The following is a 144,179-nucleotide window of genomic DNA, read 5'->3' as shown; positions in this document are numbered from 1 at the left end:
GCTAATCGGAAGAAATCTTATATGATGAAAATTTCCCTGGTCACTGACTGACTGACTAAATTGTATTAACAACAGTTTATAATTTGAGATTACCATGTATTTTTTATACAATTTATTTGAACCAGACAAATTCATTGAATGATGACAAAAATCCATTCACGAAAAATTTGCTAGTACATGGAGTCAATGAGTACTTGGCATCAAAAACGCTTTATTTGAAAGACTTACAGCCTCTTGGGCTGTTTTTTTGTAAATTAAATAAATAAAAAAACTTTCTAAGTTAAACGGTTTCATTGTGATTATACATAATAATAATACAGATTATGTACTAAAAGTGTTCCTAGTGTTCCCGTGGCCGAGTGGTTAGAGTCCCACACTATCAAGCCGGGGTTTCGGGTTCAATTCCTGTTCTGGATGAGGGATTTTTCGTTAAAGAAAATTTTCCCGGCTTGCACTGTGGTCACGGGTATTCTAAAGCTTGCCACTCCAGAGTACATTCAAGGCGTGTTATTCGGCATAGAAATCTCAACCAAGTACTACTAATAAAAATGACGCAAGTCGTAAATAAGTAGAAGGCAAAAGTTCCACTGGAACGTATCTAGGGCATTCATGAAACCAGGGCTCGGCAAAGTCATATTCACCTGAGGATAGTCAGCGGACCATGAAGGAAGTCGCCTTCGTATCCAATTGGAAATGAGTTTTGGCGGCGTTTAGTTTAGCTCCCCCCATAATTAATTAATCTCTCTCTCTCTCTCTCTCTCTCTCTCTCTCTCTCTCTCTCTTATCACGTATGCATGTATCGATGTTTGAGTTCAACGTAGTTCGACATATACTACAAATGAGCAAGATTTTTTTTTGTATCGTACAAATTACTCACACATATAAAATAACGTGCATGTGTGTTGTGTTCAGAAACACTGACAAATTTGTGAATTTTGTTAATATGAACCCGTTTTTCTGTATGTTTTTTTTCACAAAATTGAACTCGGAGACAAATTGAACTAAAACTTTGTTTAACATTCCATCCAAACTGCACGATATTTTGCATGCTATTTACAAATACTAACACGAGGACCTTTGCACAATACCAGATAACTGTCAAAATTCGTTGGTTTGAATTCACGATGGATAAACAATAAACCGTCCATTAATAGTGCATCTACCTTTTTCGTTTCACTTCATATGGACGTAAAAATAAGAATGTGTATGGTGGTGAGAGTAGAAGTGTGGATTGAAGTCAGGTTGAAAGAAGAGGAAGATTTGTATTCATTAGTCACATCAATTAGAATAAGTATTGACTTGAATAGTTAATCGGTCATCCTCGCTCTCAACGCTCGTCAATTCACATTGGGCATCGCACACAAATTACGTAACGCTAAAAATCCGGATGCCCTGTTGATAGTTTATGCGCTCTCTTTCCACACTCTAGCGCGACCAGCCGGGTGACGTCTTTAGAGAACTCCCATTGAACTGACAGGAGCCAACATATCGGGTATCCCACTGACGTTTTCCATTTGTTTTCATATGAATTGGGTATCCCACTGACAGTTCTGCTTGAGATTTTGCTAACGATCCTAGCATCAATCATAGCACCGGCTGAGCGCGACCGAGTGTTGAGTGAAAAAACAGACGGGTGGGTAATGTCGGGGACATAACCGGAGTGACGTAGGACCATACAAAGGGGACAGCTTTTGCTAAATATATATTTTAAATATATTGTTTTATTTTCTTCTCCTACGTGAATACCTACTTATCTACCTGAAAAATGGATTAGTTTACTGTTTACTCTTTATGAACATGTTGGGGGTTCAGAAAAGAACCTTTGGTGTTGTGTTTTTCCGTTTTGACGTAGGACTACGTCTTTCATTTCTATACCGGGGTGTAAAATCAAAGTTTCGAAAACGAAAGCGTTACGCCGGAGACCGAGATTTTGAGTGTTAATAGCTCCTAAACAACTGAACGAAATGGTATGATAAACACTTCATTCGAAAGATAAAATGTCTACGCGTTCTATACTTGTTACTTTCTGATCCAAAAACTTGTTTCAATAGTCTTAAATTTGCTTTCAAAATAGGCTATTGAAATCACCAATCGGTATATAAGCGAGCGCCGCTCGGAAATCCACTCAGTTCTAATTGAACAGCGATTGGAGCATGTTGTCGCTGTTGTGGTGAAGCTCTTCATTTATCATGAAAGCTCGGATGAACGGTGTCACCAAGAGCCTGTTTGTGCACCTTAGGCCAGAAGGGAATCCATCAGGAGGAGAGTGATGCTACAAACGGTTCCCCGGGAAGATCTCGAAGCAGCCGCTACACACACACACATACACGCACGGAATTCTTTCCGTCTGGATCGAGAAAGATCCGGAAAATAATTTGCCAGTTCCTCTAGGAATTTAAAAATACATTCATGTGAAAGAGTTTATTTGAATGTTTTCTATCCATGAAACACTGTGACCAAATACATTAGGTTTTGTGATTTTTCAATCAATCGCAATCAACAGGATAGCTTCTGAAGATTATTCTTCCCCATCAGTAGGATATTTCCGTATCCAATATTGGATGCATAAAACCTTGTGCCTCCAACGTAACGCTCTCTTTTTCGAAGTTCTCCAAATATTCATTCATTCAGAATGAATTCAGATTCAACTTCATACAAATGATCTCTAAATCAACGATAGTCCTACGTCACCCTTGCGGTTATACCATAGATATAACCCACTTCCTGTTTTTTTTTTACAAACTTCTTTTGGCGTATGCACATATCGTACAATCAAAATGATGGCTGTGATAGGGAATGCATAGGTGGTCATCAGCTCATTCACTATCATATATTTCACTATTGAGCACATTACCGTACCTTAAACTGTGGTTTCGGAGACGAATGAATTGTAAGATTTGTAGTCTCCGCAAACAAAGTAAATAAAAATGAAAAAGAACTGAGGTTTTGGAGACGAACTCTACGATCTGTCGAGAAATAAACGAGCTATAAGCGTTCTGAAAAACTAACAGTAAATACAGGGACGAATGACCTTCGGATTGAAATCCTTCAAAATAAGAGAGCAGCAGGAAATGCATAGCTCATCATGTTGCTCCTTAGTTATTTTTCTATACAATGCAGATGTAACGTCAGTCAATTTTCAACATCAGTTATCAACCAAAGAAAGTAGTTCATGCTACCGAGAAAATTCGTTAATGCCATCCTGCATACAATGTGTTGTAATTTGAAGCCACTTTTAATTCGGAAACCATGTATGGGTTTGTGAAAACTGAATGATCAATTTAAAAGACCCCAACCATCAATAAGTTCAAAAACACGCATAAACAAAATAATTCAGTTCATATTTTATGTCATATTATGTCACTTTAGAATGCATTGGTATTGTGAATAACTTATAATAACTCTTCTTTGAATGGCTTAATGGCCCTGAAAAGCGCCGTGTTTTACGGAGGCTGGTTTTGCCACCAAAGCAGGTTGTATAAACAAACTTTTTCCTTCTTCTACCTGCTGCCGTTTTGCGATTGCGTTTGCCACTCGCTGAAACTATTTGTTGCCACCGAACCGAATGTGCTCAACTCGAGCACTCCGGCGGCCGAAATTCTATAACCGCTATTAGGTATACTGGTGCTCCGGCACCAATCCGTTGATGCGGTGAGATGTGAAACGATGCCATACAACCACACTGATTTACGGTTTGAAAGAGAATGATATATTTTTCAGCGGATCCGCGCGTTTTGTACTTTAGCGGTACACGCTCACAGGATAGAGACAAATCGGCAGACTCAGCCAAAGGGGCGAGTCCAACGAGACGAACGAATAAGCGTTAAAAGGCACCGATGGCAAAAAAAATACATTCATAGAGGCGAATGAACTGAAAAGTTTAAACCCTCTTAAAGCCAAAAAGAAGAAGTAGAAGAAAATACATTCATTACGATTTATTCGCTCGTTGGATTCAGATGCAGGCTAAAAAAGGTCCTTTTCAGGATCACAAAATTATCTTTAATCTAAAGAGTTTATTGTTTTGTTATCACTCGATATCCCCATCTTGTTTGGCTAAACCTTCCTGTTTAGCGATTGCGTTTGCCACTCGCCACAGCTTTCACAGTTGGAAAATTTCTTCCCATCCAGCTTGTGACTGTGACTGTGAGTTACTGTGCAACATAAATTATATTTAATGCGACGTGCCGAAACACCACTCAGTGTCGCATTGGAGGCGATTTTAACCTGTAATTGAACATTTGCGATGACAGTGGTACAGTGTCCACTTTTAATGTGGGGTCATAATTTGGACCCCGAACTCTATGTTTACAAAAATGTCCAAATAAATATGTCGCATTACAGGTCCGTCCAATTAGCTAAATGTTGAGCTAAATGTAAATTACTGTACTTTCAATCTAAAATCAATTTAAGAATTGGTGAAAATTGAATAATCGGGAAAGTCCCCAACCATCAATAAGCTCAGATCAACAGCCAAATTCTCATACTCAAACAAATTATCTCCTGGCAAACAAATTATGAAAAAATAAATTTGTGTTTTATTATTATTTGGGATATTGTTTTAGAAAGCATTGAACTGTATTTCGTAAACTCTTTTTTGGAAGGTTTAATGGCCCTGAAAAGCGCCATGTTTTATGGAATGGTTTCAATTTAGAAAACTTAGTACTCGTGGTTTTGAAAAAAACCATTTCGAACGCCCTCGATGCCGCGTTGTTCTGGATTTGCCACCAAAGCAGTTTGTATAAAGAACAAACTTTTTTCTTCTGCTACCTGCTGCCGTTTTGCGATTGCGTTTGCCACTCGCCACTCGCTGCAACTGCCTGTTGTTGTCTTGGTGTCCACGGAACCGATTGTGGTCTGTTCTGAATGTGGATTTTCTTATCGTCGCGATCCTCCTCTGCTCCTTTGCCATGTCCAGACATGGCTGCTTGTGTTGGTTTGTTGATGTGATGTGATGCGAAACGATGTGGTGTACGGTTTGGATGAGAATGAGCGTTACGGCAGCGGAGCGGAGATTTTTAAGCTGACTGGCTGACTCAAGAATTACGCATGTGTGAGACTGCGACCAATGTTTCGTTCATTTTTTTTCTTTTTCCTTTCCAATCGTGCTTCATTGTATTTTGCTGCTGCTCTGGTTGCCCGTTTTGGACGGTACGATTTGAGGAGCACAAAACGGACCAATAAAAAATGGGCACATAGTGCATTTTGACTATGCTTGATATTTCACAATTATTTAATTATTTATCTCAAGAAAAATGAAATGTTATTCGTTATGATAGATGCGTAGATATATTTCCTATCAATTGACGCAAAAACCTTTGCGATCTATTGAGAAATGCTCGAGTTATAAGCGTTCCAAATCTTGCATTTTTTCCTACTTGTTCAGTGCCTAGATTTTCATTTCACCCCCTATATCTTCCGGTTAGACGTAATCCTACGTCAAAAAAATGGGTGGGTTATATCTATGATATAATCGCAAGGTTGACGCGGGACTACCCTTTCGTACCAATCATTTGTTTGTATTGATTGAATTTTTGATTGAATGAAACAATTACCGAATTCAATTGAATTCAATATATTCGTTTTATGAGTAAAAAGATTGTATAATTCCATATAAGGTAAATTCATGCATTGTGATAGATTATGTTCTTCATTACAAGTAAATTTTATAACAGTCTTTATACGTTTGGTATGATACCTAGGACAAAATATGTGAACGGAAGAATTATCAAACGATTATTTCATTTTACGTTTCCGTCTGAAGTTTTCATCTCTCAAGTGTACGTACTTCTCGGAAGACCGCGTTAAGGAAACATATTCTAGTTTGCACAAAGGTAAGCGAGTACAAAAGTACTCGCAATTTGAATTTATTTGCTGAGACTATTTTCCCACGCTCCATAGATTTGAAGTCTGTGTTAGGGAAACACATTTCAGTCGGAACAAAAAAGCCCCCGACTTACATGTATTTGGAATGTCAATTTCCTCACGCTCCATGTATTTGAAACCTGTGTTAGGGGAACACATTTCAGTCAGAACAAAAATACCCCCGACTTTCATGTATTTGCAATGCCGATCTCTCCAACGCTGTTTGGTTTTGAAGTCTGTGTTAGAGAACACATTTCGGTGGGAGCAAAAGTTCCCATACTTTCATGTATTTGCAATGCCGATTTCCCCAAGGCTGCTTGGTTTTGATGGCTGTGTTAGGGAAACCGTAGATCGGGCCAATCAACATGAGGCAGTTAGGGCGTTTAAATAACGCTTAACATTTTACTGTTATTCAATTATTTATCTAATGAAAAATAACATTTTATTAAATGCGATAGAAGCGTAGAAACATTCCCTATCAATTGATGCAAACATCTTTCCGATCCAGTAAGAAATGTTCGAGTTATAAGCATTCGGAATCTTTCATTTTTTCCTGCATGTTCTGTGTTTAGGTTTTCATTTTACCCCCCATATACTCCGGTTAGACGTAGTCCCATGTCAAAAGATCTTCCATCATCTTGCGCTCGCACATATACAGAACTATGGTGATTATAGACCAAATAGGAGCGTTCTCGTTGAGGATGACACGGACATCACTGTACCAAAGGAGAAACGAAGGAAGCCAGGTGAGAAGGCAAAATAAATTTCATTTGTGGGCTATTCCAGCAATCATAAAGCCAACCGGTGACGTCCGTTTTGTTGAAGAGGAGTTAGTTCAACCAGGCAGAATCTATTTTATCCGAAGGAAATTGAACGAAATTCTCCAACGGTTAGCTCCGACGAAAATTGTGAACCATTGATGTTCAAAAGTCATCAAGAAAACATAATTGAAGAAATTTTGAATCCTGTACGCAATAAAACAAATGATACCGCTGAAGACATTTCAGATGATGAGACCTGTGAGGCCTGTACTAGGGATGGGAATCACTTTGCAGATGGGAGCTCCGTGATGACGTCTTACCTCAAGGTCCGTCGCTGAAAAGGAAAGAGGCCGATTCAACGGTGTTTCTGACGATCACGATGATGTGTTGCCAGTATTCGTAATAGCTCATTTCGCAAAGTGATGCCAACTTCTTAACTGAGCTACTCATCTAACGAGGGGTACGTTCAGCCTACTCACATCTTCCTTCCTCTCCATAGAAAACATACAGAAAAAAAACAATAAAAAAAAAAAGGAAGAAGAAACGAAACCAAAGGTTCGGAGAACGTATCCAATAAGTGACGCTCTTGTGAACAGTCACAGGTGGCGAGCAGACTCCTTTTTCATGCGGATAATAATTGTATAAAATCTTCAGCATTAAATTATTATTTTGTTTAACGAACAAACTTATAAAACTGAAACCTAAGCTACAAATTTTCTGAAATCATTATTTCAACCAAGTAAGAGATTAAATATTCGTTTCGTAAGTTATCAACATTGTTCCCAGCTTACAATACTGACCTCGTGTGGTATCAAATACAATGTTATTCAGCTATTCAGCTATTCTGTCAAACTAAACCAAAACAAAATATAATAGCGAATTCGTTTTTGTTCAGTTTCAACCTCAGTGCCGCACTAACTGCTGTCAAAACGTTTTTTTATTCAGTCAGTTTCGCACTCAGTGTCGCACTGGTTCGCCCCGAAAGCTGTTAGTTTCGCACTGAGATGTTTCACGGGTTGGCACTCGGGTTCACCAATACAACTATACCGAACTGTCAAGTTCCGAGTATATTTTGGAAAATCTAAAAATAAAAACTATGAAGATGAAAAACCTGCTGCTTTTGCTATTGTATTATTGGAATCGTAATCCAATTCGGATTCTGATTTTGAAAGTATATTCGAGCAGACGGCATTAAGCTACGTGTGCTTTCATTGGGAGGCGAAAATAATGATGGATATTCAGGTGGAATAAACCTGCTTTCAAAATCAAAATTATGAATGAAAATTTACTTTAACGTATCGAATATTTATTTCATGTGATGAAATAAGAGGTTTTTTTTCGATATCACAGAAACATATTGAACGAAAACTGTGGCTAATGATGATTTTATATTATAATAGTAATTATTTGTGGAAAAACCAGGAAATGCATCGACAAATGGTTAAGTAAGTGTCAGAACTACATGTTTTAAGTAATAAAACAATATGAAGTGAAAACATTCATTCAAACTTTTATATTTTTACACTGCACTTGGCCCTGCTGATCTGATAGAGAATAATTTACCTCCCAAGCATTAATATCGCCATTAGACGTCGACACTGTACATTTATCGTCGCGAATATAAACAAATCAGACTATTAGCGAATTCGTTTTTGTTCAGTTTCAACCCCAGTGCCGCACTAACTGCTGTCAAAACGTTTTTTTATTCACTCAGTTTCGCACTCAGTGTCGCACTAGTTCGCCCCGAAAGCTGTTAGTTTCGCACTGAGATGTTTCACGGGTTGGCACTCGGGTTCACCAATACAACTATACTGAACTGTCAAGTTCCGAATATTGTTTTGGAAAATCTAAAAATAAAGACTATGAAAATGGAAAACCTGCTGCTTTTGCTTTTGTATTATTGGAATCGTAATCCAATTCGGATTCTGATTTTGAAGAGTAGAGTAGACGGCATTAAGCTACGTGTGCTTAATTGGGAGGTGAAAATAATGATGGATATTCAGGTGGAATAAATTTCAAAATCATAATTATGAATGAAAATTTACTTTAACGTATCGAATATTTATTTTATGTGATTAAATAAAAGTTTTTTTCCGATATCGCAGAATATTGAACGAAAACTGTGTCTAATGATGGTTTTATATTATAATAGTAATTATTTGTGGAACAAACAGGAAATGCATCGACAAATGGTTAAGTGAGTGTCAGAACTACATGTGTTAGGTAATCAAACAATATTAAGTAAAAATTTTCATTCAAACTTTTATATGTTTACACTGCACTTGGCCCTTCTGATCTGATGGAGAACAATTTACCTCCCAAGCACTAATATCACCACCAGACGTCGACACTGTACATTTGCCGTCGTAAATATAAACAAATCAGACTATATAACGCACACCAACAAACCACCGCATTCGTGAAACTGAAAACGTTTTGACGTAGGACTACGTCTTTCATTTCTATACCGGGGTGTAAAATCAAAGTTTCGAAAACGAAAGCGTTACGCCGGAGACCGAGATTTTGAGCGTTAATAGCTCCTGAACAACTGAACGAAATGGTATGATAAACACTTCATTCGAAAGATAAAATGTCTACGCGTTATATACTTGTTACTTTTTGATCCAAAAACTTGTTTCAATAGTCTTAAAATTGCTTTCAAAACAGGCTATTGAAATCACCAATCGGTATATAAGCGAGCGGCGCTCGGAAATCCACTCAGTTCTAATTGAACAGCGATTGGAGCATGTTGTCGCTGTTGCGGTGAAGCTCTTTATGCTGTTGCGGTGAAGCTCTTTATTTATCATGAAAGCGCGGATGAAAGGTGTCACCAAGAGCCTGTTTGTGCACCCTAGGCCAGAAGGGAATCTATCAGGAGGAGAGTGATGCCACAAACGGTTCCCTGGGAAGACATCGCTACACACACATACACGCGCGGCTATTAACAGGTGGTTATCGAGTTGGCATTAACCACTGGTGGGCTTCCAGTATCGAGGAAAATGTGGAAATAACTAATCGTTACTGAAAATAATCTGCCAGTTCCTCTGGGAATTTTCAAAATATATTCATGTGAAAGAGTTTAATTGAATGTTTTCTATCCATGTAACACTGTGACCAACTACATTTGGTTTTGTGGTTTTTCAATCAATCGCAATCAACAGGATAGCTTCTGAAGATTATTCTTCCCCATCAGTAGGATATTTCCGTATCCAATATTGGATACATAAAACCTTGTGCCTCCAACGTAACGCTCTCGTTTTCGATGTTCTCCAAATATTCATTCATTCAGAATGAATTCAGATTCAACTTCATACAAATGATCTCTATATCAACGAGAGTCCTACGTCACCCTTGCGGTTATACCATAGATATAACCCACTTCCAGTTTTTTTATTACAGAGTCAGTTTGGCACTGACTCAGTTTTAAAAACGAATTCGCTATATATAACGCACACCAACAAAACACCGCATTCGTGAAACTGAAAAGGTTTTTTTATTACAGAGTCAGTTTGGCACTGACTCAGTTTTAAAAACGAATTCGCTATAAGTGATTGAGGATGTTTTATTCACAGTATCTCCGTATCTCCTCGGTTGTTTGAGACGATTGTATTGTTCTCAAGTAGTCCTTCAAATACTCTGGTGTTTTTCTCTCCCGAGATGGACGTTGTTGTTCCGTTAGGTCTAACTGTTCACCTCTTCGATTTCCTGATGTACCCTCGTCGTTTGTTTGGCGCCACGGATGGACTTTCTGGTTTGGGATACATGGCGCCTGCGAATCTGCCCTGCATCGTTGGTCAACGTGAGACTGCCGTTTTGTTCTTCAACAACAGTGAAACGTGTTGGTGAAAATCTGGTCTCCCCCTTCGCCCGTGACGAACGTTCGACAATGACATCGTCACCCGGTTGAATACGGCATGGCCTGGCACCTCGACGAGCATCCTCGCGTTGTTTTGCCAGTAATTTTGCATCCCGATCTCGTTGCTGTAGCAGCTCATCATCAATATTGCTGCTCTCGTGACGCAAGAGTGGGAGTCGACGTTTTATTTTTCGACCAGTCATAATTTCTTCAGGTGCTACTTTTGATACTCGATGAGTAGCAGCGTTGTGAGCGTCAACAGCAGCACGAAGTTCTTCGATGAAGTTGGTTTTGTTAGAAGATGCAGTGGACATCGCCTTATTTATAACCTTCATGTAACTCTCTACCAGGCCGTTCTGCTGAGGAAAAAGAGGAGTGGAGTAAATAGTGTTAATTCCTCGCTCAGAACAATAAGTTTTGTATTCATTCCCATTGAAGGGCGGACCATTATCGGTTTTGATGTTTGCTGGAAAACCTTCCCTCTCGAAGACCATTTCTAGTATTGGCTTCACGTTGTCAAAGCTCGTCGACTTCACAGGTTTGACGATTAAATATCTTGAACGATATTCGACAATTGTAAGGATAGAAACTCCACCGAACTGAATATATGGTCCATTGAAGTCTAAGGCGATAGTTTCCCATACTGTCTTTGGAGCAAATGTACGCCTCATTGGAGTGGGTCTTTCAGGTCGTCCGTTTATAGCACAGATAGCACAAGCATTTACCCACTTTTCAGCATCAGTGGCCATACCCGGCCACCACACACGTTGACGCAGGATAGACTTCATTTTCGCCGTTGATGGATGGCCGTTGTGTGCGACCTCAAGTGCCTTTTCGCGCAGCTGTTCTGGTACTACCACGCAACCGGTTTTTACAACGATACCATCTCGTGTAGTTAAATTACCTTCAAGTGCTTGAAATTTGCGTAAACTTCCGGGCCATTTTCCCGTCTGTAAGGATTGAATCACTGCCTTTTGCAGGTATTTCTTCTCGGTCGTCGTGAGAGCCTTGGAGGCGAATGAGATGATTCTGCGAGTTTGGTCTTTGTTTTCCTGTGCAAGAACAGCACCGAGTGCCACCGGTGAGGCATCTGTGAACAATATTGTTCTGTCATCTTCGGAGAAAAAACCTTGCGCTATAGTACATTGTATGATACGTTCTTTAACGGCATTAAATGCTTCTCGTTGTTGAGGACCCCAATTCCACGATGTTGTTGCGGTCCAGAGTGGACTGGTTATATCGGCAAAATTTTTAATATGAGGGCTCACAAACGAAACAAGACCTAGGAAACTGCGGAGCTCAGAGATCGTCGTCGGTTCTCTAAAGTACTGAACGCTCTTTACCTTAGCTTCTTCTATATGAAAACCGTCCTTGTCAAGCTCATGGCCGAGAAACTTGATTCGATCCTTATCAAATTCACATTTACTCGTGTTTATAGTCAGACTGTTTGCTTTCATTATGCGTAGCACCTGCGCAACTATTTTGTGGAGTTCTTCCAATGTTGTTGCGTATAATAAAATATCATCTATATACACGATCACGTTCTTTACGCCCTCTAGGATACGGACCATTTCGCGTTGAAATATCTCGGGCGCACAGTTAACGGCAAACATTAATCTCGTAAAACGAAACATGCCTGTTTCGGTTAGGAACGTCGTAAGGTCGCGAGACTCTTGACATAGTTCCAAGTGATAGTATGCATTACTCAGGTCGAGTTTTGAAAAATATCGAGCCCCATGAAGTTTTAGTTTCATTTCATCGATCAATGGCAAACGATAGTACTCTCGTTTGATCGCTTTGTTAGGTCCCCTCATGTTGACAACTAACCGGAAGTCGTTTTTACCCTTGGCTACTGCTGACATGCCGCTTATCCACTCTGGTGCCTTAGTGACTCGCTCTATAATGCCACGGAGTTCTATCTCTCGCAGCCTGTTTCGCGCTCCCTCCCTGAAGGCCGCTGGGACGTTGTAATAGGCGTTTTTAACGGGTACAATACTCTTATCGATGCTGAACTTGATTTTGATTCCAGGCATTCTGGGGAACACTTGCGTATTATTCTGGTTCTCGCAACTGTTGATCGTAACTGCTACATGCAGCAACCTCATGTCACTCGCTGTTGATCGACCGACCGACCGACAGGGCTTTCAAGTGCTGGAACGGTAAAACATAAAATGAAACCATGTGTATTTTTTGTATTTTCCAAGTTCAAAATAAGTTTCGTTTATTCAAGAATTTTATAAATTTCATTTGTTCAATACCTTTTTCTTTTCTTCTTTTTCTTCATCAGACCAACCGGATGAGTTGATACGATCCGAATCACGTTGTACGTTATTCACTTGTCGCTTCCGACATGCCGCGATAAAGTGTCCTCGTTCGCCACATCCGTTGCAGGTTTTACCCAGAGCCGGACATGTGGTGCTGTTCCTGTGAGCTGGACGACTGCAGCGATTGCAACGATTGTGGCGTGCATCAAATCGCTTGTCGGACCTACGGTATCGCTTTTCCTGATTTGTATACTCTTGATAATCCTCCCGCATGTGCTTCCGATGCACTTCTGGAGGCTGTTTCCAATTTCCTCGATGTACTGCAGAAATATCGGAACCACTGGGCCTCGCTGTTTCCGCCGCGTAAGCCTCTTCTCTTGTCGCGGATTGGACAATAAAATTTATGTCGTAGTTGTAGATTCTCGCTGTCTTAGTAAGATCCCTGTTTCGAAGTCCTTTAAGTAATTGAGCTCTGACGAACCGATCCTGATCGAGAGGACTGTAGCCGTACAACCTAACCTTTTCTCGAAGTCTTGAGTGGAAGGCCACCGCTGATTCTCCAGTTCCTTGCGTCATTCCCGCGAATGCTTCGTGTTCCGCCGCGGTGTCGGTCATGGATTGGAGATATTTCGTGACGTTGTTCACAAACAGAGAGTAGCAGTCTGGCCCCGTTAGACTCGGTCGCAAGTTGGCAGCTCTTACTATTCCCTGGAGCTCCTGACCCAAACACAAAAATAGCAGCTTAGTTCGTTGTGCAGGGCTTGTTGCGTTTTCTAAGGAGGCTGCTAGCTCAAAATTCTCGATGAACCGATTCCATTCCTCCCACATTTTGTTCGCGGGAATACCGCTCGGGAAGGGTTTTATGTGATCCCATCTCAAACTGGGTTGGGAACCGTCAGTGTGAGGAACACTCCAGCTCTCGCCAACGTCATCGCGGTCGTGGGGTACACTCCAAGGCTCTCCTGTGTCGGTACGTGCTGTGTTTTTCGGCCGCTCGTATGAGGTCATAGCATGAACCAAGTCCGCTACAACTTTCTCCAGTCGTTCAATTTTTCGGACCATTTCAGAATTCGTTCCCTTTGGCGAGCCTTTCGACTCCTCTGTTAGTGTCTCGTTTTCTAGATTCTGACGCTCATCTTCTTCGCTCGACTCCTCCGAAGAGCTCGAAGTGCTAGGATCTGAATCGTGGTCCTGTTCTTGTTCGTTCTCGTAGCTACTACAGCTACCCGTCCGTTCCTGACTCTGGACATTTGAAATATAGTTGAGTTCACACGACTCTTCGCGCGAATCCTCATGTTCGCTATCCTCTGCAGCTCGTACGTATTTGCCATCCATGATTAATCAGGTTCGGTTTATTTCGGTTCGTAACCTGTAATTCAAAAAAAAATTACACATCAAAACTCAGAAAACCGATAAACTCCAAGGTACAGTCTCTCAGATAAAACGATAAATCACAAGGTTAAGCCACGCATAGAACCATCACGTTTTTCGGAGGATTCCATTAGACGAGGGTGAAAACCAACCACCTCGCATACGATCATTCTGAATCGTTACACTTTCTGGAGTCATCCCGACCAATCCAGGTTTTTTCATCAAATGAGGGTGAACATCAACCACCTCATATACTATTATTCTGAATCGAAACATTCTGGAGTCATCCACAAAATGAGGGTGAAAACAAACCACCTCACATACGATTATTCTAAATCGTAACACTTACTGGAGTCATCCCGACCAATCCAGATTTACTCAATTAAATGAGGGTGAACACCAACCACCTCGCTTACGATTATTCTAAATCGTAGCACTTACTGGAGTCATTACAACCAATCCAGATTTTTTTCACAACACGAGGGTGAAAACAAACCACCTCGCTTGGCTTGGCGCTTGGCTATCTAAATCGTAGCACTTACTGGAGTCATTCTGACTAATCCAGTTTTTTTTCACAATAACCTCCAAACACAAAACCCATACGGTTAACAAATAACTCACCAGCCACCGGCCATTTTGTACCTTGCAAAAACAAATAAGTCACTGTTTTTTTTTTCACCTGCTCAAGCCAAAGTGATTCCCGTTTAGCTCTCAAAACTAATCCTTTAACGACAGGTTCCTGATAGTCCAATTGGCCAGAATTGGTTCCTGGCAAGATCGCCAAAATGTGAGGCCTGTACTAGGGATGGGAATCACTTTGCAGATGGGAGCTCCGTGATGACGTCTTACCTCAAGGTCCGTCGCTGAAAAGGAAAGAGGCCGATTCAACGGTGTTTCTGACGATCACGATGATGTGTTGCCAGTATTCATAATAGCTCATTTCGCAAAGTTATGCCAACTTCTTAACTGAGCTACTCATCTAACGAGGGGTACGTTCAGCCTACTCACAAGACCGACGAGTTTGACACTTGTGATGAGCCAGGGGAAATCGAACTAAGAAGATCAGATAATATCCCGCCAATACGATACGAACAAGCAAGTAATATGGCATACGGTAGTGAACCAATGTCCTACGAAGAAACAATAAATGGAGCAGAATATGCATCTTGGCAAGTAACTCTCCGAGACCGTTTCTATGCGCCAATCTAAAGGAAGCATTAGTGTAAATGAAATCTCCGTACAAAAAATGAGAAAGAATCAACGACTTGAACAATTTTATTTTCGTAGATATTTCAAAAAGCCTAGTCACTAAATCGTGGTTTCGAAAAATGTCGGGTAATCGATGGTTTGATGATTCTGAGATGTTTTAAATGTTGCGAATACGGTCATAAGATTGTCGATTGCAAATCAGAAATTAGTGTGTGCCCAAAATGCGGTAAAAATCATCAGTTCAAAGATTGTAACTCTGAAGAAATTCAATGCTCTAATTGTACCAAAATTAAAAAGGAACGAAGAATGGACATAGATACTAAACATTTTGCTTGGAGTACCAACTGCCCTATATTCCTTCGTAACTATGAAAGGAAAAAGGAACAGGTAGACTTTTCCATCTAGCCATCCAAGAAAGGAGTGTATCAAGGATATCATATACTTTATCTAAATGTGGCAGGATTACGCACACATTTCGATGAAATAGAAATATTGATATCCATCAAAAAACCGAAAATACTAATAATGGTTGAAACACATTTGACGGATTTAACCGATCTAAATGAATTTAATGTAACTGGGTATACAATGGTAAATTGTTTGTCGAGGTCTGTGCATACAGGAGGTGTATCTATGTTCATTTCGAACATTTTGAATTTTAAAGAAATATACAATAATACATACAGGGACAATTGGTTTCTAGCTGTAGAAGTCAGAAGTTCTAAAATATCTGGAATCTACGCTGGAATATATCATTCGCCTAGTAGTAGCGATAAAGACTTTCTAGAATTTCTGGAAGATGTGTGGTTACAACACATGCAAAATCATGAACAAAAAAGAATCATCATTACTGGTGACTTTAATATTGTCGAACATATAAAATCTCATGAATTAAAGGCAATCACCCAAGCTGCTGGATTCAAACAACGAATAAATAATCACACCAGGATAACAAGAACAACTTCGACGACTATTGATTTAGTTTTTACTAATTTTGACGACGGTGTTATCGAGATTCTTCATGACAGCAAAATTTCCGATCATGAAACAATCGGTATGTTATCTAGCTTATCTGATGACTTTTTCAACTTTACCGAAACGAAGAAAAAGTTATATAAGAGTTGGAATAACTATTCGAAACGCAAGTTGGAATCTGTTTTGCAGTGTAAAATAACGCCGATTGGAGAGCTATTTTCTCTTCATGATGCTGCAAAAAATCTTGAAGAAGCACTTTTCTCTTCAATGAAACATATATTGGCGGCTAGGGAATTGGAGATTTCAGCACTAAGACAGGGCACAAACAAGGCCTGGTACAATTCTACATTGGCTTCCATCAAGAGAAGACGAGATCATTATTTCTTCTTCTTCTTCTTCTTCTTCTTCAATGGCACTAACGTTCCTAGAGGAACTTCGCCGTCTCAACGTAGTATTACTTGCGTCATTTTTATTAGTACTTAGTTGAGATTTCTATGCCAAGTAACACGCCTTGAATGCATTCTGAGTGGCAAGCTCTAGAATACGCGTGATCACAGTGCAAGTCGGAGGAAATTTCTTTGACGAAAAATTCCCCCGACCAGAACGGGAATCGAACCCGAACACCCGGCATGTTAGTTGTGACGCTAACCACTCGGCCAAGGGAGCACAAATTTATTAATCATTATTTATTAATAGCGAAACGTACAAACAGTATTAGAAATTGGATCACGTATAGGGTATGGAGAAACATGTAGGTATGTGAACTTAAAAGTTCCAAAAATAAATTAATTCAAAATGAAATCAGCGCAATTCAGCATGATCCAAAGAAACTGTGGAAAAACATAAAAACTTTATGTAATCCAAGCGGAAATAGAGATATCGACATTGAATTCGTATCTACTACAAATCGACTTAATTTTGCTTTTCCTAGTCTGTCTTCAGAATTGAGATGCTTTAGAACCATCAGCATGGAAACACTAAGGAAGGTAGTAATGGATTTAAGAAACTGTTCAGGTGTTGATGATATTAATAAAACAGTATTAGTAGATGCATTTGATTTAATCAAAGAGAATCTACTATATATAGTAAATGAGTCAATGCTTCGTGGCGAATGCCCACATGAAATCTGTTGTCATACCGATTCCAAAAAATCCAAAATCATCCAAACCAGAAGACCGTAGGCCAGTTAATATGTTACCACTGTACGAAAAGATTCTAGAGATTGTTGTCAAAGATCAATTATTGGAACATATAACGGAAAATGGGATACTGGTAGATGAACAGTCAGGGTTTAGAAAAAATCACTCTTGTGAAACGGCTCTCAATTTGTTGCTCTTGAAGTGGAAACAGGCTATAGAGGCGAAGAAAGTAGTATTGGGTGTTTTTGTTGATTTGAAACGGGCTTTTGAAACTATAGATCGACATAAGTTACTAAACTTGCTTTCCAATTATAATGTAACTGGACCTGTATTGAACTGGTTTGGAAGTTACCTAGAAGGGCGAACACAAATCACTATTTATAGGGACAGTAAATCATCGGCGGTACCAGTGAATCTGGGTGTGCCTCAAGGAAGTGTTCTGGGGCCGCTGCTTTTCTTGCTTTATATCAATGATATCAAACAGGTGTTAAATGGCAGTGACGTAAACTTATTTGCTGACGACACTGTTATTTTCGTTGTAGCTGATACATTGCAAGATTGCTACATAAAGATGAACCATGAACTGCTAAACTTAGACGAATGGTTGAAATGGAAGAAACTCAAGTTAAACATAAACAAAACGAAGTATATGGTAGTATCTACACGAAATCTTGACAATGGAGGTCTTAATATAACTATTGATGGGCAAACGGTGGAAAGAGCATCATCGATCAAATATCTTGGCGTTATTCTTGACGAAACGCTGCACTTCGACGAACATATAAACTATACTATAAAGAAGGCAGCTCAAAAATATGGAGTGCTCTGTAGAATTAATCGATTCTTGACCTTTGAAAGTAAAATCACTATCTATGAGGCACTAATTGCTCCACATTTTGATTATTGTGCATCTGTGCTATTTCTTGCAAATAAGAGGCAAATGCAAAGAATGCAAATTGTGCAAAATAAGGCGATGCGCCTTATATTAAGATGTGATCGACTAACTCCACGAAGATTTATGCTCGGATGCCTGCAATGGATGTCAGTGAGTCAGCGTATTAAGTACTGCACGCTTACGTTCATATATAAGATGACTAACGGTATGACACCGAATTATCTACAAAACACGATAACGTATGGGAGAGATATGCACCGATATAACACAAGACAAGCAAGTGACCTCAGAACCATGAACTTTCGAATGTCTTGTACCCAAAATTCGCTTTTTTACAGAGGATATCGACTTTACAATACATTACCAAATGAAGCAAAGACAGCAACAAATCTTCGAAGGTTCCGTAGTATTTGTAAAGAGTTTTTGAAGCATGATTTGGATTTGTAACCCAGTATAGAATCAATGTTAATCAATGTTAGCATGTAAGATAACGAAGTTATAACGGATATTTGTGTTTCTTAACTTATGACTATGATGATGATGGTATGTTAATTGTTTGCGGAACTTAAGTCGTATTTTTTTTTCTTTAGTCGTACATACAAATTTAATTTTAAACAATAGTTTGAGCCCGCGCGCGTTTACACACATAGAGAAGCATGAGATTGAACATGAACAAATTTTTCTCGAATCAGATAAAAACGTTCCAACGGGTTTAATGTGGAAACCGGATTGAAGCTAGGGATAGCTCAACTGGAATACTCGTAGATTCATCTTTTCAACAGATAACGAGATTTTTCTGTGTTGTGGCGGATCTCATTGCAGATTTCAGGTGGATACGTTTAAACTCCATGTTGAATGTAGGACCTGAAGTATCGGCTGGAATTAGGCTTAGGTTTGCTCAGCTGTCTGGTCTCGAAAACGATTAACAGACCGTTTTCGGGTATCCAGTGAAGCAGGAATTCCTTTGTAAATTCAAGGCTAATACTGACATAGGTATTGGGTTCAATTCCTGATCGGTCAAGGATTTTTTTTCGGGTTGAAAACTTTCTTGACATGCCTTGGGATAAGTAATGGGCCTGAAGTATCGGCTAGAATTAGGCTTGGGTTTGCTCAGCTGCTTGAACTCGGAAACGATAGCATCGTGGCCGGGGATCTCATAAAGCGGGAATTCCCTTGTAAATTCGTGGCTAATACTGACATAGGTATTGGGTTCAATTCCCGATCGGTCTAGGGTCTTCCCGGGTCGGAAATTCTCTCGACATGCCATGGAATAAATACGATCAGATAATGGCTTATATTGTTCTTTCGATTAGGAATCTATGCCTGTGATATAACCAGTTCATCTCTTTCTTGTTTTTTTTTTATTCAATATTTTAACTGGTTAGTTGTATAGTACAATAAATTTTAATATAAATATAATTATCAACAAGAGCTCGGTCAGCTCAAACTTTTGTAAGGGGACCATCATCATGATTTCATATAATGAATTATGTATTGTCTTTTGTGTGTGAGTGTGTCCATTTTTATTACTCATTTTATCTTAAGACAGATGATGATGGTATTAATTGTTTTGTTTTGTTTTTTTTTTAAATTCAATTTTTCAATTCAATTTAAAAAAATAAAATAATTGTGAAGTCTGCAATAGTTTGAGCCAGCGCGCGTTGTCAAACATAGAAATACTTGTGATCGAGCATAAGCAAAAGTAGTTTATCGCGAATAAAATAAAAGCATTCCAAGGGGTTGTATGTGGAAATCGGAATGAAGCTAGGGATAGCTCAAACGGAATACTCGTAAATTCATCTTTTCAACAGATAATTATAACGAGATTTTTCTGTGTTGTGGCGGACTTCAGGTTGATACGTTTATACTCCATGTTGAATGTAGGACCTGAAGTATCGGGTGGAATTAGGCTTAGGTTTGCTCAGTTGTCTGGTCTCGAAAACGATTAACAGACCGTTTTCGGGTATCCAGTGAAGCAGGAATTCCTTTGTAAATTCAAGGCTAATACTGACATAGGTATTGGGTTCAATTCCTGATCGGTCAAGGATTTTTTCGGGTTGGAAACTTTCTTGACATGCCTTGGGATAAGTAGTGGGCCTGAAGTATCGGCTAGAATTAGGCTTGGGTTTGCTCAGCTGCTTGAACTCGGAAACGATAGAATCGTGGCCGGGGATCTGATAAAGCGGGAATTCCCTTGTAAATTTGTGGCTAATACTGACATAGGTATTGGGTTCAAATCCCGATCGGTCTAGGGTCTTCCCGGGTTGGAAATTCTCTCGACATGCCATGGAATAAATACGATCAGATAATGGCTTTATTGTTCTTTCGATTAGTAATCTATGTCTGCAGTCCGTTTTCCTTTCAATTTCAGTTTGCATACTGGTTAGTTAATGAAAAATATAAATACCGTAATATAATAATTATCAATAAGATAACTCGTCCCGCTCAAACCTTTGTAGGGGAATGAGGTGGGACCATCATCATATTTAAATTCAAACGTTTTAATGCGCCGTAGAGAATTTGAGAATTGATGAAAACATCCCATGACAAATTAGATATGAATCTAACACCCAAATTATTGAGTTCAACCATATCCATCCAACAACTTGCCCATCAAAAATTACGGGAGGTGGTGTAGCTGTAGTTTTTTGTCTGTCGATAGGCATTGCTTTTGTTTTACAAGGATTTATTGAAAGATTACGGTTATCATAATTTAATTACATTTATTAAAATTTAATTTGGTTTAATTTATCAAACAGTTAACTCGATTTCTCAAATTTTTATAACGGTTCCTATTATTTTCACTTTTTGAGCATCTCCAGATTCGATAAGCAATATTCCTATTGAAAATTGCTCGCTCAATGTTACCATGCATTCTTCGTCTTCTTTTGTTTTCTCAAATGCATACAGTTATCATGAAACATTCGGATCGTCCATAGAAAGGTACGCATCCCAATTAATGTTATGAAAGTCTCCTGAAAGTTTACTTGAATCAAAATTAACATAAGGTAATTGATGTTGGTTTGTCCAGTCGAAAATATGTTCATGGTTTGTCCTCTTTTTTTAATGCTCTAGTTCAGTGCACCTGTGTCAAATCAGGTATTCAAATGTTTGTAAAAAAATAAATAAAATAGCCTTTTCCATGATTTACAGTAGTTTTATATGATAGTTTTACTGATTCACATGTTTTAAAGGTTTATCAAGCCCACCTTCTTTATAAATCTCAACCATTGTGACACCGCACAGCAACTGTTGTGGCAGTCAACGACAGAAACAAAAAGTGATGTCGCAATTATCGCGGAGCCGTATCGCGTTCCCCCCGGTAACGGTAATTGGGTGACGGATAAAGTAGGAATGGCCGCCATCCATGTCATGGGCCGATATCCCATTCAGGAGGTAGTTTCGAGGTCTCGCGAGGGTTTCGTGATCACAAAGATCAACGGAATTTTTATCTGCAGTTGGTACGCACCTCCCAGATGGACGATGGACCAGTTCCACTATATGCTGGATGTCCTCACCGAGGAGCTCGCCGAACGAAAACCAGTCGTTATAGGAGGGGATTTCAATGCTTGGGCAGTAGATTGGGGAAGCAGATGCACCAACGCGAGAGGGACTTGCTTACTAGAAGCTCTGGCCAAGCTGGATGTTACCCTGTGCAACGAGGGTACCACTAGTACCTTCCGTCGAGATGGCCGAGAGTCCATCATCGACTTGACTTTCTGCAGTCCGTCGTTAATGACAAAAATGAGATGGAGGGTATGCGAAGGATACACCCACAGTCAAGCCATCATCAAGCCATCCGTTATACCATTGACCAACGGAACTCTGTGGCAGTACGGATAACTAGGACATGCCCGCGCAGGTTTAAGACAAAAACCTTCGACAAGGACCTTTTCATCGAAGCACTATGCGTGGAGAGCGGCGTCTCGAACATGAACGCGGATGAACTGACGGAAACGCTAACCAAAGAATAGCGATACAACAATGCCAAGAAGAAGGGAACCCATGTATAAGCGACCTCCAGCCTACTGGTGGAGTGAGACACTTGGCGTGCTTCGGGCCAACTGCCTTAGCGCCAGAAGACGCTTCCAACGGTCAAGCATAGACACCAGAGAAGAGCGGAGAGTGGAATTCAGAGAGGCTAGATCCACTCTTAAGCGGAGCAAATCTAATTGCTTCAGGGAGTTATGTCGGGACATGGACGTCAATCCATGGGGCAATGCCTACCGAGTGGTGATGGCGAAGCTCAGGGGTCCAACGACACCTTCCGAAATGTGTCCCGAAAAATTAAAAATTATCGTGGAAGGGTTATTTCCGCAGCACGACCCAACGACCTGGCCACCCACCCCATATGGGGAGGATGAGGATAACATCGAACGCAGGGAGGTATCAAACGACGAGCTAGTTGCAGCTATGAAACGCCTCAAAACGAAGAAAGCGCTTGGCCCAGATGGAATCCCCAATATAGCCTTAAAAGCGGCAGTCCTAGCATTTCCTGATATGTTCAGGACAGCAATGCAGAAGTGTCTAGACGAATGATACTTTCCGGATCGATGGAAGGTACAAAAGCTAGTACTACTGCCCAAACCAGGGAAGACGCCGGGTGATCCAGCATCGTATAGACCCATATGCCTGTTGAACACTCTGGGGAAACTTTTGGAGAGAATCATCCTCAATAGGCTGACGGAATGCACGGAGGGAGTTCGTGGACTGTCCGATAGTCAATTCGGATTTCGGAAAGGGAGATCCACGGTAGATGCCATTCGCATAGTGGTCGAAAGAGCAAACAGAGCATCCAAACAGAAGCTCAGAGGAAATCGATACTGCGCAGTGATAACGATCGACGTTAAGAACGCGTTCAATAGTGCCAGTTGGGAGGCCATCGCGACTGCGCTCCACACGATGAGAGTCCCTGACTACCTGTGTAGAATACTGAGAAGCTACTTCGAGAACCGTGTGCTGGTGTACGAGACAAACACGGGCTAGGCGCAGATTAAAACTACGGCTGGAGTTCCACAGGGCTCTATCCTGGGTCCATCGCTCTGGAACAGTATGTACGATGGCGTACTAAAACTGAATCTGCCCAGAGGTGTGGATATCATTGGCTTCGCGGATGACATCGTTATTCTCGTGACAGGGGAATCTTTGGAACGGGTCGAAATGCTCGCGACCGAGTCGATAGACATGATCGGAAGGTGGATGCAAAGTGTGAAACTGAAGATAGCCCACCACAAGACGGAAATGCTGATTGTCAACAACTGCAGGGCGGTGCAACGTGCAGAAATCACAATTGGAGAGCACTCGATAACCTCGAAGCGAGTCCTGAAATATCTGGGGGTGCAGATCGATGATCGACTGAACTTCAACAGTCACGTCGACTACGCTTGTAAAAAAGCAACGAAGGCAATCAATGCACTGACACGAATCATGCCCAACAACTTTGGCCCAAGCAGCAGCAAAAGGCACCTCTTGGCTAGTGTCTCCTCATCGACATTACGATACGGTGGTCCAGCCTAGATCGCGGCGTTAGAAACTCAGCGGAACACGAGGAGGCTGAATAGTACGTACCGGCTCATGGCGATGCGAGTCGCGAGTGCGTACAGAACCGTATCAACAGAAGCGGTCTACGTCATAGCCAGGTTGATCCCCATAGACATTATCTTGGCGGAGGACAGCGAGTGCTATAGGAGAAGGGGAACCAGAGGAATCCGGAAGCTAATGAGGGCGGAGTCGATGGCTAGGTGGCAGCAAGAGTGGAGTGCGGCGCAAAACGGCAGATGGACGCACAGGCTAATACCGACACTAATGGGCCGGGTGAACAGGAAACACGGAGAGGTAAATTTCCACCTAACGCAGTTTTTGTCTGGTCATGGCTGCTTCAGGCAGTATCTGCACCGGTTCGGACACGCAAGATCGCCTCTTTGTCCGGAGTGTGGAAATGTGGAAGAAACACCGGAACACATCGTATTCGAATGTCCCAGATTCACCACAGTGCGCGAGGGGCTGCCTACCCTTCATGCTGGGAGCATCGTGGAGGAAATGTGTCGTGACGAGGGCACCTGGAACGCAGTAAACAGTGCAATCGTACATATCATGTCCGAGCTACAGTGGAAGTGGGGGCGCGACCAGCATGCGGATTACGCCTGACCATAAAAGATGAACAACTGAGACGGCTGTAGTACCGGATAGTACCCCCCGAGAGCCGCCGTGACGGAGTGCGCGTCATGTTGGAGGGCACTATCTAATCGGCGCTCCGCTGGGAAGAGAAATCCTGCGAGGGTGACTGTGACGGGGCGCGCGTCAAGTTGGAGGGCGCTTCCTAATCGGTACACGTCTCGACAGGTAACCGGATACTGCCGTGGAGAACAGCAAAAATGCCTGCCTGGCAACGCCTGATCGTGGCCTGGATGGAGAAGCACTGCGAACGTTTCGAAGGAGCGAGCATCAAGGATGAAGCCATGATCAAAATGGTGCATACCTCACGAGAGTAGCTGTGACGGAGTGCGCGTCATGTTGGAGGCACTACCTAATCGGCGCTCCGCTGGGAAGAGAAATCCTGCGAGGGTGACTGTGACGGGTCGCGCGTCAAGTTGGAGGGCGCTTCCTAATCGGTGCACGTCTCGACAGGTGAAAAACCCCGCGAGGGTGACTGTGACGGGTTGCGCGTCAAGTTGGAGGGCAATTCCTAATCGGTATACGTCTCGACGGGTAAGTGGATGCCAGCGAAGAGGACGTAAGAGCAGCGAACTGAAAAGCGGATAGAGAGGAAAAAATATTGAGAAAAAGGGAAGGACAACGCTAGTCAGCGTTGAAAACTCGAAGAGTGCATGAGCACAGCCACCCCCTGAAGTAGTCGCCTAGATGTGGTTCCAGGGGGAATAAGGCAACGAGTAGAGGGCTTGGTTTTTGTGGGTGCGATCCCCACTCGACGTCTGGGTTAACCCTTCCCAGATAAGGCTGGTAGAGCGTTCCTCACCTCTATAAAAAAAAGCCCACCTTCTTTTGATGTCAAAGCGCCCCCCATTTGAGGTAACTCTTAATCACCCACCAGATAACTATTTGGTACATATTCAGACCTCTAACTCAGTAAATAGTATGATTTTCGATATGTTCTTTCTAGGGTATGTTCTTGAATGCCTAAACTACAGAAATATGAAGGAAAACATTTTGATTTTTTTTTTTTAATTTCTAGAATACTGTCTTGATGCATCTTGATGACCTCAATTCTGATCATGGTTTGTTCAATGCGCTTGTGTTAGTTTGTCCACATTGTTACTATGGCAGCCGCTTGGCGCGCTACAGTTGACGGATTTAGCGCCAACTCGTCTATGGGATTGGTATCATTCTCTCAGAACATAATTAAACTTTCTGGGAGGTAAGACCTTACCTAATTAAGTAACTTGGCATACTTTGTTTTCCGAAAATTTATCTAGACTAACATATGAAAAGGGCTAAATATTTTTGGTAATTTTTTTATTTTTTTTACTTGAAAATGGTAAGCCCTACAAATATATGGAAGAATTTGAGGAAAATAATTGAATACTCAGAAAAAAATTCTGAAAAAAAAATTTTTGAAATGCTACACTGAAAAAATCGATTTCAAAAACATTCATCTCAGATTTTGATGAAATGGTAGATAAATTGTAAATAAAAATATGCCCTACAACTTATCCATACATCGCAACTTGTGTATATTTAAGGCAAAAAAGTTTTCCTAACTAAAACTTTTTCAAGATTTTTTCTTGCGAATTTTAATTTTTTTTTGTTACCTATAGAAAAATTAATAACAGTAAGAAATGGATTCATGGTGACCCTTGGATGCTAAAGTACAGTATTCAGCTTGTTTTTGTAGTCAAATACAATATGTTTCAATTAAGAGAGAAACGACAGCTCTCAAACAATAGCCATCTACCAAAAATCTCTTGATCGGTCGGTCAGGTATCGAATAGTTGTTGTAGATTTAGGTATCTATTAGGAGTCACTGTAAGTCACTGTAGATATGATAATAATAAATGGATTGTATAGATATTATATAGATACCTAACGGATGAATAAAATGGCTCTGCAGGTGTTTGAAAATTACCAGTCGTGACCGGCAGCAAATATAAAGTGACGGAAAATAAATAGCATTATTTTGTTTCTGTGTAATCATCAGAATTCAACAAAGAAAAGTGTGACATTGTTTAGCAACATGAGTCAAGCCGTGATTTACAGGATCAAGTATTGCAAATGCAGTGCTGGTATTAACCTCCTTCCGTATTATTTAATACGTAACACATCAAGTGATTTCACTACTCTGCTGAGCGTTCTAGTGCCTTGTGTTATGCAAGCACATTACGAGTGAGACTCGATGTTGTACGGGAAAAGGTTAGCAACCCCAAGTGTAACCGTAATAAGCTACATCGGTTAACATCAACAGTAATAGAGGGAATACGTTTACCTGGATAAACCCATCCGTTGGATGATACAATGCGAATTTGTGAAACTGGTTTGGCAGTAATTTAGAACAATAGGTGTGCTCCAAAGAAAAAACAATGTAAAGATGAGGATAAAACTAACCAAAGTATTGAAGATTCACAAGCTCCATCAAATGGTCTGGGGTTCGATAATGCATACGTGTGGTAGTATTGGCAATAGTTAGAAAATGCATCAGTTTTGGCTGAGTATAAGTGAAGTAGTGCCAAAACTGATACCATTGTATTTATGAAAATGGTGCCAATGCCGATGCACCTCCCAATTCTACCGCACCTATTCTATATTGATTTTACTTTCTAACAGTAGCCGTACAACTCAATATAACATACTTATCATTCAATGTTATATTTCAGAAGTGGTATTATCCAAGCAAAGTCTCCAAAATCCTCAACCATCGACAAGTAACCGTGTAAATACACAGACCATTTGATGAGGCTTGTGAATATTCAAAATTTTGGCTAGTTAGGCAGCATCATTGCAGTGAAATTATTATTCAAATTTTCACTGAATTCATCGTCCATGCTTTAGAATGAATTTTCTCTCAACAACTGAGTAAAGCATATCAGCAGTGGAAGACTTGTTGAATTTTTCTTAATTTTTATGATATTTAGTACGGTTATAGATATATTTGCCATAGTCCCATCATTAAACTTGATTCTACTTTGAATCAGACGAACGAATTACATATAAAATCTGAAACGTATTCCTACATTAATAACTCTGGGGATACATTTACACATTATACTCAATACAGCAATGCTGTTCCTCAAACTCAATCTCGTTGTAATTTCATAAATTCGTCAGGCAATCTGCTTTCATGGAATTTTCTAGCACTGTTTTGAAAAGCAATGATGCAATTGAGGGTAGAGATAAAAAAAAAGTTAAGTACAATTTTGCGTTTAGAGAATTTAACTTAATGTAAGATATATTCAAGTGCGAACCGCCAAACTATCTAATAGAAAACTTTGGCATGGAAACCAGTATATTTATTATGCATAATGTAAAGAGTACAAAAATCAGGAAAAATCATGGAGCGCCTTGGATATTATTTCATTGTGAGCAACATCCCGGAAAACTGAAAAAGCCTATGGCGACATGGTAAGTAGATTTGAAAAAACTGAATCAGACATGATTCAGCGTTTCAAACTTAACAATCGCGTTCAACAACCTGATGAGACTGTCGAGGATTTCGTTCTCAATGTTAAACTTCAAGCAGAATTTTGCGGATTTGAAAATTTCATGGAAATGGCAATACTTGACCGCATTGTAGCGGGCGTCAGGAATCCTGCTATGCAGCTACGCTTTTCGAATGAGGAGAATATTTTTCTGGAAGTTGTTGAGAAGATGGTGGTCACATGGAAGCTCGCTAGAGCTAGTGCCAGATCATTAGTAGTACCCTTCATAGATTACCTTCGAGCTTTGAGTTTACGAATGTCAGTCAAGGTTACGGTCAAATTGCAGCAGTTCGTGGGCTACTGAAGAATCGTTAGGCCCTATGATAAAACTCATCCAAATAAAAATAACAGACAAGACAAGGACTGGCAAGACAGACGAAGGCGGCGCTCGGATTACTACTCCAACAATCAGCCCTATTCTGTATTCCGACGGATTTTCATTTCATTCGAAATCGTTGTTTCGTTCGAGCTATAATTTCGCTTCATCTATTTCGAATGTGTTGCCCCTTTAATGTTCTAAGAGAAACAGATCGAACGAAACGCAAAAACAACTCGAACGGAATACAGAATGGAATTTAATCAAGTCGTTCGAAATATTTCGCATCGATCGAAATACAGAATAGGGGTGATTTTTGCGACGTGAAGGGGCATGTGAAGCGCAAGTGCTACAAGCTGAAGAACCTCAAGAAGGATACAGTCAACTTGGTGGACTCGTATAACCCTGAACCCCCTCAGCTGATAGGCATCTCAGCGAGTTGTTGAACCGGATGCAAACAAACAACCAAGCGACAGTGAAGATGACTATAGTTCAGGTGAATTTGAATGTATGCATGTTTCGTCCGTGAACAGGGTAAGTGGGCCGTGTCTGATTGAGCTGTCGATGGAAGGTAAACCTATAAAAATGGAAGTTGATTGTGGTTCGTCTGTGTCTGTAATGGTGAAATATCAGTATTCTCTCAATTTTACAAACACTTTGGAGAAATCAAGCAATGAATTGATAGTTGTCTTCTTCTTCTTCTTGTATGGCGTTAACGTTCCCTGTGGAACTTTTGCCGTCTCAACATATGCATTAACTAGCGTCATTCATTAATACTTAGTTGAGATTTCTTAAGCCAAATAACACGCCTTGAATGTATTCTGAGGGGCAAGCTCTAGAATACGCGTGACCACAGTGCAAGTCTGAGGAAATTTCTTTGACGAAAAATCCTCCGGCCAGAACGGGAATCGAACCCGCACACCCGGCATGATAATGTGAGACGCTAACCACTCGGCCACGGGTGCACATAGTTGTCAATGGAGCCAAATTTGAAATTGAAAGCGAGGCGCTTGTCTTGGTTATATTTAAGAGAATTGAACAAAAATTGAATATGTTAGTGTTGAATACTTCACATGACTTTATTCCATTGTTTGGGCGTACATGGTTAGACTTTTTCTTTCTAGACTGGAGAAAGTTCTTCGTAAATCCCTTACAAGTTAATAACACGGTTGATAAAAGCAGTGATAATGTAGTTGCATATATTTAACAACGATTTTCTTCAGGTTTTGTAATAGAGTTTTCTTCGCCAATAGTCGGGTATGGAGCCGAATTGGGTTTGAAGGCCGAGAGTCCTAGTTTTTATGACGTACCGTATCGGTCAAAAGATAATGTTGCAGATTTGACGAAGTTAGAAAAACAGTACAACCACCAACTTTAAGTACCACAAAATAGTATACCAAATATATGTGATTGAGCCAAGGATTGAGTCAAAGATTTTGATTGACTCTTTGGACAAACTGATAGAAGGTACAGGGTGGGCCATTTAAAGTGGAAGGATTTGTTTTTGCAATAGCAAAGTAAAGAAGTGGAATTTAAAATTTTTTTTTTTTAAATTCATTTATTTTGGTCCAAGGAGATTTGTTCTAACTACTTTTTGATTACGATATCTCGTAAATGACCGCCTCTGGCCTTGACCGCAAAATGTGCCCTTTTTTCGGCATTTTCCATCACTTTGCCCAATGTTTCGGCCGATATGGCAGCAATTTCTTGTCGGATATTGTCTTTCAGCGCAGCCAGGGTCCTTGGTTTACCAGTGTATACCTTGGATTTGAAATATCCCCATAAAAAAAAGTCAGGAGGCGTCAAATCGGGTGATCTCGGTGGCCAGTCATAATCGCCGTTTTTCGATATTAATCTTCTGGGGAACATTTCGCGCAATAATTTGGTCGTGGCAGCCGCTGTATGGCATGTAGCGCCGTCCTGTTGGAACCAGTAATTGTCCAATTCATTTTCACGAACAAATGGCAATAAAAAGATGCCTAACTCTTGCGAACGATGGCGACCTGATGTCGATGGAGTCTCTGCAACACTGGCTCGAACGGCATCAATATTCTCGTCGAAACGTCTTGGTCGTTGTCTGGACAAATGACTGGCATTACCAACACTACCAGACGATATAAATTTGGCATATAATCGACGTATAGTGTTGTCTCCAGGCGATGTTTTAACTTTATTTTTATTTTTCCACGCACGTTTAGTTAACACAATTGAGAAGTTATTTTGAATGTACAGCTGAACAATTTCAGCGCGTTGTTTAGGTGTGTATTGTTCCATAGTTAAAATTGTACTGAAATGACGCTTCCAACGCGGTATGACATTTGTTAATCTGACATCTCTGTCAAAAGTTATGGGGTTGCCAGATGCTTCCACTTTAAATGGCCCACCCTGTACAAGAATCATAACCCTCATCACAGGCTTCGCTGGTTAAAAGCTAAATTTCTGAAATACTTTTCCAAAAATGTTTTCCAGGTACTCGTTGGAAGCGTGCCGGTGGCCGCTCATCGCACGCAGCTACGGAGAACCAATGATGACCGATTACAGAGGTCTTTACTTCCCAACTAAAGACCGTTGTTGTCTTTAGTTGGGAAGTGGAATCCGAACAGGATGTTCAAGACATCAAGATGGAAGTCGATGATGACGATAACGGCGGATTCAGAGGATTCCATGAGGAAGCCATCAGACTCGAGCGAAAATGTAGATTCATCATCGATGACTTGGGTGCACCTACAGATCACTTACCACGGCGTTCTAAACGAGTCTGGAAGGCAAAATTCTCTAACGATTTCGTTCACTGTTGGTTAAGGATTGTACAGTAATTGAATAGCTATCAGTGAACTTTAGCTTCGCGTTCAGTTTCATGGATTAGATGCTAGTTTTTCATTCATAAAACCTTCTTTTCAAAGGGGGAAGAGCAGCGTGTACAAATGCTTGATGATAAACGTTATCAAAAGAACAACAGATGTAACGCTTGATAACGCTTGAAGGTAACTTATAAAACACCTGACTAGACAGTCAGAACGTTCTCGACCAGAGAGACAACTAGTCGTGTCTTTTCATTTCTAATGTAAATGTAAATGTATTGTGTGTCCGAAAAGTATTCATTAGTTCGTTCGCTCTCGGACCAGAGTTTAGTGAACTCTTTAGAAATATGTTTAGTGGCCCAAACCTTGTATATTTTAGAGTGAAAAATAAAAACAAATGTATTCAAATTTTTACTTTTAATTTTCTCTTTAGGTATATTACTCACAATTTTCGATCTCTCAGATCCAATTATTTTTATATATAAAGTTTGTTATTTTTTTTGTTTGCTTATGAGCTACCGGTAGCAGCCAATAATTGACAAGCTGGTCTTGTCTTTCACATTTAGTTTGTTATAGAGTTAGTACGGCTGAATTTGTGCACTGCCACATTTGAATACGTATCGACGATTACAAATAAAATATTGATGTTATACATTGCAGCTGCTCCAAAATCAACATTTCGATACTGAGAATAATGGCAGTCGAATTTTCACAAAACAAATATTTTATTGCTTCTGGTCGATTATTATTTCGTCACCGGAACGAATGTTGTAGCTGTATAGCCGTTTGTGGGGGTATTTCATCTCTTCGAGTCCTTGTAAGTCCCGTAAATCTTGATCGACATAAAACAGACGCATTTTTGATGCAGGAAGCCCAACGATTCTCTCAAGACGAGACTTAAGATCAACCACAGTCCTGTTAGAAGAGAAAATTTTGAAGTTTTTTTTTATTTTGACAAAAAAATGTTAATTATATTTAGTTCATTATATTTAGAAAATACACAAAGGTTACAATCGTTTATCGTACAACTCAGCACAGCTCAGAACAACAATCTTTTTTAGATCCCAAAAATATTGACCAATCTGTAGATCAAATTATGATTAAACTCGTGTAAACTGCTCAGAAAAGTGTAATGTCAAAAGTAGGTCAGGAGTATTGTGGCGCGGAAAAATCATCATGGGTATAAATGTCTCGAAGAACAAGAGCGTCATTTCCATTATATTATTTTTTTCGTTTTCGTTCATTGAATTTTTTTCTGAGGTCAATGTAATGGGAGCGAAGTCCCCATTTAATGAGGAATCGAGGCGGCTCAAGTCGCGAAGATAACGCGATCCGAGGCGGTCTCTCGCATGCAAACCTGTGTTCCACTTATTGCCTGGTTAGTTTGAAACATATGATACGATCCTTTAGTAAAGACGGCATACGTTTGCCCGGTTACACTTACACTTACACTTTTTCTGGAATTATACACCTTACACTTTTTCTGGAATTATTCTCTGGGGTGATGTATTCCGGGAACCGAATGAACTTTATCTAAATTTAACTCACCGGTACACATCTACTGTCCTCTCTTCACTAGAGTCTCCATAGGTAAACGTTATTTTCACTTTCCTCTCGGGTCTCAGATCAATATTCACCAACGGGTCTAATTTCCCGTGAACAGCAATCAACTCGAAGTATCTGGAAAACCGACCATTATAAAGATGAAACTGTATAACAATTTATGTACAAACCTCTCTGGTCGATCGCTCTCGGGTTTATCAAGATAGTATCGAATGAAAGACCGTTCTGCGTCTTCGCGTTCAACGGGACCAATGACGTCACCTCCGTTAAGTATTTCGATTTTGGGCAGACGCGCTATCAACAACTGTCGTCGTTCGTGTTCGGTCGAATCACACTTTTCCCACAAAGGCCAGCACTAAAGAGGGGAAAACCGTTAAAAAACTGTAATAACGACACTATCTCCAAGACGTTTTTCAATGTATGACCGTTACCTGTACGCGGATATTTTTTAAACTCGGAAAGTGTGCTAATCTATCGATATCGTCCCATGAATCGATTTTAGCGTTACTTAAATTCAACAAGGCAAGTTTTCTGTAAATGATATTGGGATCATTATCCGTATAGTCTGAATCAAACGAAAAAAAACTAACCTGAAATACTCATGGCTGTCTACGTTCGATGTTTGGGAAGACGTTGGGAAGACAGGCGATGGCTGTTCATTGCTATCATCAGATGGGCAGAGAGACCTGAAAGAGAAGATTCAATTGCACAAATAAAGAATAATATATATAATAAATATCGATATATAATTCCCAGAAATGATTCTTAATATTCCGAATACGAATTTATAAAAGCTATACAATATTCATATAAGTAGTTCTATCCAAAACTCTGAGTAAGTGCTTGAGTTTGAGCTTGGGTAGACTGTACAATTCGTAGTTGTTCTCCGTGATTGACCTGAACTAGCAAAATCGGACAAAGAACACACTGAATGAAGCTTGGGAGTAGCAAATCATTTTCATCGTGCAAGTTTCGGTACTTTAAATAGTCAATAACGACGTCGGCCACGTCTTTACAGTCTTTTTTTTTTTTTTTTTTCTTTATTATAGTGACTTTCAACACATTTCGGCTGGTTCGTCACTTTTACTTCCATTTTTGGAAGAATGTCGGGAGTGAGAATTGAACTCGTGATCTCTGCGTGAGAGGTATGGATGTTACCACTACGCCAGATCGCCTCCCGTCTTTACAGTCGTCACCAGCAAAAGGGAAGGAATTTTAGTATGATAATCGCCGCCCGAAGGCCAGAAACGTCGCCTCTATAGCGTAGTTCTCTACCGATTATCAAGGAAGGGATAGTTGTTAATGGGAGGAGGTAAGAATCAGGATTCACTGTGGTAAGTGATATGATTATGTAAACGCGGAACTATCGACCACTCGACTAAACGAAATTCCGTATATCTTTTGTCACAACTCGTGATTGCAATTATTTTCAGATACCGTTCTGAATCATATTTCGGACGCTTAAAGCATATGATGCAGAAAACAGATCTCAACTCTATTCACAGGTATTATTTGGTCGATATTTTTAATTAATTAGTTCAATATGCTTTTAAGCTTTCTACTTTGGTACCTTTGATTGAAAACGTGAAAAAACATCGAATGAAATGCTTTTCAAATGAAGTGAATAAGAATAAAACTTCGGACACTGAATCAAATTTCGGACAGCTTGAATTCAAATTTCGGACACTTTATTTTGTAATTTTTTGAACGAAAATTACATTACACTTGATTATATTGATTATTTCACAGTAACCTGATAACGATGGTGAGAACTGATGAAACACGAGAGAAACTTAAATATTGGTGAAGGGATAAATTCTACGTGCTCACGCTAAGCAAACGTCAAACACAAACGATAATGAGTGGATTTTGGATTTTGGATGGATTTTTTCCTACTTTGTAATAATTCAAATGTAATTCTTAAATGAAGTGATAGAGAAACCAAGGGAATACTCTAAAGAAGCAATTGTGATTTTAATTTTATAGTTATATCATCAGTGCATCAAGCCATTCAACATATTAGAACAAAGTGTCCGAAATATGATGTTGTCCGAAATATGATTCAGAACGGTATCCTTAGAAGGAAAACCTGTAAAATTTATTAGAACGGCTACTTGATCCACTATTATTCCGATTAAAAAATGTGAACTTGTGAACTACTCTAATTCATATTTAATTGTGTTTTTCATTGTTCAAAATCATGCAGAAGAAGACACAGCGTCATCATGTATCATTTTTAAACACAAGTCTTAATAGTTAAGACCTACATAAATATAAGCCTGAGTCAAATCAATCAATGACTACAAAAATATATCTATCTATATATATATATATATATATATATATATATATATATATATATATATATATATATATATATATATAAATGGAGTGTAGAAGTGTCTAGACGAATGCTACTTTCCGGATCGATGGAAGGTACAACAGCTAGTACTACTGCCCAAGCCAGGAAAGACGCCGGGTGGTCCAGCATCGTATAGACCCATATGCCTGTTGGACACTCTTGGGAAACTTTTGGAGAGAAGCATCCTTAATAGGCTGACGGAATGCACGGAGGGAGTTCGTGGACTGTCCGATAATCAATTCGGATTTCGGAAAGGGAGATCCACGGTAGATGCCATTCGCATAGTGGTCGAAAGAGCCAACAGAGCATCCAAACAGAAGCTCAGAGGAAATCGATACTGCGCAGTGATAACGATCGACGTTAAGAACGCGTTCAATAGTGCCAGCTGGGAGGCCATCGCGACTGCGCTCCACACGATGAAAGTCCCAGACTACCTATGTAGAATACTGAGAAGCTACTTCGAGAACCGTGTGCTGGTGTACGAGACAAACACGGGCCAGGCGCAGATTAAAACTACGGCGGGAGTTCCGCAGGGCTCTATCCTGGGCCCATCGCTCTGGAACAGTATGTACGATGGTGTACTAAAACTGAATCTGCCCAGAGGTGTGGAGATCATTGGCTTCGCGGATGACATCGTTATTCTCGCGACAGGGGAATCGTTGGAACGGGTCGAAATGCTCGCGACCGAGTCGATAGACATGATCGGAAGGTGGATGCAAAGTGTGAAACTGCAGATAGCCCACCACAAGACGGAAATGCTGATTGTCAGCAACCGCAGGGCGGTGCAACGTGCAGAAATCACAATTGGAGAGCACTCGATAACCTCGAAGCGAGACCTAAAATACCTGGGGGTGCAGATCGACGATCGACTGAACTTCAACAGTCACGTCGACTACGCTTGTAAAAAAGCAACGAAGGCAATCAATGCACTGACACGAATCATGCCCAACAACTTTGGCCCAAGCAGCAGCAAGAGGCACCTCTTGGCTAGTGTCTCCTCATCGACACTACGTTACGGTGGTCCAGCCTGGATCGCGGCGTTAGAAACTCAGCGGAACACGAAGAGGCTGAATAGTACGTACCGGCTCATGGCGATGCGAGTCGCGAGTGCGTGCAGAACCGTGTCAACAGAAGCGGTCTACGTCATAGCCAGGTTGGTCCCCATAGACATCATCTTGGCGGAGGACAGCGAGTGCTATAGGAGGAGGGGAACCAGAGGAATCCGGAAGCTAATGAGGGCGGAGTCGATGGCTAGGTGGCAGCAAGAGTGGAGTGCCGCGCAAAACGGCAGGTGGACGCACAGGCTCATACCGACACTAATGGGCTGGGTGAACAGGAAACACGGAGAGGTAAATTTCCATCTAACGCAGTTTTTGTCTGGTCATGGCTGCTTCAGGCAGTATCTGCACCGGTTCGGACACGCAAGATCGCCTCTTTGTCCGGAGTGTGGAAATGTGGAGGAAACACCGGAACACATCGTATTCGAATGTCCCAGATTCACCACAGTGCGTGAGGGGCTGCCTACCCTTCATGCTGGGAACATCGTGGAGGAAATGTGTCGTGACGAGGGCACCTGGAACGCAGTAAACAGTGCAATCGTACATATCATGTCCGAGCTACAGCGGAAGTGGAGGACCGACCAGCATGCGGATAACGCCTGACCATAAGAGATGAATAATCGAGACGGCTGTAGTACCGGATAGTCCCACCCGAGAGCCGCCGTGACGGAGTGCGCGTCATGTTGGAGGGCACTACCTAATCGGCACTCCGCTGGGAAGAGAAATCCTGCGAGGGTGACTGTGACGGGGCGCGCGTCAAGTTGGAGGGCGCTTCCTAATCGGTGCACGTCTCGACAGGTAACCGGATACTGCCGTGGAGAACAGCAAAAATGCCTGCCTGGCAACGCCTGATCGTGACCTGGATGGAGAAACACTGCGAACGTTTCGAAGGAGCGAGCATCAAGGATGAAACCATGATCAAAATGGTGCATACCCCACGAGAGTAGCTGTGACGGAGTGCGCGTCATGTTGGAGGGCACTACCTAATCGGCGCTCCGCTGGGAGAGAAATCCTGCGAGGGTGACTGTGACGGGGCGCGCGTCAAGTTGGAGGGCGCTTCCTAATCGGTGCACGTCTCGACAGGTAACCGGATACTGCCGCGGAGAACAGCAAAAATGCCTGCCTGGCAACGCCTGATCGTGGCCTGGATGGAGAAACACCGCGAAGGATGAAGCCGTGATCAAAATGGTGTATACCCCACGAGAGTAGCTGTGACGGAGTGCGCGTCATGTAGGAGGGCACTACCTAATCGGCACTCCGCTGGGAAGAGAAATCCTGCGAGGGTGATTGTGACGGGGCGCGCGTCAAGTTGGAGGGCGCTTCCTAATCGGTGCACGTCTCGACAGGTGAGAAATCCCGCGAGGGTGACTGTGACGGGTTGCGCGTCAAGTTGGAGGGCAATTCCTAATCGGTACACGTCTCGACGGGTAAATGGATGCCTGCGAAGAGGACATAAGCGCAGTGGAATGAAAAGCGAATAGAGAGAAAAAATGTTGAGAAAAAGGGAAGGACAACGCTAGTCAGCGTTGAAAACTCGAAGAGTGCATGAGCACAGCCGCCCCCTGAAGTAGTCGCCTAGATGTGGTCCCAGGGGGAATAAGGCAACGAGTAGAGGGCTTGGTTTTTGTGGGTGCGATCCCCACTCGACGTCTAGGTTAACCCTTCCCAGATAAGGCTGGTAGAGCGTTCCTCACCTCTATAAAAAAAAAAAAAAAAAAAAAAAAAAAAAAAAAAAAAGTTGGTTCTCAAATGGGGATCAACACTAGGGTAGGAGCCTACCTGTTGGTCTCAAATGTTCCTATCTCACGCCTCCACGAAGATCATATGACGACATTTTTAGATCGGGCGTGAACTGGAAACACACACCTGGTCTTGGCTCCGAGAACGGGTGTCGAAAGTGGCTAAGTGAGGGGGTGCGAGCGAGTCAGAGCGCTATATCTCTCCCGGGGAAGGCCTCCCGGGTCATGGAGGCCTTGCCAACCCGCTGTCTCCCGGGCAAAGGAGATACACCCAGAAAATGGAGCTACGTTCACGAAGAATACTCAGAATGCGATCGCCCGAGGAGGGTCCCCGAACTGGAGCTGGTCCTGGAACGGGCGTAAGAGCGAGCGGCCAGCGGCTGGAGGGCGATGTGCAAGAGCGGGCCACCAGCCGGGTTCAACCCGAAGAGCTACCGCCACACGGAAACAGCAGCCATCGACATCACCAACGAAACGCTGCGCCTACGAGGCGTGTTGCGACTGTCAGACGACAGTCGTCCACACTTGTGGGTACTACTAGGCGACGGATCATGTGGACACATGAAATGAATGAATTCGTGATCCGCGCCTATTACATCTGCACTGCTTTGGAGACGGACATGAGCGGTCGCCCTCGAATACTCGCAATGTTCGAGGAAGCGTATCCAGAGTTCGTCGGGAGGCTTGACCAAAACGCGATGAACGCGAGGCGTAGAGCGATTGTACGCAACAATATGCTCTCCCAAACGCAAGTCGACGAGATCAAGCAGCAGGTGCAGAGAGAACTAAGCTCCAGAACAAGCAGAGCAAGCGATGTGTCGAGACGAAGTTCAGTACGGCTGAGCAATTCATTCGCGAGTGGGGCACGCGAATCAGCACCAGTGGAGGCCACAGTACAACAACCCCCTGAGCCGGAAGACCCACAGCCAGATCAACAACTACTACGCGATCTGGTCTTCCATTACGACGAGGCGATCTCACAGTTCCGCGACACAGACCCATTGTCGCGCCCCAGGATCCCGAAGTTGCAGCATTCCCGCAGGCTGACAAGTGCAGTAAAGCTCATGAACGAGCACGTTCTTCCGCTGCACTTGGTTGATGCTGAGAACATGGAGGAGCTGCAACTGAAAGTTTACTGTGCTGCTGTGGCGACCGCCAAAAGTTTAGGATACCGTATTAGGCCAAGAGGCGGACTGCTCCAACATCTCCGTGAAAGGCGTGAGCCTCCATGGCGAAGGAGATTGGAGCAACGGATCCTAAACAAGCGCGCCGCAATTGGAAGACTGATGGCGTACAAAAGAGGCAGCAGATCGGCGAAATTATGTCGCCAAGTTGCTGTGATCGTGCGGCCTACTGAACTTCGCCAGCTGGGAGCTCACCAGCTGACGGAAAAACTCGACACACTGGTACAGCAATTGAGCGTCCTAACTAAACGGCTGAAACGTTACTCTGACTCTGCAAAGCGCCAGGAACAAAATCGGATGTTCAGAGATAACGAAAAAGCGTTCTACGACCACATTAGCGACGAGAAGCCCGACTACCGCGAAGGTTTGCCAGATATTAGCGATGTGACGAACTTCTGGGCTGGTATTTGGGAGACCCCAGTACAACATCGCGACGGGCAAATGTGGTTAAGACGGGAGGAGGAGAGTTGTGGTGAAATTGGAGAGATGCCAGCTATCATCGTCGAAGAGAACGATGTCCGCGAAGCCTCGCGGTACCTGAGGAACTGGGCAGCACCGGGCCCCGATGGTGTTCAGAACTTCTGGCACAAGAAGCTGACCGTCGCACATCAAAAGATAGCTGAGTGCTTCAACAAGGTGCTACGTGACCCACACAACCTCCCTGAATTCGCCACCCGTGGCGTCACATTCCTCCTCCCGAAAGACAGCAACACATTGAACCCATCAAAGTACAGGCCGATAACGTGCCTATCGAGTCTGTACAAGATATTAAGCAGCATCATAACCGCCAAAGTTTCTGCCCACTGCGAACAACACCATATCATCGCAGAAGAGCAGAAAGGATGCAGAAAAAATACGCATGGCTGCAAAGACCAGGCCATCATCGACGCAACCATAGTCGGCCAGGCGGTTTATAATCAGCGGAACCTAAGCATGGCCTATATCGATTACAGGAAGGCTTATGACTCCATACCTCACTCGTTTCTCGTCCGGGTATTGGAGCTCTACAAAATTGATCCCGTCGTCGTTAGGTTCCTGCAGCATGCGATGAGGCAGTGGAGCACGTCTCTGCACCTTAGTGATGGGGAAAATGTGTTGCAGTCTAGAACGCTGCAGATAAAGAGGGGGATATTCCAAGGCGACTCTTTCAGCCCGCTTTGGTTTTGTCTGGCACTGAACCCCCTCAGTAGGACGCTCAATAGAAACGGTCATGGCTATAAAATAAGGTATGGCGACGGCGCCCACGAAGAAGTGACCCATACCTTTTACATGGACGATCTCAAGGTCTACGCTGATTCACGTCAGCGTCTAGGTGTAGCTATCCGGGTTGTCGAAGACATAAGCAGGGACATCTGTATGGAGTTCGGCCTCGACAAGTGTCGCTGTGTCCACCTGCTGAAAGGACAACTTACCGAATCCGGAGGCTACGAGGTCTATGACGGCGAGTTTATAAGAGACATGGTTCGTGGCGAATCCTATAAATATCTTGGATTCCGACAGCTCACCGGGATTCGCCACTCCGACATCAAGACGGAGCTGCGAGACAAGTTCTTGAGTCGAGTGAACTGTGTCCTGAGGACTTTCCTCAACGCGGGGAACAAGGTACGCGCGATCAACACATTCGCGGTTCCCCTGCTGACCTTCAGTTTTGGTGTAGTCAAATGGAGCAAAACTAACCTAGAGGACCTTGAGAGGAGGATGAGGAAAGCATTCAAAGAGGCCGGAATGCACCATCCTCAATCGGCACTGGAGAGAGTTTCACTACCACGCAAAGAAGGGGGACTTGGAATCGTCGACATTTCTGCACTGTGTGTTGCCCAGGTACGACAACTGCGCGAGTACTTCGCAGAACGCGCCAATCAAAACGCGCTATACCGGGCTGTCTGCGCCGCCGACAGAGGATACAGCGCTCTGCACTTGGCGCAAGCGGAGTACCAACTCAACTGCAATCTGCAGACAGTGGAGGAGAAGATTGCAGCTTGGAAGCAGAAGGCAGTGCATGGTGCCCACCCCCATCAACTGGACCGGCCACACGTCGACAAGGCCGCATCTAATCTGTGGCTAACGCGTGGTGAACTCTCTTCAGTAGTAGAAGCCGACATGATAGCCATCCAGGACAGGATAATGCCGACGAGAAACTGCAGGCGGTACGTCTGGCATCAAGACGTTGATGACATTTGCCGGATGTGCCATCAACCAGGTGAAAACATAGAACACATTATGGGAGGCTGTCCCGTTTTGGCCAACGCAGCCTACACCGAGCGCCACAACAACGTGGCCCGTATTGTTCATCGACAACTGGCGCTCCAATGTGCTCTACTGGAAGACAACGTACCAAACTACCGGTACCTGCCTGCACCTGTCCTGGAAAATGACCGTTTCAAGCTGTACTGGGATCGCACTGTTCTGACCGACCTCTCGATCCACCACAACCGCCCAGATATAATGGTTTACGACAAGAGCGACCGCAAAGTCACCATCATCGATGTCGCTATTCCACTGAACCAGAATCTGGAGGAGACCCACGGTCGCAAAATCTGCAAGTACCGACCATTGGCCGTGGAGCTCAAGGAACTGTGGGGGCTAAGGGAGGTCCCAAGAATTGTTCCAGTCGTTCTCTCTGGAACTGGAATTATCCCGAAGACACTTCTGGAAGCGCTAAAGGTGTTGAACATCGAAAAGGAATTGGCCGGCATCCAAAAGTCGGTCATCCTTAGCACCTGCGCGATTGTCCGACAATTCCTCGGTCAGGACTAAAACAGCACGAGCATGCAGATACGTGCATTCCGCAGAGCCTAGTCCCCCTTTGGCATTCAGAAGCCCGGGGGCAGGTGAAAATTCTGGCTAGGTTCGCCTAGTTAAGAAGTGAGATAAGTCTGCCAAAAAAAAACATCTCATTAATTCCTGGATGCAGGAAAAATACGCATGGCTGCAAAGACCAGGCCATCATCGACGCAGCCATAGTCGGCCAGGCGGTATATAACCAGCGGAACCTAAGTATGGCCTACATCGATTACAGGAAGGCTTATGACTCCATACCTCACTCGTTTCTCGTCCGGGTATTGGAGCTCTACAAAATTGATCCCGTCGTCGTTAGGTTCCTGCAGCATGCGATGAGGCAGTGGAGTACGTCTCTGCACCTCAGTGATGGGGAAAATGTGTTGCAGTCTAGAACGCTGCAGATAAAGAGGGGGATATTCCAAGGCGACTCTTTCAGCCCGCTTTGGTTTTGTCTGGCACTGAACCCCCTCAGTAGGACGCTCAATAGAAACGGTCATGGCTATAAAATAAGGTATGGCGACGGCGCCCACGAAGAAGTGACCCATACCTTTTACATGGACGATCTCAAGGTCTACGCTGATTCACGTCAGCGTCTAGGTGTAGCTATCCGGGTTGTCGAAGACATAAGCGACAAGTGTCGCTGTGTCCACCTGCTAAAAGGACAACTTACCGAATCCGGAGGCTACGAGGTCTATGACGGCGAGTTTATAAGAGACATGGTTCGTGGCGAATCCTATAAATATCTTGGATTCCAACAGCTCACCGGGATTCGCCACTCCGACATCAAGACGGAGCTGCGAGACAAGTTCTTGAGTCGAGTGAACTGTGTCCTGAGGACTTTCCTCAACGCGGGGAACAAGGTACGCGCGATCAACACATTCGCGGTTCCCCTGCTGACCTTCAGTTTTGGTGTAGTCAAATGGAGCAAAACTAACCTAGAGGACCTTGAGAGGAGGATGAGGAAAGCATTCAAAGAGGCCGGAATGCACCATCCTCAATCGGCACTGGAGAGAGTTTCACTACCACGCAAAGAAGGGGGACTTGGAATCGTCGACATTTCTGCACTGTGTGTTGCCCAGGTACGACAACTGCGCGAGTACTTCGCAGAACGCGCCAACCAAAACGCGCTATACCGGGCTGTCTGCGCCGCCGACAGAGGATACAGCGCTCTGCACTTGGCGCAAGCGGAGTACCAACTCAACTGCAATCTGCAGACAGTGGAGGAGAAGATTGCAGCTTGGAAGCAGAAGGCAGTGCATGGTGCCCACCCCCATCAACTGGACCGGCCACACGTCGACAAGGCCGCATCTAATCTGTGGCTAACGCGTGGTGAACTCTCTTCAGTAGTAGAAGCCGACATGATAGCCATCCAGGACAGGATAATGCCGACGAGAAACTGCAGGCGGTACGTCTGGCATCAAGACGTTGATGACATTTGCCGGATGTGCCATCAACCAGGTGAAAACATAGAGCACATTATGGGAGGCTGTCCCGTTTTGGCCAACGCAGCCTACACCGAGCGCCACAACAACGTGGCCCGTATTGTTCATCGACAACTGGCGCTCCAATGTGCTCTACTGGAAGACAACGTACCAAACTACCGGTACCTGCCTGCACCTGTCCTGGAAAATGACCGTTTCAAGCTGTACTGGGATCGCACTGTTCTGACCGACCTCTCGATCCACCACAACCGCCCAGATATAATGGTTTACGACAAGAGCGACCGCAAAGTCACCATCATCGATGTCGCTATTCCACTGAACCAGAATCTGGAGGAGACCCACGGTCGCAAAATCTGCACCGACCATTGGCCGTGGAGCTCAAGGAACTGTGGGGGCTAAGGGAGGTCCCAAGAATTGTTCCAGTCGTTCTCTCTGGAACTGGAATTATCCCGAAGACACTTCTGGAAGCGCTAAAGGTGTTGAACATCGAGAAGGAATTGGCCGGCATCCAAAAGTCGGTCATCCTTAGCACCTGCGCGATTGTCCGACAATTCCTCGGTCAGGACTAAAACAGCACGAGCATGCAGATACGTGCATTCCGCAGAGCCTAGTCCCCCTTTGGCATTCAGAAGCCCGGGGGCAGGTGAAAATTCTGGCTAGGTTCGCCTAGTTAAGAAGTGAGATAAGTCTGCCCAAAAAAAAAAAAAAAAAATTTAAATGGAGTGATGTCTGTCTGTCTGTCTGATTCTTATAGACTCGGAAACTACTGAACCGATCGACATGAAAATTGGTATGTAGGGGTTTTTGGGGCCGGGGAAGGTTTTCGTGATATTTTGAAACCCCTCCGCCCTCTCTAAGGGGGGGCTGCCATACAAATGAAACACAAATTTCTGCATTACTCGGAAATTAACCAAGCAAACGAAAACAAAGTTGGCATGTGAAAGTTTTAGGGTGCAATAAATGTTTCTATGATGGTTAGACAGTCCTTCCCCCACTCAAAGGGGGGGCTGCCATACAAATGAAACACAAATTTCTGCATTACTCGAGAATTAATCAAGCAAATGAAACCAAATTTGGCATGTGGAGGTTTTAGGATGCAATAAATGTTTCTATGGTGATAAGATACTCCTTCCCCCTCTCTTAGAGGGGGCTGCCATACGAATGAAACACTATTTTTTGCATTACTCGGAAATTAATCAATCAAACGAAACCAAAGTTGGCATGTGAAAGTTTTAGGGTGCAATAAATGTTTCTATGATGGTTAGACAGTCCTTCCCCCACTCAAAGGGGGGGCTGCCATACAAATGAAACACAAATTTCTGCATTACTCGAGAATTAATCAAGCAAATGAAACCAAATTTGGCATGTGGAGGTTTTAGGATGCAATAAATGTTTCTATGGTGATAAGATACTCCTTCCCCCTCTCTTAGAGGGGGCTGCCATACAAATGAAACACTATTTTTTGCATTACTCGGAAATTAATCAATCAAACGAAACCAAAGTTGGCATGTGAAAGTTTTAGGGTACAATAAATGTTTCTATGATGGTTAGACAGTCCTTCCCCCACTCAAAGGGGGGGCTGCCATACAAATGAAACACAAATTTCTGCATTACTCGAGAATTAATCAAGCAAATGAAACCAAATTTGGCATGTGGAGGTTTTAGGATGCAATAAATGTTTCTATGGTGTTAAGATACTCCTTCCCCCTCTCTTAGAGGGGGCTGCCGTACAAATGAAACACAAATTTTTGCATTACCCGAGAATTAATCAAGCAAATTAAACCAAATTAGGCATATGGAAACTTTAGGGTGCAATGAATGTTTCTATGGTGGTTAGATACCCCTCCCCCCTCTCTTAGAGGTGGCTGCCATACAAATAAAACACAAATTTCTGCATTACTCGAGAATTAATCAAGTAAATGGGCGGGACGAAGTTTGCCGGGTTAGCTAGTTATAGATAAAAATAACATTATCTCCTTCGTTACCACGTTGTCCGGAACATTGTTTGTAATAACTTTATAGCCTTGAAAGATCGCGACTACTCAAGCTATCATAATCTGATTTACGTGGGTATACCCTTCCGATCTTCTAAATCAGCAGCCATTTAAATTCATTTAGTGCTTTTTTACATAACCAAACAACATACTCGATATTATGACACAAATTGTTATTGAGACCTACACGATAAAAGCATGAATTGTGCACAAATTGATTGGACAACATACAATATAAGATAAAATTAATGCCTATTATCGGTATATGGGAAACAGTTCATTTCACGCATCAACTCACATTGTGAGCTAACGCTCGAATTTAGGCAAAATATTGCTCGTTGCGTCGGGGAGGAAGCGAATGGATAGTGCAATCCCATTATAATTCTTTAATACCCAATTAAATCGTCAAATTGTTGACTTTTTTTCACTATATTCATTGTTCATGTTTCAAGCAAAAAAAAAATCTGGATAAATTCCCTGTCTAATTTATAACACAACATATGTCGCAATAACCATTTTGAGTGATATGCATTTGAAAACTATAGAACTAAAACTATAGCAAAATATAGAAATCAAAGAAATAGTCCTATGTCAATATATTTGTTACATTTTTAAAGGGTCTGGCTGAGTAAGGGAGTAAAAAGTGCCCAAACCAAATCACCAGCTGTATGGAAAATATTCTATAGGGTGAAATATGCAATTTTGACAGTAGTACCATATATTTGAGTTTTTATATGGTACAACATAGGGTCTATGGTGAAAAACGTACTTTTTCGTTTATTTTACGCCATCCCCAAAAGCTTCGAGATAAAAATTTGAAAAAAAACCGAAAGTACATCTTCCTAAGCTGTAAAAAATAAATAAATTGATTTTTATATTTATTTTAATTTTTTTTATTTTAAGATTCAGTACTACTCTAATTTGTATTCAAATTTCTTCCTACGTCTATTTCAGGCCAAAATTTCTTATTTAATATCCTATACAATATTTGCCATACAGCTGGTGATTTGGTTTGGGGGCACTTTTTACTCCCTTACCCGGCCAGGTCCTTTGAACTCAATATTTCAATATTTCAAAGCCTGTGTTTTATTAAGAGAAAAGGTGACAAGTCCTTAATTAAAGACCCGTTACAAGGTCTTCATCAACTCCTCCAATGTGTTATTTATATAATACTAGCTGACCCGGCAAACGTTGTTCTGCAATAAAAATTTTATCTAGTGAATATGTTGGTTGTTAACTAAAAAAAATGTATTGTAAGTATGTTTAAATGTTTCAATGATCTACATATACGTGAATCGTTCGTGACTTCTGTGTTCATACTTGAATAGAGCGCTAAGTTGATGACCACCGACAAAAATTTAAAAAAACACAAACAATTCCTTATATTCCATTCCCGATGTATTTCATTACGAATCTGAAATGTTTGTTCTCTTGAACGTTAAATGTAAAGTGAAAAAAGAAATATGTTTTTATCGTAAAGTAGACAAATTAAGTAAAGGAAATCAATATAAATTTAGTTGTAGCTAATGTATTTATTGTTCTTTATTGAACCCCAGTACTCAACATTAATATGAGTATTGAATGTTTTGCTCAGCTGAGGCGAATATGGCACTGCCGAACGATTTTTAATTCGTTCTACTAACACGGTCTAAAAATGCGGGTACAAATGCAACGCTTTAGCTCGGTTATTCAAAACTGCATTGGAAGATATCCCTTCATGTCGCCAGCTTACTGAACTTCTACGCATACCGTTTGATGATTAGGAAAAATGTTGATAGCTATTTACTGCGATAACTACTACCATAATGTATGAATTGCCTTAAATTGGGATTTGTTTGCAATTGAATTCATAAATTGTTTCATTCATTCACTAGTTGATTCAATAATTTAATCAATACACACAAAAGAAAGCTCTGCGTGGCGGCGATATCGTACCAAATGAGGAGCATCCGAGGTACGATTACTGCTAATTGAAGGAATAAAACTGATTTCTAAGCCAAAGGCAGTCCTACGTCAACCTTGCGGTTATATTACAGGTATAACCCATCAATTCACATTGTACACTGAGCTACACCTGTTTTCTCTCAATCAATAATGTTTAATCATTATATCAAGCTTCAAATTACCAAATCTATATATATTTATATCAGCGATCGAAATGCTCGCCGATTTGAGACGAAAAACATCCATTTTCACCCATAGAGAAACATAGCTGAAAATATAGGAGGCGAGAGAATATTATACGCTCACTTCGATTCTCGCGAGAAACGCAGAGCCGATTTTTATTTTTCGGTGAGTTATGATTGCCGAAAAATGGTCTCGTTTTCAGTGACTCCTTGATGCCGATAATGGTTTTTCACATCTTCAGTACAGCTGAAAACATGCGGCAATATTGGGTTTCAAGACGCTGCTCTAACAGACTAATGTTAGTAAAGTTAGCTTTGATTTTTCGCTCCATATTTTCAGTACCAAATGAGAGACGAAAAAGCATTCTCGTTGAACTTCCGAGATAGAGATTTTCGACATCTCTTTCTCTCTGAAAAAGAATTTTCGGTGTAAAGGAAGAGACGAAAATAACAACAATACACAGTTCATCAAAAACTAGATTGATTGAACGAATATTTATCGCGCAGCCGAGCGAGAATTTCGATCTCTGATTTATATAAATGGATTTCTGTCTGTCTGTCTGATTCTTATGGACTCGGAAACTACGGAAACTACTGGAAACTATGCAGGGGTTTTTGGGACCGGGGAAGGTTCTTACGATAGTTCAAGACCCCTCTTCCTCTCTAAGGGAGGGTTGCCAACCAAATTGATATTACAACAATGTAATATCAATTACAATGCATTGTGCATTTTCCATCTGCCATGCAAGGCTGTAAAAGTTTTAAATCAACATACGGCCATGAACCGCGTCGAAGTCGAACGGATGACAGAATGCGTTATTGCAATCGATTCGGGAAATTTTGACTCGATCGGATTTCAGAATACGGGTGAGAAGTTGATCAATAGACGCATCTGGATTTTTTTGAGGAAATTACACTGTCGATTCCCTGAGGGCGTCGGTGTTGCTCATGATAGCGTCTCGCAAATGAGTGTATTTTACCTCACACTGCTTCTGATTGTCTAGAATCGCAGTCGTTCGCTCTCTATCTCTATATCGTTCGCAAGCCATTCTACGTTGAGATGGTGAACGTTAGGAACATTAGTACTATTGAAGAAGAAGATGGAGAACGTCGTTTGAACGCTATGTGTCAACGATGAACTCCAGATTATTGTTTCTTCTTCGAATCATAATTTCTCGCTGTGCTGTCGCCTACCATGACTGCAGCAATGTATCCAACAACATACGCATTGAATGTATACACGTGTTCTCCTGTCGGTGTTTTATTAGAATTGATGACAAAAACGTGATTGTCACCATGCAAACCGAGCATGTATGATGGGAAGAATTTCAATAATTCATTATGTTTATTCAAAAAGTCTTCCAGCTCGCTGGCAATACACATGGCTTTAGCAGAATTGAGGTTATTGGCGCATGTGGATTAGAGTTCGATGAAGTGAACTTAGCGCCCCTGTCATTTAATAACGTATATAAATTCGTTTTCTTTGAAAAACAAACAACGGGTCGATTATTTGGATATTATTTATACCAAAAGACTAAAATCGCGAATAAAAATTATATGTACTGTGTATGTCAAATTTAAGAAAAAAATGAAATAAAAATTATTTTGCATTTTTCTCGGCAAAGGGCCACCCTAATCGGTATTGAACATATTGTAATCGATACACTAGCGGTATCATATATATATATATATATATATATATATATATATATATATATATATATATATATATATATATATATATATATATATATATATATATATATATATATATATATATATATATTACGTCCTATTCTCATGCCTACCATGTTTTTTGTGCATAATTTCATGAAAATCGGGTGAACCGTTTCGGAGGAGTTCGACCACGAACATCGTGACACGAGATTTTTATATATATATTTAGGGAGAGGAGATAATATACAAATTTCACAGTACTTACTTCAACGGACAATCTGCCAGTACTAACGCTTCTAAATTCGGAAACAATCGTCCAACCCGACAAATTTCGCTCCACATGCTGATACGGTTCCCTGTCAGATGAAGTTTTTTCACACCAAGATGGGCATCAGCCCTTTTGCATACAAAACTTCCGGAAAAAGTACGTTTTTGTCCCCGACTAGGCTGTACTTGTTGTTGAGGCTCCGAATGTACGAGCGAGCTGTCGTCATCGGGTTCAGAGCTCTCATCTTCCACTATTGTGTCGATGAGCACGTGTGTATACTCATTCAGACTCAAGTGAAGCTCCTCGAGAACCGGTAGTAATTGCAACAGAGTCTCAACTCCGTACCATTCTAGTTTTGTGTTATTCAACACTAAACTTCGAAGTCGATCCATTCTGCAAGGCTGTGGAACTTCGATCGGTCCTCCCAACTGGTTCAAACTAAGATTGACAAATTCTACCCTCGGCATGTGTGACAAAATTCCAAAAACCTGAAACGATCAATTGGAAAAAAATTACAGGTGTACCTAGCGTTGAAGAGAAATCCATTACCTCATCCCATCTTTCCAATTTATTTTGAGCTAAGTCTAGCTCTTTGACAGTATTGCACTTTTGACGTAGGTCCTCCGGTTTCCCAGCTTTGTCGATGTTGCAGTCATTAAGTATCAAAAGATCTGGCACGCTAGAAAAAAAAAGTTCAACTGAAATTTACAATATTTCATATTCTTGAATAAATGTCAGTGAAACAATACTTCATTGACTTTTACTCGACGTGTTTATTTTTTTTTTTCGTTACGTAATTCCATCAAACCGCTTACCTCACTCTAGCAGGTAATTTCGGAACAAATATCGATACAAGCTCTTCGTCCAATTTGTTCTTCTGGTCTGATAAACCATATTTTTCTTCCAAGGCTTCTAGGAGAGTCGGCATTTTGCTGTAAATAGTAGAGTTGGAACCATAAATAGAAATAAATAAAAAATATTAAAACTGTTTTTGGAGTTTTTGTTCATTCTGAGAAACAAAAAACGATACTTCTAGCATTTAGTTTCTAACGAAAGAACATCGAGTAAACCAGATCCCACGGTCAGCCTGGTTTAGAGTGAACGTGAACATGAACATGAACAAACAACTCAAAAAATCGTGGTGAATAGAATGATTTTGTTCACGTTCACGTTGATATTACAAGTTCGGCAGTAAACGTGAAGTAAATAAACGACGATCTTCAATAAAATAATTCGGATAAAATATACAGTTGTTCACGAATCAACCCGAAGCAACGAAGTTTTTTAACCCGCGCAGGGATCCGGTTGAATGAAATTGCATCCATATCAAAATTTTCATTGTAAACTTGAAAATTGCTAAAAATATCCTTTTACAGTTCACGGTGAAATAATTTTCAATAATTTTGCCAATAATTTTGCCTTGGGACATTCGAACGTGAGCATGAACGGGGAAATATTTAGACGTCTTTATTCACCACTGTTTTCACGTTCACGTTCACCGAAGACGGTGAACTATGGTGAGTTCACCAACATCTCAATTCCAAGTTGGAAATTCAGAATCGTTGTGAAATATTGAATTAATTATGTTTAAACATGTTGCTAGGTTCAAAATCAAGTTTTTGTAGAAATCAGCAATACGATATTCAAGCAATACGAATGAAATATTCCCATGTTATAGCCCCCCACTATAAAACTACTCTTCTCACACCTATGGCCACCTTTTCCGCTTTACTGTTCCCCGATTTATTCAACGCGTCACGCGCAGTTGGAGTGTTATAGTGCTCTATATACGATTGGATTAGAGGAGAAACAATTTACATAGTGTTCTCGCTACGAAGTGTTCCCCGCCAAAACCATCCGCGATCCACGTGGCGATCGCGATTATATTTCCACATTTATACGGAAAATCACCCCAGCTAGAAAGGCTTTGGAGAAACCCCGTCCCATAAGCATTCGCACCCATCATTTTGGTGCCGTGACCAGGATACAGGTTACAGGATTCGCCCCGCAAACGTTAAGACGAACGGTCAACTAACCTCAACATTGAGTGTTCATCGTATACAGCTTTATGAAAGTCGCTTGTTGTTAATAGCGGCTACATCATCGCATTTATACCCAGCATCCAAACACGAAACAATCGAGAATTTTGAGAGAGATTAACCCCGTCGTCGCTACAACTTTCCTAAACGTACACTCATCTGATTTACACCGATGCGATCCGAGTTGTATTGATCGCAACTAATACAAGGCTTCATTTGAAGAAGCACCCGTTTACTGCTGCTACAGGGTTTTCCATTTCGGACTTCCGAAAGTATACAGCCCTGCGCTGACGACCGTTTGACATAGCTGTCAACCAAAGCGTCATATCGTTAGTTGAATGTCTGCCATTTTACAATATGGATCGTTTTAGCATCGCACAACGTGTTAATTTTGTTAAATTATACTATAAAAATGATGAAAAACCGACAAATGTTTTTCGAGCATTACGGACGGATTTTGGTCGTCATGGACGGCCTACAGAGCACACAATCGCTAATGTAGTGCGTAAATTCGAACAAACTGGATCTGTAGCGGATATTGTGAAACCTGTGCATCATCGTAATGTGCGTTCGGTCGAAAATATTGCTGCTGTTGCTGCCAGTGTGGAGGATGACCCGAATGTTTCGATTCCACGGCGTGCTCAGCAATTGGGCTTGTCAAACACATCATTGTGGCGAATTTTGCATTTAGACTTGCACCTACATCCATATAAAGTCCAACTGGTACGAAAATTAGAGCGTGGTGACCATGGAATGCGTCGGGCATACGTCGATTGGGTGAACGAACAACAGCAGCAAAATGCTGAATTTTCGCATCAAATTTTCTTCAGCGATGAGGCACATTTCGAGCTCGGTGGCTATGTGAACACCCAAAATTTCCGTATATGGGGCTCAGAAAATCCACACGTGATTGTTGAGAGGCCATTGCATCCGCCAAAAGTCACTGTTTGGTGCGCATTATGGTCTGGTGGAGACATCGGGCCGTATTTCTTTGAAAATGAGGACGGCGAGACGGTAACTGTGAATGGTGAGCGCTATGGCCGCATGTTAACCGATTTTTTTTGCCACAAATATGGATACGGATGACATGTGGTTTCAGCAGGACGGCGCCACGTGCCACACAACACGACCGAACATGGCCATATTGCGAACGAAATTTGAGGGACGTATAATTTCGCGTTTTGGTGATGCCAATTGGTCGTCCAGATCATACGATTTGAACCCGCTAGACTTTTTTTTGTGGGGTTATGCGAAAGACCGTGTCTATGCCAACCAGGGATGGTAAAAAATCACATTCAACGATCAATGAATAAGTATATCCCTCTAGTCGGATGTTTTTAAATCACCCCCAGCAGGCGAGGCTCTTTTATTCTTCATATGTACACAGAGAGAATACTTGGAACGGTGAGCTACCAAGATCTCAAAAAAGCAATATGAGAGCGGAATCCCCACTGCTTGCACTCTCGAAGCATTACTTCTACTACTCAAGTTTTATCGTGAGTGCAAGCCACAAACGATTAATCCCATTCCATAGAGCGGATGATGAGTTCTTGATCGGAAAGTGTAACAAGAGACGATCAACTGAAATCTTACGACACTCATCGAGGGATTTTTAATTCTCTATTGCACAGACCGCAGTCAGTGGCTGACTCAGTCTCATGTCGATTTTATTTTGCTGTCGTCTCCCGCCCGATAAACTGCAGACGGGTAATGAATGCAATTGATTAATTTTATTACCAGCAGATTTGGGCGAATCTCATCCCGCCCAAAATCGTTTTTAGATTCCAATAATTCTGAACATTCACATTTCTCTCCAAATAATTTTACCAATAGTAATTCAATTAGTGACTTCACGAAACACCTTTCGAATTCGATTGAATTTCAGACCCTTTTTTATTTTGTAGATAAAACGGATCACATATTTGATTAATTCAATTCTGTGTGGTTACGTTCTTCGTTGCGAATAAATGTAATGAAATAGTATGGACGTATGAAATTCATGTATCGTGGACTTCCGACATATGTGGCAGTAGATTTATCGAACGACTAATGTTTTTTTCATATCCCTTCAAACTTGTTGCATCTCTCAAGTGCACATACTGCTTTGACCGCAGATTTGCATGGTTGAATCTGGTTAATTTCGGGTATTCAGTCTTCATATTGTCGAATGAATACTGTTAGAACAATAGGTATCGCAGCAAATGATTATCAACATCCTACCTTATCATCAAACGGTATGCGAATAATTTCAGTGAACTGACGGCATTGGAATATATGCTTTGTGAGGACCACACAATTACTATCAGAGCGAATAAACGTCCGACTGGAAGTCATGAACATCAATTCAATGTGCCCAATATAAATTTATCCTTTGAAGGTCATTAACCTTTCTAAAGATGGTCAGATGGAATATATTCCAATGTCGTCTGGAATAACCTGTCCAACACCTTATGATCGTAATATTGTTTTTGCTATTATTCTGATGTTTCATAACACGGCACTCTATTGATTATTCGCCGAAAATGAATAAAAAATATCCTTGAAGTTAGCCTACGGTTTTAGTAGCAGTGCAATATGGTGAGCCAGTCTCAGGATAAGAAAACATTTAAAAATAAAGCTTTTTTTTTTAATGAATCAATAGTAAAACAAAACGTCAAAAAATTTCTCAGCTTTGTGATAGCAGATAATCATTATCCATTTGAGTTGTATGAGTATTCCATCCCCCCACAAACTGTGGATAGTCTATCTGCATACAAATTATGTAGAGTGCCACAATCCAAAAAAATTATGAGCAAATATTTACGTGCTTAAACAAAAAAACACATGTTGACATATTTGCGCTAATTTATGTTTTTTGATTAATTCAAGGTAATCAAGGTCATTTCTAGACACCAATTTACTCGGCCCCGAAAAAAGTGGTCTGTATTTGGGCAGGCGGAAAAATATATCTCGCAAGACCACGTGTTCGATGTCGTAATAGCCTTGGCCAATAACGCATTTACATTAACTCATAAAATTAGTGATTTGAGGGGGATTATTGTTTGTAGTCTCTTGATTAATTTAAACACCATCTGAGAAATCCTCTGTGAAACATGAAACATTAAAGTCGTCCTATCTGCTGTAGCGCATTTTTTATTTTACCCAGTTTCATCGAATTAAACGCGCTCGGAAAGGAAAATTGAACGCCCGGACGAGAGAGCGAGAATCTTACGTCATAGAGACACTCATTCCCATGGAGCAAAGTCTTGTTAGGAGTTGAAAACAAAACGAGGAAGGAGAGTAACTCAATTATACGAACTAGTTTCAGTCTAGCAATGCTTTGGTCAACTCAGAGTTACCAAGGGAAAATCATTTGGTTATGATGGGTGAGGATTAATAGTTAGGCGCAGTTTGCACAGATTGCGATCTGTGCAGTTTGCGATTAATCGTAAATCACATCATGCTCCCTTGTTTTCCATCCTTGATGCCAACTCTCCGCAAACTCCGCAAACATTTGAAATGCAAAATTCGTGAAGTTATGACCGAGATACCGCCCCATATGTGCCGAAAAGTCGTCGAAAATCACCTGTTCCGGATCAAGGTGTGCGAGGAAGCCCTAGGTGGACATTTGAATGATGTTGTATTTCACACATAATGGCATAAACCAAACTTTAATTTGAAATAAAAGTTTCATCGAAATTCGAATTCTAAGTGTGTTTTATTTCAATTTACTTTCGGAATTTAAAGTTGGAAAACCCTGTACTATTCATATCATCAGTGTATTACTGCCCGCTGTCCAGTTACTGCTGCCCGTTGTTCGGCTAACATCGCTTGCCTGTTGAAATCGACACACTGTAGCAGTCCGATCATCCACATTCTGCCCGGCGATTCCTGCTAGTTGCTGATTGATTTTTTATACAAGGCCTCTTCGAAGCCGCCGTCGCGATGTCGAATCCTACCCCGAATCCGAACGAGAAGAAAATGAAAGCGAAAGAGCAGAAGCGGAAAAATATCATCGACTCTATTACCCGTTTGGAGTCATTCCTGCGTAATTTTGATCCAGACGAGCATGGACACGAAGTACCTCTGCGACTGGAGCGCATCGATAAACTGATGGAATCATTTGAGACGGTGCAATCGGAGTACGAAGAATTGGACGATAATGAGAAATTCGTGTTGGGAAATAATGAATTGAGAGCAAAGGTCGAGGAAAGATATTTCCGAGTGAAAGCTGGTCTGATATCAAAGCGCTTCGCCCCTCAAACGCACGAGGCATCGACCTCTGGTCAAGCTAACCCCGCGCAGTTGTCAGCTCCCTCGTCGCTATCGAACGTGAAACTGCCAACGATCACGCTTCCCGAATTCGATGGCGATTTCAATGGATGGCTCACGTTTCACGACACGTTCCTTTCCATGATTCACTCGTCAACTGAGATATCGAGTGTGCAGAAGTTTCACTACCTCCGCGCTGCTCTAAAGGGAGAAGCAGCGAATCTCATCCAATCCATCGTTATCACCGCTGCAAACTATTCTGTCGCGTGGGACACGCTTGTGAAACGGTATTCCAACAAGAGTCTTCTAAGGAAAAAAACACATTCGGGCACTCCTGAAATACCCGAAGATCCCGAATAATTCCGTGGAGGCACTGCACCGCATACTCGACGAATTTCAATGTCATACAAAAGTACTGCAGCAGTTGGGAGAGCCCGTCGAGCATTTCAGTTCCATTCTTATGGAATTGCTCGTAGACAAGCTGGATGATGCATCACACAGTGCATGGGTGGAATCTATCGTGTCGGATGACAACCCGACCTATGAGAAAATTTTTGCAGAAGAGAACTCGAGTGCTGGAGACGATCATGATCAACCGCCCCAGTCCATCGTCATCGAAAACTGGAAGCCATCATTCCGGAATCAAGAAGCAGAATTTTCCTCGTGTCAGTACGAACGCTATGACTGAAAATCCCAGCAAGGAGTTTCCTATGTGCCCCGCCTGTGAAAAACAGAGACATTCGCTTATGGACTGTCTCGTGTTCAACGGAATGAATGTTAGAGGTCGTTTAAAGGTCGTGAACGACAAGAAGTTGTGCGGTAACTGCTTCCGTAGCGATCATTTTGCACTCGCTTGCCGCTCAAAGTTTTCGTGCAAACATTGTAGCAAACGACACCACTCGATGATACATCCCGGCCACATCGAAGTTCAAGCCAACCCTGACCTTCTACCTGGTCCTTCCCGCGTGGTAACTGCCATTGCCACCACCGAAACTATGGCTCCCTACTGTAACGCTCACGTTCTCGCATCCAGCGCAGCTGTGAACGGAACCAGTACGAGCGTACTCCTCTCCACCGTGGTGCTCATAATAGTAGACGCGTATGGACAAGAGCACTTCGCCAGAGCTCGGTTGGACACAGGGTCACAGCCAAACGCGATCAGTGAACGGTTGTGCCAGCAGTTGCATCTTACCCGCACGACAGTCAACGTTCCCATTTCGGGAGTAGATGGATCTCTTACGAATGCTAAGCACCAGGTGACTACTGAGCTCCGATCCAGGGTGAGCAATTTTAGGCAGCTCATGGATTTTCTCGTCCTGCGAAAAGTCACCAGCGATACCCCAGCAGTTTGGTACAATACTGCCAATTGGAAGATCCCAAAATCGGTTTCATTAGCCGATCCCGAATTTAACGTATTCCGTAGAATTGATATCATAATTGGTGCAGGCCATTTCTACACCTTGTTGCGTGACGGACGGATCAAATTGTTTCACAATCTTCCAACTTGTGGAAACCGTATTCGGTTGGATCGTGGCTGGCCGTATGGAAAGCAACGATTTAGGTGAAAAGGTAGCTTGTCACGTAGCCCAAATCCCGTCAATTGATGATCAGCTAGAACGGTTTTGGAATCTTGAGGAGGTGAGCGGAACAAACTATTCAGTAGACGAGCAGCAATGTGAGGACTTCTATCGTCGAACCGTTTCTCGAAACAACTCTGGCCGATATATCGTTCGCATGCCCAGGCACCCACAATTCGAACAGATGTTTGGAAGCTCGAAGGAGACAACTCTTCAACGATTCCGTCGGCTGGAACGAATGCTGGAAAGGAAGCCAGAACTGAAACCGCAGTACCATGATTTCATCAGAGAGTATATTGCTCTTGGACACATGACAGAAGTACCCGATGGCGATGTTGATCGCCCAGATGCCTGCTATCTTCCTCATCATCTCGTGGTGAAGGAGAGCAGTTCGACGACTAAAGTTCGTGTCGTTTTTGACGGCTCAGCAAAGACGAGTTCCGGTCATTCATTAAACGAAGCCCTCCTCGTTGGACCGGTCGTTCAGGACGAATTGATCACGAACGTTTTGCGTTTTCGACAGTTCCCAATTGCGCTCGTAGCGGACATCGAGAAAATGTACCGCCAGGTATCACTACATCCCGACGATCGACCGCTCCAGAGAATTTTCTGGAGATTTAACAGTATCGAGCCCATCAAAGCCTACGAACTCTCCACGATTACATATGGCCTTGCCCCGTCCTCGTTTTTGGCAACACGGACGCTGCAGCAGGTGGTAGAAGATGAAGGTTCCAATTTTCCGGAAGCCAGCCGAGTCGTGAAGAAAGACGTGTACGTGGACGATTAGATTTCTGGTGTAAACACTGTAGAACGAACTATTCAACTACAAAGGGACTTGATGGAACTTCTACAGCGAGGCGGTTTCCGTTTGCGGAAGTGGGTTAGCAATTCCCTCGAAGTACTCTCAGCGATTCCTGGAGAACTCCAAGGCACACGATCCCCCATGCAGTTTGATCCTGAAGAAACAATAAAAACTCTCGGGATCTGCTGGGAACCGGAAACTGACACACTTTGCTTCAACGTTTCCGTCAACCCGAAGAATTCGGTGCCAACTAAAAGGGAAATTTCGTCGACGATTGCCCAGCTGTACGATCCTCTTGGGATTGTGTCCCCCGTCATCGTTCAAGCCAAAATCTTGATGCAACAGCTCTGGCTGGGACGATGAAATTACCCCAGATCTTCACCGTAAGTGGAAAGCATTCAGTCGTCAGCTTCCCGCACTTTCAAATTTTAGAGTTGCTCGAAATGCATTCATTTCGAATACTCGTATCGCAGAGTATAACACGTTTGCGGACGCGTCAAAGGATGCATATGGAGCATGCCTTTACATCCGCTCGGAAGACGCCAACGGCAACGTCAAAGTAAATCTGCTGACTTCTAAATCCAAGGTGACCCCGCTTAAATCGATCAGCATTCCACGACTCGAGCTATGCGCAGCTATTCTCGCATCCCGTTTGTTCGAAAAGGTAGTGGCTGCCTTGAACCCGAGTTCCTCTCAGAATTATTTTTGGTCCGATTCCACGGTAGTCCTGCAATGGATGAAGTCTCCACCGCGGACTTGGAAAACGTTTGTTGCGAATCGCATTTTCGAGATACAAGCTACAACCCATGGGTCCCTATGGCTGCACGTTGCAGGGACCGAAAATCCCGCCGATCTGCTGTCCCGCGGCTTGTCTGCTGACGAATTAATTACCTGCAAAAAGTGGCTTCACGGACCAAGCTGGTTGCACAAACCTAAAGGAAGTTGGCCTATACAAAATTTCCCTAGCGCCGGGATCCCAATGGAAGAGTTGGAGCAGCGCCCTGCAACTGTTCTCACCCTTCAAGCTTCTGCACCACACGAACTTTTCCTGCGATTCTCGTCATACAACATGTTGATAAATGTAGTGGGATTTGCGTTTCGCTTCATCCATAATGCTCGACCGAAGAACACTCGAATCTCTGGCCGAGTGCTTCTCGTCCCAGAATTGCACGCTGCTAAAATGTTCCTGGAGAGATTGGTGCAAGCTGAAGTATTCCCCGGTGAGCTCTGCGCAAAGAGCAATCCGTATCAAAAAATTCCAAGCTCCGGCTCCTCTGCCCGTTCTTGGATTCCGAAGGCGTAATACGAATTGGTGGCCGGTTACAACTTTCGGCCGAATCCTACAACATTCGTCATCAAATTGTCATTCCCGGCTTCCATCCATTCACCAAATTGCTGATAATGCATCACCACAAGAAGCTGATCCATGGTGGTAACACCGTAACTCTCGCGGTTCTGAGAGACGAATTCTGGCCGTTACATGGTCGCAGAGCTATAAGGAGCGTCCTCCGAAGCTGTTTCAATTGCCATAGAGCAAACCCCCGCCCGATAGAACAACCTGTTGGCCAACTACCCTCCAGCCATGTCACGGTTAACGAAGCTTTCTATTGTACTGGAGTGGATTATTGTGGGCCTCTTTACCTGAAACCCGCCCACAGACGAGCAGCATCACAGAAGGTTTACATCTGTGTATTTGTGTGCTTTAGCACCAAGGCGGTCCACCTCGAGCTGGCAGGCGATTTGAGCACCAACACGTTCCTGATGGCTCTGGATCGATTTATGTATCGGAGGAACAAACCGCACCATATCTATTCCGATAATGGTACAAATTTTATCGGAGCAAAGAATGCTCTTCATCAGCTGTATTCCAGACTTCAGTCAGAACCTGAAAATGAGAAAATCACCAAATATTTAGCTCAAGACGGAATACAGTGACATCTGATTCCCCCACGAGCCCCTAACTTCGGTGGCCTCTGGGAAGCCGCGGTTAAAGTGGCAAAAAAGCAGCTCGCTGCTTTCTTACGAAGAACTCCTGACCATCCTCGTCCGTATTGAGGGTTGCATGAACTCTCGTCCCCTCATGCCTCTGTCCGACGATCCTCACGACTTGACCGTACTTACTCCGTCTCATTTTCTTATCAAGAATATGATCAAGCCACTTCCCGAACCAGACATCCGCCATCTACCGATGAATCGACTGAATTACTATCAGCGAATTCAAGCCCATAGTCAACAGTTTTGGCACCGATGGAGGTCAGAGTACCTGAAGGAACTTCAAACGCAGTTCACAACAAACCCGAAACGATGCGACCTTGCAGTTGGCAGCGTAGTAATCTTGAAGGATGACAGCCTTCCACCGACGCGCTGGCCCCTAGCGCGTATCCTGGAGGTCCACCCCGGACCTGATGACATCATTCGTGTGGTGACCCTACAAACCTCAGGAGGAGTACTGAAGCGATCAGTATCGAAGATTTGCCCATTACCCAAAGAAGAAGAATAATTTGAATTATAACACATAGAATTAAGTTTTGTTGGAAAATGAATTTTCAAGGTGGCCGGTGTTATGTTAGGTTCAAAATCAATTTTTTGTAGAAATCAGCAATACGATATTCAAGCAATACGAATGAAATATTCCCATGTTATAGCCCCCCACTATAAAACTACTCTTCTCACACCTATGGCCACCTTTTCCGCTTTACTGTCACACAGTATTCAGTTTCCGCAAAGTATTCACGAATAAAGGTTGTATGAAAGTTAGCTGCAATATTTCCCAAGTTATAGTTTCTGAGTTTTCATTTAATTCCCCGATTTATTCAACGCGTCACGCGCAGTTGGAGTGTTATAGTGCTCTATATACGATTGGATTAGAAGAGAAACAATTTACATAGTGTTCTCGCTACGAAGTGTTCCCGCCAAAACCATCCGCGATCCACGTGGCGATCGCGATTATATTTCCACATTTATACGGAAAATCACCCCAGGCTTTGGAGAAACCCCGTCCCATAAGCATTCGCAAAATGTTCTTTCCTATCGTTCTAAGATGTTTTCCTCTTGTTTTATATATGGACTGATGAATTATTAACAAAAAAGTTTCTGTCCGCGTTCACGTTCACGGGAACTCTAAACCTACCTTTACATCGTTTGGCTTTGACGCGTTTTTCAGAATTCGTCGTACAATACCTCTAGATCGCATAAACGATTCAACAGTAATAGATTCGCACATCTCCTCGCTCCAACCACTCCAACACGTCCTTTGAATAGTGGCACGAAGCGAGATCCGGCCAGAAGATGATCGGGCCCTCGTGCTGCTTCAATAGTGGTAGTAAGCGCTTCTGTAGGCACTCCTTAAGGTAAACCTGCCCGTTTACCGTGCCGGTCATCACGAAGGGGGCGCTCCGCTTTCCGCAAGAGCAGATCGCTTGCCACACCATGTACTTTTTGGCAAACTTGGATAGTTTCTGCTTGCGAATCTCCTCCGGAATGCTGAATTTGTCCTCTGCGGAGAAGAACAACAGGCCCGGCAGCTGACGAGAGTCCACTTTGACGTAGGTTTCGTCGTCCATTACCAGGCAATACGGCTTCGTCAGCATTTCGGTATACAGCTTCCGGGCTCACGTCTTCCCCACCATGTTTTGCCTTTCGTCGCGGTTAGGAGCCTTCTGAACCTTGTATGTACGCAGGCCCTCCCGCTGCTTGGTCCGCTGGACGAATGAACTTGACAAATTCAGCTTATTGGCGACATCCCGGACCGAACTTCTCGGATCACGTCTAAACTGCTTAACTACGCGCTTGTGATCTTTTTCACTGACGGAGCATCCATTTTTGCCGTTCTTCACCTTCCGGTCGATGGTTACTCTGCTGACCGTGGATTGGACGATTCCCAGCATCTTACCGATGTCCCGATGTGACAACTCCGGATTCTCGAAATGAGTGCGCAGGATTAGTTCACGACGCTCTTTTTCGTTCGACGACATTTTTCCAAATTTACGAAAAATTGACAGTGAAGCATGGCCAACGTGATCTATACACTCTTATCTGATTATAAGCGAAAGCTGAAGATATTATTCCTAAAAATTAAATTTCTACAGCGTGGTTTCCGTGATGCAATTTGATGTGACACACCCTTTATGTCCAAACTTTTTGAAATAATAGTTTTGGATTTCATCTCACACGCCTGCAGCAGTTACATCTCTCCGACCAAAAACGCGGTTTCATGCCCAGAAGGTCTACTTCTACAATTCTGGTGCTGTACACAACGTTCATCGCCCGCTCTCTACAGTTTCGTAACCAAATCGTTGCTGTTTATACAGATTTTTCGGCCGCGTTCGACAAAATCAATCATGATATCGCTGTCGCCAAACTCCAACGCCTAGGTTTCCATAATTTTCTTTTGAACTGGTTTCACTCATATCCGACGAACTGGTTTCACTCATATCCGTCGGTGAAAATCGGAGATACTGTTTCATCTCCTTTTCGGGTGACAAAAGACATCGGGCGTACCTCAAGGAAATCATCTAATACATCCCTGCTTTACATCAATGATTTTAATCTCTATCTAAAGTGTCCCAAACATGCAGATGCGGCCGATTTTGAATTTTCTCTACACTGTGGATAGTGTCGGTGATGCAATATTCCTACAGCAACAACTCAATATTTTCTCTGAATGGTGCGAAACCAATAGAATGGTTTTAAATCCAGCAATGTGTTCAGTCATATCGTTCACGCGAAAACGATAGCCTGTAACATTTTCGTATAAAATACGCAATATTCTTTGAACTGTGTTGTGACTATCACGGATCATGGTATCGTCCTAGAATCTAATCTAACGTTCAGTGATCATATCTCATACATCATCACCAAGGCATCTAGGATGGTAGGTTTCATTTTTCGCATTCTTTAGTGCGCTCTCATCTTGAATATGCGTGCATAGTATGGTCTCCTTACTATCAAAATAGTGTCCAGCGAATTGAGGCGATCCAGCGGAAATTCATCCGTTTCGTCATACGGAATTTGCCCTGGAGTGATCCTTCGAATCTCTCCAGCAATCAGGATCGTTGTAAATTGATCGGACTCGATTTGCTGAACCTACTGAACCTGAACCTAGAGATGTCGCGAAGGCAACTTTAATATACAATCTAATTTCCTCGAAAAACGATTGCGCTGATCTTCTTCAGTCGATCGATTTTAATATACGCATTCGTAACCTGCGCTCACATAAATTTCTGTGCCTCCCCCACTCTTGCACAAACTACGGTTACAACGAACCCGTATCGAGTATGTCTCGTGTTTTTAACCTTTGCTACTTGTCTTATGACTTTCAATTACTCGCCCAAGTTTAATCCTTTCACTACGGCAGTGTACTCCGTCGGAGTGCTACCGCTGAACGGAGCAATGCGCCGAAAAGTATGCATTTCGCGCTGGTGTGATCGATCTGCAGTATCACCCTGATGTTGTCTATAGACGATGCTCGTAGACACAGGTCGTCGCGCGGATGTCGTCTATAGACGACGCTCGTAGTGAAAGGGTTAAGAAAAGCATTCCTGACCGCTCTTTCCAGTTAGGCATAGTTTAAGAAGATTAAGTATTCTAAGTTATTAGTGTATTAGATATCATTAGGGTATTCATATTCAGGCCTGTTGATAGGAATGAATGAATAAGCGCTTTAAACAGAGCAATACTCTTCATGCCGTTTGTGTCCGTGAAGTCCTTAGCAATTTTAGAAATTAAACCGAGTTGACGATTCGCCTTCGAGATGATTGATGCACAGTGCAAGTTGAAAGAATGTTTTGAATCCAATACATCACCAAGATCCGTCAATTGTTTCATTCTGTTCGAGATCGTATCATCAATTTATTTATTTATTTATTTATGTTGGCTTAACGTCTTTTTACAACATGGTCTGATTCAAAGTTTTTCTCTATTTAACTCGGTTCGTGGCTATCTCTCTCCAATTTCGCGGGCACCCCATGCGCACCACATGGTCTAACCATCTTGCTCGTTACACTCCTCGTCGTCTCGTACCAACCGGATCCCCGATGAACACAAATTTTGAAGTTGTCCGACATTCTTGTAACATTTCCTGCCCAGCGTATCCAGCTTTGATCACTTTCTGGACACTGGGTTCACCGATGAGTTGTGTGAGCTCGCCATCGCCTCTATACGTCGTCCGCTTGTTCACCACCGAAGATGCTTCTTAACATCTGTCGTTCAAAGACTCCGAGTGCCCGCTGGTCCTCTTAGAGTATTGTCCAAGTTTCGTGCCCATAGAGGATAACCGGTCTTATGAGCGTTTTGTACAGAGAATATTTCGCACGATTACTAAGTCTGTTTATGTGTTTGTGGGTATCATAGTAGGAACTACTCCCATTGATGATGCGTCTCCGGATCTCGAGGCTGGTATCGTTGTCAGACGTTACCAAGGAGCCAATGAGCCATGTATTTGCTTTAGACGCATTGATTTTCAGTCCAATTCCTTCAGCTTCGTGCTTAAGTATGGTGTAATGTTCAGCCACCGTCTCGAATGTTCTACCAACAATGTCTACGTCATCAGCGAAGCAGATGAATTTACTGGATCTAATGAAAATCATACAACGCAAGTTAAACGACGCTCGTCTCAAAACACCCTCTAGCGCATTGTTGAACAGTAGGCAAGCGAAACCATCACCTTGGCGAAGCCCCTGCGGGATTCGAATGAATCAGATAATCCACACGATATTCGCACACAGCACTGTGTTCTATCCATCGTAGCCTTAACCAGTCTTGTCAGCTTCACGGGGAAGCCGTTTTCGTGCATGATTCTCCATAGCTCTTTTCGTGTTATTGAATCATATACGGCTTTAAAGTCGATGAATAAAGGTGCGTAGGGACTCTGTACTCACGGGATTTTTGGAGGATCTGAAGATTTGGTCCTTAATAGACCGACCCTCGATGAAGCCGGACTGATAACCTTTCACGAATCTGTTTGTAAGTGGCGATAGACTACGTAATATTTGGGAAAACACTTTGTAGGCTTCATTCAGGACGGTGATTGCACGATAGTTTTTACACATTTATACTCGTGGCACGAACCATTTTGGGATGTATTGAGTTTCCGATAGAACTTTCGCGTCTCATTAGAACGCTGCAGCTGTTCGAGTTCTTCACATTCCTCTTCCTGGCGGCGCTGATTTTCCCGGAAGAGTAGGATTTGCTGTCTCCGCTTCTCTCTATATCGATTTTTCGGCGACATCTGTTTGTTTCAGTCGCGTAATATCGTAGCGTTCGCATTCGCGTTCCAGCTGCGCGAAGAATTCGTCTTTGTCATCATCGGAACTTGCAAGGTGAGGGCTGTGTACGCTAATGATGCTGATGTTGAAGAATCAGCCCTTAATCCTCAATCTGCACATTTTTCAGTTGACCAAACACACACTTCTGAATCACAATGAAAGCTGTACCTAGCTCGTTAATGTTGCCGCATCTCTGGTAGATGGTATAAGGTATCACGAAGCGTATGTACTGGATATCCTCTCCAACACCCTTCCTGCAGCGCTACGATGTCAAACTTGCGGTTTTTCAATAGTTCGGATAGTAGTAGTTTCGTCGCCGGGGTCTGTGTCGATTAGTCCGGTTCAAATTTTCTTGTGTATCCTTCGTCGCTTGGTGTTTTTGTGGTGTGGCTTGCAAGGCCTGCGACTAATCCCACTATCTCGCAGGAGGACCATCGTGATACTGCTGCTTTACGTCCCGAGTGCTATAAGCGATTTCGCAGCATTTCGCTTAGAGGAGCTGTTTCCGGGTTTTTGTGGCATTTCCTGGGGATTGGCAATGCCCAATGCTCATCCCACCACACCTTAGACAGTTCCCCTGGACCAGTGTAAGCCAAAAAAAACCAACTATGACGATACAATTTCTGACCCGAACGGAAATCGAACTCGAAGCCCACATCTTGGCAAACGCAACACTTAGGAGTTCTACAAAAATTGCGTAACGCTGAAAATCCGGATTTTGTACCCCCTCCCCCTCCCTACGTACCGCAATTTCCTATCTCTATACGAAACGGGTGCGTGCGTGGAGTGATGCGTAATAAAGGTTACACGACCAAGTACTAACCCTTGAAGCTTTTCACGGTATGAATTTTATTGTTTTTATTTTTTTACCATGAATTTTAAAACCGGTGGTAGTTTTTGTCACTTCATTTTTGTTGTTACCTGTTGACTATTGTTTTAACTACAGATGTTGGAAATTTCTCCTAACAACAATGCAAATGAATTATTATAAATGGATTAAAGCACTTGATTGGATTATTTTTTCTTAGGGTATGTCACCTTTTTTTGCTTGAACAGTGGTCTCAATGTTTTGTCCGACACCTTATGAACAATTTTTCCCATCACACTATCACAATGACTTAATTCTGCTGTTATGATTTTTGTCCCACATTCCAATGCATTGAATGTAGTTTGAGTCACTGAAATACAGTGACTCAAACTCGAACTCGTGCCCCACCATGCAGATCTCTTTTCACTACGGTCCTGATCACGAACGTCACTTCACTGTGAAAACGAAGTGAATTGTATACAACGTTATTACGGCTGCCACCGTGTGTGTAGAATCCGGAAAAGTTCATCCGTCGTGACAATTTTAATGAACTCGGTGTTATTATGAATATTACGATACTGTCACGTCACGGGGAAAAACAAGTATATGGGCCTGATCACGAACATCACTGCCACGTACGCTTTCACGTCACTTACACTTCACTTAATCTTTTTGTGTCTATCATCATTGTCACGGACAGTTGCGTGTGAAAATGAACTCCGTGAAGTGAAAGTGTTCATTCCGGTTTATAAGAGACATGTTGGTTGCATAATGTCGGGTATTTGAACGTTGTGTCGGTTGCATAGTTTCGGACGTTTGAACGTTATTCAGGTAAAATTAATACAGCGTATGAGATAATATTCCATTTAATTAATCGTATATTTTAAAATGACAAGTTTGCGATTATACCTCGATGATTAGTTTACTGAATCAAATGTTGGCTCAAAGATGAGGAGGAATACTTGGTTGCTCGGGAATGATATAGGGCCCTATAATAGAAATCGAAGCGATAAGAATTTTGCTCGTTAGCTCTGTTTTACTATTATAGAAATCGAGCAATTCGATAGCACCGAGCGAGTGATAGCTATCGATGCAAGTGTCAGAACTTTTCGAGTTGTTCATATTTTGATTTAGCATATTTCAGTGGCTGAAAATGAGTGGACAGACAAATCACCACCAGGTTGAACGACTCGTTGAACTAATGAAAGCAAATGTAAACATTGCTCGAGGTATTTGTGGAGGCAGTTCAAATAGAATCCCGGTTAAAGAAAAGTGGGAGGAATTCAGTGAGATGCTTAATGCACTGAGACCAGCAATGCGCCTTGGTTCAGAATTATAGAAAGTAAGTGTTTCTTCTACGATACATATAACTTCATAAGTAAATTTTATCATATTATTTGAATTACTATCAACCGAATTTCCTACCTAAAAATGTCTTATTCCTGCTAGCGTATATAAGTACGTGTTACTTTTGTCAGCATTTTTCTTTTTTATTGCTACACTATACCAAACTTTCTATACCGTATGCTAAAGCTGAAATGTCTTACAAAACAATAATGATTTTTTTTAAATTACAGAATTGGATTGACATGAGGTGAAAGGTAAAGAAAACACCAGCACACAACAAGCGAGAATATAGGGCCAAAGGTGGTGGCCCAATACAATAAAGCTATTGACGCCACTACAACAAGAAATCGACGCTAAAAGAGAATTACATAAAAAAATGTTTTCCTTAAAAAAGTGGAATTTATGTGTGACTCCTTACGGAATTCCATAAATTGTAGTTGTGAAAGTAAATGAAAAGATTCATTTTCTAATAATTATATTTTTTGTAAAGCAAATTGTTCCATGATGTCGTTTTTATTACACACCCATGTATGCATTACGCCTATCGAGCTTCATTCGTTGAGGGAATATCAGTTTTCTCCAAACATAACCATATTAACACTTTACAAATATAGATATTTATAATTTTCATAGCAGATGTCTCAAAAAAAGATTTGGCATCCTTTCTATAGTGCTTTGTGAAACGTTTCAAACTCGTTTCGAAATATTTCTGCAACGCCACTAACATTCGAGCAGAGTAACGAATCGAGCTGTTTACCTCGATTTCTATAATTCCAGATTTTACTCGGTGTGATAGTGATAGTGATTGTATCGAATCTTCGATTCGATTTCTATAATAGGGCCCATAGTTGTTAAATATATAGGAATGTTATTCTATGCTAGAGATAAAACATAATTATTATGTTTAATAATCGAAATCTCGCATACTCTTGTACTTAGCTCTGTCTTACTCGTTTTAATAGTGAGAAATATTTAGAATCAATTTTTATGAATCGTTTCTACAATTTTGATGAATATAAATATCTTCTATAGAACAGAACAAACCCGAATTCATCCAGCTCACGATCAGTATAATCTGAGCTACTCCCATATGGGATTCTGAAGTTTATTCATCTTATTCTTCCCATTCTCGTGTAATTTGATAAACGGGACATGAGGTTTGATTTAATTATTTAAACAGAAACTGGTCAGCAGCGTCGGTCAGAAGCATAATCCTAATAGAAAACATCTGATGGGTTTCAAGGAATTTGAAAAAAGCGGAAAGTGATTCAGATTTTCTTTAGACGGATATCAAAATTATGGAAGCAGAACTAGAGAAGAATTTAAAAACAATATCTTGTGAATGCTTTGCAATGATAGACTCATTTTTTCCTTGTTTGAAACTTATTATCACTTTTTAAATATTCTTTCATTCAAAACAATACCGTTGAAAATATCTATAACGTAAAAAGTTATAACTATCGTCCTGATTCTGGTCTGGTCCGCCAATTGTGAATTTTTGAATTACAAAAAACTAGGTCTGCAATGTTGGAAAAACTTTACAGTTATTATTTTATATTCAAAATATCAAGAAATCAACATTATACATAATCCAGCCAGTGGCCTCCATTGATATTTTATGGTGTTGCAACTCTCTCTTAGTCTAATCCTAAAAATAGAAACAAAAAATTTCTGTTCATTCAGGACAATCGGAAGTAGACCTCCGCCATGTTTCAATGGGCCTACGGGAACTACATTTTTAATCCTTAATCACATCCCATAGCGCATTTACTGAATCCAAATAAACAAATTTACGTCCTCTGGATACGTCAGAATTTCGTTCTAAGAATGCCACAAGACAAGACAAGATCCAAAATGTTAACAAAAAAGCTAAATAAATACGACATTAAACTTACTCCATTCCGCGTGACTAGCTTTCATCATCTAAAACACAAGTGACAAATATACCTGTTATTCTCCGTGACATGACAGTATCGTGATATTCATAATAACACCTAGTTCACCAAAGTTGTCACGACGGATGAACTCTTCTGGATTCTACACACACGGTGACAGCCGTAATAAGGTTGTATACAATTCACTTTGTTTTCACCGTGAGGTGACGTTCGTGATCAGGCCCTATTTGTCACATGTGTTTTAGATAGTGAAAGCTAGTCACGCGGAATGGAGTAAGTTTAATTTTGGATTTATTTAGCTTTTTTACTAACATTTTGAATCGTGTCTTGCTTTCTAAGTAAGAAAATATAAACAAACAGCAATTTACCCTTGGTGTGGCGAAACATCGCTTGTTGAATTTATTCAATCGGTTTCTGGAACATAATATTGTTCCAGATGATTGGAGACAAGTACGAGTTATAGCTATTCAAAAACCTGGAAAGCCCGCGTCCGACTTCAATTCGTACCGCCCAATAGCAATGCTGTCTTGTATACGGAAATTGTTGGAGAAAATGATCTTGTTTCGCCTTGATCGATGGGTTGAAACGAATGGCTTACTCTCAGATACACAATATGGGTTCCGCAGGGGCAAGGGGACGAATGATTGTCTTGCGTTGCTTTCTTCAGAAATTCAAATGGCTTACGCCGAAAAAAAACAAATGGCTTCAGTATTCTTGGACATAAAGGGGGCGTTTGATTCAGTTTCAATAGAGGTCCTGTCAGACAAATTACACTCTCGGGGTCCGCCGCCTCTATTGAATAATATGTTATATAACTTGCTTTGTGAGAAACATTTGAATTTTTCTCATGGAGATTCGGCTGTGAGTCGGATCTCTTACATGGGCCTCCCTCAGGGCTCATGTTTAAGCCCCCTTTTGTACAACTTCTATGTAAGCGACATCGACAATTGCCTTACACAAAATTGCAGCCTAAGACAACTTGCAGATGATGGAGTGGTGTCTGTCGTAGGATCAAATGAATCCGACCTGCAAGAACCCTTACAAGATACTTTGAACAATTTTTCAACCTGGGCCATTGGGCTAGGGATCGAATTCTCCACGGAGAAAACAGAGATGGTGGTTTTTTCTAGGAAGCATAGACCAGCAAAACCAAAGCTTCAACTTTTGGGTAAACCGATCACTCATGCTATGTCATTCAAGTATCTTGGGGTCTGGTTCGACTCCAAATGTACTTGGGGCCCCATATTAGGTATCTGAGTAAAAAATGTCAACAAAGAATAAATTTTCTTCGTACAATTACCGGCACCTGGTGGGGAGCCCATCCCGAAGATCTTATAATGTTGTATCGAACAACTATTCTCTCAGTGATGGAGTATGGCAGTTTCTGTTTTCAATCAGCTGCCAAAACACACCTCATTAAACTCGAGCTAATTCAGTATCTTTGTCTCCGTATTGCATTAGGATGTATGCCCTCAACGCATACCATGAGTCTCGAGGTTTTGGCAGGCGTACTCCCACTAAATGATCGCTTCAATTTATTATCTCTTCGGTTCCTCATCCGGTGTAAGGTTATGAACCCATTGGTGATCGGAAATTTTGAGCAGCTGATCGAGCTAAATTTTTATTCTGGATTCATGAGCTCATATCATGAATTCATCACCATGCAGGTTGATCCTTCTTCGTATATTCCCAACCGTGTTTGTTTTTCTGACTACATCAATTCCTCTGTACATTTTGATCTGTTCATGAAGGAGAAAATCCATGAAATTCCAGATTATCTTCGATCGAGGATCGCTCCTACGATCTTCAAAGCAAAGTATGGGCGTGTCAATTGTGATAATATGTACTACACAGATGGGTCCTCAATGAATGAGTCCACAGGATTTGGAGTGTTCAACGAAATTTTCAGCACCTCCCACAGTCTTCATAATCCTTGCTCAGTGTATATTGCTGAGTTGGCAGCAATTCACTGGGCGCTGGACAGCGTCGCCTCACGACCTGTTGAACACTATTACATTGTAACGGATAGTCTTAGCTCTGTCGAAGCTATCCGTTCAGTGAGGCCGGAAAAGCACTCACCGTACTTCCTTGAGAGAATACGAGAAATTTTGAGTGCTTTATCCAGACGCTGTTATGTCATTACCTTTGTCTGGGTCCCTTCACATTGCTCCATTTCGGGTAATGAGAGGGCTGACTCATTAGCAAAGGTAGGTGCAATTGAAGGCGATATTTATCAGCGTCAAATCGCCTTCAATGAATTTTATTCTTTAGTTCATGAAAATACCATCGCTAACTGGCAACGCAAGTGGAACGAAGATGAATTGGGCCGGTGGTTCCACTCGATTATCCCTAAGGTTAGCCTCAAACCATGGTTCAAAAGTCTGGACTTGAGTCGGGACTTTATTCGGACCTTCTCCCGACTCATGTCCAATCACTGTTCTTTAGATGCGCTGCTTTTTCGTTTCAAGCGATAATTATGACTGATTATGTATAATATTGATTTGTTGATATTTTGAATATAAAATAATAACTGTAATGTTTTCCCAACATTGCAGAGCTGGTAATTCAAACATTCGCAATTGGTGGACAAGACCCGAATCAAGACGATAGTTACATCGTATAAGGCCATTGATCATTTGTTTTTACGTAATAGACATTTTTAACGATATTGTTTTGAAGACATACTTTGAATGAAAGAATATTGAAGTTTCAAATAAGGAAAAAATGAATCTATCATTGCAAAGCTTTTAAAATAATAATTTTCAAACTTTCTCTAGTTCTTTTTCCATAATGTTGATATCCGTCTATAGAAAATCTGAATCATTTTCTGCTTTTGTCAAATTCCTTGAAACTCATCAGGTGTTTCATATGAAAATTATGCTTCTGACCGACGCTACCGACCAGTTTCTGTTTAAATAATTATACCAAACCTCATGTCCCATATGTCCCGTATATCAAAATTACACGAGAATGGGAAGGATAAAAGGATTAAACTTCAGAATCCTAAATGAGCGTAGCTCAGATTATACTGATCATGAGATGGATAAATTCGGGTTTATTCTGAGATATAGAAAATATTATTATTCATCAAAATTGTAGAAACGGTTTTTAAAAAATGATTTTAACGTTGACCTATACTAAAAACAGGAAGTGGGTTATATCTATGGTATAACCGCAAGGGTGACGTAGGACTATCGTTGATTTAGAGATCATTTGTATGAAGTTGAATCTGAATTCATTCTGAATGAATGAATATTTGGAGAACTTCGAAAACGAGAGCGTTACGTTGGAGGCACAAGGTTTTATGCATCCAATATTGGATACGGAAATATCCTACTGATGGGGAAGAATAATCTTCAGAAGCTATCCTGTTGATTGCGATTGATTGAAAAATCACAAAACCTAATGTATTTGGTCACAGTGTTACATGGATAGAAAGCATTAAAATAAACTCTTTCATATGAATGTAATTTTAAATTCCCAGAGGAACTGGCAGATTATTTTCAGTAACGATTAGATATTTCCACATTTTCCTCGATACTGGAAGCCCACCAGTGGTTAATGCTAACTCGATAACCATCTGTTAATAGCACTTGATTGAAACATATTTGGTCACAGTGTTACATGGATAGAAAACATTCAAATAAACTCTTTCACATGAATGTATTTTTAAATTCCTAGAGGAACTGGCAGATTATTTTCCGGATCTTTCTCGATCCAAACGGAAAGAATTCCGTGCGTGTATGTGTGTGTGTGTGTGTAGCGGCTGCTTCGAGATCTTCCCGGGGAACCGTTTGTAGCATCACTCTCCTCCTGATGGATTCCCTTCTGGCCTAAGGTGCACAAACAGGCTCTTGGTGACACCGTTCATCCGCGCTTTCATGATAAATGAAGAGCTTCACCACAACAGCGACAACATGCTCCAATCGCTGTTCAATTAGAACTGAGTGGATTTCCGAGCGGCGCTCGCTTATATACCGATTGGTGATTTCAATAGCCTATTTTGAAAGCAAATTTAAGACTATTGAAACAAGTTTTTGGATCAGAAAGTAACAAGTATAGAACGCGTAGACATTTTATCTTTTGAATGAAGTGTTTATCATACCATTTCGTTCAGTTGTTTAGGAGCTATTAACACTCAAAATCTCGGTCTCCGGCGTAACGCTTTCGTTTTCGAAACTTTGATTTTACACCCCGGTATAGAAATGAAAGACGTAGTCCTACGTCAAAACTTCTTACTATTCAAACGAGTAAGACAGAGCTGAGTACCAGAGTTAGCGAGATATCGATTGTTAAACTCATGATAGTCATGCTTTATCTCTAGAGTAATTCATAGAAAGAGAAAATAAAATTACATTTCCATATGTTCAACAACTACATCATTCAAGAGCAACCAAGTATTCCTCCTCATCTTTGAAACAGCATTTGAATCAGCAAACTAACGCACCAAGCAAATGATTCATGGAATGAGTCCGAATAGTTGGCATTGAAATACCGAACCATCGAGGTATAATCACTTGTTATTCACACATTTATACACTTATTAATTTTAACTACATAACGTTCAAACGTCCGAAATTATGCAACCGACATGACTCTTATAAACGGGAATGAACTCTTTCTCTTCACGGAGTTTATTTTTACACGCAACTGTCCGTGACAATGATGATAGACACAAAAAGATTAGGTGAAAGCGTTTGTGACAGTGATGTTCGTGATCAGGCGCTACTTTTGAAAGTCGAAAACAAGCTTTCAAAATATTATATTCAGATTATGATTATGAGATTATGAATAGATTATGATGTGGATGAAAATATTGGGAAGAAATAAAAAATCGATTTATCTTCGTTCTTTCAAAAATTTTGTGTACTAACACATTTTTTTGCCAATTAAGTCAATGGGCCTGATCACGAACATCATTGCCACGTACGCTTTCACGTCACTTACACTTCACTTAATCTTTTTGTGTGTATCATGATTGTCACGGACAGTTGCGTGTAAAAATGAACTCCGTAAGTGAAAGTGTTCATTCCCGTTTATAAGAGACATGTTGGTTGCATAATGTCGGGTGTTTGAACGTTGTGTCGGTTGCATAATTTCGGACGTTTGAACGTTATGTAGGTATAATTAATACAGCGTATGAGATAATATTCCATTTAATTAATCGTATATTTTAAAATGACAAGTTTGCGATTATACCTCGATAATTAGTTTGCTGAATCAAATACATAACTATTATGTTTAATAATCGTTTAATAATAACTATTATGTTTAATAATCGAAATCTCGCATACTCTTGTACTTAGCTCTGTCTTACTCGTTTGAATAGTAAGAAGTATTTAGAATCATTTTTTATGATCCGTTTCTACAATTTTGATGAATAATAATATCTTCTATATCTCAAAACAAACCCGAATTTATCCACCCCACGATCAGTATAATCTGAGCTACTCCCATATGGGATTCTGAAGTTTAATCCTCTTATCCTTCCCACTCTCGTGTAATTTGATAAACGGGACATGAGGTTTGATTAAATTATTTAAACAGAAACTGGTCAGTAGCATCGATCAGAAGCACAATCCTCATAGAAAAATCTGATGGGTTTCAAGGAATTTGACAAAAGCGGATTTTTTTCAGATTTTCTTTGGACGGATATCCAAAATATGAAAAAAGAACTAGAGAAGAATTTAAAAACAGTATCTTGTGAATGCTTTGCAATGATAGACTCATTTTTCCCTTGTTTGAAACTTACTATCATTTTTTTAATATTCTTCATTCGAAGTATGTCTTCAAAACAATATCGTTGAAAATATCTATAACGTAAAAAGTTATAACTATCATCCTGATTCTGGTCTGGTCCGCCAATTGTGAATGTTTGAATTACAAAAAAAACTAGCTCTGCAACGATGGAAAAACTTTACAGTTATTATTTTATATCCAAAATATCAACAAATCAATATTATACATAATCAATCATAATGATATATAAACAAAAAAAATCTGTTCATTTAGGACAATCGGAAATAGACCTTCGCCATTTTTCAATGGGCCTACGTGAACTATATTTTTAATCCTTAATTACAACGCATAGCGCATTTATCGAATCCAAATAAACAAATTTACGTCCTTTGGATACGTCAGAATTTTGTTCTAAAAATGCCACCAGGCGGGTAAATTTCTGTTTGTTTATCTTTTGTTCCTTAAACAAGACAAGACAAGATTCAAAATGTTAGCAAAAAAGCTAAATAAATACGAAATTAAACTTATTCCATTCCGCGTGACTAGCTTTCACCATCTAAAACACAAGTGACAAATCTACCTGTTTTTCTCCGTGACATGACAGTATCGTGATATTCATAATAACACCGAGTTCATCAAAGTTGTCACGACGGATGAACTTTTCTGGATTCTACACACACGGTGACAGCCGTAATAAGGTTGTATACAATTCACTACGTTTTCACCGTGAAGTGACGTTCATGATCAGGCCCAATAGCAAATCTATTTAACCTTATCAGCTAGCTTTCGTTCAATCCCTAAAACTTTTAACACAGAGATAATTTTTATTTGAATGAAAAATTTTCCCTTTGAGTTTGAAGATGCTCTTGGGTTGGGTGAGGAGAGCACTTATATGTGATAATGCGTGTGTATATGTGTGCGTATCATCACTCCTTGAAAATGAATGGAAAGACATGTTACGAATCGTTCATTCTGAGAGTACTCATAGCAATTTGAACTTCTGGTACAATATGCGTTGAATTGTTTCTTTAATTTACTCCAATCATTGAACGATCGTTCAAAAAACGGCTAAACGTATCAATATGAAACGTCCACAGGTGTTTTCAGGATACATTAGGCTAAAAATGTTTCTGCTAATATTGGACTTACTGCAATATTTGCAAAATTATAGATGATTTTCTAAAACCCCTGTTTTTAGCATTTTTTAAAAATTTGTGCAAAAAATAGAATGAATTTGTTTTCATCTAAGCATTAAATTAAACTACAGAGTTTATTTATGTTTTCAACATTACTTTTCGTTTTGCAGTGCGATAATTTTCTATTGCATTATTCATCATCAAATATATAGGAACCAAACTAACGTACACGATATCTCAAGTTCTACTAACTAACGTACACGATATCTCAAGTTCTACTGAGCCGATTCATGTCGAATCTATATGAATACAATCTGCATGCACCTCTCTGTCGCATGAACCTCTAAAAAATGATGTTTTTTTCAAATTTAACTATTTTTGAAAAATCGGGAAACGTAAGACAAAACGTTTTAAGCCGCATCTTATTTTTTCAAACGGTCGCCATTTTTTCAAAAAAGATGTTTTTGACTTGTCCGAGGACCATGTGATAGCGGCATCTTCACTGATTTTGTTGCCGAGACCCCTCGTCGCGGCGAAAAGATGGTGAACCAACCTGAACCATCGCGAGCGAGTCGGGCGAAACGGGTCTAGAAACTTCCGTATCCATAGTTACGCCATTTTGTTATTTTCACTCCTCAACATTGTACTAGTTATTCGGTTCACGTTCGGAAGTGTTCATTTGCATTATAATACATACTGTACGCTTCAAATTTGCCACGCAGTAAGTGGACAATTTAATTGAATTCAGGTATTTAAGAAGCATTATTTAATAGTAATTTTATATCCTAACATGAACTCTTGCTGTAGTAGTTTTTCTGGAATTAACCCTTCTGGTTGAAAAGTGACGGAGAAAATCTGAAAACGGAAGAAAATACCGATAATGTAAGAGATTAATTATACTTACCTTTATAATGTTCACTAAATACCTAAAAATAAATTATAGCTTGTAGTTGCTTAGTAACGCAACTGAAGAACGGTGTTTGTTCTGACTTCGAGAACATTCTACAAGATTATCGTCCTGAGTTGGATGATATCTTGCCCGTCCGTTGCCTGCCAGGAAGAGGAATAAATCAACCTACAGTTGAAGACGTAAACCGAGCCACACCGGATTTAAACGATAGCACCGAGGCGACAGAGGTCGCAGGAGATAAAGTCGGGGCCCAGTTTATCCATTACTTGAGCCGGTCGAGAGCTGCCAGTCATTACAGTAGTTATTAAGTTAATTATTAGTGTGTTGATTGACCCATTAGGGTAATCATTTTGATTCTATTATGCCGAACAAATCCGGGAAGAATAATACCCCCGCGAGCAATGCAAGAAATTGCTACAAATGTAGTCGAGCCGATAGTGAAGATGATATGGTGTGTTGCGATTTGTGCGAGCGATGGGAACACTTCCAGTGCGCGGGTGTAAGCGAGTCGATTGCAGAACCAGATAGGAGTTTCTAGTGTAATGATTGCATGGAGAATTGTGATGGTGCATCGAAGTCTGATGCATCATTCAACGAATCGTCCGTTAGCAAGAGCAGCCAAAAGTCTCATAAACTGCAGCTCAGTCTACAACTTCTCGAGGAACAACGAAATCTGAGGAAAAAGCGGATTGAAGAGGAAGAAGAGTACCTGTGGCAAAGATACCAGTTGTTGATGCAGGCTGAAGATGGAAAGGATTCGTCGAGCAGGAAAAGCGAAGTTAGCGTGAAAAGTAAGCGTGAACTGCAGCTCAGTCTACAACTTCTCGAGGAACAACGAAATCTGAGGAAAAAGCGGATTGAAGAGGAAGAAGAGTACCTGTGGCAAAGATACCAGTTGTTGATGCAGGCTGAAGATGGAAAGGATTCGTCGAGCAGGAAAAGCGAAGTTAGCGTGAAAAGTAAGCGTGAACAGATGGAGAAATGGCTCACCAAGAATGCTCAAGTGGAGGGAAAAGGACAATCGAAGCATTCGATGGCGGGAGTGAAGGCTACCCAGTCGGTCTCAGTCGTCAGTCAGGCGAATCCGGGGATTCTGGTGCCATCATCGATCACGGTTTCTTCAAGCGAAGGAACGTTCAGTCAACCCGTGTTGAATCAAGAAGTACTAACAAATTCTGCGATTCCTGTGGCAGTTGTAACAACAGTTGGTGAAAGATTAGTCACGTCAGTTGGCACAGCCCCGATGATCTCTTCGTCAGTAGTCTCGAGTATGCCAATCGTGTCAACGATTTCGAATTTGCCATTGACAGTAAATCTAAATCCTTCTATTTATCCGGGCACTGCACCGGTTTACTCGTATCCCGGAACGAACACGATAAAATCCAGTGCACCTAGGATGATTCCGGCAATCCCATACGAATCGAGTAGTATCTATAGAAATCCACAACAGCATTTAGCTCAAACCAGTGTTAGTCCGTCGGCGTGTTTGCAGAATTCAGCAACATCCAATCAATTACCGACTGTCACTAGCGGCACTCTATTCGGGTATTCAACATCAATCGCTGCTGAAACACCAGTTGCGTTTCCAGCAACATCAGTAGCACCACCACTGATACCAGTCGGTGGGATTAGGATCAACTCTTCGACCCATTCGATCGGACCAACTAGTGCTCAGTTGGCAGCGCGGCAGGTCATGCCACGGGAATTACCAAAGTTCAACGGGGATCCCGAGGAGTGGCCAATTTTCTACAGCTCGTTCAAAAATACGACGGAGGTTTGCGGATATTCGGATGCTGAGAATCTGGCCCGGCTACAACGATGTTTGGGAGGATCAGCACTGGCATCAGTGAGAAGTCGTCTGCTTCTACCCGCAGCAGTTCCGTACGTGATTGAAACGCTACATAAGCTCTATGGAAGACCGGAGATACTCATCAGTTCGCTTTTGAAGAAGGTTAGAAACGCTCCGCCTCCGAAATCAGACAATTTAAATACCATCATCGCTTATGGATTGGTAATTCAAAATCTCGTTGATCATATCGTCTTGGCCGATCAACAAGCTCACTTGTCGAATCCGATGCTAATCCAGGAGTTGGTCGATAAGTTACCCACCTCGCTGAAGATGCAGTGGGGGACTTTCAAGCAAGGGTTCTCTCACGTCAACCTGGCGACGTTCAATAGTTTCATGTCGGGGCTAGTGAATTTGGCTTCTGAGTTGTGTATCGGTGTAGACTTAGAGCAAATCAATCAAAGGCAGCTTAGGGTGGAGAAAACTAAGCAGAAGGAGAAGCTGTTCACTCACGCTAATGAATCGTCAACTATTTCAAACAAACGAAGTGCAACTGCAGTCGAAGAATCTTCGTCGAAAGCGTGTTCCTATTGCGACGACGATGGGCACCAGATACGCAACTGTTCTAGCTTCAAGTCGTTGGACATTGGAGGCCGTTGGAAGGCAATGCGACAGAAGAATTTGTGTCGATTGTGCTTGATACCCCATCGTAAATGGCCGTGTCGTTCTAAGAAAGAGTGTGGAGTGGATGGATGTCGCATTCGTCATCATATGCTGTTGCACAGTATCCGAAATGACGCGTCCGATGACTCCAAATCTAGGGAGACCGTTCACAATAATCATCACCACACGAAATCGTTTTCGCTGTTTCGGTACCTGCCTGTGACGCTGTACGGAAATGGGAAGCAAGTTGAAACCTTCGTGTTCCTGGACGATGGATCGTCATCAACGTTGCTCGAAGAGGGGATCGCATCACAATTAGGCATTGAAGGTGAACCAGACAACCTGTTCCTGAGTTGGACCGGAAAGATTAGCAGACACGAGTAGACTTCCAAGCGATTGAGTGTGAAGATATCTGGTTCTGGTAAAAAGGAATTGTTCCAGCTGAGCAACGTTCGAACCGTGCGTGAATTGGGACTTCCAATCCAGACGATAGATTACGCAGAGTTGGCAAAAGCGTACCCGCATCTTCAGGGTCTTCCCGTAGCCAGTTACGCAGATGCCAAGCCGGGCATAATTGTTGGTCTAGAACACGTTCAGCTGCTTACTAGTTTAAAAACTCGTGAAGGTGGTAACAGTGAACCGGTCGCAACTAAGACCCGCCTAGGCTGGTGCATATATGGGAGAAATTCCGGTAACGATGGATCCATCGTACAGTTACACGTTCATGCCTGCGAAGAAATGACCAATAACGATCTACACGATTCGATGAGAAAGTTTTTCGCGGTAGAGGATGCCGCAGTAACAAAACAGCTTGAAGCGGAGGAAGATAAGCGAGCACGAAGCATTCTGGAAGCCACGACTGTACGAAAGGGAAGTCGTATGGAGACGGGTTTGCTTTTCCGAACAGATGTTGTGAACTTCCCGGACAGCTTTCCAATGGCGCTCATCAGAATGAAAGGTTTAGAGAAACGGCTGGCTAAAGATCCTGAACTGCGTAGAAGAGTGAACGAGCAAATGGAGAACTACGAACAGAAGCAGTATATCTGTAAAGTATCCCCGGAAGATTTGAAAAAGATTAATCCACAGCGGGTGTGGTATCTCCCGTTAGGAGTGGTTATAAATCCCAAGAAACTCAACAAAATACGAATGGTGCGGGATGCTGCAGCGAAGGCAGGTGGTGTCTCATTCAACGATATGCTACTCAAGGGCCCGGATCTACTCGTGTCTCTCGTAGAAGTTTTGCTACGTTTCAGGGAAGGCAAGATTGCGGTAAGTTCCGACATCCGCGAAATGTTCCTGAGGATTCTTATTCGGGACGCAGACAAATGGTCGCAGTGTTTCCTATGGCGTACCAGCTCGGAGGATGACATCCAAGTCTACGTCATAAATGTCGCGATGTTCGGGGCAACCAGTTCGCCATTCACGGCACAATTTGTAAAGAACAAAAATGCTTATGATTACGTGAAATTGTTTCCCAGAGCAGTAGAGGCAATAGTTAAGAATCATTATGTTGATGATTTTCTCGATAGCGTCAACTCGGTCGAGGAAGCTGTTCAGCTTGTCCAGCAAGTACGGTTAATTCACGCAGCAGCAGGATTCGAATTCGGGAAAATTCTTTCCAACTCGCAAGAGGTGCTCGACCTTCTAGGTGAAACTGAGTCATTGAGCAGCAAGTCCATGAACCTAGAGAAAGATTCTATGTACGAGCGTGTTTTAGGTGTGATGTGGGTCCCTACAGCAGATCACTTCACTTTCGATCAGACAGGGTTGGTAAGCGTCTCAAACAATGGTGGAGTGGTCCCAACAAAGCGACAAGTCCTACGAACCGTGATGAAGTTGTACGATCCACTGGGATTTGTGGCGCATTTCGTGGTGCAAGGCAAAATATTGATGCAGGAGATATGGCGCACAGGAACTAATTGGGATGAACCCATAGCGGAGCAGTTACATGATCTATGGGCCAGATGGATGGAACTCTATACGAAAACGAACGAAGTGAAAGTCCCTCGATGCTTTCTCGGAAACTACCTTCCGCAGGAGATTAACGAAATCGAAATCCACGTGTTCACAGATGCAAGCGTTGCCGCCTGCGCGTGTGTAGTCTATTTGAGGATATCGTACTATGGAGGAACCTGGTGTTCGTTAGTCGCAGCAAAAACGAAAGTGTCCCCACTTCGAACGCTGTCAATCCCTCGTCTGGAGCTTCAGGCTGCCATGGTGGGAGCACGTCTGCTGCAAAACGTTTGTTCAGCACTAACACTCAAACTTAAGAGACGCTTCCTATGATCCGATTCAGCAACAGTCTTGGCGTGGCTTCGATCGGATAGCCGTCGATATCACCAGTTCGTTTCATTCCGTGTGGGTGAAATTCTTTCATTAACCAACGTTGACGAATGGCATTACGTTCCCTCTAAGCTCAACGTGGCTGACGATGCCACCAAGTGGAATTCAGGACCATCGTTTGACCCAGAAAGTCGTTGGTTCAAAGGCCCACCGTTTCTATGGGGCCCGAAGAAGCAGTGGCCGAAGCAATCAACAGCAATTATTGAATCGGAAGTGAATGCGGCGTGTGAAGAACTTCGCATGGTGGCCGTACACCGAACGGCTGAAGAAGTAATCAAAGTTGAACGATTCTCGAATTGGAATCGGTTGATTCGAACAATGGCCTATGTTCACCGGGCAGTGAAAACCTTCAAGGGAATTCTGCGTGAGGAAAATTTGCAGCATGGATTAAGCCAGGAAGATTTCGCGAAAGCCGAGCAGGCACTATGGCGCCAGGCTCAATCACAGGTTTATACAAAGGAAATTCACGATCTGAGTAACGGCAGCAGCGTTGACAGAAGCAGTTCATTGTATTCACTGGTTCCGTTCATGGATGAATTCGGAGTTATTCGAGTTGGAAGCCGGATCGGAAACGCACCAAACATTCCATATGCAACGAAATATCCGGTTGTGATGCCTAGGGATCATCATATTACCCTTCTTTTGGTACATTCCTTTCACCAACGGTTTCTACACGCTAATGGCGAAACAGTCTGCAACGAACTGCAGCAGCAATTCTACATACCCAAGCTTCGAGTGCTAGTACGGAAAGTTGGCCGAAACTGTCAGCATTGCAAAATAAAGAAGGCAGTCCCCAAGGCACCGCAAATGGGACCACTGCCCAGAGTGCGCCTAACACCCTTCATCCGACCGTTCACGTACGTCGGCGTAGATTACATGGGGCCGTTCGAAGTTAAAGTCGGGCGCAGTGTAGTGAAGAGGTGGATCTGTCTGTTCACCTGTCTTACGGTACGGGCTGTCCATCTCGAGCTAGCCCACAGTCTGTCGTCGACTGCCTGCGTGATGGCATTCAGGAGATTTGTGGCCAGAAGAGGTGCACCATTGGAAGTATTTTCGGACAATGGTACGAATTTCGTGGGAACCAATCGCCAGTTGTCTGAAGAGAAACAGAAAATCCAGGAAATCATCGAGGACTGCGCCGCCACTTTTACAAATGCGAATACCCAGTGGCACTTCAACGTTCCGGCAGCTCCGCACATGGGAGGACCATGGGAGCGTATGGTGAAGTCCGTGAAGACAGCAATAAAGGCGATATCGGATAGTCCACGACGTCCTAGTGATGAGGTATTGGAAACTATCATGTTGGAGGCTGAGGCTATTATCAACTCGCGACCTTTAACGTACGTTCCTTTGGAGGCACCCGAGGCAGAGGCACTCACGCCGAACCACTTCCTCCTGTACGGGTCGACCGGAATCAAACAACCAAGTACTGATCAGGTGAACGGAAACACGTTACAAGATAGCTGGAAACTTGCGCAACACATCAGGGACGAGTTTTGGCGTAGATGGGTACGCGAATATCTTCCGACTCTAACAAGACGCACGAAGTGGTTCGAAGCAACTAAGCCGCTGGAACCTGGAGATCTGGTGATAATCATCGATGAGCAGGCGAGGAGTCGTTGGGAACGAGGACGAATATTGAAGACCTTTCCGGATACATCTGGGCAAGTGAGGCGTGCTATTGTGCAAACTGCCAGGGGAGTGTTCGCAAGGCCGGCGGTGAAACTTGCAGTTTTGGACGTACGAGGAAATGAAGGGAGTCCGGAAAACGTCGCTCCGGATACAGAAGTGGTTCACGGGTCGGGGAATGTTGCCGAGACCCCTCGTCGCGGCGAAAAGATGGTGAACCAACCTGAACCATCGCGAGCGAGTCGGGCGAAACGGGTCTAGAAACTTCCGTATCCATAGTTACGCCATTTTGTTATTTTCACTCCTCAACATTGTACTAGTTATTCGGTTCACGTTCGGAAGTGTTCATTTGCATTATAATACATACTGTACGCTTCAAATTTGCCACGCAGTAAGTGGACAATTTAATTGAATTCAGGTATTTAAGAAGCATTATTTAATAGTAATTTTATATCCTAACATGAACTCTTGCTGTAGTAGTTTTTCTGGAATTAACCCTTCTGGTTGAAAAGTGACGGAGAAAATCTGAAAACGGAAGAAAATACCGATAATGTAAGAGATTAATTATACTTACCTTTATAATGTTCACTAAATACCTAAAAATAAATTATAGCTTGTAGCTGCTTAGTAACGCAACTGAAGAACGGTGTTTGTTCTGACTTCGAGAACAGATTTAGAATCTGTTCGTTTTTTTTGGTTCAGATAACCAGAAGGGCTTGAATCGTGTACGCCAGGGGGTTTCAGATTTTTTATGGCAGAGCACTTTTTATAGCAAAAACATTTGACGGAGCACCTGCAATTTTTAAACCAAATAAACAAATTCTATTGGCATTGAAATAACCCGACTACGAAAAACTCTATTTCAATTGCGCGTCGCAGTTACACGACATCTGACCCGGAGTAAATAAGATAAATTACTATATGCCCTGTGAAATTGAATTAAAGAATGTTTATTTCAAGGTGGGTTTTCAAGTGGGAGCATTTGCTATAACTTTGCGGAGCACAAATTTCCCGCGGAGCACCATTTGAAAACCCCTGATGTACGCCATGGCACAACTTTTTTTTGAACCCCCTCACTTCATCACCTTGTAACTATTCTAGTTATGAATATTTTTTCTCCGTTTTATTGTTAAAAGATAGATGAACAAATAATGATTGTTTTATTTTTACGGAGTTCGAAAAAACGTCCTAAATTCGCGTCTCTACACTAGAATACCCCCTTAAGGGAAAGTGGCACAAAGCGGTCAAAGTTTGAGTTTTTTTAAACTTTAAAATTCAAATATGCAAGGGGTTTTTAAAGGTTCGGAGACTGGGTTACGCTTCCGTGGCCAAGTGGTTAGCGGCACACCTGACATGCCGGGGGTTCAATTCCCGTTCTGGTCGGGGGAAAATTTTTGTCAGAGAAACTTCCTCCGACTTGCACTGTGGTCACACGTCTTCTAGAGCTTGCCACTCAGAATGCATTCAAGGCGTGCTATTTGGCATAGAAATCTCAACTAAGTACGTATAAAAAATGACGCAAGTAATACTACGTTGAGACGGTGAAGTTCCTTTAGGAACGTTAGTGCCATTTAACCCTTAAATGCATGATTTTTCCCTTTTAAATACAAACTGTGTATGAAAGTGTTGCGCCAATCTGTCAAATTTTGACAGTTAAAAAAGTATCATAAAAGTTTGCGTTATAGATATTTTTAGCATCTTTTAAAAGTAAAAAATACTGTGTTTGGATTACCGTTTAAAAATTATGTAAGGAAGAAAACACTGATGTACATATACATCATCATGCATTTAACCCTTTCACTATGGCAGTGTGCTCTGTCGGAGTGCTACCGCTGTACGGAGCATTGCGTTGAAAAGTATCACAGTATGCAGGTATAGAGGTGAATGAACTGCAAAGTTTAAGGCGGCTCGCACACCGGAGCAATGAGCAACTAGCAACTGTCAACATGCAATAAGCAATATTATCACCAATGGATTTTTCCATTTAATCTTTGTTGATCTCGCACACCGACGCAATACGATATCGCTGTCGCCTTTACAGAGCAACACATGTCGCTAGCAACACGGCGTGTCGGTTGAATAGCAACTTATCGCTCATATTTTGACAAGTTTCGTACATTAAGGCGATTGTTTGCATAATGTCAGGGGTTTTTATTGCTCTGGTATGCGAAGAACAACAAAATATGTTTCCTGTTGCATATTGTGTACTGCAGTTTGCTAGTTGCTTATTGCTGCGGTGTGCGAGCCGCCTAAAGCCTCTTAAAAACAAAGAATCAATCAATCACAGTATGCAGTATCACCCTGATGTCGTCTGGTGACCGGAATAAATCGCCACAGTAAACAACTGCAACAGAAACAACCGCTTAGAAAAAGTGTAGTAGGCTAGAAATATTTGGCGCGGGAAAAACATCATGTGCCTCACATTTCTATTATAAATTTATTCTCTTGTTCTCGTTTTTCGAAATTTATTCTGAGGACAATGTAATGGGGACGAAGTCCCCATTTGGCGAGGATAAGGAATCGAGGCGGCCCATGCCGCCAAGATGACGCAATCCGAGTCCACCGCCGACCCGCCGTCGGAAGCGGCGGTGTCTCGCACGCAAACCTGGGATCCACTGATTGCCCGGTTAGTTTGAAACATAGGATACGATCCTTTAGCAATGTCCGACCGAGCTCTAGCGAGCGTCGGACGGTATACGTCTGCCCGGGGCGTTACGTTTGCCTGGGGCGATACGTTTGCCCGGTTAATTCTTGTTTTGAAATACAATACCGCGCCACAATATTTATAGCCTACTACACATTTTATAAGCGGTGGTTTCTGTTGCAGTCGTTTTCTGTGGCGATTTATTCCGGGAACCATGTCGTCTATAGACGACACTCGTACACAAAGGTCGTCGTGCGGATGTCGCCTATAGACGACGCTCATAGAGAAACGGTTAACGGTTAAGGAGAAGAAGACTGGGTTACGGCTTAACTATATTGGAAACGGAAATCGTCAAAAGGCTATCTCAGATGGTATCATATCACGTGGATAGATTGCGTTTATCATCTTTCTGAAAAAAAACCTACATACTGTACAACGCATATTTGACCTTGGGTAGTAAACAAGTCTTCCGTCGCAAAGTGTCTGCTTGAGAAGCGATTTCTTCACTTCCCTGCTGAGACGATACTACACAAAGACAAATCATGCTGATTCTTCTTTATATTGATCTTTTTACATCAACAAAATGAGTAAAACAATGTTGCTTAGCGGTAAGCTGTGTAGCTGCGTTGTTCCGCTTCTGCGCAGTAGATATCGCAAGTAGATACACTCGATTATAAATATTATGACGAAAACATAAAGGAAACACTGTTAGCCTTGCACCTATCCATTTTGCAACTGTGATGTGTTGTAAAAATCAGCTGTCCAGTGAAGGTGTTGAGTTAGCTATACGCATGCCGCGACACGCACACTTATTGCTCTGAGCTAGGGTGCCCTGGAAGGTCCTTATAGATAATCATAATTTTGATGTTGCTATATTGACTGAAGGTTTGAAAAGTTACAAAATCAGAACCCTTCAGCTGCGAGTTCTGTAATGTTCGATGATGACGCTCAAATGTGGGAACTTACCACCCTAATGATGAATGCATTCAAACCTTTGGTACACTAACGAGAGTTATTTGAGGTGAGTATCGTAGCAAAACAAAGAAATGATTCTATGAATGCCTCACTGCTACACAAACAGCAACCGTAATCGAAACAGGCGGTTGCATTGCATATAAACAACAATACGCCAATACACTCGTAATAGTTAAAGCAAATAATTTTGGTGAAAAAATGATTCAATGAAACGAAAGTCTATCCAATGCGATCGAATCACAGACAATTAAAACTACCAGACTCATTAGAACATGCCAAAGATTTCAAATTTCATACTCGTGTGCTTCCTTTTAAGGCTAGAAGTATACGTTTTTTGTTTCCGATAGTATTGACCTTCATTCATAGTTTCATACATTGTGGATTCGTTGCAGTTACCTTTATTTCGTGCAGATTATTTCGCTTGATTTGTAAATCGTAGATAATTTACCTATCGCTGTCTGTTCAGTGACACAGTACTAAAATCGATTTATGCACACCAACATTCCTTTTTCACCCCATTAATTTTGTTTATTTTCGTTGTTTACTCGTATAGTATACACTGATTAATTCCCAAACTGTGGCTCGAATATTATGAAAACACTAGAATTTTGCTTTGTCACTTATTGCGCGTTTTCCCGACAAGGTGATCTACGAGATTTTCAATCACGATTTTACACACTGTTCCGTCGTGTTCATTGAAGGTAGTGGTTTATGCTCGGCTCGTTGTGCTAGATCACCATTGAAACAATTACGAAATAGATTTTTCTTGCTTGGATTCTCCGCCGACTGAAATAGAAATAGTATGATTCTTTGTGACGGTCAGCACTGTAGGTCAAGATCCGCATGTTTTCATTTTTCTCTAAAAATAGTGTATCAGACTATATATCTATATCCACAAGCACTGATTCTTCGTGTGGAGTTTCCTTAATTTGGCAATCACTACAAACTGTATTACGTTATGATCATTATTCGCGACTATTAATCTAGCGTTGAATGTTCTTTTCAATTTTTACTGGAAGTAAAGCTAAAATGTAGTCCTTTTCATTTCGAAAGCTTGTTCCCTTCAGTATAATATAGAAATCCCGCGAACAACATGTAACTTACACGAACGGCGAAGTATTAAACCAACAAGCGAGGTTCGATACTTCGGATACATCCAACCACCTAGCCAGCGAATTTGTGTTCGTATACGTGAACGGGACACAAAGGTAAACAATTCGTGCTCATTCGTGTTTTCTCTATGTGGAAGTGCATAGCACAGAGTTGTCTTCAATGTGCATTCAGTTTAAGAATGGTTATTTTTCAACATAATGAACATAATTGGTAAGAATGATAATTTGAAGAACATACTACAAGAAAATAGCTACATCTAAATATAAATCTAATTGGAATATTAGATCGTTTCACTCTGTATAAAACCAAAAGTTTCAAGGCCAAACTTCTGCTGTCAGTTATTTTGATATACTGTTGGCTGGGGCTGTTCGAAACATTGAAGTTATTCGCGTTCACGGCATTGAGCTGAGCTTTGTGCACGCACTTTTAAGTTTTTAATTATAAATGGAACTTTGCCGTACCAAATATATATTATATGTAATAGAGTAATCCGTTTTCGCAAGTGGTGAAAAAATCTTGAACGAAAAATGTGTTTAAACGAATTATTTTATATTATTATGATGAGTTTTAGTAGAAATATCAAGGGATCTATAGAAGCATGGTTGAATTAGGTTCAGTACTGCGTGTTTCGAGTAACCAAATAGTATAAACTGAACATTTTCATTCAAATTTTATCAATTTTAAACTGTCTCAGACCGCCAAACTAATAGAGAATAATTTGCCTCCTAAGCAAGAATTTCCACCAGACGTCGATACTGTACATGCGTCATCGCTGATTAGAAACAAAATTTTGATTTCGACCGATGTTGGCGCCATCTATGGGTAGATTCTATCGCTCTCTTCATGAAAATGTTGCTAGTGCTTGCAACAATATTCAGTGCAACATCTGTGATGTTTGTTAACTTTTCGATCAGCACACTGAGAGAAATAATTAGTAAATATAACGAATTTTTTGGTAAATACTACCAATCTATAGTCATTTTCGACCGTACTAATAAACACATATGTCAAGCAGAACCATGATTCGGAAGCCCAATATCGGCTACATTTTCTCGCCGAAAATGCACGTATCAGAATTATTATATCCTTATTATACCTCCGTATTGCCTTATGGGAACAATGAAAATGGTTAATACGCGCTTTTCTCACCAATTTTCAGATATGACAATATCCAAGCTTACTAATGTTATCGAGTAAAATATACTAATCTCTGGTAGGGATGCGGGTTTGTTGACAATATGTACAAAAAATTTGTACATTCTATTAATTTTGCATTACCAAATGTATTTAGTAGTTTTCGACCGAGGATTTTTCTAAGGGCAGCAACTTGAATACGATTCAATATACATTAAGAGAAATAATTAGTATATATAATATTACAAATTTTCGAATAATGCTTCCTTTACAATGCAGGCTTTTAATCGCATGCGATATACTCACGCGCGATATTTTCAGAGCAGCTCTTTACAATGATGCGCGATATTGCGCGATAATCTGTCATAATCTCTCTGTCAAACCTGCATCCCTCTAATCATACTGCCATTATTTTTAACATACTCGACGATCAAGTTCCACGAAAACACAGGAGTTCCGCAATTCACTCAAAACTCCCTTGGTGGACACCAGAACTACGACACCTTCGTAATATCGTTCGGAAATCACGTAAACGTTTTTTCCGCGAAAGATCTTCGTGCAACAGGGATAGATTAAAACACCTTGAAACGATCTACAATGAATGTCAAGAAAACGCGTTTCGAAGTTACAACAACCGCACCGAATCAAACTTGAAACGTGATCCAGCATCTTTCTGGTCCTACATTAGGAACCTGAAAAATACTACTCGAATTCCCTCAGGAATGACGCATGATGGAGCTACTGCGGACTCGCCCGAGAATATCGCTGACTTTTTCGCGGACTTTTTTATTAGCGTGCACAATCGTGACACTCCCAGTTTATCAGCGGCTGGTCGAAACATTCCATCGTTTGACATAAACCTTCCGCTATTAACTTTCGCCCCAAATAACGTAGCTGCAGTTTTGAAAAAGCTTGACGCTTCCAAGGGTGCCGGTACAGACTGTCTACCTCCAGCATTTCTAAAGGAATGTGCAGATGCATTAAAAACTCCTATCAGCACAATCTTCAATCGTTCCCTGAGCGAGCGTAGGTTTCCAGAGGTGTGGAAGATGGCATCGATCACTCCAATTCACAAGTCTGGTAGTGTTCACGCCATTTGTAACTACCGAGGAATCTCGATATTATGCTGCATTGCTAAAGTTTTTGAAGAACTCGTCCACCGGAGTCTCTTTAATGCGGTTCGTTCGTTCATAACTGATGCTCAACATGGTTTTGTGAAGAAATGTTCAACCGTTTCAAATCTGATGAGTTACATGAGCGTTCTGTCGGAAACTGTAGAAAGTCGCAGTCAGGTAGATGCTATATATTTTGATTTCTCGAAAGCTTTTGATAAAGTCCCCCACGAACTGGCTATCGCGAAACTCAAACATATTGCACTTCCTGAATGGATAACTGAGTGGCTCAGATCGTATCTAACCGATAGAAAAGCTTTCGTGAGAGTTGGAAGTGCTCGTTCCCGTACATATCTTATTTAATCCGGCGTCCCTCAAGGGAGCGTTCTTGGGCCCTTGATTTTCATTCTCTTCGTTAATGATCTCGCCAGCCGGCTGAGGTCTGGTAAGCTCTTCTACGCTGATGACCTAAAAATATTTAGGAAAATCTCTTCTATATTGGACTGCTATGCTCTACAAGCTGACGTGAATGAATTGGTTGCATGGTGTGCTGATGATGGAGTTGAACATCAGCAAGTGCAAGACAATCACATTTACAAGGCGCCAATCGTTTCTGTCCCATGACTACATAATCGGTTCTGCTGTTATCGATCGCGTTACCTCCATTCGAGATCTCGGGGTAATTCTCGACATCAAACTAAAGTTTACCGAACACATCAACAACGTCATCGCAAAAGGATACGCTGTTCTAGGGTTTATCCGGCGGAACACGCAGTCCTTCCGTGACCCGTACACGCTGAAGGCTCTGTACAGCTCAATGGTTCGAAGTGTCGCTACGCCTTAAGACAACTGCCATGGAACGATCCCGCTCATCTTCCTGATTACGAAAGTCGCTGCATGCTTATTGACATAGAAACGCTTTCGGCGAGGCGGAAGAAAATTCAACGTCTGTTCGTCTTCGATTTACTGTCCGGAAACATCGACTGTGCGGAGTTAATCAGCGAGATACGGTTTTACGCTCCCACCAGACAGCTCCGCGAAAGACAGCTATTGGCGATACGGCCGCATACAACGTCGTACGGGCAAAACTGTCCTTTGTCCAGCTGCTTCCGTGCGTTTAATGAAGTTCAATGTCACTTCGATTTTAATGTATCTAAATGTGTTTTTACGTAGAATTAGGAATATTAGGTAGTATTTAAGATTTGTCAGTCTGTGAGATGTTTTTTTAAATCTAAGACGAAGTGAAATAAAATAAAATAAAAAAAAATTATTTGTTATGGACAAGTTTGTACTAGATTGGTGGAACAAAATTATACCGTTAGATGTGTGAATGAAAGTATTCCAGATAATGAATAATTGAAAAACTAGCTAATTCAATAGGATATTAACAAAAATGTGTAAAAATAATTATGATTATGCAGCAATATGCTTGCAATAGGTGATCGACTTAGCTCTCTGAACATTCATTTCGATGTATCGTTCCACCCATCTAGCATACATTGTTCCACCTGTCTGATGTATGTAGTATCATCACCTGTCAAAGCTACGCGATTTTCGCAGCCAAAGCTTGGAGAGTTCTATCTTTTTTCGCACTGTCATGGGTGATTTCTAGCTTTGCTCTGATTGGTTGACGAATAAAAAATCGTTATCAAAGAAAAAAAATCGCGCTCATTGTGCATAAATAATACCAACTCGTTATGCTTCCTTTACAATGCAGGCTTTTAATCGCATGCGATATACTCACTCGCGATAATTTTCAGTGCAGCTCTTTACAATGGTGCTCGATATCGCGCTATAACCTGTCGTAATCTGTCTGCCAAACCTGCATCATATTGCCATTATTTGTTATGAACAAGGTCGTACTAGATTAATGGAACAAAATGGTATCGCTAGAATTGTGAATGCAAGTATTAAATTCCAGTTAATTAATAATTGAAAAACTAACAAATTCAATCGAAAATAACCAAAAATTTGTAAAAATAATTAAAATTTTACAGCAATACGCTTGCAATAGGTGATCGACTCAGCTCTCACTTGATGAAGCGTTTCATATGTAAAGAGCTGAACATTTATTTCGATATATCGTTCCACCCATCTAGCATATATTGTTCCACCTGTCTGATGTATGTAGCTGTCAAAGCAACGCGATTTTCGCAGCCAAAGCTTGGAGAGTTCTATCTTTTTTCGCACTGTCATGGCGCTTTGCTCTGATTGGTTGACGAACAAAAATCGCCATTGAAGAAAAAAAAACGCTCTCATTGTGGATGATTGTAATTCCGGCATTAGTCATTTTCGACCGTACTAATCATTCGTATATTTTACGCGAGTAAATTGGTAAATACAAGTGTCAAAACATGTACGAGAATATCGCCCCAACTCCGATCCTTCTTTAGGGGTTTCGTGCCAACGCCCAATTTATTGTTAACGGGTTGCATTCGTATTGTTAGTATATTTTCAGTTCTTGCAATAATGACGACTAATTCCTTTACAATGCAGGCTTTTAATCGCATGCGAAATACTCACTCGCGATATTTTTCAATGCAGCTCTTTACAATGCTTAGCGATATCGCGCGATAATTTGTCATAATCTGTCTGTGAAACCTGCATCCCTCTAATCATAAGCCGGGTTCAGACGGTGCGAGTAAGCATACGAGTCGGTCTAGTCAGTTACTGCAGTGCAGCTACTCACACCGTGTGAACACATCATGCCAGTTAGTGTCATGTGTAATCCGGCGTGCGAGCTACTTCAAAGTTTTTTGAATTCACTCGCACTCGCATCTCTCAAAACGTCAAAAACAGAATTTAGCGTTCGAATCAGGGATGCCAAATGTAAAGACATGTCTCAATTTTTTAAATATTTGAAAATATGCGAAGATATTTATAGACTTGAAAATTATTGGAAAAACAAATAAAACCCTCATAGTTTCTAAATGAAATCGTTGTTATTTTGATATGCACGCTGGCTGGGCATGCTTTCTTTTTGAGATAGTTTTCTTGAGAATCTCTAATATAGAATCATTATCAGGCACAACTTTCATTCAAAATTCTCTCACAACTTGCAAAGAAAGTATTGTTCTAAAAAACACAATACATATTCGATTTTAAAAAGTACATTTCCATTCATTATTTCCATTTTTGACGCGTATTTATTCCACCTGCAAATCTACCATCATTTTTATTTCACAAATTGGAACACGAAGCTGCTGGCAAGACGAACTAAATAAAATTTTAAAAAATCTTCAATGTTGTCATTTATAGCATCACATACTTCCGGAATTATCTTAGTTATGAATGCTTTCGAGATTCTAAAAAATAACGACAACAATCTGAACGATATTCCAGAAGCAAGGCACATCAATGTCGTTTTTTAATTTCACTCTTGCAGGTATAGCATCCCTCATGAGTGTATCTCGGCGTTGTATTTTTGGACCAATGAAATCCAACAGTGTGCTACTGGAAACCTGAGACGAATACTGCCTATAGAGGAGTCGAATTCGGATCAATCATCTGTCATATTCGGACCTGATTGCTGTTCCTGACTATTTGATGGACATTTGAAAAATCATCTGGCATCCCTGGTAAGCCAATGCTGCAGTATCTAGTTTCGTGTCAGCAGCTCACACCGTGTGAACGGACAAGGCGAGTCAACCAATTGTCAAGCGAGTTCACCGGGTCAGTAGCTGCTCATTCAGTCAGTCAGCTACTAGCAACGTATAAATGGGCCTATACTGTCATTATTTGTTATGGACAAGATCGTACTAGATTGGTGGAACAAAATCATATCGCTAGAAATGTGAATGGAAGTATAAAACTCCGAATAATTAATAATTGAAAAACTAACGAATTCAATCAAATATTAACAAAAATGTGTAAAAATAATCATGATTATGCAGCAATACGCTTGCAATAAGTGATCGATTCAGCTCTCACTTTATGAAGCGTTTCATATGTACAGAGCTGAACATTTCTTTCGATATATCGTTCCACCCATCAAGCATATTTTGTTCCACCTGTCTGATGTATATAGTGTCTCCTATCAAAGCAACGCGATTTTCGCAGCCAAAGCTTGGAGAGCTCTATCTTTTTTCGCACTGTCATGGGTGATTTCGCGCTTTGCTCTGATTGGTTGACGAGTAAAAATCGCGATTGAAGGAAAAAAATCGCGCTCATTGTGGATGATTGTAAATCCGGCATAAATGGTTATATTTTGTTCATCTATTTCAACATACAAAATGGGTACTCAAGCACTTGTATGGGCACTGGTTTACGTTGGCACAATTTGCAGATGGGTCCATTTCCACGCTCGGAGATTTTTGCTGCTGGATGATTAGCATGTTGGTAATAAATATCTGCGTTGGTATTTTTATGCTGGTGTCATCGAGAGAATTTGTTTCGCACAACGATTGAATGACGTTCGCTGGCGCAATATTTGTACAATGAATGGAGAGGACGGACTAAAGACCCGGCGCCCGGAAACTCTTCAAGTTAACCTGAAAGAAAAACAAAAGGGCAGATTTGGTCTCGCTGGATTCGAGGGAATGATAAGTACGTCCGAAATTTATCTAGTCTAAATGTACCTGCCAACAGTTTCACAATCGATGGGCCAAGTAATGCACTTCCTTTCGAGGTGTAAGTTGTATAATCCCCAATACAAATATTGCCGCTTGTGGAACACATTAACTTTGTTTGGAAACACCGCTGCTGCTCAGGGACATAATAGCGTTTCTTCTGATGTGTGTATTCGGTGTGATCGTGCATTTCTTTTCGGCGCAAATAGCTTCGCCCCTGTAGGGGATTGGACTTGAACGCTTAAACAATTAATATAATAAAACAAAAAAAAATATACGAATAAAATAAACGGAATGTCACGAGTTCGAAATATATGTGAACAGAAAAATTGTACAATTAATACTCTAATGAAACTATCACATTTAAGAGCCCCTCGATCGTGTTCGGATGCGAACGAATATCGGTGAAAAGCATAGGCGAAAATGAAACGTTCGGGGTTCTCTTGGCTACTTTCGTGGCGAACAGACGTGCAACACGTTAAGTCTTTAAAAAAAAGACGAGTGGGTAATGTCGGGGACATAACCGGAGTGACGTAGGACTATACAAAGGGGACAGCTTTTGCTAAATATATATTTTAAATATATTGTTTTATTTTCTTCTCCTACGTGAATACCTACCTATCTAACTGAAAAATGGATTAGCTTACTGTTTACTCTTTATGAATATGTCAGTGCAGTTTTCAGAACCTTTGATGTTGTGTTTTTGCGTTTTTTTTACAAACATTCTCAATTTTTTCTCACTATCTTATAGTTGCTTCTTGATATTTTTCTGAAGGCTTGGTACTTATTCAATGTTCAACGCCGGGCATCTTTTGGCGTATGCACATATCGTACAATCAAAATGATGGCTATGATAGGGAATGCATAGTGGTTCTCAGCTCATTCACTATCATATATTTCACTATTGAGCACATTACCGTACCTTAAACTGTGGTTTCGTAAACGAATGAATTGTAAGATTTGTAGTCTCCGCAAACAATGTAAATAAAAATGAAATGGAGACGAACTTTACGATCTGTCGAGAAATAGATGAGCTATAAGCGTTCTGAAAAACCAACAGTGAATACAGGGACGGATGACCTTCGGATTAAAGTCCTTTAAAATAAGAACAGAGCAACAGGAAATACATAGCTCATCATGTTGCTCCTTAGTTATGTTTCTATACAATGCAGATGTAACCTCAGTCAATTTTCAACATCAGTTATCAACCAAAGAAAGCAGTTCTTGCTACCGAGAAAATCGTGAATGCCATCCTGCATGAAGCCACTTTCAATTCGGGAACCATGCATGGGTTTGTGAGAACTGAATGATCAACTTAAAAGACCCCAACCACCAAGAAGTTCAAAAACAAGCATAATCAAAATAAATCAGTTCATATTATATATCATATTATGTCACTTCAGAATGCATTGGTATTGTGAATAACTTTTAATAACTCTTCTTTAAAAGGTTTAATGGCCCTGAAAAGCGCCGTGTTTTACGGTGGCTGGTTTTGCCACCAAAGCAGTCTGTATAAACAAACTTTTTCCTTTTTCTACCTGCTGCCGTTTTGCGATTGCGTTTGCCACTCGCTGAAACTAGTTGTTGCCACCGAACCGAATGTGCTCTGTAGGCGGGTTTTCTTATTGTCGTGAGCAGCATTGCAAGCCAACTTGAGCATTCCGCCGGCCGAAATTCTATAACCGCTATTAGGTATACTGGTGCTCCGGAACCAATCCGTTGATGCGATGTGATGTGAAACGATGCCATACAACCACACTGATTTACGGTTTGAAAGAGAATGATATATTTTTCAGCGGATCCGCGCGTTTTGTACTTTAGCGGTACACGCTCACAGGATAGAGACAAATCGGCAGACTCAGCCAAAGGGGCGAGTCCAACGAGACGAACGAATGAGCGTTATAAGGCAGCGATGGCAAAAACATACATTCATTACGATTTGTTCGCTCGTTGGATTCACATGCAGGCTAAAAAGGGTCCTTTTCAAGATCACAAAATTATCTTTAATCTAAAGAGCTTATTGTTTTGTTATCACTCGATATCCCCATCTTGTTCGGCTAAACCTTTCTGTTTAGCGATTGCGTTTGCCACTCGCCACAGCTTTCACAGTTGGAAAATTTCTTCCCATCCTGCTTGTGACATGTTGTACAGTAAATTACATTTAACGCGACGTGCCGAAGCACCGCTCAGTGTCGCATTGGAGGCGATTTTAACCTGTAATTGAACATTTGCGATGACAGTGGTACAGTGTAGACTTTCAATGTGGGGTCATAATTTGGACCCCGAACTCTATGTTTACAAAAATGTCCAACTAAATATGTCGCATTACAGGTCCGTCAAATTAGCTATATGTCGAGCTAAATGTAAATTACTGTACTTTCAATCTGGAAGCAATTTAAGAATTCTTGAAAATTGAATAATCGAGAAAGTCCCCAACCATCAATAAGCTCAGCACAACTGCCAAATTCTCATACTCATCATATCTTGGCAAACAAATTATGAAAAAATCAATTTGTGTTTTATTATTGTGAAAAAGTGAAAAAGTGGATAATATTTTAGAATGCATTGAACTGTATTTCGTAAACTCTTTTTTGAAAGGTTTAATGGCAGTGATAAGCGCCGTGTTTTATGGAATGGTTCCAATTTAGAAAACTTAGTACTCGTGGTTTTGAAAAAAACCATTTCGAACGCCCTCGATGCCGCCTTGTTCTGGATTTGCCACCAAAGCAGTTTATATAAAGAACAAACTTTTTCTTCTGCTACCTGCTGCCGTTTTGCGATTGCGTTTGCCACTCGCCACTCGCTGCAACTGCCTGTTGTTGTCTTGGTGTCCACGGAACCGATTGTGGTCTGTTCTGAATGCGGGTTTACTTATCGTCGCGAGCAGCTTTGCCAGCTAACTCGATAACTTCGGCGGCCGAAACTATATATCGCCGGCTAGGTGGACTGGTGCACTGGTACTAACGCGCTTGGCCTAGCTACCCTTGCGGAGCAATTGGCGGATACACCTACGGTGAATTGCAGACCAACACGGTTCGAGCGGGATTTTGCCTTTCCCTTCACTTTTCCTCCTTTGTCATGTCCAGACATGGATGCTTGTGTTGCTTTGTTGATTTGATGTGATGCGAAACGATGTGGTGTACGGTTCGGATGAGAATGATCGTTACGGCAGCGGAGAGGGGATTTTTAAGCTGACTGGCTGGCTCGAGAATTACGCATGTGTGAGACTACGACCAATGTTTCGTTCATATTTTGACGTGGGACTACGTCTAACCGGAATATATGGAGGGTAAAATGAAAACCTAAACACAGAACATGCAAGAAAAAATGAAAGATTTCGAATGCTTATACATTCGTACATTTCGTACTGGATAGGAGAGATGTTTGCATCACTTGATAGGGAATATTTCTACGCATCTATCGCAACTAACAAAATGTTGTTTTTCATTAGATAAACAATTGAATAACTGTAAAATATTAGGCGTTATCTAAACGCCCTAACTGCATCGTTTTGATTGGCCCGATTTACGGTTTCCCTAACACAGCCATCAAAACCAAGCAGCCTAGGGGAAATCGGCATTGCAAATTCATACAAATCGGGGGTATTTTTGTTCCGATTGAAATGTGTTTCCCTAACACAGACTTCAAAACCGAGGTTTCTGGGGAAATCGGCTCTGCAAATAAATGCAAACTGCGAGTACTTTTGTCCTCGCTTGCCTTTGTGTAGAGTGGAATATGTCTGTCCTAACATGATCTTCTAAACTTAGGAACCTGGGAAAATCGTGCAGACACTAGAAGCGAATGAACTTCCCAGTTTCAAGCAAATTCGAGATTCGAGAAGTATGTACACTTTTGGGATGTAAACTTCAGAGGGAAATGTAAAATAAAATAATCGTTTGATAATTTTTTTTTGTCTTTATTGGAAAGATTTTCAGCCTTAGGCTGGTTCATCAAACGTTTGATAATTCTTCCGTACATATATTTTGTTCTAGTCATCATACCAAACGTAAAAGGTCCATCATTAAATTTACTTGTAACGAAGAACAATCAATCACAATAAATGAATTGACTTTACACGGCATTTGTTCATTTTTTTCACTCACAGAGCAAATATATTGAACTCAATTGAATTTGGAAACTGTTTCATTCAATCAAGAATTTAATCAATACAAACGAATGATTGCTAAGCTAAGGTAGTTCCACGTGAACCTTGCGGTTATATCATAAGTATAACCCACTATTTTTTTTTCTTTTTCCTTTCCAATCATGCTTCATTGTATTTCGCTGCTGCTCTGGTTGCCCGTTTTGGTCGGTACGATTTGAGGAGTACAAAATGGACCAATCAAAAATGGGCACATAGTGCATTTGGACAATGCTTGATATTTCACAATTATTCAATTATTTATCTCAAGAAAAATGAAATGTTATTCGTTAAGATAGATGTGTAGATATATTTCCTATCAATTGATGCAAAAACCTTTGCGATCTAGTGAGAAATGCTCGAGTTATAAACGTTCCAAATCTTGCATTTTTTCCTACTTGTTCAGTGCCTAGATTTTCATTTCACCCCCTATATCTTCCGGTTAGACGTAGTCTTACGTCAAAACAGGAAGTGGGTTATATCTGTGGTATAACCGCAAGGGTGACGTAGGACTATCGCTGATTTAGTGACCATTTGTTTTGAGTTGCATCTGAATCGAAAACGAGAGCGTTACGTTGAAGGCACAATATTCAGCAAAAGAAGCAATCACCCGAAAGTTGTATAATACATAATACATTGCTTGTATTGTGATATGATTTGTATCCCATTTCCAATAGACAAAATATCTGTTGCATCAAATCCGTCTACATATTTTTTTTGTTCGCTCATCCACAACACCCATTTCTCGTTTGAGAAATTGTTGAGTAAACATCGTCTGCCAATGCGCGTAGAGCGGCAATTCCTTCTTATGATTCATTGCACCTCTCATAAATTGCCGAAAGACGTGGTCTTACGTTGATCGCACTTGATTGAAAAATCACAAAACCAAATGTATTTGGTCGCAGTATTATATGGATAGAAAACATAATAAACTCTTTCGCTCGAATGTAATTTACAATTCCAAGGGGAACTGGTAGATTATTTTTCAGCAACGATAACATTTTTCCAGATTCTCCTCGATACTCGAAGCCCAATGCTAACTCGATAACCACCAGTTCATTGTCCTTGAAAAATCACAAAACCAAATGTATTTGATCGCAGTGTTATATGGTTAGAAAACATTAAAATAAACTCTTTCGCATGAAAGTTTTTTTCAATTCCCAGGGGAACTGGCAGATTTTTTACAGCAACGATAACATCTTTCCGGAATCTTCTCGATGCTGAATGGCAACCAAACGAAAATAGTTCCGTGCCTGTATGTGTATGTGTGGCTGTTGCTCCGATGTCTGCGATGTTTTTCGATGCTGGTACTCTTTTGGTTGCCTTCTCTTCTCCTTCTGATGGATCGGTTTTTCTGCACTCCCTCACAGTTCCAAACAAACTGAATGCGTTCCAGGTCAGGTCAGGTCAGGTAATGAATCCCTCGATGCCTCGCCGTCCAGCTCGTTCAGTAACGATGTTGTCTTGTCGATGTCGATGTCCTCACGAATGCGTTTCACCACCATAGTATCGCTTAAGTATTCTTTTTATCTGTGATCGAATCGAGAGAAGATGTGGTATACGATGGCGAATTGGAAGGCAACCTAGAGGCGAATGAACTCTCTGAGTTTGTAACTTTCAGCGACTGAGCAATAATCGATTGAAAATTATAAGATTTTCGCGATGCGAAACATTTTCCGTTGCGCGCCCATTCAATATTGGATGCGAAAATATCCAATATCCAAAAATATCACAATTCCCAGGGGAACTGGTAGATTATTTTTCAGCAACGATAACATCTTTCCAGATTTTCCTTGATACTCGAAGCCCACCAGTGGTTAATGCTCACTCGATAACCACCTGTTCATTGCACTTGATTGACAAAATCACAAAACCAAATGTATTTGATCGCAGTGTTATATAGTTAGAAAACATTAAAATAAACTCTTTCGCTTGAATGTTTTTTTTTTCAATTCCCAGGGCTGCCGTTTTACGCATAGTTGTCCCATCTTCCAAAATCAGCAACTGAGAAAAACACCACCAAAGTTTTATCGCATATTTGCCTACCACAAAGCATTTCAATTTAGCAATACACCGGGTTTTTTTATGAGCACTATATTATTGTTCAATGAAATGTGATGAGATCCACTCACTGAATCAATCATGCTTGATTACGGGTTACGGATTACGATTTCATGATAAACGAAGTTAGCTGCACCATAACAACATGCTCCAATCGCTGTTGAATTATAACTGAGTGGATATCCGAGCGGCGCTCGCTTATATATCGATTGATGATTTCAATAGCCTGTTTCGAAAGCAATTTTAAGGCTATGAAACAAGTTTTGGGATGAAAAAGTAACAAATGAATAACGCGTAGACATTTTATTTTTCGAATAAAGTGTTTATCATACCATTTCGTTCGGTTGTTTAGGAGCTATTAACGCTCAAAATCTCGGTCTCCGGCGTAACGCTTTCGTTTCCAAAACTTTGATTTTACACCCCGGTATAGAAATTAAAGACGTAGTCCTACGTAAAAATTTAATTCATTATTAAAAATTATTATATCCCCCTTCGATATTTTTTTATATGTTTTCATGCATGTTGTATATAATTTGGGTGGCTTCCATCATTTGTATCAATTTCAATAAAATCGAAGAAGATCGAAATTTGCTGTTTTATTGGCTGATTTGGGGTTGAACTGCTCCGCAGTAACTTGAAATATGCCGTTTGTGCGTGAAAACCGTCTTATTAACTTAACTTATTATTACTTATTAATACGTATGAAGAGAATGCAGGATCTTAGAGACCCTTTCCTCGTACTTGTACTTGTCCGCAAAAGAGTTAACTAACTGTAATTCCATTCGTGATCTACATTGGATTTTCTTTTGTTTCCATTTTCGCACAAAAAAACGCGCACAAAAAGTCATAAGAGAGTTGTGTCCAAAACATGACCGCATAGTTGACGTAGGATTCCGTTAGGCTATCTGTTGATTTTGGATATTTTTGAAGAATTACATAGTTAAACTTTTTGATAATGATTTGGTGGCCCTGAAAAGGGCCGTTTTGTTTGGTTGTCGGGTAATGTTTGTTCACCATCGGTGTTTTCCGAGTGATCATGACAGAAGGATGGTAAACAGTCGTTGGATGGAGTGTATCAGATAAAATATACCGAAGTGGAACGAAATATGATGAAAAACGCACTGTTATCTTAGACGAGATGCCTCCTGTGTCATGTATAGATGAAATAAATAAAAAAAAATTATAGGAGGTTGTGTCCGAGATACGACCGCATTGTTGACGTAGAACTACGCTGTTATTTCATATAAGTCGCTTGTTTATACCTTCGGATATTACTCTATAATGCTGTGAAATTTTCGAAACAACTGCTTAGTAGAATAATCTTTGAAATGGTTTTTCATTGTAGAATCAGTTGACGATAATTGATTGATGATTCATTCTTGCCGTCGCAAAATAATACACTAGCTGATCGTATGTCGCAATTTATTTCATGTCAATGCATTGACAATTTACCTTCAACGCTATTCCGGTGGTTTTTTTCGCAATTGACATAGACTCGGGTACAGTCGATTAAAGGGTGTGTCACATCAAATTGCAACTCGGAAAAAACGCTGTAGAAATTTAATTTTTAGGAATTATATCTTCAGCTTTCGCTTATAATCAGATAAGAGTGTATAGATCACGTTGACCATGCTTCACTGTCAATTGTTCGTAAATTTGGAAAAATGTCGTCGAACGAAAAAGAGCGTCGTGAATTAATCCTGTGCACTCATTTCGAGAATCCGGAGTTGTCACATCGGGACATCGGTAAGATGCTGGGAATCGTCCAATCCACGCTCAGCAGAGTACTAAAACGATACTTCGAGAACCTAACCATCGACCGGAAGGTGAAGAACGGCAAAAATGGATGCTCCGTCAGTGAAAAAGATCACAAGCGCGTAGTTAAGCAGTTTAGACGTGATCCGAGAAGTTCGGTCCGGGATGTCGCCAATAAGCTGAATTTGTCAAGTTCATTCGTCCAGCGGACCAAGCAGCGGGAGGGCCTGCGTACATACAAGGTTCAGAAGGCTCCTAACCGCAACGAAAGGCAAAACATGGTGGGGAAGGCGCGAGCCCGGAAGCTGTACACCGAAATGCTGACGAAGCCGTATTGCCCGGTAATGGACGACGAAACCTACGTCAAAGTGGACTTTCGTCAGCTGCCGGGCCTGTTGTTCTTCTCCGCAGAGGACAAATTCAGCGTTCCGAAGGCGATTCGCAAGCAGAAACTATCCAAGTTTGCCAAAAAGTACATGGTGTGGTAAGCGATCTGCTCTTGCGGAAAGCGGAGCGCCCCCTTCGTGATGACCGGCACGGTAAACGGGCAGGTTTACCTTAAGGAGTGCCTACAGAAGCGCTTACTACCACTATTGAAGCAGCACGAGGGCCCGACCATCTTCTGGCCGGATCTCGCTTCGTGCCACTATTCAAAGGACGTGTTGGAGTGGTACGAAGCCAACGGGGTCACCTTCGTGCCAAAGGAAATTAACCCGCCCAACGCGCCGGAGCTTCGCCCAATAGAGAAATATTGGGCGATTATGAAGCAGGCCCTCCGGAAGAACCCAAAAGTTGTCAAATCGGAGGCGGACTTCAAGAGAAAATAGATTTCTGTTCAAAAAAGTTATAGGAGGTTGTGTCCAAGATACGACCGCATTGTTGACGCAGAACTACGCTGTTATTTTATATAAGTCGCTTGTTTATACCTTCGTATATTATTCTATAATGCTGTGAAATTTTCGAAACAACTGCTTAGTAAAATAATCTCTGAAATGTTTCTTTCATTGTAGAATCAGTTGACGATAATTGATTGATAATTCATTCTTGCCCTCGCAAAACAATACACTAGCTGATCGTATGTCGCAATTTATTTCATGTCAATGCATTGAAAATTTACCTCGATCGCTATTCCGGTAGCCTTTTTCGCAATTGACATAGACTCGGCTACAGTCGATTATATACATGTTATACCAGCACCATTATTCCACATCTCATAACTACATCAATATATCTTTGACACCGCATGGAAACAACAACAATGATAACACTTGCAAGTATCAAATATCATGCTACATGTTATTTAGTATTGCCTCGCATCTCTAGGCATCCTTCGTACAAACTAAGCGTAAACCAAGCGCCAAACAAGCGTTGACCATAGCATGTATACAGAGCCATACATTGATGACTTGAAACTACTAGGAATATAAACACTTCTCATTATTTTGCGCTATTCTCAAAAGAAACGCATGTGTTAATATTACTGGCCTCAAAAAAAAGTTCCATTACTTTCTCATGCTCGAAAGAAGCGCAGCTGTCACCCTTAGTGGAGGAATTTTTGCTACTGGCAAGGAAACCTAATGACATACAAAATTCCAGAACGACATTTACTTTCTCGGTGATTAAACAAGCGAAATAAACTCTTTTTGTTAATATCAACAACCTCGAAAACAGTAGCAATGCTCCATTATGATCAATATTAGCGCAAATGCAATCCTAGTTGAAGACAGTTTTGTGACTGGCACGCGAACCTAAATAACATATAACATTCCAGTAAGACATTCAACCTGCTTGGTATTCCCCAAATATTTTTTTGAAGCACAACCGTAACGCCTGCTTCGCCATAATGTCAGTTTAATGCATTGATGCACTCTCAAAGGCACCAAAGAAGCCCTTATGATGACGGAAAATAAACAATGTTAACTGCTTGGAAAAAGGCTGAATCATGCCACACAGTTTGTACTCTGCTGTAACAGCCATCGATGCGAATTCGCTGATGAGTTTGTCAAGAGCGACCGCTTTCACACCACCAGCGGGGGAGCTTCATTTTGGTTACTACCTGGGTAACGACGTTTACATTTTCGACCGACGCGCCGAAATCGCCTACTTCGCTGTTGATCGATGCGGTGTCACACTCGCGAAGGCTCGGTTCAGAGCGAGCGCTTTTCACTGCACCAACATCGCGTGCATCATTAGCTGACGCTTGTCTCGAAATTTCATTGCCGCTGGCAATGCGTTCGTTTTTTGCAGAGCTCGAGCCTGCCTTCCTTTTCTTCTTGCGAAGCGTCCAATTTATGACGCGGGAAGAAAAACACACGATACGAATAACGAACAGAAAATGCAAACGACGATATCCAAGTTGGATTACCACTGGTGGGGTTCAATCTTAGATCGAAGCGCAGCGAAAGCAAAGTGAACTGGATTGTTCAACAGTCCGATGCCGAATGAAAGTTTGCCTCAGCGAGATTCACTGTTTATACTCTAGGCAAGTATTCCCCTTCATTCTTCTTCTTTTCCTTTGTTCACGGAGACTTTAAATCCTACGATTTCCCCTCCGTTGGTCGTCGATAAGTTGCTCGTTATTGATATCTCTGTTCGGGAAAGCACACAAATGGACAGAACAAATGTATGGGAAAATGGAAACGCTTAAAGTTTTCATGAATTTTAACCATTTACATACCAAGGGATTCTAATGTATAGCATATTAAACAAATCTTACGGATTTTCCGATTCGTTTAGTATGTAAATCGCCAAAATCCGTTCACGGCAAAAACAGTTATTAACGTTAACTTTATTTCATAAAAACGTGACCTGTTTTCTGATTTGGCACCCTTCATGAAAGACGTAGTTCTACGTCAAAAAAGACGGGTGGGTAATGTCGGGGACATAACCGGAGTGACGTAGGACTATACAAAGGGGACAGCTTTTGTTAAATATATATTTTAAATATATTGTTTTATTTTCTTCTCCTACGTGAATACCTACCTATCTACCTGAAAAATGGATTAGTTTACTGTTTTAGTCTTTATGAATATGTTGATGGTTCTGAAAAGAACCTTTGGTGTTGTGTTTTTGTTATCACTCGATATTCCCATCTTGTTCGGTTAAACCTTCCTGTTTAGCTATTGCGTTTGCATCTCGCCACAGCTTTCACAGTTGGAAAATTTCTTCCCATCCAGCTTGTGACATGTTGTTCAGTAAATTACATTTAATGCGACGTGCCGGAGAAACACTCACTGAAACTAATTGTTGCCTTGATGAGCGCCGAACCGAAGCTGCTCTGTTCTTGATGCGGGTTTTCTGATTGTCGTGAGCAGCTTTGCAAGCCAACTCGAGCACTCCGACGGCCGAAACTCTATAATCGCTGTCCACGATGCCGATGCCGTACAACCACACGGGTTTACGGTTTGAAAGAAAATAAGATATTTTTCTGGGGTCCGCGTGTTTTATACTCTAGCGGTACACACTCACAGGATAGAGACAAATCGGCAGACTCAGCCAGAGGGGCGAGTCCAACGAGACGAACGAATGAGCGTTAAAAGGGAGCGATGACAAAAAATACATTCATTACGATTTGTTCGCTCGTTGGATTCACATGCAGGCTAAAAAGGGTCCTTTTCAGGATCACAAAATTATCTTCAATCTAAAGAGTTTATTGTTTTGTTATCACTCGATATCCCCATCTAGTTCGGCTAAACTTTTCTGTTTAGCGATTGCATTTGCCACTCGCCACAGCTTTCACAGTTGGAAAATTTCCTCCCATCCAGCTTGTGACATATTTTACAGTAAATTACATTCAATGACACGTCGCATTACCACCACTCAGTATCGGATTGGAGGTAATTTTAACCTGTAATTGAACATTTGCGATGACAGTGGTACAATGTCGACTTTCAATGTGGGGTCATAATTTGGACCCCGAACTCTATGTTTACAAAAATGTCCAACTAAATATGTCGCATTACTGGTCCGTCCAATTAGCTAAATATCGAGATAAGTGTAAATTACTGTACTTTCAATCTAGAAGCAATTTAAGAATTTGTGAAAATCAGATCTTCCGGTTAGACGTAGTCCTACGTCAAAAAACTACAACCTGACGTTGTACAGAACCTTATGGACGGGGTAAAGAGGAAGGTGCGAACATACGGACTTGGGTTCGAAGTATGAATAAAAAGAAAATGCCAAAAGTTGTTTAATAGTTTTTATTTTACTGTCTAAAATTTTCGAAAGGATCGGTCTACTGGGCGAATTTCTACAGCGTTTTTTCCGTGATGCAATTTGATGTGACACACCCTTTATATACATGTTACACCAGCACCATTATTCCACATCTCATAACTACATCAATATATCTTTGGCACCGAATGGAAGCAACAACAATGACAACACTTGCAAGTATCAAATATTATGCTACATGTTATTTAGTATTGCCTCAAAGCAATCGCACCTCTAGGCATCGTTCGTACAACGTAAACCAAGCGCCAAACAAGCGTTCGTCATAGCATGCATACAGAACCATACATTGGAGGCTTGAAGTTACTAGGAATACAAACACTTCTCATCATATTGCGCTATTCTCAAAAGAAACGCTTTTGTTAATATTATTGACCTCAAAAAAAGTTGTATTGACCTCAAAGAGAGTTGTACTCTCTCATGCTCGAGAGAAGCGCAGCTGTCACCCTTAGTGGAAGAATTTTTGTTACTGGTAAGCGAAACCTAATCACATACAATACACCAGAACGACATTTACTTTCTTGGTGACTAAACAAGCGAAATAAACTCTTTTTGTTAATATCAACAACCTCAAAAACAGTAGCAATGCTCCATTATGATCAATATTAGCGCAAATGCAATCCTAGTTGAAGGCAGTTTTGCGACTGGCATGCGAACCTAAATAACTTATAACATTCCAGTAAGACATTCAAGATGCTTGGTATTCCCCAAATATTTTTTGGAGCATAACCTTAACGCCTGCTTCGCCATAACGTCAGTTTAATGCATTGATGCATTCTCAAAGGCACCAAAGAAGCCGTTTACATTTCCGACCGACGCGCCGAAATCGCCTATTTTGCTGTTGTTCGATGCAGTGTCACACTCGCGAAGGTTCGGTTCAATGTGAGCGCTTTTCACTGTACCAACATCGCGTGCATCATTAGATGACGCTTGCCTCGAAATTTCAGTCCGATGCCGAATGAAAGTTTGCCTCAGCGAGATCCACTGTTTATACTCAAGGCAAATATTCCCCTTCATTCTTCTACTTTTCCTTTGTTCACGACGACTTCAAATCCTACGATTTCCCCTTCGTTGGTCGTCGATAAGTTGCTCGTTATTGACAGCTCTGTTCGGGAAAGCACACAAATGGACAGAACAAATGTATGGAAAAATGGAAACGCCTAAAGTTTTCATGAATTTTAACCATGTACAAACCAGGGGATTCTAATGTATAGCATATTAAACAAATCTTAGGGAATTTCCGATTCGTATAGTATGTAAATCGCTAAAATCCGTTCGCGGCAAAAATAATTATTAACGTTAACTTTATTTCATAAAAACGTGACCTCAGAAAACAGGTCACGTTTTTATGAAATAAAGTTGGCATCCTTAATGAAAGACGTAGTTCTACGTCAAAAAAACAATGTGATATAAGATAATTAAAAATACCGAACACAATTGAAATAGAAAATGTAATTTTCTTTGATAATTTTTACTTTCTGAGTGTTTATTCAACCCAATGCGAATTTCAGTTGGACTAACAATACCTAATACTATATGTATAGCATTAGGAAATCACTATTTCTAATATTTCTTCACTTTTACAATTTTTCTCGCCGTATAAACTTTCCTTGAGTTGAAATGAACACAAGAAAACAGACAGCTTAAACCAAACGACCCGTCCTCGAGCGGAAACACACCTTAGTTTTTATTTATGAAAATTGAAATAAATCAATTCATATATCAAGTATCCCATGTCGGGCACACGTACAGAGCACTGAAGACTGCAACATCCCAGTTACGATAACACTTGTAATACTAACCTCGAGCCAACCGCGAGTAATCGGTTACATATTACTAACATAATTGTAAGCAAACTTTGTCAAAATATTGAACTCCCGGCCCCGTTAGGCTGACGCCATATGAGCCTTAATAAAAATATATATAATTTGGACAAAAAAAATCAAGTTATTTTAAACACAACTGCTACCATATACAATTTCACACTTACACTTGTGCTGAATTTTTCACATTACACGATCGGTCATTGATATGAAATTTCACGAAGCAACCAACATTGAACTTCCAAATTTAAATTTTATTTGCTAGAATTAATCGTATCACTCTCCTTACTTGCAATATAAAAATGGCTCCAACTTGAATATTTGCAATGCCGATTTCCCTCGGGCAACTTCGTTTTGATGTCTCTGTTAGGGAATACATTTCGGTAGGAACAAAGTTCCCCCTACTTTCATGTATTTGCAATACCCAATCAGAAGTGAGTATTTACGTTAGGATAGGAGTCCAGTTTTGACGTAGGACTACGTCTAACCGGAAGATATAGGGGGTGAAATGGAAATCTAGGCACTGAACAAGTAGGAAAACATGCAAGATTTGGAACGCTTATAACTCGAGCATTTCTCAATAGATCGCAAAGGTTTTTCCATCAATTGATAGGAAATATATCTACGCATCTATCATAATGAATAACATTTCATTTTTCTTGAGATAAATAATTGAATAATTGTGAAATATCAAGCATTGTCAAAATGCACTATGTGCCCATTTTTGATTGGTCCATTTTGTGCTCCTCAAATCGTACCGACCAAAACGGGCAACTAGAGCAGCAGCGAAATAGAATGAAGCACGATTGGAAAGGAAAAAGAAAAAAATGAACGAAACATTGGTCGCAGTCTCACACATGCGTAATTCTCGAGCCAGCCAGTCAGCTTAAAAATCCCCGCTCCGCTGCCGTAACGATCATTCTTTGTGTGGACACCGACTGGACAACATCGTTGCTGGACGGGCTGGACGGCGAGGGATCGAGTGCCTTTCTCAAGGCAAGAGGGTGGAGGTGGTAGCGCTGGAGTAAAGTAGAGTAGAGTTTTCAAAGGGCCTTTCTCAAGGCTAGAGACGAATGAACTGCAAAAGTTTAAAGTCTCTATAACACAATACCTTGCTTCCTTCCGTACCGATCATTCTCATTCAAACCGTACACCACATCGGTTCGCATCACAACACATCAACAAACCAACCCAAGCAGCCATGTCTGGTCATGGTAAAGGAGGAAAAGTGAAGGGAAAGGCAAAATCCCGCTCGAACCGTGTTGATCTGGAGTTCCCCGCAAGGGTAGCTAAGCCGAGCGCGTTAGTACCAATGCACCAGTCCACCTAGCCGGCGTTATATAGTTTCGGCCGCCGAAGTGATCGAGTTAGCTGGCAAAGCTGCTCGCGACGATAAGAAAACCCGCATTCGGAACAGAACACATTCGGTTCGGTGGACATCAAGACAACAGGCAGTTGCAGCGAGTGGCGAGTGGCAAACGCAATCGCAAAACGGCATCACGTAGCAGAAGAAAAAAGTTTGTTCTTTATACAAACTGCTTTGGTGGCAAATCCAGAACAAGGCGGCATTGAGGGCGTTCGAAATGTTTTTTTTCAAAACCACGAGTACTAAGTTTTCTAAATTGGAACCATTCCATAAAACAAGGCGCTTTTCAGGGCTATTAAACCTTCCAAAAAAGAGTTTAGGAAATACAGTTCAATGCTTTCTAAAACAATATCCAGAATAATAATAAAACACAAATTGATTTTTTCATAATTTGTTTGCCAGGATATGATGAGTATGTGAATTTGGCAGTTGTTCTGAGCTTATTGATTTTCACCAATTATTAAATTGCTTCTAGATTGAAAGTACAGTAATTTACACTTATCTCGACATTTAGCTAATTGGACGGACCTGTAATGCGACATATTTAGTTGGACATTTTTGTAAACATAGAGTTCGGGGTCCAAATTATGACCCCACAATGAAAGTCGACACTGTACCACTGTCATCGCAAATGTTCAATTACAGGTTGAAATTACCTCCAATCCGATACTGAGTGGTGGTAATGCGACGTGCCATTGAATGTAATTTACTGTAAAATATGTCACAAGCTGGATGGGAAGAAATTTTCCAACTGTGAAAGCTGTGGCGAGTGGCAAATGCAATCGCTAAACAGAAAGGTTTAGCTGAACAAGATGGGGATATCGAGTGATAACAAAACAATAAACTCTTTAGATTGAAGATAATTTTGTGATCCTGAAAAGGACCTTTTTAGCCTGCATGTGAATCCAACGAGCGAACAAATCGTAATGAATGTATTTTTTTGCCATCGCTCCCTTTTAACGCTCATTCGTTCGTCTCGTTGGACTCGCCCCTCTGGCTGAGTCTGCCGATTTGTCTCTATCCTGTGAGTGTGTACCGCTAGAGTATAAAACACGCGGACCCCAAAAAAATATCTTATTTTCTTTCAAACCGTAAACCCGTGTGGTTGTACGGCATCGGCATCGTGGACGTAACAAAGGAGGACAAGTTAAGGGAAAGGCAAAGTCCCACTCGAACCGTGCAGGTGTGCCGTTCCCCGTAGGTGTATCCGCCAATTGCTCAGCAAGGGTAGCTAGGCCGAACGGATTGGTGCCGGAGCACCAGTATACCTAACAGCGATTATAGAGTTTCGGCCGTCGGAGTGCTCGAGTTGGCTTGCAAAGCTGCTCACGACAATCAGAAAACCCGCATCAAGAACAGAGCAGCTTCGGTTCGGCGTCCATCAAGGCAACAATTAGTTTCAGTGAGTGGCAAAGTGTTTCTCCGGCACGTCGCATTAAATGTAATTTACTGAACAATATGTCACAAGCAGGTTGGGAGCTGTGGCGAGTGGCAAACGCAATAGCTAAACAGGAAGGTTTAACCGAACAAGATGGGAATATCGAGTGAAAACAAAAACACAACACCAAAGGTTCTTTTCAGAACCATCAACATATTCATAAAGAGTAAACAGTAAACTAATCCATTTTTCAGGTAGATAGGTAGGTATTCACGCAGGAGAAGAAAATAAAACAATATATTTAAAATATATATTTAACAAAAGCTGTCCCCTTTGTATAGTCCTACGTCACTCCGGTTATGTCCCCGACATTACCCACCCGTCTTTTTTCAATTTTTCGATAGTTAGTTTCATAATATATATATTATTTTATTCAATATAAAAATTGTTATGGAGTGCCGAAATCGATTGAAACAAAAATTTCATCAATCGATCATGAAATTACTGAGTAATAAGCGTTTGAAATTGAACAATTTGCACGATTTTCAATTTGTACCCCAATATGTTCCCGAAAGACGTAATCCTACGTCAAAACAGGTTTCACTGTACAGTAATATAAATTCAATGCGACATTCTGTAATGTAATGTGACACCAGGCGACACGTTTAATTGGACATTTCACCTCTAATTGGACAATTTTGTAAACATCCAGTTCGGGACCCAAATTATGGCCCCAAATTGAAATTCGCCACCAGACGTCGATACTGTACCACTCTCATTATCAATGTCCAATTACACCAATAACAGGTCAAATTCAGGGGTTAGACATCAATTGAATAGGCTACCCAAAATCAAAATCATTAGGCGTCATTTGTTTACCAACATTTGCGTTTCATTTGCGAGAATTGAAATCGTTGAAATCACGGAGATAGTAAAAGTAAAGAAAAATGCGCTGCTTTATTTCTAACATATTTCGGTTTCACATAGAGGTGTTCACATTGAACATGGAGTTTAAAGTTAGCCACTATTCGACTATATAATCGGACTAGAGATGGGCGAGCGCTCACGAGCCGCTCATTTAAGCCGGTTCGTCAGGAAGAGCGTACGACCCACGGTTCATTAAAAATGAGCCGCGGCTCTCGAATGAACGGCTCTCAAATGAACGGCTCTTAAATGAGCCGTGGGTCTTTTGTGAACCGTGGGACTTTTGTGAGCCGTGGGACTTTTGTGAACCGTGGGTCTTTTGTGAACCGTGGTTCATTTAAGAGCCGTTCATTCGAGAACCACGGTTCAAAAAAGAACCGTGTTTCTTTTAAGAGCCGGCTTTTTGGTGATGAACCTTGGATCGTATGCTCGTTCTGACGAACCGTGGCCTGCGGCAGTGCGGAAGAAATATATGTTTCCCATGCTGCTTTTTAAGAGGTTTTATTTGGCTGCTTGTATGTTTGTAAATGTTGGCGGATTACATATTTTCTTGAAACCCCATCAATATGGGTATCAAATGAAAGGGCTTGACTAGTAGAACACAGTTATTTATGAAAAATGGAAATCCAAAATGGCCGCCATCACAAAATAGCGAAATATGTATTATTTTCGAAACCCCATCAATATGGGTATCAAATGAAAGGGCTTGATTAGTAGAACACAGTTATTTATTAAAAATGGAAATCCAAAATGGCCGCCATCACAAAATAGCGAAATATGTATTTTTTTCGAAACCCCATCAATATGGGTATCAAATAAAAGGGCTTGACTAGTAGAACACAGTTATTTATGAAAAATGGAAATCCAAAATGGCCGCCATCACAAAATAGCGAAATATGTATTTTTTTCGAAACCCCATCAATATGGGTATCTAATGAAAGGACTTGACTAGTAGGATACAGTTATTTATGAAAAATGGAAATCCAAGATGGCGGCAGTTACAAAATGGCAGACTACAAATTATGTGAAAACCCCATCAATATGGGTATCAAATGAAAGGACTTGACTAGTAGAACACAGTTATTTATGAAAAATGGAAATCCAAAATGGCCGTCATCACAAAATAGCGAAATTTGTATTTTTTTCGAAACCCCATCAATATGGGTATCAAATGAAAGGGCTTGACTAGTATATTTATGTAACATGGAAGTCCAAGACGGCATCGGATTATGGTTTCATCATATACTCCACGATTTTATTTGAGTCTCATTAATGTTCTATATAAGGGATTCTCAGACTATTTTGAGCAAGAGACCCCTTTATAGAATGAAGTGATATCATCGACCTCTATAGCTAAATTCTATAAAAATTTCATCTTTTTCTCGTTCATATAAAATACTTATAGGCATAAAATTCAGTAAAAATCAAGTGTAATTAATAATTATTAATACAAATTACAACATTAATATTTCTACTAAAATATTTGTCATTATTATAACAGGTTGGTTCATGTAACATTCTACCCTAAGGGGTCAATATCGATTTCTTCTAGATTAACCCTTTCACCTACAAAATCGAATTTTACTCGTGGTGTACTTGCATATCATAGGGCGCTAGTACGCTCAGAAAAGTAGTGAAATTATTCGATGTGGACCCATCGAATTGTTTGCATTTGGTCCATTATTTTGGAAATTAAATCATAGGCCAAGGGGTTCATGAAGGAAGAGGTTACTTGTCTAATAATTTCTAAGCTTTCAGTACATTATTTGTTTGTTTTTATGTTGAATCACAATGAAACCGTTTAACTTAAGTTTGTTCTACTTATTTTTCAATAATATGTTTGCTACAAGAGCTCATTTGTTACAACGTCTTTGTTAGCCAGCTAACGACCAGCTGTTCAAAAAATCTAACAGCAACATTAATAATGTTTCATGTCTTTGGGAAGCAATCATATTATAAAGTTTTTGCACCAAATGATAGCTTAATTTCTTAGCTACCAAATACCATCAATTTAATTTCGAATAACTTTATTGGGCAATAAATTCGATTTCAAGCAATGAAGTACGGAAGAAGTTTCAATTTCAATAAAAGAAACCTAATAAAATGCAAAAATACCACAGCACTTCGATGAAAAAAACATACATTGTGATGTAGGACAAAACCATTCGATTAAACCTCCTATTGAAAAAATTGGTGGAAAAATAAAAAGCAGGCTATGTGACATACAGTTACTCAAGATGATCTGCAAGGAATTTCACCCCTTCTCGATAGTTGAAGACGTGGAATTTAAAAAAATTGTTGAAATGTTGAATCCGTCATATCAACTTCCCAGCAGAAAAACGCTCACGACTAGCCTATTACCGGCTGTTTATAATGATGTCCTTTCTTCAGTTCAAAAACAATTACTCGATGCTTCAGTCTCAGCAGTTTGTCTTTGTGATCAGGGCTTGGAAATATTGAGCTTGTTAAGTAATATTGAAAATATATTTTTATCAGTGTAACGCGTTTATTTTGCTTGTCGATGCTGCTGCCATTCATCCGACGGCAAACAAATTTACAACTGTTCATTCATATTCATTCTGTGCTATCTGAGCTTTCCTTAAAGCTCGAGTCATGAGAATTCATTCATATTTATTCATTACCATTGAATTGTCAGGAATGTTGTGACTGTTCATTTTCAATATCCCGATATGTGTGTGATTTTCTCATTGAGTCAGTGCCTTGCTCATTCAGTTATTTTTGAAGTTGCTCCGAAAGGGCAACGCAAATCGATGGTGCAAGCGGAAATGCCAACAAAAGAGGAAGATCTGCATGCACACTCACAGCTAAGGATTGCATAGGCTTGGAGGGCGAGGAGGCATTATGCAGAATCGATCCGGGTAGCGAATGCAAACTTTGTCAGCCAAAGCTGGATGTTGGCAATTTCATCCGCTAATCCTATAGCACAGTTTGACTCGTTTGCCAAAGAAAGCTCGAAATATTCCCATTGCGGAATATTTTTTTTACATCGGAATTGGAGTCTATTGAAGCATTTCTGACAAATGGAATTGGAATTGCATATTTACTATGTAAAATGAACGCATTTTAATTGAGACGGAAACCTTGCATGCTTGAACAATTTTATTTCTTGTCACTATTGTGAGCATTCTGTACTTCGTTATCTTCCTCAACGAATTTCTCCGTCTCGTCAGTGTCCGAGAAAGATGCTGATAGTGAATGAACTGGTATATTAATATCAATGAATGACAAAACTAGGGATATTTCCTTTTGCTCACATTCCGTGAACGCAGAACAGAACGAAAGAGAGAATGAACAAAACTGGATGAATCAACTGTGAGGAGCTTGCTGTGGTTGTGAGGTTCGGCGTTGGTTCATTTTCGGTATCCCGAATGCAATGGTATAATGATCAAGTGTGGTCGGAAATTCAGCTGAAAAGATTGATGTGATACAGATATTTCCAAGCACTGCCTGTGATGGTTGGACCAGCATCAATAACACAAGCTTTTATGCGTTGACTGCTCATTTTATTGACGAAAATACGAAATTGAAAACTTTTTTATTAGAGTGCTCGAAATTTCCCGGCAGACATACAGCGGAAAACATTTCCATATGGATTACTGCTGTCTTGACACGGTTTTCTATAAACACGCAAATAACAGCACTAGTAACCGATGACGCAGCAAATATGAAGTTAGCTGCCACACTTCTTAAAATGCGTCATTTGAGATGTTTCGCCCATTCGCTCAATTTAGTTGTCCAAACAGCCATTTCAACATCGTCTTTCATTGATGTCGTCGATAAATGCAGAGCAATTGTGCAATATTTCAAGCAAAGTACCAATGCTCTGAACAAGCTCCATGAAATGCAGCAGACATTGAATGAGCCTAAACTAAAGTTGAAAAAAGACGTTTCAACTCGTTGGACTCGACATATGATATGTTGGATCGAATGTTGCTCAACAAACAAGCGGTTGTATCTACTTTGGCACTTATGGAGTCTCGCCTATCTTTGGAGTCTCAGGACTGGGTTGCCATAGAGCACGCAGTCAAAATTCTCAAAGTGTTCAACGATGTAACGATTGAAATATCCGGGGAGAAAACTGTGTCGTTATCGAAAACTGCTTTGCTCTCCCGACTGATGATTCGTCATGTTCAACATTATATGGAGCAAGAGAAATCAGTTCCCGTGATTATAAAAAAGCTGTGCAATGAATTGATTTCGGAGCTGGTAAAACGATTTGCAGATCTTGAGTCAGACGAATTGGTAGCCCAATCAATACTGCTAGATCCGCGCTTCAAGCAGCAAGGTTTTGGGGATAATATAAAGTACAACAATGCATACCAGTCGTTGATAAGGACGCTAAAAATGACATCCATAGAATACACGCCTGCGGAATCTTCAAGCTCCACATGATCCAGAAGCTGCTGCAATAGCTGAGTTAGATAAATATTTAGTGGAGCCACATTTGCTGAGAACAAGCGACCCTTTGCTTTGGTGGGAGGAAAGGAAATCTATCTATCCGCGGCTCTACGAAATTGCTTTGAAAATATTATGTATTCCGGCGACTTCAGTACCATGTGAGCGAATTTTTTCGAAAGCAGGACAAGTTTGTAGTGAAAGACGTAGTAGACTTACGTCAGGAAACATTGAAAAAATAATGTTCATAAATCAAAATGTTTAATGAAGATTTTTTAAATAGAAATATATATGAGAAAACCTTCTGTGAAATATTATTTTTTCTATTCTCTGCACTAATTATTGTTTCAAGCTTAATTTTTTACGTCCCATACCCGAATAAACTGCTTCTTGAAAAGAGCCGCCGAGCCGCTCAAATGAGCCGGCTCTTTTCATTGAGCGCACGGCTCTGAGCCGCTCACTGAAATGAACCGTTTTGCCCATCTCTAAATCGGACCGAGTTGTAAACAACAGTAATTGACAGAACCAAAATGTCAGTGAACCGCAACAATATTGGGTACACTGGCAATATGAGGGATTTGACGTTTTAGTCATACCCCTGGTCAAAAGCGCCTCCAATTCGCGTTGACGGCGGAATGGTGTCGACATCTGGATACGACATTAGTTTGTATGAGGCCAACTATTCTCTATCGGATTAGTCGGCCCTAAGGCAGTTTTAAATTGCTAAAATTTGTATGAAATTTTTTTCTTGGCGTTATTTACCTACTAGAAGTACGTTGTTCTGACCCTAATTTAAACTATCTTCTATCTTCTATATATATAAAAATGGAGTGATGTCTGTCTGTCTGTCTGATTCTTATAGACTCGGAAACTACTGAACCGATCGACATGAAAATTAGTATGTAGGGGTTTTTGGGGCCGGGGAAGGTTTTCGTAATATTTTGAGACCCCTCCCCCCTCTCTAAGGGGGGCTGCCATACAAATGAAACATAAATTTTCTGCATTACTCGGAAATTAACCAAGCAAACGAAACCAAAGTTGGCATGTGGAGGTTTTAGGATGCAATAAATGTTTCTATGGTGATAAGATACTCCTTCCCCCTCTCTTAGAGGGGGCTGCCATACAAATGAAACACAATTTTTTGCATTACTCGAGAATTAATCAAGTAAATGGGCGGGACAAAGTTGATGGGTTAGCTAGTTTTCTATAAATTTTTAGATATTCTCGCCAAAACTTACAATCATAACATAAAATTATCTTTAGACACAATTTTTGTATGATATTTGTTCACTACTTGCAAGCAAAAGTGGTTTTCATTTACATAGAGTACTAATTTGATTTGCGAAAAATAATTTTCATTCATAATTTATATTTTAAATGTGTGTTCATTTCTTCTGCAAACCCATATTGTCATGCCTACTCCCCCATTTCGTAATACGAAGCTCAATGCCGTCAACGCGGATGCGACACTGAGTTGTTCCTCGGCATGTCGCATTTAATGTAAATTACTGTATATTAAATGTCACTTTTTAGCGCGAAAGCTGAGTGCTGATTTGAAAAACAGTAAAAACATGTTGAAAAGTGTTGTATACGTTCACAGTGAGGCTATTCTTAGTCAAATGAGAAAATTGGACATAATCGAAAATCGTGTGAGCACTTCAACTAATTCGCTTAAAACATTGTAATAATTTCCCTTTTTTCCAGTCACAAATTGTACATGAATTGATCAAATCATACGGACTATTAAATTATTGTCAAGTTATTGCCCCACAAAAATGCTCGTATGAAGATCTACGGTCGTTTCATAGTGCAGACTATGTTGATTGTCTGAAACAATACACAACTTCACAGGAAATTTCTTATGAACAATTTGGGCTTGGCAAGCTAATGATACGATTCGATTCAATAATATATGTATAAACTTTTTTTTTTAATTTTCAGAGTATGATTGCTTGCCATTTGAAGAGATTTATGATTTTGTTACGACAGTGGCTGGAAGTACATTAGCAGCTGTAGATGCGATCATAAATGGTGCTTCTATTGCTATCAACTGGAATGGTGGATGGCACCATGCACAGAGGTAAAGTTCTATTCATACGTTTTATATTTCTGAGCTAGCATGTTACATTAGCTAAGTATTAGCAATTTTTGAACAATGTGAGAAATTTGTTCGGTGATTTATAGGTGAGCTGTGTAGCAATTTTTGAACAATGTGAGAAATTTGTTCGGTGATTTATAGGTGAGCTGTGTAAACGAGTAGTTGCAAATGAATCTAAATACTATTTGATACCTAATAGTATTTGAAATGAAATTGAAATGACTTTTACAGTTTTTTTTCTTAAACAAAGTTTATACATCATAAAAATTATCTTCCAAATATTTCTTTTTTTTTTAGAGACAAGGCTGCGGGATTCAGTTATGTGAACGACATAGTCATTGCTATCCATAGGCTGAGGACAAAATTTCAGAAAGTTCTTTATTTGGATCTTGATATACATCATGGTAAGACACGTGAACACGTGAACCGCATTTCTTTTAACCTAATGGTTGCCCTAAACTAGAACAATTATTGTAGGTAACCTTGTAAACCAAATAAAAAGAAAATAATATCTTCATACAAATTCGGTTTATACTTGGTTATACCGGTAAGTTTCTTCGGTTTTACAACAGATGGCGTAACTTGATTATTATTCCAGTGAATCAAATTTCCAGACATTTGTTGGAAAGCTACTATCATTGCACGATTTTTTCGCTAGGATAGCGATAACCAATACCGCTTAGGGTAAACTGACCAGACGTCCCGCGTTACGCGGGACAGTCCCGCATTTCAACAAAATGTCCCGCGTTAGATTCCGTCCCGCGAAACGTCCCGCATTTGGCAAAAGAAACGAAAATGTCCCGCGATATCAATATATTTCAATATCACAATTTGATCATGTTGATTTTCTTAAATGGATGAACCTCAAAAAAAATCTTTTATTTGGCAGACTGCTCAAGAGCGCTTCTAATGCATCATCGCACCGACATTAGGCTTTTTGTTTAGAGAGTGTCAACTGGAAGCGACAGCAACAAAATTGGAAAATTATTTTCTTAAAGTCCCCTATTTATCCGCAGGGACCAACGTGAGCCATACGAAAAGTTCATCTTTAGTCCCCTAGCTCGCTCAGGGCTTAACGTTTTAAATAAGCCGGAAGAACTAGTGTATACTCCACAGGAAGAGGCAGAGTTGTTTTATGAAGTATCGTAAATGAAGCACTGGCCGGTCTTACGGAAGTTGGCCGGAACCTGAACCATGGCCGATGAATAGATGTATATCGGCGTGTTATTTTACCTTTTCGTGGCTTTGGTGGTCGCCTGTTTCTCTATTTTGGCCATTCGCTCAAAAGTTTTCTATCGGGCGCAGCTGGGGAATGTTGAGAATGCTGGTGCTCTTCGCGACAATGTTTATCTCCAGCCGTTCCATCCTCCAGTGATCATTTGGCATAATGGGCTGATCCCAGGTTCGGCAAGCACTTCGTATTATATATCTCCCCGTTAACCATATGACTCGAAAGAAGAGCGGCTTGGACATTCCCTTCACGTCTGTCAGAGAAGGGCCTTCTTCGAGAACTTGATGTGAATGATATATTCGACGTCATCGCTTTCCTGGGAAACGTAAAGTACCCGGTCCCCTGCCATTCGTTGAATTCTAGCATTAAGTACGTCTCGTCTTTCATTATGAGTACGAAAAGAAGTTTTTCACTTCTTTCGCCAGCACCTCAAGCTACTCCTTCTGGGTGATTGCCTGCTGCTCAGATACGGCCGGTCTCGTCTGACGCTTCCGCATAAAAATGCCCATTTTGGCCAGATTCTTCTCCACCGTTTGGCCGGTTGCTTCGATCTCCCGGCTCAAGGAGCGGCAAAGAGATGATATTGTAAATACCAGATCGGCTATATCTGGTGGACACAAAGTGCCTCAGGATATCCAACTCCTTCACTGTAGGGTGGAGCTTGCAGTATGGAAAAATCATCATGTTGCTTGACAGTGCTGCTGCTGCGAATCAACAGCCTTCAATCATTTTTGTTGTAGACTTAATAAACGTAAGATTTAAAGAAAATTTGTTCCTATAAAATATCTTTCATCGCCATCCGAAATTAGTCCATTTTTTTGTGTCGATGAAAATTATTTGGAATTTTCGAGCATTCCATTCGGTAATTTGCAGAAAATTGTAGAATTTAAATCGTGCTTGCCAGGCGTAAATGCTCTGAGCGAGTGATTTTCGAGCGTAAACAAAATCTAAACCACCGAAAAATCACAACTGAGTGCCGGTACTCATAAAGAAATAATACTGATCAGTTTAGACTCGCTAAACTATGGTTCATGTTCACATAACGTATATACGTAACGTTTTGTTTTTTGTGTCCCGCGTAGACCTCTGACCATCTGGTCACTTTAGCTTAGGGTGACACTAATCCAAATCCACAATATCCAAATAAAAAATGACGTTGAATGACAAATGGCGCTATGTACGCTTCATCTAACTTTCACCCACACGGAAGTAACCTCAATTCGTCCAAAGTTAGGGACATCGACAAGGTACTGGAAACCTTATCGAATAAGAAAAATAAATTATTCAAATCCGTCAGATCACAATTGCTTGGATAGCAAAATATTAATCACGCTATTGTCATCAATCAAGAAAAGCTGGAGAACACGTGTATTAATTCAATGATTCGAATTAATATTTATGAATATGTAGCTACAAGATATGAAAGAAACAAGAGAGCTCGATGGATTTTTATTATCAAACAATGATTCAACGCAGCTAGGACAACGTCATTCTACGATGTCGTGAGCTGTGCCAACAATTCATGGTCGGCATGTATGCGAAGGTAGGGGGCAAACTACGGCGATTCCTACGACACAATCGACGGAAGCAGCATGAGGATGAATAAATTCGCCTGCGAGAACCTATCAAAAGCAATGCCGTCACAGCCTTTGCTATTGCTAGGCTAAAACGCAGTGCATTGTTATGGAAATCGATAGCGTAGTTGCATCGGAAATTCCAAATCCGCCTGTTAATCACCTACTCACCCGTATTCTGAAATACGACCGAGTCAGAATAACTCGAACGGATTGCATTTTCATCCTGTTATCCGTTCGACTCAAGTCCAATCATGTTGTGATAATGCGTGGAATTTGACATAGACGACATTGAGATTCGTGTTCCATTTCTGAGAAAATAGAAACGGGTTTTCGGGTGGAATAAACACGCTTTTAAAACGAAAAATATTGATGGAAATTAGCCATACCCTTTAAATATGTTTTGTATGCAACACAGTAACACCTTTTCTGCAAGTGGGTAAAAATCGTGTACAAAATTGTGTCTGATAATGTTTTCATATCATGGATAAAGTTTTAGCGGAAATGTGGTTAAAAAATATAGAAAAAAATGTTGAGTTAGGGTCAGGAGTATGCCAAGTGAATTTTCAAATAACATGGAGTAATAATCTTCATTCAAATGTTAACAACGTAAAATTTTTCATCAAGAAAAGGTTTCAACATTTCCATAGATCGATTAAATTTAGGTCGAACAGATTTCAGAATGCAAAAGTCGATTTCGTTCGAATCATGGAATCCGATCAGCTTTCCGACCAATCGGATCCCGGAATGTGAGATAGTGTTTGATATTGTTCCCACAAACATGGTTCACGGCACATGCGGTGATCTGATGCTTTTACTGCATTGCGTTGCGGATGCAAAACATGTTCACAAGGGTAGGTGGATATCTATATAAATAAAAATGTAAGGCCAAATGTGTTGCTAAGCGCGAAATCCGAAGAAGGAATCGTCCGATTTGAGCCATCTTACTTCAATATGAAGAAAAAAGCTGCGGAAAGTCATCGCATTTTGATAGAAGTTTATGGTGACCTGAGAGAGAGGAGCCAGCTCGCGTTTGTTGTGATCACCCTTATGTCAGCGCGAACCACTCACGGTGAACCAAGGGGAAGTACTGAAATATGTAGAAAATTTCAACATGACATTTTTTTGCAAGACGTTTTATGTGAAAATAATGTTGACGTCGGACTACATCTTTCATTTCTATACTGGGGTGTAAGTTGAAAGCTTCGAGAACGAGAGTGTTACATTGGAGAAACAGGATTTTGAGCAATAAACCCTCTTCGCCGGTTGAAAGAAATGGTATGATAACCACTTCATTCGAAAGATAAAATGTCTACGCGTTATATGTGTGTTACTTATTGATCCAAAAACTTGTTTCAATAGCTCAAAAATTGTTTTGAAAGCAAGCTATTGAAATCACAAAAATCTGTATATAAGTAGGTGCCAGCTCCACTCAATTGTAATTGTACAGCGGTTAGATCGTTTTGGAACAGTTACTGCTGCAAAAAAAAAAACAAACTTGCTGCTGTGAAGAAGGCGACCAGCAAGAAGAAAGTGCTGCTACTGCTGTATGGCTGCCCGAAAGCAAAAGTCAAACAAATCCTCAAAAATCGTTGCATGCAAGCCGAAAACGCCGAACTCATAGAAATCAACAGCAGCTTCGAAAAAACCTACCATCGTCACACATAACGCACAACACGAGAGAAAAGAAGATAGTGTTTCCAGCAAATCAAATCCAGTTCTTTTCAGAAAGATTTTATCAAATACTGCGGTCAAATACATTCTTTTTGTAATTTCTTCGATCAAGTACGATCAACGTAAGATTACATCTTTCGAGCACTTATTAGGAGTACAATGAATCTTGAGAAAGACAATTCATTCCTGCTCGACACTCGCACAAAAAATGTTCACTCATCAATGTCACATACGGGAAGTGGGTGTTGTGAGGGGGGGTAGAGTGAGCGCAACATTTATGCAGACTGATTGGAAGCGACAGATATGTTGTCTATGGGAAATGGTATACAAATTATATCACACATAAAGGGGAGAAAGAATCTTGACCCTTTTAGTTTTGTGGACAAGACTAATTGGTTCACCTTCACTAACGGTCAATTCGATTGGATCTTCAGTGATACTATTGCCTTGATTAAACCTGCATGTCAAATTTCAATATTGCATATGAAAGGTCCATCAGTGATGGGCAGGAATATCATGGCAAAGATGACGAGAGACTGGTAGTATAATTCTCATCTTCATCCGAATGCCTGTTAAAAATGCAGACACAGCATCCTTTTTAGTCAACCTAGTATTATTTCCATCGGACACAAACAAAATTCCCTCAAAATGCACCTGAGAGAAATCAATGTTGGCTATTTTCATTGGAAGATTAGCTCTTATTTTATGTATTCCACATACACACAGGTTTTTTTACGCGGGGGATACGTATCTCGTAAAAAACCGCGTTAATTGGAAAATCCGCGTAAAAAAATCGATTAAGAAAACCTGGGTGTACGCTGCATATTCAAATTGCATCGGAGATAGACAATCATCGCCCACATTGCAAAAATCGATTCGTCGAGCTTGCAGCAATAGATCAACCTGGAACCAGTGAAAGAATACAAGAATTCGCGAAAACTGAATGAACGATCGGAAAAAAGTCACAAATGGGCCCAAACACCCATAAATTCACACAAGATCTCCACCGACAAACAAATCATAAAAGTCAGTTTGCTTCTAACTTCGGATTTGTTTTAGAAATCATCGAAATAATTCTTTAGGACAACTATATCGAAATTATCAAAAGTAAAAAATGTTTGAATGGGCCGATGCTGCTAGAAGCCATGATGTGGGCTGACCTGGTATATCTTTTATTATTTCCTACATGATCAGTGTTCAAAGACGTCGGACGCCGTTTTTTCACGTGCTAACAACTGCTCCACCGGCATAATAGAAAGGTTTTTTTTGCATCGAATCGTTACTGTCGATGAAAAGTGGGTCCATTACGACGATTCTAAACGTCGGGCAACGTATGGATACCCCGGCCATGCATCATCATCGACGGCTGCGCGGAATATTCACGACTATATTTTTTATTATGGGGATTTTTTAGCGTTAAACGCTGAAATGGGAGGTCCTATCCCACCCGTCGTATTCTCCAGACATTGCTCCGTCCGACTACTACCTTTTTCGATCGATGCAACATGGCCAGGTTGACCAGCACTTCTCCAATGTTGGTGAAGTAAAAAATTGGATCGTTTCGTGGTTAGCCGACAAATCGGTCGATTATTTCCGCAAAGGGATCCGTGAATTGCCAGAAAGATGGGAAAAAGTTGTGAATAGCGATGGGCAATACTTTGTATATTAAGTTTGTAACTGTTTTTGCAGAATAAAGCATTATTTTTGAAAAAAACACGAAGAAACTTACCTGTACTCCTATTATATTTTTTTACATTTCTATTACTCATTTGCAAGTTGTGATTTTTGCTCTATGAATATTTTTGCGTCGTGTTTTCAATTATCAACTGATTATGTCTTGTGCTTATCGTTGAACTTTGACCGATCAACGATCAACTGTATGCTACGAGATTAGGTCAGCTCCTCTCGTAGCATACAGTCCTTTTAGCGGAAGTTTCCCTGAACATAAATGTGGTACCATCGCACGATAGATATACGAATTGCGTAATCTTTTGATTAGTCCATAAAACGACTAAACAAATTTAAAGCCATTATTTCCAATTTTCGTGAAAAAAAAACGTTTCCCAACTTATTTTTTCTCGACACCTCGCTTGATTGGCTCCAGGCGTGCCTGAACCAACTAATTTCGGATGAACACCGAAATGTACAACAATTTTCAATGTTCTGCTATAGGTCTCTCTCAATATCATGCTGTAGATATATGTAAAACAAGAAAATGAGAATCTCAATCAAGCTTATCGTTTTTTTCAGGTGATGGTGTTGAACACGCTTTCAACTTCAGTAAATACGTCATGACCATTTCGTTCCATCAGTATGAGCCAGGTTTTTATCCGGGGACAGGTGCTGTTTCCGATATTGGTTTTGGGAACGGTAGAGGCTACACAATAAACGCACCATATTCACGTTACATTTCGAGCGCTGCGTTCGTGGCTTATTTCAGACAAATAGTATCTGCGGCATTCGAGACATTCCAGCCTCAAGTGTGCGTTATGCAATGTGGAGCTGATGTTATTGTTGGAGATCGTTTAGGTGGATCGAATTTGCTTCCAGAGGATTGTATAGAGGCTATGAAGGAGATATTTACGTGGAATATTCCAATCACATTCCTGGGCGGAGGTAATTAATTAAATTATATAGACGCGATCGAATAATCTGCTCTTTGATAGTGACTGTACAAACTCGTCGATGCAGGAATAGGACTTGGTTTTTTTTGTCATTACGTTAATATTTATGGAGCGAATTAAACTGAGATTGATTTTTGTATATTATGGATATAGACGAGAGTGTACTGGTATTATTTTAATTTTTAAAAAATTGTATCAATATTATACATAATTTCCAGGCGGGTATAACAACATTAATACAGCTAAATATTGGACCCAACTGACAGCATCAATCCTTGGCGTGACCATTCCGAGAGATATTCCAGAAAATAATTTTTTTCTACTTTACGGTCCAGATTACGTTCTAGATATTTATCGCGCCAACACACAAGATGAAAATTTACAGCATGATTTATTAAAAAATGCATCAATTATAAAAGGTATAAATTTCATAATATGCACTCATTTTAATTTCACTATGATCCTATTACATATTTCAGAGAACTTGAATCGGTATGTTTTGAATGTGTTGATTACTCGATGAATGCAGTAAATGGACTATAACATATATATATTTTACTACTGAACATCGCATTACAGTTCGTTCTTATCCTGTTTCGTAGTACTTTCAGTCTCTGATGACGAATCCGAAAGTTGTTCGTACAAACATTTATGGTTTTTCCCCTTCAAAACACGATCCTCGCATAAATACTCAATAAGGGGCTTCTTCTCCTGCATGTGGAAATACCAATTTTCGATGGCACCTTCGTAGTTTTCAACCATTGTTTCACATTGGGTTTTCATCTGTGTAATTTCAGCTGATGGTTTATCCCACAGTTCGTACGGGATACCAAGATCAACCTTTACCCCTTTGTTCACCAATCCGTGAAGGGTTTGGAACGTTTGGGACATTCCCTTAGCAAATCTGGTGCTATCTTTCCTTTCTTTATGGATGTTATATTCCAGAATACGTTCGCACACATTTTCCATTGACTCAAGCAGGCGCAATTCACTTTTGCGATATTCCGTCCGTTTCTTTGGTTTGACATCGTCTAGAGAATATCTGGAAAATATTGAATGGACAAAAACATACTTTATAATTCTACTAACTGTAATCAATTCAAAACTCACCCCAACTCAATCACATCTCGGGATTTTCCCGTCTCCGCAAGACGAGCCTCTAATTCCGTTGCTAGAATCTTGCAAGCCTCGCATTTGCTGGCATATTTCACTCCTTCATTTTCTTCAGGACCACACCAAACAAACGAGACAAACAGAAGAACAAGGAACATAATTTGCATCCTTCCAAATCGTGATTGTTGCGCCTAAACTAATTAACTAAACACTCCAATGCATAGATACTATGACGAACTGGCCGGTAAGTGATGAAATATAAACAATCCTATATCCTATCCAAGGCGTTTAATAATAGCGAATTCGTTTTTAAAACTGAGTCAGTGCCGAACTGACTCTGTAATAAAAAAACGTTTTCAGTTTCACGAATGCGTTGGTTTGTTGGTGTACGTTATATAGTCTGATTTGTTTATATTTACGACGGCAAATGTACAGTGTCGACGTCTGGTGGTGATATTAGTGCTTGGGAGGTAAATTGTTCTCCATCAGATCAGAAGGGCCAAGTGCAGTGTAAACATATAAAAGTTTGAATGAAAATTTGTACTTCATATTGTTCGATTACCTAACACATGTAGTTCTGACACTCACTTAACCATTTGTCGATGCATTTCCTGTTTGTTCCACAAATAATTACTATTATAATATAAAATCATCATTAGACACAGTTTTCGTTCAATATGTTTCTGCGATATCGGAAAAATCCTCTTATTTAATCACATAAAATAAATATTCGATACGTTAAAGTAAATTTTCATTCATAATTTTGATTTTGAAATTTATTCCACCTGAATATCCATCATTATTTTCACCTCCCAATGAAAGCACACGTAGCTTAATGCCGTCTACTCGAATATACTCTTCAAAATCAGAATCCGAATTGGATTACGCTTCCAATAATACAAAAGCAAAAGCAGCAGGTTTTCCATTCTCATAGTCTTTATTTTTAGATTTTCCAAAATAATATTCGGAACTTGACAGTTCAGTATAGTTGTATTGGTGAACCCGAGTGCCAACCCGTGAAACATCTCAGTGCAAAACTAACAGTTTTCGGGGCGAACTCAAGCCCCGGGCAAGGGGATATGATCCGCGAGTCAAGATGTGCTACAAATTTAGCTGTCATTGCCAAACCTATCAAATTACTCGGCGAACTCAAGGCAAATCTATGGAACAAGGTGCGCCCATTCGCTAACTAAAAAAAGAATTTGAATTTGAAAAAAAAAATTTTACATAGAAATTACATAGAATACATATTGAATACAGAAAAGTAAATTTTCATTCATTATTTTTTGTTCTAGAAGTGTGTTAATTTCGTCCTTAATTTCGTTTTCCAAATGGCGCAAATCATTATGGTGCCTTCAACGCAAAGACAATAAATGAAACGCTTGCAGCGTAAAACGTAATGAATATAATGAATATAGCAATGAGTATTTCATAAAGTATCAGTATATTCCACAAATTGTGCTCAATCGTCTTAATTTACTTTTGTGTATTTTTAAATGGCTGCAGAAAACCACTTCACGTTTTGACCCACCTGGTAGTATGTTAAGTGCCTTGTTTTACACCAGCTTGAGAGTTTGGCAGTTCTCGCGAGTGACAGTGGTCGCAAATTGCATTTGCGACCCGGACATGTTTGACGCTGTCAAATCCTATGTGCTAGTATACGGATGCCCTCAGGCTGGGCGAACTAGTGCGACACTGAATGCGAAACTGAGTGAATAAAAAAACGTTTTGACAGCAGTTAGTGCGGCACTGGGGTTGAAACTGAACAAAAACGAATTCGCTATAAGGTGGAATGTTTTGTTCCATCACACTCAAGCCCCGGGCAAGGGGATATGATCCGCGAGTCAAGATGTGCTACAAATTTAGCTGTCATTGCCAAACCTATCAAATTACTCGGCGAACTCAAGGCAAATCTATGGAACAAGGTGCGCCCATTCGCTAACTAAAAAAAGAATTGTTTTTTGAAAAAAAAATTTATGTGAAATGTAATGATCATGATGATCACAAGGGTCTGAATGATAATATAAAACGTAGAACCCTAGGTTGATCACTTGAAATGTAGTATTATATTATAATGTAAACCAACTTAAGAAATTGAAAGAATTTAAGTGAAATAAAAGGGTTTGAATGAATTCTGCATTATTTCAATAATTTCAGTTGTATTTAGCTGCTGCGTAAACGTCATATTTAACTCGAAATAATCGTTAAATTCGTGAAAATTTAAAGAAGGTAGTTTTGAAATCTTATAAATAGTATGTAGATTTTTAAGTTATTCGATTACTTAAAACACGTAGTCCTGACGCTTACTTAGCCATTTGGTTGTATATTTCCAAATATTTTACAACACAATAATCACAAAAACTCACCATTATAATATAAAATCAGCATCAAACACAATTTCAGTTTCATATTATTTCACAATTTTCGAGGAAACGTATTACTCTATTACATAGAATACATATTGAATACAGAAAAGTAAATTTTCATTCATTATTTTTTGTTCTAGAAGTGTGTTAATTTCGTCCTTAATTTCGTTTTCCAAATGGCGCAAATCATTATGGTGCCTTCAACGCAAAGACAATAAATGAAACGCTTGCAGCGTAAAACGTAATGAATATAATGAATATAGCAATGAGTATTTCATAAAGTATCAGTATATTCCACAAATTGTGCTCAATCGTCTTAATTTACTTTTGTGTATTTTTTAAATGGCTGCAGAAAACCACTTCACGTTTTGACCCACCTGGTAGTATGTTAAGTGCCTTGTTTTACACCAGCTTGAGAGTTTGGCAGTTCTCGCGAGTGACAGCTAAGATAAGATCAGACAATAGGGGGTCTTTTACGGACCAAATTTCTGTCAGATACGGACCAAATTTCTGTCAGTCGTTCTGATTTCTGATTGGTCGATTTCGATAAATTTTGTAAACAAAGTCGATTTTTCCAGTGTTGCCAATAAAAATAAATTACGTTGGGTTTGTATTGAATTTAGAAAAAAAATGAATTTAATTGATATTACGATACTTAGTTTAGAGGAAATGTGAAGGAATTGTATACACGTTTTACCTAATTATTTTGTTACTATATTTTGATTGAATTGAAAAATTTATATATATATATATATATATATATATATATATATATATATATATATATACATCCATTTCATGTCAAACCGATATAGTGCTCCTCAGATTTCCATGAAAAGTGGTAGTTTCTTTCTTTATTGCAAAATATTAGACCCGTATTTTTTATTTTTTCGTTAGGGTGACCTTTTCTTATTTTAGGGTGGTCCGAAAAATCATTTTTTTCAACTTTTTCCTAAAAGTGCCTTTTTTAAAAATTCATAACTTTTGAATCACTGAATTATCTGATTTTATCCTTTTAAAGCATATTTTTGAGATTGTCTATTTGAAAATATGCAATAATCATTGAATTCGCACCAACCAAATGTTACGATTCATTAAAATAGAAATTTGAAAAATCCGATATTTTATAATATTTGGCAGCTCTGGTATCTTCATGTCATGGCTTCGTTTTTGGACGACGAAGAAGAGTAAGAAGCCAGTTGTCTGGTCTTGTCTTAGGTGACAGTGGTCGCAAATTGCATTTGCGACCCGGACATGTTTGACGCTGTCAAATCCTATGTGCTAGTATACGGATGCCCTCATGGGCACCTTACACGATCAAACTGATTGACAATAAGTGTCTTCTATATCGTGACAGCTAGGCTTTCGACATCCGATCTAACCTCAATCAATATTTTGCCACCTTACACGGTCAATATCGCCCTCAACCCGAGACAACGAAAATATCCGCGATGGCTAGTGGTGACATTCGAGTTTGGGATCCAAACTATTCTCCATCAGATTAGAAGGCTAAAAGGCAATTTTCAATTGGTAAAATTTGAATGAAAATATCTACTTGGTATTATTTAATTAGTTGAAGCGCGTAGTCCTAACTCCAACTTAACCTATTTTCTATGAATTTTCAGATATTCCTACTAAAATTTATTATTATTATATAACGTCAGTTTCAGATACAATTTTTGTATGGGATTTTCTCACCACCTGCAGAAAAAAAGTGATTTGCATTCACATAGAATACTAATTTGATTTGGAAAAGTTAATTTTCATTCATAATTTACACTTTAAAACTCGTTTTTCCTTCTCAAAAACACATCATAATACTCGCTTCACAAATACAGACTGATCCTTTCAGTTTCAGGGATGCCAAATTATTTTAGATTGTGAAAATATATGCAAATTATATTATCTGCAAGCAAATGTTTTTATTCGATAAATAAGACTATGACAGTAGAACTCCGATTATCTGTATCTGTATCTGTACCCCGATTATCTGTATCTGTATCTATTTCTGTATTGATAAAACATAGTTTCTATGTTTAAAAATCATCCCGACTATTCACGGATAATCGGGATTCTACTGTAACTTGAATTAACACGTGATGTTTTTTCACCTGTGATTTTCCCAGATCTTCTCATTCTCCAAATTTTATAGTGGAGTGTGAAGAAACACACAACTTAGACTAAAGTGGCTGCCCCGCTCGCTAGCGCAAAGAATGACCGAGTTCAATGTTAAAAACATTCCTAAGACGTTGTTAATTTTCATTCACTCTCTCACCATCACATTGTCAGTTACTTTGAGGTTTTGATTTGTATCGCGAAAAGTACTGTATTTTGCTATTTTAGGTACAGTAATTTACATTTAATGCGACATTTTTCTAATTGGACAGACCTGTATGCGACACGTTTAGTTAGTCATTTTTGTAAACATCGAGTTCAGGCCCAAATTATGGCCCCACATTGACATTCGCCGCCAGACGTCGACGCTGTACCACTCTCATCTTCAATGTCCAATTACAGGTCAAATCGCGTCCAGTGCGACACTGAGTGGTTCTCCGGCATGTCGCATTAAATGTAAATTACTATATCAGCTTTCCAAACCAAAAGCTTTCATTTATGATTCCTACAATTTCAGAAGTTTATAAATTTTAATTGCAATCGCAAAAAAGACTAACAAACATTAAATGTCCGCTTGCAAATCTGGCAACTCAGTCTGAAAGTCCGTGAGGTAAAACGTCAACATCATGCATCCATATGAAATGTCACGATATTGATGCTCGAAAATCAGAAAATCCGGATTTCTGCGTTGTCGGCCATGTTCAGCTGTCATTATGCTCTCAGATGTCATCATATTGTCAATAAATTTGACCGTGTAAGGTCCGCTTCAGGCTGATCACACTGAATCATTTCATGATAACAAACAAGACGAGTATGATAAGGTGGGAATATAAAAGATAGACAAGGTCCTTAGAACATTACAGACAAGGTACTTAGGGTGATCATACAATGTTTGGTCGAAGTCAAATATTTGGCTCTTTTCGACTGATAAAGTTTGATCAACGTGTACTGATGAAATATATTCGACACAAAACACGACAAGCAAATACAGTAATTTTTATTCAATACGACATGCCGAGGCACCGCTCAGTGTCGCATTGGAGACGATTTCGACTTGTAATTGGACATTCGCGAAAACAGTGGAACAGTGTCGCATCTGGAGGCGACTTTCAATGTGGGGTCATAACTTGGGCCCCGAACTCGATGTTTACAAAAATGTCCAATTTGAGGTGAAAATGTTCAATTAAACTTGTCCATTGCAGGTCTACCCTATTATGTCAATGACGAATTAAATGTAACTTACTGTATTCAGTTATTGGATGCCTGAAATATTTTTTCGGTCTGGAGTTCGGGTTGAGTAGCGTACTGGAGTGGACGTGTGTTTTTGCGCTCCGTGCTTTGACCTTTATGTGCTTGCGATTCCTGCCGTTTTAAAGTGTCATAACCAGTGAAACTGATGAACATTGTTCTAGTAGAATGAAAACCAGTGAAATTCGGTTGAATTACATGTTTTATAGTGAGATAAAAATAAAAAGTGACATCAGATCGAGAGAAGCCATTTTTCTTCGGCTCGTAATTATTTGTTAGTTAGAATTTTCTCTAACGTTGTGCTCCTGATTGTCGGCACTCTCGCAATGTGCTCTTGTTCGTCACGCTCTCGGTTTCGTGTCTCTCTCAGTTCTCGCGCTCTCAAATGCGTGTTGTGTTCTTATCGTCGCGTAATCGGTTTCGGGAAGACTGTTTACAAATATATGTTATGGGAAAATCTATGCTTAGCTTCATGTGATTGATTTGGAGTTGCTAACGAGTATGAAGATGTTCTTTGGTTTTTTTTGCACCGCCGTAGTGAACGTATCACATCGAAAGAAAGCGCTGACATCGCTGGACTGAGGATACGAGCTAAGTTTTATTTTTCATTCCTATCTCATACATATTATAAACATTACATTTAATTTATTGTGGGTTCCTGTGGGTGTGGGTAGAGATTTTATTTCATTTCATTTCATATAGCAGCTGTGTGTTAACGGTTCCAGATTTGAGTACAATCATAGGCAAAACAGGAGTTCCCGCTGCAATCAGTGACTCGAATATGTGGAGGTGACGGGCGGATGTGTGTGTGTGTGTGTGTGTAGCGTATTTCTGAGCGAGTGGCGAATTGATCCGGAGAGTGAGATTCATCATCCTCTCTAGCGAGTGCGTCCTAATGTTCGGTTTCGTTAACTGGGCTGCAGCAGTTGCAATGTAAGCTGCCATTTGAATTCATCTTGAAATGACTGACTCTGAACTCCAGGATGTACCTCACATTATGGAGTTGTCCGAATTCACTTTATGTTGCGTATCTAAAGTAGTTTGTGTAGATTGTGATTAGCTTGTATTGTTGCCAAAAAATATTATTCTCTGCATACAGAAGGACTTGGAAAATGGAGGAGAAGGATTTGGTCACTCAACCCTACTGTTCGCAAATGTTTGTATATGTGTTTGTATGTATTTGTATTTATTTTTTTCTCTTTTTTTCGAGTTTGTGCTGTACTATAAACTATGTTGTTTTTTTTTAAATTCTGGATTCCAAATAAGGTGGTTGCAGAATTATAATTTCAAATGTCTTTCCTCGTCGATTCTATGTTGAGCCTTTTTTTTCAAAGGGTCGAGGAACTCGGATTTTAAAATCAGATTCAGTGTTCATATACACACTCTCGTGTACTGTGATGGTGGATGCGACTGTGTGCGAGAGGTGGCCGTACGAGATGTTAAGGTCGTGGGATTGCAGCTGCATTGAATGATATTGGTGTGGATGTATTGCTTTCCCTCGCTTTGTTCGGACTTGCTGCTTCGAGCGGGCAGAGTGGTTTGTTTTTTTTTCGTCAGTTGTGCAGTCAAATTTTTGTGTGAGCTCGGATCCACTGTCAACATAGTCTTGAGTGCAGTTATGTTGAATCCGAGTACATATGGTTTGATTGTACGATAGCTAAGGTAAGGAGACGAGCTATTTTGTTCGCTTGGTCTGGCCGATTTAGGGTGGCGCGAGGGGACACTGACAGCCGCACCGGTGCAATTCTGTGTAGCTGTTTACTTCTCGCGATTGCATACGATTCGAGTGGCCCCATTTTCGCACAGAGGTTCATCAAATTTAACCAAAATATGGAACTAGTATGAACATAGTAGCTTTAGTGTATTAATTTATACTCTACAATAACTCACGAAAATTTTGAAATAACCATTCTACCAGTTTGGTCGCCCTGAAATGTTTTTTTTTATTGTAGAATCATTTGACGATAATTGTTTGATGATTCATGCTTGTGCTCGCAGAACAATACATGCTCGAGTTAAGCGCAGCTGTCATCCTGAGTGAATAAAGTTTTGCTACTGGCAAGCGAAACCAAATCACATACAAAATTCCAGAACTACATTTAATTTCTTGGCGACGAAATAAACTCTATTTGTTAATCACAACAACCTCGAAAAGAGTAGCACTGCTTCATTATGATCAAGATTAGCGCAAATGCAATCCTAGTTGAAACCAGTTTTGCGACTGGCACGCGAGCCCAAATAAATTATTAACTTAATGTAACTTATTGAATGACTTGATATTCCCCAATTAATTTTTTGTTGCACAACCTTAACACCTGCTTCGCCATAATGTCAGTTCAATTCATTGATGACAGAAAACAAACAATGTAAACTGCTTGGAAAAAGGCTGAATATTTGCCTCAGCAGTGAGACATTACTAATACCCTAGTGTAAATATTTCCCTCCCGCTATCTCTCCTCCTTGTTTATATTTATCATTACGACTGCATGATTTGCAACACCAAACAATTGTCAATCATAGCATAAAAAATTAGCCGATTGTTGCATCGTTACAGGGCCAATGCACAAGGGAGCAGATACAAATGGGGTTTCAGCGTAGCGAAGATGCACTATTTTTACGTACGGGTTATGAAGCACGCACGTACGTACACAAAAATCCATATATCGATGACTCGAAGCAACTAAATATACACACACTTATCTCCGTTTTGCGCTCTTCTCAGCAGAAACCCTTTCTGTTAATATTGCCAGTCTAGATTAGCTTAGCTGTCATGCTTTGTGCAGAGAGTTTTCCTACGGTCATGCGAAACCAAATCACTGACAAAATTCCAAAACATTTATTTTATTGTTCAGCTGACGATATCCTAGCTTGATGATTCCTCACACAATTGTGTAGCTCAGAACCTTAATACAATGGCGTCAGTTTGATGCAATGATTGCGTCCACAGCTCAATCCGAAACGAGGACATATTCATTGCTTTTAATACAGAACGATACTGAAAGTTTGCCTTCCTTCCTTGTTTGAGATTTTAAACATCTTCAGTTCCTTAGTCTCTAACCTCCAATAAGGCCATAGGAAAACTTTACTTTATCCATCATATTACTCCACCTCCCCCAATGCCTTGAGAAAGACATTCGATCCCTCGCCGTCCAGCTCGCCTAGCAACGATGTTGTTCAGTCGATTTCCTCACGAAGAATGAAAGTATTCCTCAACGAGATCCACTGCTTATACTCTAGGCCTTTGTTCTTCTTCTTTTCCTTTGTTCACGGAGACTTTACATCTTACGATTTCCCCTTCGTTGCTCGTCGATAAGTTGCTCGTTATTAACAGCTCTGTTCGGGAAAGCACTTGAATGGACTGAACAAATGTATGAGGAAATGGGAATGCTTCCAATTTTCATCAATTTAAACCATATAAAGACTATGGGATTGTAATGTATAGCATATCAAACAAATCTTAGGGAATTTCCGATTCGTTTGGTATCGCCAAATCCGTTCGCGGCAAAAATAGTTATTAACGTTAACTTTATTTCATAAAAACGTGACCTGTATTCTGATTTGGCACCCTTAATCTACGTCAAAAACAACTTCGCAGTTTTGTGTTTGAACACAAACATGATTTTTTCGTACCTATGTTTGAAAATGTGACATGTATGTATTCATAGTATATTTGGATATACGATGTTTAATCCTAATGTTTTACATGATGTACGAACATGGTGTACAGTTTCTCTTGCATTTCCACCCCAAGCACCGGCAGTGTGTAGAGTAGAAGAAGCCAATTGGACACCACACCACCACCACTCAAAACACGGTGTGTTGGTGTGCTGACATGGAAAAAGACGGGTGGGTAATGTCAGGGACATAACCGGAGTGACGTAGGACTATACAAAGGGGACAGCTTTTGTTAAATATATATTTTAAATATATTGTTTTATTTTCTTCTCCTACGTGAATACCTACCTATCTACCTGAAAAATGGGTTAGTTCACTGTTTACTCTTTATGAATATGTTGATGGTTTTGAAAAGAACCTTTGGTGTTGTGTTTTTGTTATCACTCGATATTCCCATCTTGTTCGGTTAAACCTTCCTGTTTAGCTATTGCGTTTGCCACTCGCCACAGCTTTCACAGTTGGAAAATTTCTTCCCATCCAGCTTGTAACATGTTGTTCAGTAAATTACAATTTAATGCGACGTGCCGGAGAAACACTTTGCCACTCACTGAAACTAATTGTTGCCTTGATGAGCGCCGAACCGAAGCTGCTCTGTTCTTCATGCGGGTTTTCTGATTGTCGTGAGCAGCTTTGCAAGCCAACTCGAGCACTCCGACGGCCGAAACTCTATAACCGCTATTAGGTATACTGGTGCTCCGGCACCAATCCGTTCGGCCTAGTTACCCTTACGGAGCAATCAGTGAATGCGACCAACAGGAAACTGGAGACCTACACGGTTCGAGTGAGACTTTGCCTTTCCCTTAACTTGTCCTCCTTTGTTACGTCCACGATGCCGATGCCGTACAACCACACGGGTTTACGGTTTGAAAGAAAATAAGATATTTTTTTGGGGTCCGCGTGTTTTATACTCTAGCGGTACACACTCACAGGATAGAGACAAATCGGCAGACTCAGCCAGAGGGGCGAGTTCAACGAGAGGAACGAATAAGCGTTAAAAGGGAGCGATGGCAAAAAAATACATTCATTACGATTTGTTCGCTCGTTGGATTCACATGCAGGCTAAAAAGGGTCCTTTTCAGGATCACAAAATTATCTTCAATCTAAAGAGTTTATTGTTTTGTTATCACTCGATATCCCCATCTTGTTCGGCTAAACCTTTCTGTTTAGCGATTGCAGTTGCCACAGCTTTCACAGTTGGAAAAATTCTTCCCATCCAGCTTGTGACATATTTTACAATAAATTACATTCAATGGCACGTCGCATTACCACCACTCAGTATCGGATTGGAGGTAATTTTAACCTGTAATTGAACATTTGCGATGACAGTGATACAGTGTCGACTTTCAATGTGGGGTCATAATTTGGACCCCGAACTCTATGTTTACAAAAATGTCCAACTAAATATGTCGCATTACAGGTCCGTCCAATTAGCTAAATGTCGAGATAAGTGTAAATTACTGTACTTTCAATCTAGAAGCAATTTAAGAATTGGTGAAAATCAATAAGCTCAGAACAAGTGCCAAATTCACATACTCATCATATCCTGGCAAACAAATTATGAAAAAATCAATTTGTGTTTTATTATTATTTTGGATATTGTTTTAGAAAGCATTGAACTGTATTTCCTAAACTCTTTTTTGGAAGGTTTAATGGCCCTGAAAAGCGCCTTGTTTTATGGAATGGTTCCAATTTAGAAAACTTAGTACTCGTGGTTTTGAAAAAAACCATTTCGAACGCCCTCGATGCCGCTCTTGATGTGTTCTGTTCTGAATGCGGTTTTTCTTATCGTCGCGAGCAGCTTTGCCAGCTAACTCGATCACTTCGGCGGCCGAAACTATATAACGCCGGCTAGGTGGACTGGTGCACTGGTACTAACGGGCTCGGCCTAGCTACCCTTGCGGGGAACTCCAGATCAACACGGTTCGAGCGGGATTTTGCCTTTCCCTTCACTTTTCCTCCTTTACCATGTCCAGACATGGCTGCTTGGGTTGGCTTGTTGATGTGTTGTGATGCGAACCGATGTGGTGTACGGTTTGAATGAGAATGATCGTTACGGCAGCGGAGCGGGGATTTTTAAGCTGACTGGCTGGCTCGAGAATTACGCATGTGTGAGACTGCGACCAGTGTTTCGTTCCAATCGTGCTTCATTCTATTTCGCTGCTGCTCTGGTTGCCCGTTTTGGTCGGTACGATTTGAGGAGCACAAAATGGACCAATCAAAAATGGGCACATAGTGCATTTTGACAATGCTTGATATTTCACAATTATTCAATTATTTATCTCAAGAAAAATGAAATGTTATTCGTTATGATAGATGCGTAGATATATTTCCTATCAATTGATGCAAAAACCTTTGCGATCTATTGAGAAATTCTCGAGTTATAAGCGTTCCAAATCTTGCATTTTTTCCTACTTGTTCAGTGCCTAGATTTCCATTTCACCCCCTATATCTTCCGGTTAGACGTAGTCCTACGTCAAAATGCTTCTTGATCATGACAATGGGTGCTTCATATAAAATTTTGGATAAATAAAATAAACCTCTTTATCTGTTCTGAAAAAAATAAACGTCAATTGATATCAAAGTTCTTCACAATTGATTATTCAGTGCACGCATCAATTTATATATTGAATTTATGTAACATCCGTAACATTCGCCACATCAAAATATCAAGAATAGGTGTAAACCTTCCTGGAAACATTCATCTAAAACTATTAAAAACATTCATTCATCTAAAACTATTAAACACTTCTCATCATTTTGCGCTATTCTCAAAAGAAACCCTTCTGTTAATATTACTGGCCTCAAAAAAGTTGAATTACTTTCTCATGCTCGAGAGAAGCGCAGCTGTCACCCTTAGTGGAAGAGGTTTTGCTACTGGCAAGCGAAACCTAATCACATACAAAATCCCAGAACGACATTTACTTTCTTGGTGACTGAACAAGCGAAATAAACTCTTTTTGTTAATAGCAACCTCGAAAACTGTAGCATTGCTTCATTATGATCAATATTAGCGCAAATGCAATCCTAGTTGAAGGCAGTTTTGTGACTGGGACGCGAACCCAAATAACTTATAACATTTAAGATGCTTGGTGTTGTGATAGATTTGATGGAGTTCTTCCAGCGAAAATCAACCAATCGTATTTTTGGTTTGATCAGCTTAAAGCTGTAAATTATATTTATTGTGACATAAAAATTCAGTATAAATTCATTTTAGAACTCACATTTCAGTCTCCTTTTAGTTCTCTTATCACAAACAGAATTTTAATTTAATTTTAATAGATTCGCTTATTTATCTCGCACTTCAATCCAATAGTTTTCTTTTGTTATATTTGTTTACGATTTTTCCCTATTCATTTGTTTACCTATTTAGTTCTTGGATCACCCGTCACAGGTAGCAGATCACGTTAGCTACCGTTACTGATTCTAAACGAGGGGCTTTTGCGGCGAACAGTCTCCCCCCCGTGTCGCCTTAACTTCCGGTTCAGCGTCACCCAATTTTTCCACGTCCAGCAAAGCCAGTCTCGTTACCGGCCTTTTCAAAATCCCTAAGGATGTCTTCACCTCTGCACTACGTGCTACTCCGTCTTTTCCCGGAACTGTGTGGATCACTCGTCCACGTAACCACCGGTTCCGGATATTCTCGTCCACCACAAGCACCAGGTCTCCCACTTCGATCTGTCTTACGTCCTGAAACCACTTCGTCCGTCTAATAATAGTCGGGAGGTATTCCACCAACCAACGGCGCCAAAAGTTGTCCATCGTGTGCTTAACCATGTTCCAACTATTTTGCAATGCCATTTTTTCATCTGTTGGTAGCTTCTCCGGTTCTCGTACACCATTGGAATTGAGAAGCAAAAAATGGTTGGGCGACAACGATTCATGGTCAGCCGTTTCCAGCGGGATGAACGTCAATGGTCGAGAATTGACCATGCTTTCTGCTTCTGCCATCACTGTAGCAAGCGACTCCTCGTCTAGCTTCCGCACAATCGGAACGCATCCAAGTGCTGATTTTACGGCCCGTACCATCCTCTCACAGCAGCCTCCCATATGAGGAGCAGCAGGAGGGTTGAAACGCCACTGAGTTTGAGCATTTGTGAATGTACTACCCAATTCAGAATGAATCCTGCTGATTTCGTCCCGTAGCTCCCGGCTCGCTCCTACAAAATTAGTGCCATTGTCGGAGAATATTTCCTGAGGGGAACCCCGTCGTGCAATGAATCTCCTAATTGCCTTCTTACACGAATCCGTGGTTAAACTGGCTACTACCTCTAGGTGGATTGCTCTGATAGTGAGGCACGTGAAAAGACACACCCATCGTTTAACTACGCTTCGTCCAACCTTCACCAAATACGGACCAAAGATGTCTACACCCACGTAAGTGAACGCCCGCACATACGGTTCTAATCGTACCGCAGGTAGCGGTCCCATTTTAGGGGCGATCGTCGTTGTCTTGTACACCCGGCACCACATACATCGCTTTCTAATAAGGCGTACTTCAACTCGCAGCCGTGAGACATGAAATTTCTGTCGCACCTCATTCACTATGGTCTCATCGTTTGCATGTCCGTACTTCCTGTGGTAAAAATCCAGCAGCAGCTCCGTAATTTTGTGGTTTCTAGGCAGAATGATAGGAAACTTCGAGTCGTAAGCCATAACTTGCGCGTCCGCAGCTCTACTGCCTACTCTCAACACCCCGTATTCGTCCGCGAATGGAGATTGCTTCAGTAAACTGCTAAATGCTCCAATTTGTTTCTGGCCTCCACCACTCCGTTCTAAATTCGCCTTTAAGATCACTGCTTCATCCGGAAACGCTTCAGATTGCGCGATCAACCACAAAGTTCTCTCAGCTTTGCGAATTTCCGCGCTAGTTACCCCAACAGTACCCGTTGATTCATTATTCTTTGAAGTTCGCAGGTTATCCACAATGTGATGAACATATGTCACCGAGCGCAACATTTTTTCAAACCGCGAAAATCTTTCAGGATCTATTAGCGGTTCCCTGACCAGATGACTGCATACATACGCCTCCCGTAAGAAACTCGGGTCCCTGGAACCAACGGCTTTCAATGTTACACGAAGGTCCCTTTCCCCATTTGGTGGCGCATCTGCCACATTGATCTTCGTTGAAATCCACTGCCATTCGTCGATGCTCGAAAGACTCAATATTTCATCGATTCTGAATGCTACAAACTGGCGATATCGACGTGTATCCGATTTAATCCAGGAACAAACCGTCGATGAGTCGCTCCAAAAACAGGTTTTCTTCACCTTTATCGAGTGATTCTCCTCGATCGTTTTCCGAGCTCCAAGTAACGCTGCCATCAACTCTAAACGAGGAATCGAAACTCCTCTAAGTGGTGCGACCTTCGTTTTGGACGCAACAAGAGCCACCCTGATCTGCCCCCGATCTGAGATGCGAAAGTACGCTACTGCTGCATAAGCCTGGGCGCTGGCGTCCACGAACACGTGCAACTCAAGACTATCGAAGCTTTCTGGATCATATCCAGGGAAATAGCACCGGGGAATACGCAATCCGGTCATGTTCCTCAGTGTTGCCAACCATTCCATCCAACGAGTTGCAATCTCCATTGGAATGTTTGAGTCCCAATCCGTGTCAGTTCGCCAAACTTCTTGGATAAGGATTTTCCCATGGATGACAAACGATGCCACCAATCCAAGGGGATCGTAGATGCTCATGACTAGCCGAAGCATTTCCCTTTTTGTTGGGATCACGGTACCTTCCAGTAGGGTTCTCATTTTTTCGCAAAACTGCAACGAAAACACGAAGACATCTTCTTCTTGTATCCACACCATCCCCAACACTCGTTCAAACCCAATGTCCTTCTCCGGTAGCATGGGCTTTGATGATTTTAGGTTCTCTTCCCCTAGCTTCTCTAGTACGCTCCGGTCATTCGACATCCAATTGCGGATATGGAATCCCGCTCGTTTGTGGACCTCGATTACCTCTTGCGTCACCTCAAAGGCTTCCTCAGCTGTGTCAAAGCTATCTACGTGATCGTCCACGTAATGCCGCTTTTTCACTGCTGCCGCTCCTCGTGGAAGTTCTGCTTCTTGTTCGGTCGCGTTCAAATTTTTCACGTACTGCGAATGTGATGGGGAACAGGCTGCTCCGAATATCGCAACATTGGACGCCATGGTCTTCAGTGGCTGCTCTGGAGAATATCTATACGGGAACAACAATGCACTGCGATCTTGTGCCCGAACCATTGTTCATAAGTAGCTATCAAAATTCTACGGAAGCTTGTGGGTATTCTAACGCCGAAAATCTCCTGCGTCTGCAACGTAGTCTGAGAGGTAGTGCGAAAGATTCAGTCAGCAGCTTCCTCCTCCACCCATCGACAGTGCCGCCATTTTGATTGCCAAGGTTCGAGCAACTCCTGCCCCGAAGCCAGACCGGTTAGAGACACTGGTTAGCTTTGGATTGGTAGTTCAAAATCTGTGCGGACACCTGAAAGCAGTTGGGTTACAAAATCATCTCGCTAATCCGATTCTACTCCAAGAGCTTGTGGATAAGCTGCCAGCAACGGTCAAATTTAGCTGGGCGCTTTACCAGGAACAAGTTCCAGTAGTTGATTTGAACGTATTCAGTGTCTACATGGCGAAAATATCATCGGCGGCGAGTGGCGTAACACAGCATACAACTATTACGTCGAAAATTAATAAAGATGAACGAATTCGACAAAAAGAGATAATCGTATCTCAACACACACGTGTCTATGGATCAATGGAAACCAAATCGCAAAAACGAAGAGGTGACCTCAGATAACGGTAGTAGAAGGCAAAAAGAAAGTGGTACCGGTACAGCTGGTAGCAAATTTTGTTTCGTTTGCAAAGTCGATAGTCACCAAGTCGAAAGCTGCGCATCATTCAAAGGGTTGAATTTGGATGGTAGGTGGAAAGCGGTGAAGGTGAACAAACTTTGTGCTCGCTGCCTTACATCACATGCACGGTGGCCGTGCAAAGGGGAAATCTGTGGAATCAACGACTGCCCTAAGCGACACCACCGTTTACTCCATTTTGATCCACCTACTGCGTCTAAGAACACTGATGCGGTGGTAGCAGTTCATCGTCAGTTGTCGTCATCAACACTCTTCCGCATCCTACCGGTTACATTATTCGGTAAAAATGGGCAATTTAACACCTACGCATTCCTCGACGATGGGTCGTCGGTAACTCTCGTAGAGCGGTCGATCGCAAACGCCCTAGGGGTCAGCGGGGAAATGGAAACATTACACATCGAATGGACTGGAGGCATTAATAAGACCATTGTTGGAGCAGAAGTTGTAACGATGGAGATATCCGAGGCTGGTGGAAGCA

The 144,179-nt window shown here is 40.9% G+C and overlaps 10 protein-coding genes and 1 long non-coding RNA gene across 12 annotated transcripts; 6 read left to right on the top strand and 5 right to left on the bottom strand.

The window, feature by feature from the left end:
- Positions 1-9,312: 9,312 nt before the first annotated feature.
- Positions 9,313-14,098, bottom strand: LOC129771039 (uncharacterized protein K02A2.6-like). Of its 2 annotated transcripts, none has more exons than XM_055774309.1 (2): positions 12,738-12,856; positions 9,313-12,630 (listed from the first exon to the last, which is right to left on the bottom strand). In XM_055774309.1, exon 2 carries the CDS (start codon positions 12,582-12,584, stop codon positions 10,305-10,307), a length of 2,280 nt encoding a protein of 759 aa, XP_055630284.1. In that variant the 5' UTR covers positions 12,585-12,630; positions 12,738-12,856; the 3' UTR covers positions 9,313-10,304. The 2 variants fall into 2 exon arrangements, with proteins under 2 accessions (XP_055630284.1, XP_055630285.1); XM_055774310.1 differs by having other exon boundaries at positions 12,445-12,630; positions 12,738-14,098.
- Positions 14,099-31,501: 17,403 nt separating this feature from the next.
- On the bottom strand, positions 31,502-88,228 carry LOC129765150 (tubulin-specific chaperone cofactor E-like protein). The gene is made up of 9 exons (XM_055765039.1): positions 87,499-88,228; positions 50,109-50,225; positions 49,843-49,972; positions 49,291-49,781; positions 33,253-33,348; positions 33,094-33,193; positions 32,833-33,017; positions 32,648-32,779; positions 31,502-32,014 (listed from the first exon to the last, which is right to left on the bottom strand). Exons 2-9 carry the CDS (start codon positions 50,219-50,221, stop codon positions 31,825-31,827), a joined length of 1,437 nt encoding a protein of 478 aa, XP_055621014.1. The 5' UTR covers positions 50,222-50,225; positions 87,499-88,228; the 3' UTR covers positions 31,502-31,824.
- LOC129766316 (uncharacterized) lies at positions 55,257-55,943 on the top strand. Its single transcript, XM_055766838.1, has one exon. The coding sequence runs from the start codon at positions 55,257-55,259 to the stop codon at positions 55,941-55,943; it is 687 nt and encodes a 228-aa protein (XP_055622813.1).
- On the top strand, positions 56,126-57,947 carry LOC129766315 (uncharacterized). The gene is made up of 2 exons (XM_055766837.1): positions 56,126-56,863; positions 57,030-57,947. The coding sequence occupies exons 1-2, from the start codon at positions 56,126-56,128 to the stop codon at positions 57,945-57,947; spliced, it is 1,656 nt and encodes a 551-aa protein (XP_055622812.1).
- On the top strand, positions 57,999-59,265 carry LOC129766314 (uncharacterized). Its single transcript, XM_055766835.1, has 3 exons — positions 57,999-58,246; positions 58,308-58,345; positions 58,436-59,265. Exons 1-3 carry the CDS (start codon positions 57,999-58,001, stop codon positions 59,263-59,265), a joined length of 1,116 nt encoding a protein of 371 aa, XP_055622810.1.
- LOC129766313 (uncharacterized) lies at positions 59,364-59,897 on the top strand. Its single transcript, XM_055766834.1, has one exon. It carries the CDS (start codon positions 59,364-59,366, stop codon positions 59,895-59,897), a length of 534 nt encoding a protein of 177 aa, XP_055622809.1.
- Positions 80,250-83,744, top strand: LOC129766312 (uncharacterized). Its single transcript, XM_055766833.1, has 3 exons — positions 80,250-81,752; positions 81,808-81,873; positions 81,927-83,744. The coding sequence occupies exons 1-3, from the start codon at positions 80,250-80,252 to the stop codon at positions 83,742-83,744; spliced, it is 3,387 nt and encodes a 1,128-aa protein (XP_055622808.1).
- Positions 88,229-94,680: 6,452 nt separating the features above from the next.
- On the bottom strand, positions 94,681-129,510 carry LOC129765153 (uncharacterized). The gene is made up of 3 exons (XR_008741394.1): positions 128,969-129,510; positions 95,039-95,269; positions 94,681-94,951 (listed from the first exon to the last, which is right to left on the bottom strand). It is a non-coding gene; the product is annotated as an uncharacterized LOC129765153 (long non-coding RNA).
- On the top strand, positions 118,618-128,353 carry LOC129765151 (histone deacetylase 8-like). Its single transcript, XM_055765040.1, has 7 exons — positions 118,618-118,772; positions 118,828-119,002; positions 119,065-119,203; positions 119,519-119,625; positions 125,951-126,316; positions 126,543-126,743; positions 126,804-128,353. Exons 1-7 carry the CDS (start codon positions 118,695-118,697, stop codon positions 126,845-126,847), a joined length of 1,110 nt encoding a protein of 369 aa, XP_055621015.1. The 5' UTR covers positions 118,618-118,694; the 3' UTR covers positions 126,848-128,353.
- Positions 126,849-128,346, bottom strand: LOC129765152 (protein canopy homolog 4). The gene is made up of 2 exons (XM_055765041.1): positions 127,435-128,346; positions 126,849-127,366 (listed from the first exon to the last, which is right to left on the bottom strand). The coding sequence occupies exons 1-2, from the start codon at positions 127,602-127,604 to the stop codon at positions 126,898-126,900; spliced, it is 639 nt and encodes a 212-aa protein (XP_055621016.1). The 5' UTR covers positions 127,605-128,346; the 3' UTR covers positions 126,849-126,897.
- A 10,754-nt stretch (positions 129,511-140,264) lies between the features above and the next one.
- On the bottom strand, positions 140,265-143,069 carry LOC129766310 (uncharacterized). Its single transcript, XM_055766832.1, has one exon. It carries the CDS (start codon positions 143,067-143,069, stop codon positions 140,265-140,267), a length of 2,805 nt encoding a protein of 934 aa, XP_055622807.1.
- Positions 143,070-144,179: the final 1,110 nt, after the last annotated feature.

This window comes from Toxorhynchites rutilus, chromosome 2 (genome assembly GCF_029784135.1).
Source record: "Toxorhynchites rutilus septentrionalis strain SRP chromosome 2, ASM2978413v1, whole genome shotgun sequence".
Taxonomy (NCBI): domain Eukaryota; kingdom Metazoa; phylum Arthropoda; class Insecta; order Diptera; family Culicidae; genus Toxorhynchites; species Toxorhynchites rutilus.
This window is presented reverse-complemented; position numbering and strand designations above follow the sequence as displayed.

Excerpts from the sequence above, each read along its gene's own strand:
- LOC129771039 (XM_055774309.1), bottom strand. The coding sequence starts at position 12,584 with ATGAGGTTGCTGCATGTAGCAGTTACGATCAACAGTTGCGAGAACCAG.
- LOC129765150 (XM_055765039.1), bottom strand. The coding sequence starts at position 50,221 with ATGCCGACTCTCCTAGAAGCCTTGGAAGAAAAATATGGTTTATCAGAC. Across the intron at positions 49,782-49,842 it reads AATTGGAAAGATGGGATGAG|GTTTTTGGAATTTTGTCACA; the intron begins GTAATGGATTTC and ends TGATCGTTTCAG. Across the intron at positions 33,018-33,093 it reads TAAAAAATATCCGCGTACAG|TGCTGGCCTTTGTGGGAAAA; the intron begins GTAACGGTCATA and ends TCCCCTCTTTAG.
- LOC129766316 (XM_055766838.1), top strand. The coding sequence starts at position 55,257 with ATGTCGAATCCTACCCCGAATCCGAACGAGAAGAAAATGAAAGCGAAA.
- LOC129766315 (XM_055766837.1), top strand. The coding sequence starts at position 56,126 with ATGAGAAAATTTTTGCAGAAGAGAACTCGAGTGCTGGAGACGATCATG. Across the intron at positions 56,864-57,029 it reads CTACTGAGCTCCGATCCAGG|GCCATTTCTACACCTTGTTG; the intron begins GTGAGCAATTTT and ends TAATTGGTGCAG.
- LOC129766314 (XM_055766835.1), top strand. The coding sequence starts at position 57,999 with ATGGAACTTCTACAGCGAGGCGGTTTCCGTTTGCGGAAGTGGGTTAGC. Across the intron at positions 58,247-58,307 it reads TCGTCGACGATTGCCCAGCT|CTCTGGCTGGGACGATGAAA; the intron begins GTACGATCCTCT and ends TTGATGCAACAG. Across the intron at positions 58,346-58,435 it reads AATTACCCCAGATCTTCACC|AGTATAACACGTTTGCGGAC; the intron begins GTAAGTGGAAAG and ends CTCGTATCGCAG.
- LOC129766313 (XM_055766834.1), top strand. The coding sequence starts at position 59,364 with ATGCATCACCACAAGAAGCTGATCCATGGTGGTAACACCGTAACTCTC.
- LOC129766312 (XM_055766833.1), top strand. The coding sequence starts at position 80,250 with ATGACCAATAACGATCTACACGATTCGATGAGAAAGTTTTTCGCGGTA. Across the intron at positions 81,753-81,807 it reads GAGCACGTCTGCTGCAAAAC|CAACAGTCTTGGCGTGGCTT; the intron begins GTTTGTTCAGCA and ends GATCCGATTCAG. Across the intron at positions 81,874-81,926 it reads GTTCGTTTCATTCCGTGTGG|CTCAACGTGGCTGACGATGC; the intron begins GTGAAATTCTTT and ends GTTCCCTCTAAG.
- LOC129765151 (XM_055765040.1), top strand. The coding sequence starts at position 118,695 with ATGTTGAAAAGTGTTGTATACGTTCACAGTGAGGCTATTCTTAGTCAA. Across the intron at positions 119,204-119,518 it reads GGATGGCACCATGCACAGAG|AGACAAGGCTGCGGGATTCA; the intron begins GTAAAGTTCTAT and ends TTTTTTTTTTAG. Across the intron at positions 119,626-125,950 it reads GGATCTTGATATACATCATG|GTGATGGTGTTGAACACGCT; the intron begins GTAAGACACGTG and ends CGTTTTTTTCAG.
- LOC129765152 (XM_055765041.1), bottom strand. The coding sequence starts at position 127,604 with ATGCAAATTATGTTCCTTGTTCTTCTGTTTGTCTCGTTTGTTTGGTGT. Across the intron at positions 127,367-127,434 it reads CGAGATGTGATTGAGTTGGG|ATATTCTCTAGACGATGTCA; the intron begins GTGAGTTTTGAA and ends AATATTTTCCAG.
- LOC129766310 (XM_055766832.1), bottom strand. The coding sequence starts at position 143,069 with ATGGTTCGGGCACAAGATCGCAGTGCATTGTTGTTCCCGTATAGATAT.